Source organism: Scomber japonicus, chromosome 7 (assembly GCF_027409825.1).
Source record: "Scomber japonicus isolate fScoJap1 chromosome 7, fScoJap1.pri, whole genome shotgun sequence".
In the NCBI taxonomy this organism is placed as follows: domain Eukaryota; kingdom Metazoa; phylum Chordata; class Actinopteri; order Scombriformes; family Scombridae; genus Scomber; species Scomber japonicus.
Window position 1 is genome coordinate 26,342,490 of NC_070584.1, and position 110,485 is coordinate 26,452,974.

Sequence of the window (110,485 nt, forward strand, 5' to 3'; positions counted from 1 at the left end):
CTTTGGCTGGTGAGGAGTGACAGACAGCAGGATGAACTGGCAGGACTTCTCTCTGTCCAGTGATCCCAGAAAACAAACAATTAAGGGAGGGAAAAGACAAGTGGGTGTTTTTCTTTTTGTAACTTGTCATTTACAGATGGTTTATTTAAAAAAAGAAAGAAAATAGTGAAAGCAGGGCTGTAGATCTCTTTGGTGAAACAAAAGTCACATCCTCACTACGTCCGATATTCACTTAGCTTGTAGCTCTGTTTTGGTCTGCACCAACGCCTATGAGAAATATCTGTAGCTGCTTAGCTGCTGAATGCTCCACTATGTTCACATGTTGCTAACTTTTTTGACTGCTGCTTGGTGTTACAGGTAGCGTACACTGGGTTGATCAGACCACTGAGATGGTGCTAATCAGAGCAGTGAGAGTGAACCAAACCATTAAAGTTGTAAGGTTGTGAAACCAAAACAAAGAATTGAAAGACACTAAAACGCTTCATAGAGCTGAAGGGAAACTGCAGAGTCCGGTAACAGTCCTCTGTGGTTCATCACTACAAACAACCCCTTTCAACCTAAATGTTTTAATTGGACTATTTACCATGACCTCAGTATTTCTAAAAACTATGATACAGCCCTCAGTGAATTTACACATTACAAGCCCCAAGAGGCCAGTTTGTTCACTGGAAAATAATATGAAGCAGAAAAAAGCTGAAAATCCCGACAAGAAAGTGGTACCTTCAAATGTTTGGTATTTTTGCTTCATGTATGACTCAACTATAAAATGATTAGCATCTATAGCTAATGGATGGATGATTATCAGTGTTGTTAATTAATTTATCAGCTAATTAATCAACTAAATTCAATTTCAATGTGAGGTAATTGTTTATTTTCATCGAACTTCATCATCAATCTAAAACTCTAATAAGACAGCAGAACAGAACTCTAAATCTAATCTCTTCATTATCTCTCTCTTACATTGTCTCTCTCTCTTCCTCTCTCTCTGTATTCAAAGTGCATACAGACAATTAAAACATCACATACAGAATGTGCTGTTAAGGGAACAAATGTTATCAGTTAAAGATGAAGCCTATTATAAGACATGATGTAGCTGGAATGGGACCCTCTGTTGCATGAACCAACCTTCACTGTAGCATTTTATTTTCTGACACATTACCATATTAGAGACACACACATTAACACCTGCACGCACACACAGACTGGCACATTTTACCAGGAGAGCTGTGAAAGGATGGACTGTTAAGACACTGCCAGGTGAAAAGTGTGATGATGGGTTGTTGGCAGCAGCTGCTGGCTGAGCACCAGCTCTCCATGTAAAGCCATGTAAGCTCTCCAGGTGTGTGTATACAGCATGTGTGCCTGTGTGTGAAGCTATATATTGTACATGTTCTCCATCTCTGTACTGGAAAGTGCCAGTCAGCAGTTTAGCCGCTGTGGGAGAGCACAGGGGAACGCTTAACAGAATGGCACCCAACCTCTGTCCTCTTCACATGCAGACACACAAATAAACCTGTGCTATCCTACAGTACATGTTATTGCCACATGTTATACATCACAATAACACAGAAAATGTCAGCTGAACAGTTTTTTTTCCTTAAGTTTACGTTTGAGGGAGCTCGGATCAGGATGCAGATGAGACAGTTTTTCCTTTCTTTGCAGTTGAGCCAGCATTTTGAAAGCCAGGAGTCATGTGGAAAGGTCTCTGCATCAATCTGGAAGGGCGTGTGAAGATGATAGAAGGGGAGTAATGGCCAATGTGTGGAACTAAAGGCGAGCACGGATCAGCACAGATCAATCTCCAAAAGTCCTGTAGCTCTAAGAAAAGCAAAGACAAAAACAACACTTCAGGAAAAGAGAACAAATCAACAACAAATAAAGCACAAGCAACATAAAGAACAAATAAACTTCACTTTTTTAAAAAGACAGTTATATAAGCAAGTCCTCTGGCCTATTTGATCAAATTCTGGGTACCATGAATACACAGCAGATGTTCAAAGACTCACTCAGGGATTTTACAAGCTGTTTTCATCTTTTGGATCCAATATTTCAATGTAAACTCTCAACATCGCTTTACTGAGTTATTGGGGCATGTTCCAGCATTATTGATATAGTTATACCTTGACAATACTAAACATTTGACATATGCATCCATTAAAGTCTTCTTTCTAGTAGTTAGGTTGACAACAGAAAACCAATTGGTATCTGAATGTCCTCAGCTTCTTCATGATGGAAAAGCTCGATTTCGATAGGCTGCTACACCAATGACCTGCATTCTGAAGGGCTCCAAACACTGTAGTTTTAATGAGCTGTCTGTCTGGGAGTCCGTTTGGATTTAATAAGCTCATCAATCTACATCTGCTCTCCACCAGGCATGTCCACATCAAAAAGTGATTCTCATCTTTTATCTTCCAACCAGACACTCCGATTGATAAATAGTCAAATTGAAGTCCAGAGAAGACACCGTTTACTTTCTTCATCTCCAATTTAGCCTCATGGCTGTCTTTTTTGAAATGTTTCTGAGGCAGGTAATGTACAGTGGAATATGAAAGAAATGGGGATAAAGATTGAGGATGACACTGAAAGATGAAGAGGAGTGGAGCAAATGGGCAAAATGAGAGGAATTGCATCAGAGTCACATTCTGGCTGATGTAATGGCTGAAAACTGGCGGTGATGACACCATAGCTTTCAGTGGAAGTCTGGTCAACCATCTTCTCAGTAAGCAGCAGACGATTAATCAGCAGGGTCTGACAGCACCTGTCAGTCTAGTATCTCAACATTAAAGACATCTCTCCAGCTCCCACTCATCCTGTATTAGCACAAAAAAACTTTTCCAGTGAGGCAAGCATTTGAAAAACGTCTCCAGTTTGACTTCATGTGTACTTCACTTTATCACTCCAATACCCAAACTGTCATTTTGCATTTTGTCTTCATCTCTCAACTATGTAAGCCAAGAATGACAGTGATTGCAACTATTTTTTTAATGCCATTGTTTCGAAATGTAAAACAACAATTTTTTGAGATAGCAAGATCATTTATGATGATATTTACCACAGGTGGAGCTCATTCTCATTTGTTAGTTCTTGTCTTCTCCTCTCCACGTCTCCCTCACATGGATAGCCCAACTACTTCAGGTGGCTCTTAAGGACATGTGTTCAAATCTGTCTTATGTTGGTTCGTATTCCCTCTTTCCACACCACTTTCCTTTTTCTCATTACATACAATACAATGAAAATGCTTGAAGTGCATTGTTTGGTTTTTCTCCTTCATAAAACATCCCATCATATTATGACCACGAGTTAATTAACCTGCCATTTGGACTTTGCAAAGATCTCATTAATGAAGCTGCTGATATTGATAATGGGTACTCCCTGATGTGACATTTTCATGTTGCTACAGTTGTCAAGACACCATCTATGCATGCTGACATGGCACTGCTGATCTCTGTTAAACATTTGCCTGTAAGTAATAAGAGGAAACAACCTTTTGTTTTCTCATGATAATGGGTTAATCTTGTTATCTTGAGATATAAAAAGCTCATTTTATCAAGATGTAATAAACATAATTAACATAATAATTAATTCATGATCTCTAGATAACAGTATTAAAAGAAATTGCAAGCACAGCCATACTCAGGGTCCATATTTGACAGACCCGAACTACCATACATCCTTAAATAGTTGCAAAAAACAATCAAATATTTACCTCAGTGGGAAAAAGAACCACTCCTTTATTTGAAAAAAGGAAAGACACATGCTTTTCTTCAAAAATCCTTCATAACTTTCCAGGGCACAACTTCCATCATTTTACATTACCTTTTCACAACTATAATTCCATCAATGCAACAACAGAAATAAAGTATTAATTTTAGTTAGTTCCACTTTGCCTTGTTTATTGATTAATGTTAACGGAGGTGTAGACCAATGTTTTTATGAGCTGGATCCTGTTTGTAACTCCTGCACACCCATATATACAGTAGCTAATATTATGACCCCAGTGGGGGAATTCCTAGTGGGGAAATAAATGTAGCTATGCACCAGAGACAACATGAAAGAGTACAGCTGCTTTCAAAATGTGTCCAACTCAAGGCTACATCATGCATTTTGGTGAGAATGAGTGAATGTAAACATAAATAATGCTTGTTAAGAAGGAGATTTGGCAGGGTATCTGAGGTTACTGTGCCTGAAACTCAAAACTTCCTGCGCATTTTTATTGGTATGCTTTTCAACCATTATTCGAATATCAGTCTTTTCAGTTTAAACTATTAAACGCTGGAAATTAGTCAGTGTGCTCCAATCTTTTCTCTCTGATGTTTGAATAGTTGAAAATGTACACTTCAAAGAAGCAGAGGGGTAAAAGCTTTACACTTGACAAAGTCATAGCAGTATGAATATGCATTAAGATTAAATACAAATGTGGTACTTGAGAGAAATATCTTTAACTCAAGAATTCAACCTCTCATGTGTCAAGTCTCTCCTAGTCCCTAGCAAATACTGAACCACAGCCGCAACATGACCCCTCTTTTGTCGCTTGGGGTAAAGTGGTAGCTGTTGACAGATCTGACATTTAGCTGGACTGTCAACAGGAGAGAGAAAGAGAGAAAGCTGGAGCAGTAATTTAGTTCTGATTTCTTAGCCTTCGAAAATGACACTGCTCCAAGTGCAGGTGTGTTGCAATCATTCAAACAGAGGAAATATTTTGTAACACACCCTGCACTTTATAAAGCAGAGCCTAGTCACGCTTTCCAGTGAAGTTGCAGCAAAGAGATTATTTTAGGAGCAATCAGGAATTCATCAAACTTGTGCTAATGTCCAGTACCAGTCAAAAGTTTGGACACACTTTCCCATTCACATCAATGAGAAAATGTGTCCAAACTTTTGACTGGTACTGTAGATCAGAGTTTTCCTTTTGCAATAAACAAGCATCATTGACGTCATTGTTCTTGATACATTTGGAACTTTAACTTGCAGTTGCACTTGCATTCATGCTCCTGTGAGTCCCTGTGAATCCATAAAAGCAGAATGCAGAAACATAATATTTTGTGTGAACTTAGCCATCATCACACCTTATTATATATGTGTGGAGATTCACAGGCAGTGATGGTCAACTATACCTTGAACCTTTTACATACCTGCCAAGTTATATTCAGCCCGTTTTAACTTTCCTAATTGATGGCTTGTCGTATTATCAAGTCCATATGTCATGGCTGGTTCAGAGTCTTTGACTGAGACCATGTTGGGAATGATTAAGTGTCCCTCTTCACTTTCACTGTCTAAATCACTGCCAGATGAAAATCTTATATATCCGAGAAGCCAGCTTTCCACAACTTGTGGAAAATAGATTGTTTTCTGATTGATGACAGAAGAAATCATGTGGTGGATTATCAGTGGGTAAGAATGTGTCAAATGGGCCGATACACCATGACATGCACTGAACACAATTTGAAATTACGATTTCCACATGGCACCAGAACTATCTTTTGAGGTCTTGTTCTGCTGTCTTAAGCTCCTTTTACTCGGGGGGAATGAATGACTGCCAAGCCGTGACAAAGCCAGATCTTTTTCCTAAACAAAGTGGCCACTTTAGCCAGGAATTTGACATGAGTGATAACCCCATCACGCTCTCTCAACAATCACCCTATTCAAGAGATCTGAGCCATGGACACTTGGGTTTGTGTTATTAGCCCCAAAGCTACAGAGGGTTAATGATGCTCACCAGTGAGACAGTAAACATCATTGAGTGAGAGAGCACTGCTCATCTGAGAGTTGGAGATGCCAGCTGAGACTATGGAGCCACTGGTAATATCAGATTGTGTTATCTGACTTGTTGTCCAGATCTTATATAATTGGTTCCAGGTATGTGTGCATTAGTAACACCTAGCTAGTTTCAGATCGGTGATTTGATAAATCAGGCTGCACCATCAAAACTTGAAAGTAGTTATAGTAAGTAAAGACTAAGACTTCTATCTAAACATCCATAGCATCACAATCTGTAGCATAACTTTGTTTTTTTTTAATATCTGCATACATAGAGAAATATGTGTGCTTCAGAGCCAGTAGTATTCGTGGCATTAAGAATGAGTGTGAATGCTAACATCATTTGGTAATTTAGCATAACATTATTGGCAAATCGTTTAGTATTTTTTAATGTGTATTGTATTATCTTGTTAAATGTTTAAAATCTCAGGTCACCCACAATGTACCAACCATAGTCAATTTTAAATGGGATGTATATTAGCAAGCTAACGTTAGTTTTGTTAGTAAGTTCAGTTCGCTCATGACAATGACACCTGGCAGTTACTTTCTGTAAATATTTACTCATCTCAACAAAAGATGCTTGTGTGGTGCAACCTGTTTTAATTGAATGATGTGTAAATCTACACATAAGTGGTGCTTACGTTATAACTAGGCAAAGTTTGAGCTTACAGAGAGCAGCTGTAACAGGCACCAATCATTCAGATGATCCAACCTTCAGAAGCTATAGTGATTAAATCCCAACAAAGTAACACATCCGCCTCACACAACTACGGTCAAGGCGTTACAGAGCTGATTGGATTGCTTTTAATTTCCAACTTTATATAATGGTTAAAATCTAAACTGCATTTGAAGGGCTTGTTAGTTGTTTCCATTTATAGTGTAAGTCTTTGATTTTACTGCCAACTCTCAACGACCTGCAGTTTTTTTATGAGCAAGATAAAGGATTTTGTTCTAATTGTCAGTTCTCATCCCTGTATCCCTTTAACTGGCAACATTCGCTATTGACATCGCCTGAAATAGCAGCCTGTGTATATTGGCCCTAATGCTGTGAAAACCAGTCATTATGCAGATGATTATATGAACAAATACATGGACAAGGATTCATGGCTCATCTCACTTTTTCAGGCTACATTTAGCAATATTGTCCAAATTATTCCCTCACAAGATGTTTGAAAAGAGGAGAGAACCGCTGCCATTATGGTCTCAATGTGATCTATACTGTTATTTCAAAGTGGCAATTAAAAAAATAATGTGAAATCATAAAAAAAACCAAAAGGATTGCTTCATGTTGCGATAAGGCTTTAGTGAGCTGTCAGACCTCTGTGCTGCACAGACAACCAATAAGAACATTATAAAACCTTGAAATTGTTTTTCACTTTCCTAAGGCGAGTCGTGTCTCCTGAATTAGCTTGGATGGAATTTTCCAAAACAAATTAAAAGGTTGGATATGCAGGCAAACTCATTTGAACGTACTGAAATTAGACTTTCACTGCTCATGATATATGAGCGGCATATCCTGTCTTCTGCCTCTGTCCAACTTGTAAGATCAACATTGTGTAGAAGTAAACAGAATGCACACAATGAAAATTCTCCTTTAAAACACATATGTGACACTGAAAAACAGAAACACAGGTGAAAAAGACTTACAGATAACTAGCTAGAGACAAATTAGAAAAACAAATCCAAAGGGGTGGACACAGGGGAGCAGTTACTCTGACAGGCAGCAAGACATTTGCAACAGGTAGTAAGTGAGGAAACTAATTACAAGCAGATATCTAATAGACAGACAGGTGCAAGTAATAGAAATGGATGCCATGCAGCAGCTGCTTGGCAACATAGAAAATTCTACAGTGTGGTGCTGAAAAAGTGATATCTATTTATGCTGGGAAGTTGATGAATTAGCAATGGCTAAGCAGGAGGTTGATTGGGTCATGGTGCCGTGAAGCAAACCATATACCAGCACATTGGAATAAAATGGAAATGAGCAACCTGGATCTGAATGCTTGAAGGCTGGACATGACGACTGGACTTGAGATTACTGTTTTCGAGAACACTGAGCTTGGACTGATCGGCACAGACCATGAGCAAGAAACGGACTTGCACAGAGATCTGAAAGAAACTGGCTAGCACTGCGAAATGAAAAATAGACATACCACCAGGGGAATCAACTAGGTAAGAATGAATATTAAGATCTGACTCTGGCTGGGAGGACTTGCCTTTCATGTACATGAAATCATCTTTAAAATAATGCTTTTATTTATGTACTTCATATTATTCTCTCCATCAGTACTCTTTACTATGTACGTCTTGTTAAGTCAAATAAAATTTGTTTTTCTTTTCACATTTCTTTATAGCTCTTGCTTTTAAAGGTTAGGGCATTGAGACATTTTTCGGTTATGATCTTAAGAAGTAACATGTACATGTCTGTTTTAGATAAATAATGATTTTGATGGGTGTTTCCCCCAGCTTTTTCAAGTGTTTAATAATTGTCCTTATTTACTACAGATATTTTAACTTGTCATATAGTAGGAAAAGCACAGGTGTTGGTAATATCATTAATGATGGCTCTATTCTGTTCAAGTATGCCTGTAATGAATAGAATAGAATTTAGCTGTCAGTAATTTTATTATGTACACCTATGCTTCCTATTGCAACATTATTGTCAAAATGCACACACACACACACACACACACACACACACACACACACACACACACACACACACACACACAGAGACTGGAGTTGTGAAAAAACAGATGAATTGTTATGAGATTGCTTATCCATGATTGTTTCTATTGTCTCTATGTGTACATATGTGCAACCCTGCATGTGTTATGAACTCTTGGATGATGTTGTCTTCACCACAAGGCCAAACACACACATTACTGAGCTGGGTGATAAGTGAGGCATTGGGGCGGAGAGTGAAAAAAAAAACAATTTCTTCAGCAAATCGATGGGGTGTTAGTCAGGATATGCAGGCAATCTCTCACATGCAAAAATGCTCGTTTCATCTCATACATCCATGCACACTACCTCTTACACACACACACACACACACACACACACATACAGACACAAATGAAGACACACCAAGCCAGGGGTGTCCTGTCTTGTCACCACTTACCCAGCTAACACTGGGCTAATCACTTGCTTATGCTAGCAGGCAAGGCAGAGAAAACCCATCAACCTGACATGCTCACTCCAGGACATCGCTGCTAATGAAGACAAGCTACTGCAGTCAGGAGGCAAATATGAGGAAAAATTAGATTATGTGCCCCTTAAATGCAGCACAAGATAAGCACTGCTGGACACGCCTGACTTTTTTAACTCGCATTGCAGCCTGGGTGTGGTGTTACATTCATGCTTCATCCTGAGTCATGTCATTGGATTTTTGAGCATTTTTAGGGGCACGGTTAAAGTTCACTTTTTTAAAGTTACTTCATTAATGATTAAAATCCTCGGACTGTGAGTTGATAATTATCAAGTTGGCCAACAAGCTTAGTGAGTTAGTGTTCATCTGGAAGACATTAGCTGTAGCTTCCTGCCAAGATGTGCAGAGACTAACTTACAAGCTGAATTTTATAAAGGTTCATCGAGTATGTAACAACCACTGTTTCAATGATTTATGTGTGGCTGTGGGGTGTAGCAGGTGAGCCCACACAGCAGACATCAAAACCTTCTTCACAGTGTTCAGATCATATTAATGGAGCAATAATTTCAAAAATGACCACCAAAACACTTATTATTGGCAAATGAGGCCATAATGACTCACAGAAAAAACTTGTAGACTTAGTATTTCTAGAGAGAAGTTGACATTTTTTGAATGGGAGTCAGATGGAGTCAGGAACTTTTTGAAGCCAGCATCCAGCGGTCATCAGTGTTTAAGTTACTAAAGCACTGTGGTAGCTGTTGGATTTGGTGTACCACCCCATTTTGTCCAGTTTTACAAGTTACGTGAGAGCAAGTGAGTTTAAATTAAAGGTGTAGTACTAAGCGATAATAATCCAATAAATTTTTTGTCAAAATCACTGAATCTCTCTTCACTATCCGCTAGCTGTCCCTTAGTGCGCGCTAATAAAAGTCCGGTTTCAATACACAGCCTGGGCTCTGAGATTCAGAAGATAAATATGTGGCTCAGAGCGAGCCAACACAACAATGCTCCAGCCAATCAGAAACAGGGAGCGTTCATGCGCGTTCACGTTGGGGTGACCAGGAAACATCCAGAGAGGAGAAAGTTAGAAGACCAGGCAAGGACTCGCGGACGCATCAGTGTGGTTTTATAACAGCGGAGGGACCAACGGAGACCAGATGGAGGGACTGACAGAGACCCGGCGGAGGAGCGGAGAGTGAAGGCAGACGCTGCCGGACAGGTGAGTAACATCAGCGCTGCTTCACAGAAACTGTAACGTTACCTGATGACATTCAGCTCACTGTTTACTTAGTCAGGATGCTGTTGTTGTGATGTTATCTGTAAAGTAGCAGAGTTGTTACTATAGCTGTTTGACACACTGCACGTTAACTTCGCATCTAATGTTAGCATCGTGCTAACGTAACCTACAATGTAGCTGCTGTGTAGTTGCTCGCTGTGTATCTGGTGTTTGTTCACTGCTTTCAAAGTGTTTACAGTCATGAAGACATATAAACACAGGTTTGCTATCACAATAATCTCACATGAGATTGAGACGGGGTCTGGTGTTAGCCAGGCTAGCCACCTGTACTATCAGAGAAATAAATGCTGCTATCAAACTAATAATAAGTTAACAAACTATTAAGCTAACTTACCGTCCCGCTGCAGACGCTTCAGACTCCGCCATGTTGGTCAGCTTGCGCAGTGGTTACGTCCGTTACCATGACAATGCGCGTCCATGAACTTCGGGGGTTGAGCACCAGAAGGAGCACGAAGGGAGGGGTGTTTTGGTTTTCACTCAAATATCAACAACTTTTCTCCTCGTTTTCCCCCACATCGCTTACTATAGGCCTACCTTTAAGTGAGATAAGTTATTAGTATTACTTGTATTATTATTATGTCCATGTGAATAATAGCAATATAATAGACTTTGGTTTGTTTGAGTTTTATTTCTCTTTAAATAATGCAAATTTCTCTACAAAATATAATAAATAATTCTGAACTTAAAATGTTAAGATTGAAGCCATTGGGTCTGAGCTCCTACTGAATAAAACAACAACTGCAGGAAATCATTAACAATATAATTATTTCAACTTTCACCACCTCCACTTTGTATTTGAACCAAAAGCAAAAACACTGCCTCCTCCGTTGGGAATTTCACTTCATTTTTGTTGCAGTAAATATTAAAAAACTGAGGTGAAAAAGCCTCACAGGCATGAAACACTTGTGATCATCAAGTGTTTAGCTCTATCACTGAGCAGCAGTCAACAACCTCGAAACAGCTTTAATGTGGAAATTTCTCATTTTCCACCATGTCATTTCCATTATGTGTGCATATCTAATGGCATGCTGAATACACTGTCTGTGTATCTGCTATGTTTGAGGTACTGGCGTTGTGTTATAGCCACCTGCAGTGAGGTCTATGTCCTAATCAGTGCTGCAGTAATCTCTGCTGTGGTCTGTCCCACCTGAGAAAGTCTCCGTCAGTGAGTCAAAACAGGAGATTACAGACAAGAGCAATGGTGACATAGAGCTACCATCTGATGGCAAGACATCTTTCCCACGACTACGATGTCTCCAGTGAGCCCCAGACACCTACAAGTCTATCAAAACAAACTGGAAGGGAGAAGTGTGTGTATACAGTATGTATGTGTGTGTTTGTTCATGTACCAGTACATATGGTCTGCTACCACCTGTTGTTTTCAGCATATGGTGAACAGCCAGAACAGTCACAATGCAAAGGTGTGTGAGTAATGTGTATGTGTGTATGCTCCTGCATAAAGGTGCCCCGCTTCTCCAAACATGTGTTGTTTAAAACGAGAGGAGACTCAAAATCCATAATCTGATAAGTAAACACCACAGTCCCTCTACTGGGGTCACAAACAAAAATGATCAGATAAAAAACTGAGATAAATTATTATCGCAGTACGTGAGGAGACAAAGGGCTGAGATGGGTGGGATTCTATCTGCTGTTAGATTAGTGTTCTGGTTGACTGGCAGCCACAGACAGAGCAGACACGGGGGTCCTGAGCCAAACCACAAAACCACTTTCTCACGGTCTTCACTGAAGATCACTGCACAGCTTAATGTGATACTTTTGAGTAAAGTTTGAAATCCTTATTGTCTGGTGAGGAACTTTAATTTCATAAGTGTGTGCAAACCAACATTTTTTTCCTAATTTTAAGGGTCATATGGCACCATGGTATAATTTGATTGATTTTTATGGTGGAGACCGGGCATACAAAGTGTGACTTTGACACTGGAGACTGTGGTAAACATTTCCTACCATGACAAAAATCTTTCCTTTAGACTAATCCAAGTGGTTTCACTGGCAACCCTCTCTTTTCAAAATAACATTTATATACCAATTTGTTATGTTATATATATAGCAGAAAATGCGATCCTGCCTTTATTAAGTTCAGCAGTGCTGCACACAAGTCATAGGGATGTGATACTGAAGACTGGGAGGCACCATGCCATATACCACATGTGGTTAGGTAAAGGCAACAGAGCCCCCTCGGTTTAAAGGATATGGCTAGCAATTTTCTATGTCTTTCTTATTGTCAATACATCTAATGGGCAGAGCCAAACTAACAATGAATGAATCCTGTGTGACATGTTCCTTCACCCCATAGAGAACATTACTTTGTTTAGAAATGACTTTAAATGGATTTAATGATCAAGTTTTCAGTCTCCAGAGAGTAGTTCCTTGTAAGGCAGCCACTGCACAATCTGATTCTGTTAACAGAGACTGACAACACGATTGCTGTTATTAGTGTGTAGTATGGATTTACCCTAAATACATATAATATACACCGTGCCTATTTTACTTTTAGAAGTCACCATACACTCCTGTAATGTTCTTATCACTGGTTATACTGCCTTGACCCCAACCAGTCATGGCAGATTGCCGCCCACTTTGAGCCTGTTTCTGCCTGTAGTTTCTTCACGTTAAAATTGTGTTTTTCCTTGCCACTGTCGCCAAGTGCTTGCTCATGTGGGAATGTTGAGTCTCTTTAAAATTAAACTTGAAGACTATGTTTAGACCTACTCTATGTGTAAAGTGCCTTGAGATTATTTTGTTGTGAGTTGGCGCTATACAAATAAAGATTGATTGATTGATGACTGATGCATTTTCAATTAAAGCAGTTCTTTAAAATTTAATTCAAGACTCCGTTTATGCAAAAGAAAATCAATTTACACTTTCATTAAGTGGTGCTTGATTGAAAATGGTACACCCTCCTTTGAAATCAGTCACAGACACTCCAGGCAAAGGTCAGCAGCTACAGAAATGGAAAAGAAAAACTACAAAGGGATTTCATTAAGGTTAAGAACCTCAGCAAACATTTCCTCCTCTTAGAAAATATCAGCAGCTTTCATTAGCCATCATACATATGTTAGCAGATTAGATGAAGTGTGACGGGGGAAAGTGTGCACCTCTCGTTTGTTTTATATTAGAGCAATGGTGGAGAAAATGGCTGAATAATACATGACATGGTGTTTTAATTAGCAAGCGCTGGAGGGCACATGGTAATTAAAACAGAGTTGTGTTTGGAAAGGTCAGATTTCAGTTGGTAGTGTGGCATGGAGTGAGCTTGAGAGAGTGCAAGTGGTCGCCAGGGGTAATACAGGATCCTGGGAAAAGGCATGAGCACTCAAATTATTAGTCCAATCTTATGTACTTTTCTAAACAGGTCTTTCTTCCATTCATATTTTATGGATGATCTGTTAAAATTAAAAAGGATTTCTGTCATGACAAAAAGCTTTGATAGTGTGATCAAAGTGTTCTTCTCAAATGTAACCTCATTACGGTTGTCTTTGCTCTTGGACTTTTAGCCAAGAGTATCCATATCTACTGCCCTCTCATTTTCTATAAAACTAATCTAAACTGCAAGAATTTCAGTATGTTTGCTTTCCCCAAACCTATTATGAAGATATAAATACTTTTTTATACACAAAAATGTGGTGTGAAACCTTTATCAGAGCATGTGAGTTCTCTGTTTAAAGGGCACATCATGCAATCAACACTCAAAGCCAAAAAAGGTGGCACAAAATCAAAGTGGTCAGTGTCTGTACCGCTTCATGTTAAATTAGAGTAGAGTTTTTGATGTGCTTCAGCCACAGGCTTTCCTCAGTGCACAAGTAATGTTTAACAGCAAGCCAATCATGGCTGCGACCTAATCCCTAGCAGGTGTGCCATATCCAAATGGAGGTGCAGACTCAAAGGGTAAGTTATGTTTTGAAGTGTTGACTGCTGTGATTGTATATTACCTCTTCTACTTTGAGAAAAAAATAATATTCTCTCCCTGGCATGCACACTTGTTGTCTGTTTTGAATCATTCAATCAACAATTAGCAAGAAAATAATTACATAAAATAATGATTACACAGTGCAATAACAATTACTGAGTAAAATTGCCTATTACTTTAACTGTGATCCACAACACAAAGACAATATAAAATGTAGAGGAAAAGTAATGAAAAAGAAGGATTATAATAAACAATATAAACAGGAAACATATAATTCATTATACAATGCAGGATGTACAGTGTTTGTTTCAATGGGCCTAGTTTTGACAATTTTTTGTCAAAGAGTTTTGTGAGTATGCATTTGCAAAATAGTCTGCAGAGCATTATTGGGAGTTTGTGTTTGAATGAGAAACGTATTCAGGAAATTTGAAGGGGTGTAGTCACTGAATGCTTTTTTGTGTGAATGTAATGCAAATGTCATCACAGTTTGGTCAGTAATTGTTGCTGTTGTATTGACTGCATGAAATGTTTTGAAGGTGCATACTCAGTACTGAACCATGCATTTAACCAATAATTTAAAAAAAAACTGTAACCACCCTCTCAAAGGCTGCGTTTACCACACTTAACCTCACATTAGTCAATCATTAATAAGTCCTCCCAGCCATATTAAAACCAAACAATGCTTCCTTCCTACTAACAGTCAAGGGATGATGGAGATTAATCCATCCTTGTTATCACATATTGCACATTACAATATATAATATGGCATAAAACACCTCCTCTTTAATTATAGATGTTAGGAATGGAAAAGAGTATGCTGAAACCTTGTCTTATTTAGTCAACTCACACACCATCTGTAATTGTTTCCCTTGTCTGTGGAGTTTGAACAAACTCACAAACTGGCCTTTAACTATTCCCAGCCTGGGGAACTCTAAAGCTGTCTTGATGATAACACAGTCCGACACTGTGACAGGAGCCTGGGAACAAAGCTTGACACCACAAGCCCTCCCCTCCTCCCATAATACATATTGCTCACTCCTCCTCACACACAAACACAAACACTACAGGGGACTTGTCACCCATCCATGCTGAAGTCTTCCCCCTCCTCAGCCCTTCCAGTCTCGGAATTATTACCTGTTTCTATTATATTTTTCATGTAGGGCCAATAAAGCTTGAAACCAGGTTATGAGAAGCGAACCTAAGAGCTGAACATCTCAACCTTTATTAAGCTGTCTGTTACTGTGAGAGGAAGCATGCACAGTAATATACCCAATCAAACAGAAGTTCACATGACCGACAAAGACAGGAACAGGGGAGCGTAAAAACAAAATGATTACATCCGGGAAGAACAGATGGGACAATGTGGAGGGAGGAATGCTGGCGGAGAAGGGGGAAACCGAATGAACGGGAAATGAAATAAGATATCCTTATGTGAGTAGACAAGTGGTGAGAAGTCAGCAGGCAGCCAGCTATTGTCACTGCAGCCTTGAAAGTGTGCCACAGCAACCAACCAACCATAAGTACTATTTACAAAATGTGAAAGTACTGTTATTTACGTGTGATCCATGAGACCGTAGAGTGCTGGGGAAGTCAAGTGTACCCCAAGACAATGTGAAGAAATGCCACTCCACTGTTTTTTACACACACTGCATTGTCACAAGGTCACTTGTCTTCTGGGTAGTTCTTCTTACTCTTTAAAAGTTAGTTTCTTGTTAGTGTGAAGTGCTCTAAGCTATTAAATTAAGCGAGCAGACACCATAGGATTGTGCACATGAAGTGAAAGTGTCAGTGTGTGCAGAATTCAGACTTACAGCAGGCAGTCCTGGTGAGTGAACTGAGAAAAATGCCTCAACTGTCATCTGTCACCCTTCAAGAGAACATATGCAAGCAAAAACAAAAATCACACTGTACTCAGGCCAGCTACATTTTCATGCAGACTGGACATACGCATTCATTCATTCAGCGCTCTTCCACTACATTCTGTTGGGTTTGTTTGCCTGGAGCAAATAAACCCAACACGGCACAAAACAGTAGTGGCTTGAGTGAAAGACAGTGTGTATCGGGATGAACAAATGGCTCCCGGGTCCCTGGGAGGCATGCAATGTTCTGAGAGATTACATGCCCAGATTGTTGATGAGAACATTTATAGTCCATCAGTTCCCAATTTTTGAGTTCAAAGGTTGCATGATTTGTAGAAATTAACACTGAATTTATTACTAAACAATTTGTTAGTTGCAGAACACAGTAAAGCAAAGTTAAAGAAATGTATTTAAAATTGAACGTGCAGCAATAATAATCCTGTAATGACTTTTTAATAGGGTTGACCAAGAATACAGTCTGAATCCCTGTTTTGACAAGCAGTTCAAATACAAAATAAGAAGAAAATTAAAGATTCTGAATGAAAAAATATAATTTGCCTAATACTTTCATTTGTAAGTGATTTGTAAGTATTTATATATAAAATCTATTTTCTATTAGCAAAGAGAGCAAAGTGCCCAACTCTTCATAGAATTAGGAGATTAACATTTGTAACATACATATAACAATTTGCTGAGCAGGAACCTCCTGGCTGTTCTAAAGGCCACGTTGAGGACTAGATTAAGGGCACCGAGCTTTCAGGGCATCTTGACCTGCCTGAGGAACTCAAACCTGCAAAATAAGTCTTCTTTTATGTCACTTTTACTGTGAGGTGTTCTTCCTATTTAATCAGGAAAACTTGTGCATGTGTGTGGGGTTGCGTATCTCTTTGCATGTAGGTTACATATGTACTGTATATATTTATACCATGTGTACTTAAACTATGTATTTTGTATTTTATTTTGGTCAGATTTTTGGTTTTATTGTTTCATCTGTCCCATATTTGTTACTAGCTGACTTTTACAGTTTTCATTTTATTATTATTATGCCATATGATTGTGTGTGTGGAGATCAACTTTATTGTATAATTATTCTGTTATTATTGTAACAGCATAGGTAAATGCACTACACACACACACACACACACACACACACACACACACACACACACAAACACACTATATTTCCATCTATAAATAACACAATGATGGAATGTATTTTGTGACTGTTTTTGTCATGGGTTTCATACACTTTCTAATTTCTATTTATTTCTAATTTGTGTCAGTTTAGGTTTACTTGATGTGGAAAAACTTGCTAAGAATTACATTAATTTAAGAGCAGAAATTAATTCAAAGGTATAAAAGTATCAGTCTAAGCAAGATAGTAGCTAATCTTTCTTCAAATGGGAGACACAGCTTCTGTATGGCAACTTCATTATTTCTGTGATGTTATGACAAATTAGAATTATAGGCCCATTACAATCTTTACTTAGATTTTTAGTTTAGTTTTTAGTTTTACGCAATGTTCGTTTTTTCTCTCTTACTGTAGCTCAGGTGTGTGTATGAGCCATAGACTGTATGGTATGAGCACCATGAGGAGCAGCTGTGTCGCTCCATCATGAAACAAAGCTGAGCGTGTTGCGCCATCAAGTGGTTGAATCTCGGTACTGCAGCTGGAGGCCGTACTGTTTACTGTTGCTGGGTAACACGCACATAAATCAACCGTAAAGTCCTACACCACGTCGAAAACCTCTTAATTTTAAATCAAGTCTCTCAGTGTCAGTGTTGTTTGTTGTTTTACACCATGGCTGGAAGAGAGAAAATCGATGTGGTTCACCAAAACGCGATTCATATCGAGACGATCCGGAAAGAGCAAAGACACCAGAAACTCCACACCGAGTTCAGCATCAATCCATTCAGGAAACGTGAGCTCTTCACCTCTTTGTCTTTATTTAACCCACAACAAAACAGATACTTGCTTGTTCCTCCTAGTTAGATATTATGTAACTTCAAAGAACTAAACAGCAATGTGTAATTTTCAGAAACCATGTTCATATACTCTGGATGATTCAAATCACCATCAGTACTTTTTAATGGGACTATATTGCTTTGGTATGTCTTTTAAAGGTATAATTTGTGATAGAAATGCAAACGCAATATAAGACATTTACAGCTCTTTCCTAAAAAAAAGTGAACATTTGCTTATATAAAGACAGCTTAGAAATCTTAGGCCTCTGTGTGCTTTTGAGGGATTGTGGCACCTGTAGCCTATAGGTTGTTACATTGCATTTAATCACAATTTTCTTCTCTTTATCCACAATGTGTCTCCACTGCTTCTTAGTAAATGTCCTGCCTGACAAACCCATGTCCAGGAAACCATCAGAAATGATTGCAGAAAACTGTAAGTTTACTCTTGAAACTGAAGGGGGATAAATGCTCGATACCTACTTTTAAGACACAGCACTGTCGACATCTACATCTAATTTATTAGTGTCTCCATCTGCTTAAAATGTTTCACATTTTATATTTTGTCAATTCATGAAATATTTCATTTCACATTTGTACTTGCTAAATCACAGTACTCATGTATTCTAGTGATACAGGTTCATTGATTGGATACTTTGTGTGTTGTTTCTTTATTGTGATCTATCTTGTGTGTCAAATGTCACTTTGTCTCTCTATAGTCCTGGATCAGAATGGAGTTGAAGAGAATAAATGCCTGTTTGTGCACTTTCCTCTTTTGTAGTGGACTTCATCAATGCTTTCCACGAGGCTCGTCAGGAACCCACCAAGAAATATACAATGCCAATGACTGAGAGTCAGGAAATTGGATGGGTGTCCACCGCACTGGTGAGTTAAAAATTTCTTCAGCATTAATGATCAAACTGCAAAGTATCAGGATGAGCAGAGTATGTTTTTCAGTTGAAGGACCTGAATTCATATACAAATCCTTCAATCTCTGCTTTATGGTAACATTTTGAATCAAATGTGATGTCTAGAAATTGTTACTTTATGGACTTGGGAGCCAAATCTGTGTAAATATCAAGGATGTTACAAAAAGTCATGTAAAAATAACATGAGGAGATTTCATTCGTTTTTAAGAGTCCTGTTTTTTTTTTCACTGTTGCCTCACTGCCTCCTTATTGTTTAATGTATTTTTGCCATAGGACTGTAAACAGGCAATAAATAAATAAATTCACATTACAGTTGGCTAGTCCAACTGCAAAATAGTATAACTGAGACATTAAACTGCTGTAAATGAGTCTTAAAATGTTGAGTACTACATTCATGGTTATTTTTATTTCTATTGATTCTATTTCAAATTGTGCATGGTATGAAACAAAATGTATTAGTGTTGGATTTTTGACCAAAACCACCTATGTTGCCTTTGTAATTTTTAATATTTCAGTGTTTTACATTGGCAGACCCAAACCCAAAAAAGGGAATCCAAAAGGGAAAAACACGAGCATATGCAGGGGTTTTCTTGTCTTACAATATTGGGAACACTACACAATACAATCCTGTATACCATCACCACTCACTAGGACCTAAATAACAATCACTAGACTATAATTATCACATTTCTGATGTCAATCAGTTGTATTTGATTGCACTGGTGTACTTAAAGTGGTAGTGAGTGTATAATGTACCTTTGAATCCACTTTATCTCTAGCTCTTACTCAAACCTGTCCAACCCCCCCCCCCCCTCCCAGGTACCATCCACCCGCCACGACAAGAGATTCAATTACTACCGATACAGCACAGACGTCACCAAACACAAGGAATCTGCCCTGCGTGCATCAAGTTAAACCATGAACAATAGATTGGAGATCTCCATAAAGTGAACACCTCTGTTCGGATTTATTTGTTTATCATACAAACATACAGTTGTCATCACCAGAAGCTGCCCTTTCACTCTTTCCATTTTTGCAAACCTAAGAAAAACAATTTCAGGGGGAAACATTTGCACAGGTCTACACAAAGCACACTCGGCCATCACGTACTAATCATATTAATGAATAGGAAAGGGCAAAACTGACAGCTGCTCAATATTATAAAATGTCACGTCACATGGGAGAGAATCAATCATGTCAAGGAGCTGAGTTAGAAAAAAATAAAACTGAATAACTAAAACTGAGTATATACCAAACTCCACTGAGCACACACTCAGAGGATTATATGGCAAGTAGGTTGGTGTACATTTAGAGGTGTAATCACAGAAAGTGGCTTTAAACCATCTTATCAAATAGGCACATAGACAGTAATCGACACACAATAAAGAAAAAGACAACTTCTTCTCCATTACATTCTCTCAATTTTTTTACGAACCTTGGGAAAACTACTTATAGGGGTACAATGTTGTATATTGGGTAGGTCTACACAGTCCAGTCTTGGGTTTACCATTTCTGCAACCATGTCCATCAAAAGACTTCCTCAGCAATATGACAGGATTTCTCTCTCTCTCTCCATTTCTGTGTGTAGCTTGAAGGGGGTAAAAATAGTCCTCCATATCAATCCATACACATTTTATGGAAGGCATATTATTCCAAAAGTGAAGAAGAAGAGTCCACGTTCCTGTCTAGAAGCAAAGTCCAAAGTCCAGCCTGTTGACTGGCCTCTGTCTCTTTTTAAGATCGAGACTTCATCTTCCTCCGTACAGTCTTGCCCGGGCGTTTCTGAAAGAAAACGTTATTATTAAAAATCAGCTTCTCAACAGTACAGAGCAGTTTTCTATTAACTATATCAGCCTTCACTAAAACCTCATTATACATTCGATGACCTTGACCTTATTGTTTGTTTTTATTGTTTGACAGTCTGACAGATTAGGTTGTAATCATGGTTACAGATTCAAATGTCAAGATTTTCAACGTGTTAATCTGGAATCACTGTATTGTTTTGAAAGGTGACTCAGCAGCCTCTAATGGCCAGAGTATATGCTAGTACACCTCTCTGTCTCCATCTTTTTCTTTTTGTCCGTCATTGGTATGTCACTGGAGGAACCATCAGGGCTCAGATGCAGAGTCCTACTTTCTGTCTATTTTCTGAATCACTCAGTCATCTCTGCAGAGGACAATCAGGTTCTCTCCTGTTGTCTGTATTTAAACAGCCACACAAGAGCGACCCTGATCCTTTGTGCCTGAACAAATCCACAACCCACCGGCACACTTAATTAAAGTTTTTGAGATTATTCACTGTTCCACTTTACCCATTTAAAAAAATAGACCTGGCTATTTTTAGGGTGGATGCAGTAAGGCACTGACTCTAGTGCAGCACTATTTGGTGTCTGCAACAACTACAATTGAGGATAATGTAATAATTTATTATAAGATAGTGTATGTATGTGTGTGTGTGTGGAAAGCTGACACCCAACCAATCCACTGGTGCAACAGGGTGCATATTTAACCACTAAGAATATTTCAAACCAAAGGATAATGTGACAGAGTTTGTGTAGCTCTAATAATAAATTAAAAATCTAATTAATTAAGTTACATTTTGAACTACTATTAACTTTGTGTTTGTTAGAGTTAACATGCACATTTATAAACTTTGCTTCAGTCTGTCCGAAAGAAAACTGTATAAATACAGTGTGGTAATCATGTCTAGTTTTAACATATTTAAATATATCAGAACAGTGAAGTAATTAGTTGAGAATAAGATTAATTTAACCTTATTTCCATATTTACAAAAAAAAAAAAAAAAAAACGCATGACAACTCAAATGTTCTAAGTCCTCTATTTATACATACAACTATACCAGTTCCCTTGAGAAAGATTTCTGAGTTTCTTAAATCAGTCAGCAGTGTTTGTGCGTGTGTGACTCACATTTTTATTCCCCGCTTTGCCTTTCTTTCCTCCCTTTCCGCCCCTTGCGTTAGCCACTTTGGCACGGAAACTCGAAACATCGTTGTGGCTCTCTTTGGTGTTCCACTTCTTTCCACTTTTCTTGCCTCCGAAGCCAAACCTCTGGTCCTTATATTTTCTCTTTGAGTTGGGGCTGTTGAAGTAACAGTCATGTTAAAGGTTTTGAGAAAATGCCTCAAACATAACAAGAAAAAGAAGACCCAAACATCAAATTTGAGGTTCAGTGCTGCACACAGCCAAAACTGAACAACTTACCCCTTCTTGCTTACTGTCTTCTTGGGGCCCTGAGAAGAGTCTTTACCAGCCTTTTGTTTTTGGTCTCCTTCCAAGAAATCCAGTTTGTCAGTCATTCCTAAGAACGGGGATGATCAGAAATATTAAACTCCGGCTTGAATTTGAAAACATAATCACACATTTTAGGGAACAGCAGGTAAACAGCTGTATGTTATTCTGCATTAATAACCATGAACACTGGTAGCTGCTTTTTTTATCATTGCAGAACAAATAGCAGCAACTCAGTTTGGAAATTATCACGATTTTCAAAACGGATATGAACCCACCTTTCTGGTATTTCTTTACAGCCGTCATCATGGCCTTCTTCTCCTTCTGTCTCTTCTGGATCACTTCAATTTGGACCTGGCATGCAAAAAGGTATTTTTTAGATTGTACAAGGATGATCTAATGTAGACACTATAGTTTCTACCCTCCATGTTTGCAGCTACTTCTTATTAGATGAAGTAAAATAACATGGAATATACATAAAGAGCCATTTTAAACAGGGACCAACCTTTTTGCCAAACTTCCTTTGCTCGCGTAGTTTCTTGGCCTTTTCTGACTTCTCCAGTATCGCCTGTTTTGAAATCAGCTTTTTCCTGATCTGGACGGTGGAAAAGAAAAACATTTTTATTATTTAAAATGTGATGCTGAGGGGGTGCAACTGTGCCCATGATTAGGTACAAATTTGAACGACTGTAGCGTTTGAAGTTAGAAAACTACTACCAATTTTAATAAAGTATGAGTTAACTACACCTGTGTCACCATGTAAGAGACCAAACCCTTATGATGAACAAACTGCTTACCTTCTGCATGTGCTGATCTGATTTGGCCATCTCTGCAAAGTAATCCTCGGGCCTCTTGGTGGATATGCCGTGCTTGTTTAGGAGGGGCAGCGCTGCAAGAACTGTAGCTTGAGCTTGACGATAGCTGCGAGTTAAACAAATTTATCATGAGGGGGTTAGAGGGTTCATTCTGTGGAGTTGGATGTATTTTACCAAAAGAATAAAGCAGCAAACTTGCAACCTGTAAACTGATGTTACATAGATTTTGTTGTTATCCCAGAAAGCATGATTTATCAAACAGTATCATTTTTATATTGCTTTTCAACACCAAAATAAGATATGGTAATCCATGAAATGCAGACTAAATTAATGATCTAGTTCAACTTAAAACTGTTGCTAAAATACTCTTCAGATAATACAGATTGTTAACTGCAGCAGGTGACAGACACTCACAAGAACATCTCCCTCTGAAAATCATCCTCTGCATTGACGTCTCCGTTAGTCGCACTTGGGACTTTTCCTTCAGCCTTGGCGATAATGTCTTCAGCCGGCAGGTTGGTCATGTCCAGCCTCTCCACCCAGGGGAGGTCTCTTCTGAAGTCAGCAAGGCACTGCTTCAAACCATCCTACATTGGAAACACATGTGATAGTGTGTTATTAAATGTCAAGTCATGTTACTTGTTTCACCTTTCAGGTTTGTTGATGTCATCTCACTCACCACATTATTGATGAACTTTTTGGGTTTGTTCACCATAACATTCATCCCAGGTTTCAACGCCCCTTTAGAGAAAGCTTCTTGGAGCTGAAGAAAACAATAAAAATAATGAGACATACTCACCCACATCATGTATTGCAACCAAACAAACATACTGCCACAACAATATTTTCACAGTGTCATTTTAATAGAAGACACAGTATTGCATAAAAAAAAAGATTCTAAAATCGTTGTAAATGTGAAAGATATAAACTTGATGTGATTAACTCTAATGAAGCCCCATGTGAGCCTCAGATAAACTTTTAAATATATTTTTGGACAAAATGACTATGTGGACACATTGTGGATTTTGTATCCCACCACTTACATTGAAAGCACATTTGAAGAGGATATTTGAATAGTCCGTATGATCAGGAGGAATGATTATTTTGAGTGTCCACATGCGCACCTGACTTATTTTAAGACTTAAAACATTGTCAACATAACCTTTGAAACAGTTAACACGTCGATTCCTCTTATTAATGCAAATATGTCTCTTTCCTACTTTATGTACAACTTGACCGAGATATTATTCGTCTCTTGCATGATTAAATGCGTGTTTTAAGCCACAGGCAACTGGCTAGCTAACATTAGCCAGTGTTGACTTGAACTTACCTCACTGTCTGATAATTCACTGTTTTCCTCCTCTGACTCCTCGCTGAGCATATCGTCCTCCTCCACTAACTCCATGGTCGCACTATCGATAATCATAAGATAGAAAATATGAGCCCGGTTGGCCTTTTATAGTGTAAATAACGTCGCTGTTGATGTACTGCTGCTCCTCACATGTACGGAGCTTTTCACGTGGGGAGGAAATGCTCGTGTTGAATGTCTGACTGGCTCAGTGCGTCGACGGAAAACAAATGTGTCTGACCAAAGGTTCCTACTAGTTAGAAAATCTATTGATGCCGTAGTAGTTTACCGACATCAGTGTAAATAAATCTTATGATAAAAATAGAACGTATATACTCATTAACGCAACTTTAAGACCTCAAACAGATATTTATGTAAATACTTTACCTTTTAACTTTCCGATGTATTAAATTCAGCGAAGTCATTATAATGAGAACCTTCTCAAAATAATTAGTAACTCAAAATAATGAGAAACTGTCTCAAAATAATGACTTATCTCATGACTTATTAGTATCTCATTATTTTGAGATACTAAGTAACTATTTTGAGAAAGTTTCTCATTATATTGACTTACAGGAACTTTTTTTCATCAGCGGAAATGGGCCTTTCTTCAACACAATAGGCTAAATATTGTTGCAGACAAACATTGGTAATTAATGTATATCTTCATTTGTGAAATTAACATATCCAGCATGTAATGCTGAGGGAAACCATCTGATGGTGCTGTTGCGCACCTGAGCAGATTGTAGGCAAAGAAGTACCACAAAACCCTGTCTGTTACAATTAGTAGGCAACAAGCAGGCTAATAGATAGATAGATAGATAGATAGGTCCAATATAGGATCAATGAGTCAACAAGCCAATAACTTGTGTAGATCAAGGCCAAGCCTAGAATCAATTATCTTCAAGAATCTGCTTTAAATCATTAACAGTATGCTCATGACTTTAACTTGCCACCTCATCATGAAAGAAATTATTGGCATCACTTTACCATAGCTCTCTCCCCAAGCCCGTTTCTGTCACTTTGACACAGTGCGATTGAGACAAATGTCTGCAGTGTTGGCCCAGTGTCACAACAGATTTGGCAGGAGTGTCCTGTAACGTGAGCTCCTTTGACTAACAGTCATCTTTGCATACATTTATTAGAGTTCGTCACATAAAGGTAAAGGATATGTCCACTTCTCTCAAGGTGCAGACTGGCCATGAGTTATGTGCAATTTTTGTCTGGTTCTGTATTTGCCTTCAAACCCTCTTTCTCTTTTTTATACTTTCATACTTCAACGTTTCATGTTTTTTACTTTTAACTTTTATGTCTACAAACTGATCACCTCCTATTGTAATCTGTTGTAACCTTGCGCAGATATCCCTACACCTTACACATATTTTGATTACACTGAAATAAAGGAATGCATGCGAAGGCCATCAGTCGGAGTAAGAAGGTCATGTTATTGTGTACAACCTGCAGCATTGTCACTGTGCACAGTAGCAAGAGACATGTAGGAATTGCAATCTTTCACTTTTATGTTGCATAAAGAGAGTTTGTATTTATCCTTTGTAGTCACGCAGCAGTCATGAGTGGAGGGCTTGCAGTTAGAGGCAGGCTGTGCACACGCTGAATGCTAATGGTGTGCTTTGGCCAGTGACCATGAAAGTAACTTTATCTTACTCAAAATGTCAGTTGAAAAGGATTTATCTCAAGCGCTCAAGCAAGGATCTTAACCCTACCAAGGCCTTGTATTAAGAGCCGTCAACCATTATATTACACATATATCCAGACATAGTGTTGGGGTTGGACATTTTTGACATATCATGTAATGCAAGACAACGACACACACGGCAGCGTGATGAAGCTTTGACTATCTGACTAAGAGGTCATTTACAGTTAATTATTAGATTTTTAGACAGACAAAAGGTAATCATCGGAGGTATTAAGAATGATTTTTAGTTATACACAGACAGTAACCACAGTTAAATGTTATCTGTAATACTAGAGAACAGACATGAACACATATAATATATAAAACTGTAACCCCTGGACGTCAAAGCATTTCAACCCAAGACTATAATGGTGGATAACAATATTTAAAATGTAATGGTTTCAACCAAAAAGGAGAAAGTCAGCCTCAGTTGGCATCGTACAACAATACCCCATTTTGCATTGTTCTACTTGTTGTCGATGTTTATCTTGGCAGTCGCCCACTGAGACAAATTGCTGGTGTTTAAAATTCAGATAGACCATTCTCTCAAAGTGCAGACAATTTTGACAAAAATACAAGAGGTGTTTGTTATCTCGCCTGTAGGCATAAATCACAAATCTGCTTTATGAAGTGCTACAGTACTTCTCTCATACTGTGATACAGTATCATGTCTTGTACTATCATGATTTTTTGTTGTACAAAAAAGTACACAGCATCTAGAGTTTCTCATCAAATAGATGCATGGAGAATCAGAAGTTTCATCCTGCAAAAATGTGTTCTATTGTTACATTTCACTCATTCCTTTCACTCATTTCCCCCTTTTCCTCCTACACCAAGCTCGGATGCTCTTATATCTGTTTTATTAACACTTTGATTCATCCTCTATTTCATGGCTGGTTTTCAGTTATCATTCACTGCAGGATGGTCAGAGGCACCTTGACCAGAAAGTATAAAGCTGCTCTTTATCACTACCTTCATTATGGTAGACCCATTTTACCATGAATTCTTAGTTGTATTGTAAAGCCCAGTTTTCATTTTATTCTCACATTCATTTGATTTGCTCCTCAGCAGATTGGAGTTAAATAGTCTTAACATCTACACACAACATTAACAGTCATCGCCTGTAATGAGCAACATCAATAGTCATTGATTATAACATGAATTAAACCATTTATGATAGAGATTTATGCTAGTACTTTTTTATTTTCCAGTGTTTCAAGATACACAGAGAGAAATATATATAATATATAATATATCATATCGTTTTACTTCTTTCCAGGATTATTCCAAAGAAAGTAATCCAAAGTAAGTCAAACACTAATATCAGATATACACCAGATAGACAGAAGTCTGGGGATTTCTGTGATGACAACCACTGTTGATTTGAGATTTAATCAGTCTCTTTCAGTGGCTTATCCTCCTAGTCCTCAAAAGCAGAAACTGACTGATCCCCATGAAAGTGACTTTCGCTGTATTCTGATGAAAATCAATGTTTACGATTTGTATACTGCCCTTAAATCCTCCATCCTCTGTGTGGTCAGATTCCCACTATGAGACGTCTTCAAAAGGCAAAACACTATCATTTCCATCTCTGTCATTATAATTGCTTGAACCAGACAGAAATGCAGTTCCATTGAATTCATATTGCACTGTCACTCCTCATCTCAGAATGACAGCAGATTGAAAATAAGTTGGATTCTCTCTCTCAAGCTCCTCTCTAAAAGTTATTCCTGGCTGCTGGAGTTTGGGACGAAAAAAGAATGCATTCATGAATGTCTGGGTCTAAGTTGGATGAGTGGTTTACCTCCTATGCCATTCAATCAGTTTCAAGAGATATGGTGATTTGGCAAGTAAACAATAGATAACCGGGAATACAATTATAGGTTATTTTCTTGTCCTGATTTGTTCTGTTTTGAGTAGCTGCTCGTTCCCTTTCCCTCCATCAAATCAACCGTGACATGAATGCTGAAGATTAGGCCGACAGTATGTGTATGTGTTGTGTGCCAGGACCTCCTCTGCCACACACAGAGCTATTACTCCCTCCATGGCCTCGGTTGAGTATCATCAGGCCTGACACCAAGGTTTTTATGATAGGCATTTTAATATTATGTGTGCTACCTTGAAACGCTACAATTCAGATTGGTATAATTGACATATAATTGGCATGTTTTGACACTCCGAGAATGTTTATATGTAAGATGTTTTTTTTCTCTTTTTCTCTGTTTTTCAAACCAGCAGAATACAAAAGCATAGTCTTCTTGTCTCCAGCCTTGAGGCAAAAACTGGCTTAATTTGTCATTGCATGCTGAGACCTTTGGCTTTTACAAAGTATACACTTTAGCTCTGAGGGATAATGTGTAATTTAGCCTTATTGCTTTTACCACACAGTCAAGAGTAGGTAGAACTGAGGAATGGCATTCCTGGTCTTCCCTTGGAGTTTCTGATTGTACTTACATTTTTTGGCCGGTTCTGGTATGGTAAAGGGCATGCAATCATTGATCTGCCACTAGGACCATACTGCAGTTTTGTCTGATTAGTGTGTGAGATACTTCTCTTTGATTTTGTTTCTTTGACTAAAACAAGTAGTCCATAAATGGAATATGTAGTCTGTAGAGACCTGACAAAAAATATTTACGATGACGATATTTGTGAGATTTTGTGTCTGATAATGAGATGATATTAAGCTTTACCCAAAATGCTATTATGACATTACTTACCCTCAAATTAAGCCAATAGATCAGTTGGTGGCAAGTCAGGGAATACAAGGTGCATTTGTGAAAAGATAATAACTTGTCCAAGCACCAAAGTAATTTTCCTTGTATTAATATAATGAACTCTGGCCAGATGAATTGGTGTTTCATAATTCAGTCTATAGAATTAAACACACCTTCACGCAGTCAAATGTTTTATCCCGGCATGATTCACAACCTCCTTTAGCCCAGCCTCTGCCTGATACCCAGAGACCAGCTGTGCAGCCAAGATGCTGAATGAGAATAACTGATCAGGGTGAAAAAGAGACATGAGGATATGCTATGATGAGCAACAAATCACAAGCAATTCACTACAGAAAAGCCCACTGTTTTAATCTAAAACATTAAACACTCATACATAAAGAACATACTGTGGGGCTGGTGTAGTGGGGAAACGACAGTAGTCAATAGATAGACATCATGTAATTCTTATAATTGGGGGAGAAATTAATTTATGCATTAACTACAGGCAAATCACAAGAGACATAATTTTTTAATCAAGGGTTCTCCAGATGGTCTCCTTTTTGGCATTTTGTGCAGATTCTCTGGCTGTAAAATCAGTCCGCTCTTCATAGAAAATCTATTATGAGGCTGTATTCAATGAGAAAATCCCTGGATCTAGCAACCAGTACCAGCAGTGGAATTGTAAACAGTAAGTTTTTTGTGAATTTCCTGTTCTACGCCACCATTCCCCATCTCTCCTCTTGAATCTTTTAGTCAAAGCATTTTACAGTGCCATTGGTGGAAACAATCTATGGTCTAGAGTCTGGAGTCTTGTCTTTATGAAGTTTCTGCATTTGCAGAGTTGCAAGTGAAGTTTAAAATATGTAAAATAAATCAGTCGTTTCATGACCTTCCTACTAACATTTCATTACTAAACTGCACTGGTCTGATGTGTTTGACACGTGAGGCCTGTGTGAGCCTCTCGGTGCCTTTTTATTGTATGCTAATGGTGTACTCTTCTTCTGAAGCTGGGTCTGATAAGAGGTCCTTTAAATCAATAATGGAAATGCAAGCTGGCCACTGCCAGTGAGTTGCATACAACATGCACACACTAGAAGAACCACTTTTCCTTGATAAAAAAAGAACCTGTGGTTTATCAAGATAAGAATTCTTAAGGTGCAGTAGCAGCCCCTAGAGGCTGCAGTGCATATCACAACCTACAATATTAAATGAACATGATGATTTTGCTGCTTCTACTTTCATAATAACTTACCTGGAATTGATACATGTTTCACATGTTCACCAACAAGTGGCAAAATTGTGTTTTAACATCAATTTTTGTGAAATAGACAATCTGTCCTTGTGGCTTTTTCGATTCCTTTTATCTAATCTAATATTATTATCCTGAAGTAATGTTAAGATCATTAAAACATATTTTATGTGATCATATATCATGTGCCCACCATCTTCCTCCTCTAATACTTTAGATGAGCTGTAACATAACTACACAGGGGGAGAAAAAAATAGGCTTCATAAGGTTGCATGGTTAGCTTTCATGGGAGTGCTTGACTTTCCAGCCAATCAGTGTGTTATTCCCCCATATGGCCAGGTGTTCTATCACCCTACTGAGGCATTTTATGCATCAGCACTTCTCTGTGACTTTTTAATTTGCTTTCCTCTCATTCTCTGTTTTTCCCTTGTCTAAATGAACTGAAAATTGCATACTTGCATTGAGGTGTATCCTGGTGTATCCCAGACTAGGACATTGTACAAAATAACACCCACTCTCTCTGTCTCAATAGTAAGCTATTGTACTCTGTGTCTGTTGCTTTTCCTCACTGTCACTGTGTGCCTTTCTGCTTTCTTTTGTCACAAACAAACAGATTTTTGGTAAATGTGTTTTTTTACTGAGGGCTTTACATTATCGGAGATTGGTTTATTGGTCATGTATAGTGAAAATGTACCGTTCAATAACATTTAAATATAACACAAATTATACAAATACTACAGATATCATCATATATTATGTATCAAATACAACAATGTTCTTATGCATTTTTGTATAAAAGTCTCGAGGACAGTTACTGTAGCATATTACACAAAAATAAAATGATGTATAAAAACCCAGTTTAAAAAGAAGAAACAATGCATTTATTACTTTTAACAAAACTTCTATCATTCAACATGGACTTTATGTCAATACAATATACAACATTGGTCTATGCTATAACATGGATCTATCAGCTTGTGATACAGGTATTATTTTGTTATAAATGCCCCACAGGTAACACCAGTCTGACCAAACTTGGTGTATTCTTTTAAGATGAACGTTTAACAGGTGGTTAAAGAAGCACAGACTGCGTTGGCTGCTGCACTACAACAGTAGAGGTCATCCCTGTTAGAAAACATCTGTGTGTTGAGCTTTTGAGATTTAATCAAAGAGGTCTCTTGGTGTACTCTAATCAAACGTTTAGATGCACATTTGCATCTTCCTCCACTCCTCACTTCCTTCCTTGCTTTCCTCACTCCTGCTCTGACTTCCTATAACTCTCCCTCTTTCTGCCATCTCTGCGTCCTTCCTCTATCCTGACACTGATTAGAAGTGAAGAGACAAATTAATTTGGAGTTGGGAGGGGGGGCACCAGGTTGCCAGCTTTCTCTGATGGAGGACATCCACAGAATTTTTAAGGGAAATGCGACGTCAACTTCCACCAGCGCTAAAGGGGCAGGGTGCGTGTGTGTGTTAGTGTGCAAGTGAAAGTGTGGGTAGGAGCAGCTCGGGGCCCATGCATAATCACCTTATTATATCCCAGTGAATGGAATAGTGAATTGATCTGATTAGAGTTTGGAGGAGAAGAGAAGGCAAGGGGAGAGGCCTCGCATGTAGAGCAGCTCCCACTGAAAGAGGACGAAAGAGGAGTGGCAGGGGAAGGAAGAGCAGGACTGGGCAGAGAGAAGAAGAAGGAAGGAAGGAAGGAAGGAAGGAAGGAAGAAAGGAGAGAAAGGGAGAATGAGAGAGGGAGAAGAGGAAAAGAAATAAGTCACAATAAGCAAAGGAGGAAGGAGACAAGAAAGAGCAAGAGGAGGCAATCATACAGAGAGCAAAACAAGTATATTTGTTTTAATTGCATTTTTTATAATTTTATTAATTGTATTTTTTATTAGTAATATCACTTTATTTTGTCCACAGCCATCACCAGCCAAATGATGAGGCCAATGAGAAAGTGGTTGATAAAATAATCTCATTTTAAGGACCAATTAGGAGCTGTTGATCATATCACACATTCATGCTCAGGAGATGGAGATGCCCAGGTGAATAATAAGTCAAGAATCAAAGCTGAGGAAGAATTAGTTGGAACTGGGGAATAAATTGTGTGGTCCGATAAAGCTCCAAAAGCTTCAAAATGCTACTAAATGTACTTTGAGTGTTTGATCAACTGCTGTTGTAAAGGTTAAGAATGAACTGTGAAATACAATCATTAAGTGAATTAAGATGCAGTTCTTCTGATTACAGTTGAACACTGGTTCTAAAACAGATTTATACTTCATGTGGGACACTTATCTCCCTGAATACAAAGTCAGTTTCAGTCAAGTTTTTTCTAATAAGAAGAAGGATTCTCCATACATAACTTTCATTGTTCTGTTAAAGTATTTGGTGCAATCAAGACAAGTGTTGATGGTTATATCATTTAGCTGAGTGTGCTGTGTTTGTGGCAGTTTGTTCACCTAACTTAAGTAGCTTCATAATTAGAAAGAAAATGTCATATTCCACAGTGGCTTACAGCAGTATATATGCAGTATGCAGCATCTGCTTGCTCCACCTCTTCATTAAAGCTACATGATGTTCACTTTGAGTGAAATATTCAAACACAAGACCAGATCCAGTTTGCAGCACCACTCTACCACATTTATTCCACATAATTTGATTCACTTTTCTCTAAAACTCAGCCTGACATGTTCAGTATTTTTGAAAATGTTTGGATCTCCACTAGAATTTAGAGTTCTGTGTTTGAATGCACGGCTTGAGTTTGTACTAACTAGCTCATGACTCTGTCAGTGAGATTTAAGAGGTCAACAGTAGTTAATGGGCACACTGACTCACGCAGACACCTGAACACAGAAAGACAGAGCTGGTAAGAAGAATATGATCTTATTCTGTCTTATTTTGGCTCCCTGGAGTTGTTGAACTCTAGACAATGGTGTGCCTGTAAAAATAAACTTACAGACAATACTTCAGACAGTTGCATTACCACACGGCCACTTCTTCTTCCTACCCGCTTAACATTTTAACCTTTAACTTTTATCCTCTTTTCCCTCTGAAAACTCTGGTTTAACCTCAGACAAGTGTGTGCGCTCACACAACACACACATCACCCAGTCAGCGATTCTCTAGGAGGCACGGCAGTAGATCATAATTAGAGCCAATCAAAAAGAAGCGTACAGCCTGTTACTTTTTGCCAACCAGCCAGTTAGTCCATCTGGCCATACTTAGGCCTTCTGTGCTCCGCTAACTCTCTCACAACAGCCTAATAGGTCGTTTTTATTGATGGGGAATAACTTGAATGAATGTCCTGGCAGCAAATTTGACACACACACATAGGTACCTGACACTCCACATGAACACTAATTGGAAAGTGTGTGTGCTTTTCTTTGTGTTTTCCACTCTGCACTCTTCATTCTCAGTCATTTGGTGTTTCTGCCATCAGTAGCCTAGTTTCTACCATTAATATTGTATATGCATGAGGTGTTTATTGCAGATCAGAATGAAATATGAATCTAATACTGTACGTGGAGCACTAATTGACAGTGTGAATTATGGGAGATGACAGATGACATTCTCTTTTTACGTGCACCTCTCATTTATCCCTCCTTTTGTCCCCTCCTTGCCTTTTTTCTGTATTTGTTTTCACCCTCTCTGTGCCTCTCTTTGTCTCTGTCCTGTCACTCTCTCCTTGCCCTCTCTTCTGCGTCCCATCTCTCCTCCTTTCAGCATGTTCCTCCCTCTAAATAATTGCCTTCCTCACTGACTCATTGTTCACTCATTTATCTCCACTCACCCTGTCCTTCTGATTACCACTCTGCAAATCTCCATCCCTACGTGTCATACCTACAGCCTCTTGCACCTTCTCTATTCTATTGTTGTGTGGCTTCCAGACTTTACAGGTAAAACATTTTGAATTATGTCCATTCAGCTGTTTTTATGTAATATTCATTCATTTTTATGTGATTATTACATATAACCTGAAGAGATGTATTGTTATATAATTGTATGTTTTGTAAAATGTAGACATTTGCATTGCATATAGAATCATTACTGGCATAGCAATAAAACTACCTGCCAATCCTCACAATAATAGAGTTATAATTACCTTATTCTTCAGACATACAGACATTTGAAATCTTACTCGTAATCGTACTATTTCCATCTTCACTTTTGATTCAAATAGATGTCATTTCACAATTTCACTTTTCTACATAAAGTGTATCTAGCTAATACATGATAAGGTATTTTCTATCTATAATTAAAACCAAATGTGTATCACCTATTGTGCATGCTTTTAAAATGTGTGCAGCTTACTTACAAGAATATTACTGACTAAATAAATGGCATTATTTTGGTATCATTTAATAAACACAACAATAAACAATAAATCTTCCTGTGAGCACATAGACATGCTCAAATCACCTAAGGTTTAGCACTGTTGTTTTTTTAGACTCTTCACATCCCCAATGTACTCAAACAGGCGTCCTTACTTATGTGACTAGACCACCTAAGGATTATTTGGTCAGGTACAGACTTGATTGGCATCTTCTTGGCTGCCCTGTTAGTTCTGTTGCCCCTCGGGCAGTGTGAGAAAATTTACACCTTGATTACCTTCATTACATCATTCCTATTAGTTTTTTTAAGTTTGGAGAACTCACATTTTCATGATATTCCTATCTTCAACCCAAGCAGAGGACTATTTATGCAGGATAACAGAGAACACCTTAGTGCACAGTTCCTTTAAAATAACAAGGTACTGTCACTTTACTTAGTAGCCTAACCTGTTGCGTGGACAGAAAACTTTAAATAATGTGTCTGCTTTTCAGCCACTTTTTAGCCAATTAAAGTGACACAATGTGGTAATTACGCTATATATTTATTCAGCAGCATTCAGGGCTGTTCAGCTACTAATGTAGCAGTGTATGAAAAAAATGGCACAGTATTTAAACTGGAAATGAGCTCTCCAGTGTTCCATTGTTGTTTGACTTGGCCAATAATAGAGGGTTTGCCTCTATTTTGTTTACTGACAGACACACAGAGTTTAACAATGTTATGTGAGTCCCTTTGGAAGTTATCCCTTTTTGGTATGAATCAGGGAAAAGTTAGAAAAGTGAATATTTTCTGCACTGTTACATGACCAACCTTTGGAATTCGTCCATATCATTTATAAGACAGTGAATGTGAGGATGGGCTTTTTCGCTAAAGAAGCAGACACAATGGTGTCAAATAACACACCAAGTTCTGTTCTTACAAGTTCTGTAAAACACACCAGACAGAAAAGGACAAATCCACAGTACTTAATATACTTTTTTATGTGTTTTAAAGGAGGACTTCAGCTGCTTCACGCTATGTGCATCAAATGCCAAGAGATGTTCCAAAAAGTGCAAATGAACATTAATCTGTTGCAGAAAATACATATCTGTAATTATCAGTTCTAGGCGAATGCTAGACAGTGCCAGCTGTGGTGCTAATGAAAAAAACAATTTTCTTCAGATAAGTGACCCTGACTTAGAAATACTGGAACTCCATATGAAGATAGAGAGAGCCATTTGATAAAAAAAGAAGACTAAATTAGTTATTTTCAGTCTATATGTATGTGAATACCTTTTAACAAAAAAGAAAAGAAAAAAATGAAGTGTTCTTATTTTAACCTAAAATGACTAGAACTTTTGTTCTTTAGTCACCAGCCACATTTCTCAGCCTGAAACATATTGACATGAGCTCTGTTCATGCTGCAGGTCAGCATCATGAAGAAGGACACAGAGGATCGAAACAAGGAGACAAGATGAAGCTGAGCAGCAAAATATCAGACAGTCTCTGGAGAGGAGTACCAGACTCTGCAAAAAAAAAAAAAAATCACTGAGGCAGATGAGGCATTTATGTGACAAAGTTTCTGAACTTTTAGTATTACCTACCTGGACACCTGCATGGTGTACAACGCCTGTAAAGTGCAGTGTCACTGTTAAGGTGACACTTATTTTCTTTTTTTCTTGAGAAAGAATCATAATCAAAGGAATGATAATCAAGGTCATTTTCTAACTCTTATCTGTTTGATGAAGTTGCTTGAGATGCAAGCCATCATTTCTGAAACAGATAACTGGAAAGAAGGATCTCATCTCATCTCATTGGATCATCTCATCATCAATCACATTTGCACAAGCCTTCCTAAATTCTCCATAAAGTTTTCTCCTTGTTTGTGCTCAATGAGCCACAGTCACATACATCACAGTGGGCAAGGTGACTGAGCTGCAGTCTGGATCAGGAATGATCACACTGACTCATCTCACAAAAACAAAGACATGCACACAGAAGTGGGGGAAAAAATGCTCTTTTCGGAGGTGCACCTTCTTACATTTGTCATGGATCAAGAAAGAGTGCACATGCTTAATCTTTAGTGGCCAAATACTGTATGTTCCAAATGGCATCTGTGGTGTGATAGTGAAAAAGAATATCTGACTTCATGGGATTTTTTTTTTTAAAGAGAGAGAGACAAAAAAAAAAAAAAAAACACTGAAAAGGTTAAAATTGATTCTGGCATCAAGAAGTCCATTTAATCAACCTCTTTAAGCAATGTGATGGTGTTGTGCAGACTCCTTGCTCGATACATCTCATTAATATTGTCCTAAAACTTTACCCATTCATCACAAGCTTTGTCGAAATCAGATCCTGTGTAACAAAGCTTGCTACTGTCTGTCTCAGCAGTGTGTGTGACAGTCTGGCATTTGCCCTCCCAGGAAAGAGCACGGCCATATTTCATCACCACCACAGTACAGTCCAACTGATGGACAGAAATTTACATCCTGTCTGCGGTCCCTGTGTGTCTGTGGTTTCCTTTGTAAGCCGGAGAGGGTAGAGGGTGGTGTGAGGGGTCATTGATAAGTTGTTTTTTTGTGTAAATGTCACAGATGCTGACTATGATAAGATTAGCTCAACAGTGAGGCTCTGTATCTCAGAACTAATTAGACAAAAAAAAAAACACATTTGACTTTCTGTTTTGAATACGAAGAGGTGTTTTTGTGTGTGTGTGAGTGTGTGTGAGTGTCTGTTTGTGTGAGTGTTTATGAGTGTGTTAGTGTGTTTGTACATTTATCACCCATTCATGAATAAAGATTTGCTTGGAGTGCAGCAGCTGCTGCTCACATGCTCTGTTGTCAGATTGGTTTGTGGCTCTCTCTAATTATAATCCATTTGAACAGTACTGCTTACATTTCAATTTCATTTGATCATAGCACTGGATTTGTACCTGCCGAGAGCTGTGCTGGTAAAACAGAAGTGATAATAATTCTCTTTCATGCCATATCAAAGTCTTCTATCTGTAGAAAAAGCACCAAAAACACAACTGAACTTTGAATAGAGTGATGCACAAAAGAATACACAGTTAAGCAGCTTAAATGAACATTTTGTACAGTAAATGGAGGAATTTTCCAGCATTATCTTGACTTAATGTTTGTAACTCCATCTTTCTAAAATAACTAAAATACCACAGACAGGATAAAAGCTCAAATCATACAAATGGTTATGTGCACATTTACAAAGTGGGTATTTCAAAAATGAGTTTATCTTGGATGATTCCTGTGTACAGGCGAGGAATGATGTGATGAGTCATTATAAAAGAAAATGGAGCTAGAATCTCAAGGCTGTCTCAGAGTGCAACAATGAGAGACTGTACAAAACACCCACGAGAATTACATCACAGAGATTTAAAAAATACACAGTTTCTACTTAATGCAAGTCAGTTTTGGACATTAAGTTTTTATCAATCTGAAATTTAAGTGAAAGGCTGTAATCTCCAATGTTCCTTAAAGGAAGAGTTAAAAATTCAAGGAAGTATGGTTTTTCACGTTTTTGTCAACCGCTGCTAAAACCACAGCTTTTCATTTTTACACCTCTCACACTTAGTGAGCTTTAAAAGGCTAAAAAGACTTTTTGTCCCTAAACCTTTGGCTAGAGCTAGACTGGCTCTTTCCCTTGTGCTGCAATGGTGGTTGGATATTGTCTCTTGTCCTCATTCTTCATCTGAAATTAAAACTTCTCAAATATATCCAAACATGTTCAAGCCTGAATCAGATCAAATGAAAAATGCGAGTTGACAATGTGAATGACCCATGGAACAAACTTAGAAACAAAGGGTACAGAACGGACAGCTGTTTGTGGGTACACACAAATAATCTGATGTCAGTTTGATGGGGAAGTTATCTTTGCTAATGGAGCATTCAGAGAAGCTTGAGATCTGTCCTTTTGACTTTCAAGAGTCTTTTTTATTTATTTATTTATTTTTTACATACATTCACCTCAAGCTTTAGAAGACATCTGACATTATAAAAGAAAGCAAATTACAGAAAAGTCGATATGGTTGATGTAATTTAGATTCATTTTGAAAAAATATTTTCATTCCCACCACTGAAAAAGATCTAGATTCTTGGCAAACATGTGTCAGATCATTAAATCAAGGTAAAACAAACTATTATTGATTAAAAGAGCTCATTTTGCAGCTGATATTTGCAAAAAATGTTTCTCCCCCCTGGTGATAGTTTGTATCGTCCTGCCAACTTATGGTATCTTTAATTTAAATGGAAATGAGACACTGGTCCTTATAGATCGAGGATCAGGTGCATGGTCAGTGCTAGATCAGCCTCTCCTTCATGTGTGTGTGTGTGTGTGTGTGTGTGTGTGTGTGTGTGTGTGTGTGTGTGTGTGTGTGTGAGTGTGAGAGAGAGAAAGAGAGAAAGAGAGAGAGAGAGAGAGAGAGAGAGAGAGAGAGTGAGTGTGTGTGTATGTGTGTATGAGTGTTCTTGTACTTTATCTTTGTGAGTTTTACAACTTGAGAATGGGAGCAGTCTCAGGAAGTGAGGGCATTTTGAAAAGACCTTTTGAGGGTTAAAGATTGAAAGGATTTCAAGTTAAGGTTTGAGGTGGTCGTGTATTTCAGTCAAAATATGGTGTCAGAGAGCACGTTAGCTGTACCGTACCGCCTTCTTCCGCTTATCCATTGGCCGTTACATTTAAAAAAAGTTATCTGTGAAATCAATAAAGTAATCAAGAAAAAGGCTGCAGAAAAACATTAAATTTACACCCAACACCAGGTAGGTGCAGATGAGGTGAGATGATAAAAGATGAGATGTGTGCTTGTGCCTTTTGGAGAACTAAAGCAGATGCAGGTAATGTAAAGCATTGCATTTTAGATTTAAGGTGAGTGTTGTAGTGATGTAGATGTGGTTAAGGTTAGTTTCCAGGGAATGAATGTAAGGCAATGCAATGTCCACTTAAGTGATAAAAATGATTTTCTGTGTGTGTGTGTGTGTGTGTTATAGTCATACACCTTTTCACTTGCCAGAAACTGTAAAGTGTGTGCAGGTGTGTGGGTATGAATCTGGGCCTTTGTGCATTCATGTGTGTGAAATGAAGAGTTATTGAAGTGACTGTATTTATTCCTGCGTGCATCACTAACTGCTTCCATATATCAGTGGTAATGTCCCAGGTCATCCTCTCCTTTCCTTTCCTCTCCACCCTTCTCCTGTACTCTCCTCTCCTCTGTTTTAATTTCTCCGCACCCATATAATCTGCTAAACAAAGTTAAGATAAACCAAATAACCCTCTGATGCAAAACATTCCTCCAATTGTCTAAAAGCTTAAGATGCACACTACACTACAACTGTGATTTATATATGCTTAAAATAAAGGACTACTTGATTATATTGTAAGATGAGAATAGATTTTCTCCTCACATTTTAGGAATTAGTATTAACAAATTGTCATATATCTGTTCACAAGAGTATTCCCCTTTTCTCCCAGGTGGAGCTAGAGGTATAATAAACACAGATGGAGTCTTCTTGCCAGAGGGATCACCTGGGGAGAAACATGGCGGCTTTGAACAGGAACATGATAAAAAAAAAGTCATTGAGACTCATAGAACGTCTGCCTCTTTGCAGTTGGGCACTGTGTAGGCGACAGTGAATAGCTCTTTTTGATACAGCTTTACATAAGTCACATATTTGCCTTCCGTTTCAATGCATTTTTATCTCAACATTTTACTGGCACCACTGTCTGGTGCTTTTTGTGATGTCATTTCAATTTGAATAAAATGTACTGCTGAGAGAACACACCAGTACCATTTCGCTTCCCAGTGATGTTTTAGCCCCCCTCTTTGGGCCCATTGTAAGGTAGCCACTTTGAATTCAGTCATTGCTGTTATTTGTTCAGTAGGGGGGTATATTATGCAACTGGAATGAACAGGTTAAAAAAAAAGCACAAAAAGCAAACCAACAAGTAAATTACTGATGTAACCAAACAACTGTCTACCTTTTGTTTTTGTCACCGTCACCCCTCCAAACAGCTCTCCACATCCTGAGAGAGTGTTCTGGCTGGAACAACAGAAGAGAAGCTGAAGGGCCCCATCCAGCTCCAGTGAAACAGTTTGAATTCTCACTTTTCAAACAAATCTTGTGCATACAATTGTATATCGGACTATTTTTCCAACATGACTCAAAACATTGACTTTATTTGAAAAGGGATCTTACCTGATACTCCTTAACACACTCCATCAACACAAGCCTTGCTACTAAGTCTTATTCAGAGCAGGAAGCAGCTCTTCATAGGTTCCCCAAAACATTCAATAACCATGTGCAGCACAACAGGCAATGAACTGACATCTCAGACACAGACTGATAGAACGGACTCTCTGTTATGACAAATTAATTACCAGTGGATACGCTGTGCAGGATGAACGTTTTGCAAAACTCACTTTCCAGCTTGCAGCCAATGACATGAACTTAAAGGATATGGGTGGCAATTTTCTAGTTTTTTCTGATTTGTTAAGTTCCAGGAATCAAACTCACAGCAAAGCAGTATTTCAAATGTTCTGCCTCAATTCACTCCCTTACATTAAAACGGTACTCTTCTGTGAGGTTGTGTGACTGGAGGAATATCTTTGCTGATATGCAAAGAGGTCAGCATACATAGTGAGGAAATCATGCTGCTTTCATTTCTGTCTGGTTGGAGGTTGTCATGGGCTGCACTGGTTATTGTGGAGATATACGAAGTATGTTAGCAACATTGATTAGTCCCTGTTGACTGGTAATGCCATAGTCAAATAAACTGCCATTACTTCCTTGTAGCACATGGGATGTTTCATTAGCAAACTGTGTCTTGGATTCCATCACTGAGCTTAATTTTCCAATTACAGGCAGTGAATGATAAGGAAAGATGGGAACCATGCATTTGGTGAGTGAGGGCTTATATCTCAATCCCTGATAAGTTGTTTCATCAGTGGTATTCGCAGTTGCCCCTGTATCAAGCATCACTTTGTATTTCAGTCACAAACCTTTATCTTTGCTTTTCGTTGGGAAACTTTGTAAAGATACTCCTCAGAGGACTCTGTCTGCATTACTTGTTGCTTGAGATGTTACACCACTGTTTCCACTGGTGTGTACATAATGCACTTTATATCAACCTCTGATGTCACTTTGTGGCCGTTTAGAGTGACAGCATTTTCCAAAATGTCCTTGTTTTACTCAAGCGTTGGATTAGGGTTAGGGTTAGGTCTCTTTTAGCTACTGCAGTCTGTTGGCGCCAAAAGTCTCAAGCATTGCCAGATGGGACATTTAAATTATTTTTACCATAGGCTTAGAATGATCATACTCTGAGAAAAAATATTGCATGCGAGTCACAATCAGCAGAACAAATGTGTAAATGTGTTGCTAATTTCAGAATACACAGTCTGCTGCCACTGCCAGTGCCTGGCTGCAACATGTGCTGCATCCACTTTACAGATGAACTTTGAAGATGCAAAATCACAAATAGGTTTTGAAAGACATTTCTAAACTACTAATGTAAAATATCTTGTCAAAGGAGGCAGAAAAACATAGAAGAAGAGAAGAAAACATGCATGTTAGACTCTATTTAGACTGCATGATATTAAGATGTTGCTTTAGACATCTAGGCTACTGTTCAATTTGTTGTGTCTTTCCTCTGTACTGTAGGTGTGAGTTTTTAATTTCCCACAGCACTGGAAGGCAGCAATTGGAGCAACTTGTGGGATGTGGCATGAATAGGTTAACCTGTATGCATACCAATTGTCACAAAATTTGATCAAATCATTGTACACTGTGGGACTTTTGTTTTTTTTAATCATACCTCATATAGAGGACAAAATAATTAAAAATACAATAATTGTCGCACATCTGGCAACGCTAGTCTTGATGTTTTTCAAGCTTACTACAACAATGACCCAAGAGTGCCCCTTGTGGACAAAACAAACCACTATCAAATTACAACATAAGGAACACCACATGCTTTATAAGCCATAAAATGTACATTACTGTCAACAAATTGTATGTGCAGAGTCAAACCAACAATGAACTGATCCTATTTACAAGTATTGCAAGTGCATCCAAAGCCTGATATGTCATTTTCCTCTATGCTGTAGAGCTGCGTTAATGTCCTTTTTTTTGTTTTTTTAAACACATCAATGAGTCACGCCATTGCACTGGGAGATATGTTCCTTCCTTCAGGTTACCATCATTTTAAACTACATAAATTGATTGATGTGTTATGCCACAGGGAGGCTATTTTTTAGAAGCAAATAACTGTGAAGGCATTATGTCTCCCAAATTGAGAAGGTTTGTAAACTAAGCGCTGGCTACACAACCTAAAATTCATATGTACATTAAAAAAACATCTAAAAACATCAAGCTATGTTCACACTTTTCTCTCACATATATATAATTGTGCATCCAACCAACACAACTACACCAATCAGTTTTTGTGCCTTTGTTCTATAAATAAGACTTCTCTGTCTGCACATGCCAGTCTGTGGTAGCACCTCAACAAGCGAGTGACTAAATATGAATGAAGCATTTGATCTAATTTTGGATCGTGGCCCTGATAAGAATGAAAATATCGAACCTGAAGAAGTGGTGAAGGAAACAGCCTGCTGAAATAGAAGACAATATTAAACATGATCCAGATTTTGAAGAATCAACAGATGAATCGCTTACTGCAACCAACAACACACTTTTTGTCTTTTGTTTTGACTGAGTGTGTATCATGTGTTTTTCATGTTTTTTTTTTTAAACTAGTGTTACCTGACTTGAATATCTGTCATCTTACCCCTTTTCCCCTTAGAGGAGCACAATGGAAATAAGCTTTTACGTTTATGGTTCTTTTTATCCTCGATATTTTAATTGTATGTCAGGACTGAGTGACCACAGTCTTGTATGTACTTTCATTGTTGTCAAATAAATCTATCTAACTCCCAACTTTTATTAATTAAATATTAAAGAACAATAAACAGTTTATCTGGTGACCCTTTGCAGGGGCCCGACTCTTAGGTTGGGAACTACTGGACTATAGCTAACTGTATGTAAAGTATAGTTCAAACTAGCTCCACTTCCAGCAGTGACAACAGCAACATGCTGCTAATACACTGATGCGTCAATGTCATAATAATATATCTATCAGTCAGAGGAAGGGCCAAGGAATCACCACTAATCAATATGAGTCGGGACCCCTGCAAATATGGATAAATAATGGCTAAAATTACTTTTCAGTGCTAAAAAGTAAGTCTTTCAGTTACAGTTTTTCAAAATCACTGATGAATTTTGCTTATAATGTAGGCAAGATGACAACTAAATTAGATCTACAGTATACGAATATAATTATTAAAGTTTGATCTGTCTTTAATCTCACATTGCTTTTTTATCAAGCTGGTTAGTTAGTGGAAACATGCATGATTGAATGTATGATGAAAACACATATTGCATATTATGTGTGTGCTTATGTGTGTATGTGTGTGTGTGTGGGGGGGGTATTCACACACATAATATTAATTTGTCTCAAAAATAGCTCACAAACACAATTGAGTAAAAAACCTCTAGTGCCCATAAAAATGGGTAATTGATCATCTACATCTCCATGACAACTAGGCAAACTCCATCTGCTGTGGAAGATCACGTGATCTAATCGAAATTCCCAGAACAGCTACCCTAATAGACCTCGTGGTCATATTGTTTTGTCAACTACTGTTTTCAAGGTCAAAAATGAACTTTTAATAGCAAACATTTCAAATAAAGTTAATGTGACTTTTAAGTGATAGATAGAGGAAAAACATTAAGGTCACTTGATGCAATGACCTTATTGGTAATCAATTATGACAATTATTAAATGATGACCGTTATTGATGAATTTAGGACAAAGACAAATTGCTTTTTTTTTCTCCTTAGGGACTGGGTGGGTTAAACCACTTCAGTTTTTCAGCTCATCGGTTGATATCGCAATCACAGAATTACTTTTATTTATTAGTGCTGTCACACCCCGTGTCATGTGCTGCGGTTCCCCACGGGGGACCCACGGCGGTGCAGAGGTCGATCCACCGACTCTCTGTCCCCTCCCACCGGCGTCCCCTGCCACCGTGCGCGACCACACCTGCATTAAACGGGGAAAGTCCGTCCGGTGGAGAAGCAGAGAGACTGTGGGGCTTTAGAGAGCGGAGACAGAAAGCGAAGCACCTCTAGCAGCCTCCATCGCATTGCTTTGGACCCCGGACACTGTGATCCAAGGGGGGGTGAAGACATGATGGCTTGCACCGACTGGTGGCACTGACACTTTAAAACCGTCGACACAAGCTGGAAATATGGATTAAAGACGAAACGGACCTGGCCGGTAGATAGAAGAGACCGACTCAGAGCAGCTGAGCGCACAGGTAAGAAAGGCTCCTGATAAACATGATTTAAAGACAGCAGCTGCCCCATTACAACTTTTTTTTAAAACTGCTTTTTCATTTCTTTTCTTATTTGAATTTTAAACTTATTTATGAGGATTTTTAGATGATAAATTATCCATATCTACGTTACTCCCCAATGACAAAAACTAACCAACATCAAATAGCCCAATAATAGAATAGTGAAAATGACTGGCGCGCCTCGGTAACACACTGGTTAAGAAACATGGCACATAACAGCAGTGTCTGCGGCGCCTTCTGTTCAACCTCTCCACTGTCACTATGATAAAGATTTAATGCCCTTAAATATATTAAAAATAAATATATATATTATTGTATGAATTCATGTAGCACATGTTTGGTATTCAATAATCTAGTGAGTTTAAATTGAATTCATACCTGTAAAAGTAAATTCTGCATGGTGTTTTTAGTTATTTAAGCTACCATGACAAGATAATACTACTTAGAAATATGAACCTACCTTCTGCTCAGTATGTGTTAGTGTTAGTCCATCACCTTTCTTCTTTTTTTTAAAAACCAAGGTCAATATAAGAATATGAAGATGATTTAATGTGGTAGGTTAGTATTTGTTTTCTTTTTTTGTTTTGACTAAGAAGCTGCCATTCATAATTCTAGAGATTAAGAAATGACACACTAAAATAACAAGAAGTCATTGGTTACATATTGCTTAATTCCATGTAGTATTTCATGTCATATTATTAGTTAGTTAATTAATCTTGGTATTTGGTATACTCCTGTAATGATCTTCAAACTCATCACAAGTGTTTAAATGAACAGCAGCTGTTAGCACTTGCTAGACAGCCAAACTAAAATAATTATTGATAGAATTTTCAAATGCAAAAGTTATATATTGTTCACAGAGTACACAATGTCCAGCATTTCTACCTGCAATTGGATATTAATTCCTAATAAAATAATATATTTGCAGACAAGATGGTGCATTCAAAGACATCTATCCTTTATTAATTTAATTATGACTTCCAAATAAAAATGATAAATAATAGGAAAGTGGGTTATGCTGCCACTCTTTGCCCAGTAGAAGTAATTATCGTGTTTGTGTGGTCTGGACTTCCCGAAAGAAGTTGCCTATTTAGTTTCCATCCAAAACAAGGAAGTAAAACATGTTTACGTTATATCACACCCTAACCTTTGCACCAGTGGGATGGCCCAGAGTCACCAAGTGCACAAAACACCAATGGCCTCATCTGCACTGTAGATCATAGGGCTACTGTCCTATGATCTACAGTACTCTAGGTACTGTCTACCTAGAGGTCAGTTTTGCTGCATTGTGGAAAATCCATAAACCATAGAGAGAGGAAGTGTTGTTGATGCTGTATTCAGAGTATTGTGATTGGAATAGATCAATACATTATCCGGGCATGACCCCTTGTGCCACTTTGTTCATATAGATCTGCTAGAACTAATTCAAGACTAAACATGAATCATGGCAGGCCATCTCAATGAGGTTATATGCTGTCTTTTTCACTATACTGAAAATACTTTAAAGATCTTTTAGCATGATGTCTAGTACTTAAAAACAAGTCAGGCAGAACAACATGTGATAGAGACCTCATTAGAAAAGAGCCTCAAGTCAACAGAGTGCAGGATGAAAGAACAGGAGGAGAAAAACAAAGTGAGTTGGTGATTGAGTCTGTAGATGATCTTGTTCTTGATTGTTCAAAGTGGTCGAGAGTTGGTGGAGTTATATGAGCTCTGGATAGGTGAGGTGTGTGTTAGTGTGTGTGTGTGACACGGATGCCAGACAGAGTGGAGTAGAGAGTAGGGCAGAATCTTAAATATCCCCAAGAGGCATTTTGTTTCACAGTCAGCAGATAACAGAGTCAGACATGTAGTGTGTCGTCAATAGCAGCTGTTCGTCCACCTCTGTCTCTGGCCTTAATATGCATTCACCTATAAGATAATCAATCCAATTTAAGCAGTTCAATTTAGATATGGAGGGAGATTATATTATCTATTTTTGTGTTGAGGAAAGTCTCTCGAGGCCATCTGCAATTGCTAATTAGAAGTTAAAGGTCAAGGCTCTTTTCTACATTTTTCTAATTGTTAACAAATCTCATGTGCAGAGCCAAACCAACAGGGAACTCATCATACTTTCAAGTACCGTGTGTATATCCAAACTATGATATATCTTATTCTGCTGTGCTGTAGACCTTTGGTGTTGTCCAAAAACTATTAAAAATACATCAGTGAGCCACATGGTGGTGGTGACAATAGCGTGTTAAGAAACAGATATGTACTGTTATTTTTAAACAGACTACCATCACCATAGAATAGAATAAAATAGAATAAAACTTTACTGTCCACCATGGTGGAAAATTGTCTTTGGCTCACCAATAACAGACATACAAAGAAAGAAATGACATAAAAACCATAGAATCTATAAACTCCAGAAAATCTTAAAATACACAAAATACATAAATTCCTAACATATGTAAGGTGCATATCAGTTCCTGTGTGCGTATTGTGTATTGATCATTTGGAAGTGATTAAAATATGAATTGCCCTTTGAATAAAATACTTCTTATAAATATTCCTGGTTGCCAAAGGAAAACTGTAGCACCTCTCAGAGCTCAAAGGGTATTTTGAGCTTTGTGGTAAAGGGACATCACACCTGCTGCAACGGTGTGGTTCACTGAAGTGTTCATAACAATTTTTGAACGACAACAACAAAGATCACCAACCATATCCTTAAATCTGCTCTACACAAGGTTTTTCATAACAAGACAAAGAGCCTAGCCACACTATCAGCTCTGTGAGATGTTCCAGCAGTGAACTGAGCTAAATGCTAAGGTCAGTATACTTACATGCCCATAGTGACAATGATAACATGCTGATTTTTAGCAGGTTTAATTTTAATTAACATTCACCATTTTCTAATTGAAACCCAACATTATAATTAAACATGTTAACAGAAAGTACAGCTGAGTCTGATAGAAACACCATTAGTTTTGCAGGTATTTTGAGTAGGTGATGGCAGTACAGGAAAACTTAAGAGATCATTAAAGTTGACATTAATGTCTGTATAAAATGTCATGGCATTCCATCCAATATTTGTCAAGACCATTCATTAAAATAAAAAAAGTGCCAACATCATGGTAGTGCCAGAAGAAAAGTGAGGGGTTAACGAAAGTCACTAAGATTCATCTAGTGGGGAATGTCTACACAAACTTTCTTGGCAATCCGTCAGTTGCTAGAAATACACCAGTTTCTCTGCCTTACAGGTAAGGTGCTGCTGCAGTCTGTCACTTCAGGTAGTCAGCAAACAAGATAGACAGCCAGATATTGAGCCAGCCTCTCATTCATTACAATCATTATTGCTAGACGGCCAATATCAAATTAGAATATGATGAATATCACCTCTGAACCCACAAGTGGAGGAAAGGAGGGTTAAAAAAACAAAGACTGAAGAAAAAAAAAGAAAAGGTAGCCTCTTTCCCGTCGTCAGCAGGAGTGAAGCAGAAGGGGACCAGCATGTTAATTGCTGATTTGATTAGCGTTTTAATATTGCAGCTGTGCACGACAGAGAAAAGCAACCGGCTGCCCAGAGGTTTTTTTTTTTTTGTAATCAGCAATCACTCCAATGCAGGGACCAAGGAGCTTATAGTACAGAGCTTAGTCATTACGCACATCACTCAGTTAATTTCTTCAACCTAGCCCAACAAAATCAACGTTTAATAGAGATTGTTTCACAGAAGTGGACATGTCCAAGCCATTTTGAATTGGACCCAGCATTTGAGAGCCTCATTTTGCTCCTGTTGTAGAAAAGTGGCTGAATAGGGTCCAGAGCCTGTGGGCTGGGCTTCATTTTTGTCAGCAGCAGCAGTGTGTACCACCAGGAGGAGGAAGTACTACTTAAAAAGACGGAAATGCCATATGCCATATTAGATAACAGATTGAAAGTGTTCCTATTTTGTGTAATATGTTTAACAATGTTAAAAAAAAGGCTGAAGCTGATTGATAGGTGGATGCTTAAGAATGATAGGAAGTGGATACAGCATGGTATGAGGGGATAACAACACCAGATTCTCAACAATGTAAACACAATAACATGAAAACAGATGCAGCTCACTGTGTATGTGTGTGTGTGTGTGTATGTGTGTGTGTATGTGTTATGCCACAGGGGCTTTGAGCCAGACAGTATTACCTGGAGCCAGAGACAGAACTGTGGCAAAGACAAGTAACCCCACCCCATACACACATCTCTCTCCCCGACACCAAAACGCCAGAGCAGACAGAAGACAGGAGAGATATGAACTTAGGGCGATAAAGTGCATTGGTGGTGAGACAGAGGAGGAGAGTAGTGAGGTGCAGAGAAGAAAAGAAAGGTGTGGAAGGGCTGGAGAGATAAGGGTAAGAGGAAAAACAGATGGAGATGAGAGTGTGTTTGCGTTTGGATAAGGTGTCAGGGGGGCAGGTCTTGGCTGGTTGTGCCGGTCAGGGTGATGCTGTGCCATAAGCTGAGAAATTAGCTCGCTCAGAAAGAGTGGAATTAAACCATCTAAGAGGAGCCAGAGAGTAAGAGGATGATGATGAAATAGGCGGGATCTGTTTTCAAGTCTCTAGTGATATCACTATCTGTAAGACTTCTACAGTCTACAGCCAGGTTAGCAGCTCTGTGAGGCTGCTAAATGCAACACCAGGATACTAACATGCTTGCAATAACAATGCTAACACGCTGATGTTTAGCTGGGAAAATAATGTTCACTTTGTTAAGTATGTTACTTTACAGTGTAAGCATGCTAACATTGGCTAATTAGTGCCAAACACAAAGTAAAAGTGAGGCTGATGAGAATATTATTCGTTTTGCAGGACGAACTGAACTCTGACCTGATAATGCTCGATGAAAAGTCAGAGGATCACCAAATCGATGAATGTGTGTACCAAATTTCATGGCAAACTATCCAATAGTTGTCAAGACATTTAATTCAGAACCACATATATTAATATCATGGTTACAGCAGAGGAATGGTCAGGGGAACTCCAAAGTCAGGATACATCAATTGGGAACAATAAATTTGTACAAAAGTTTGTATCAATCCAAAAAAGTAAAGTTGAGATATTTCATTGGATATGTAAGGACTTTGACCTGCTGATGGTGTTAAATTAAAACTGACAGAATAAAGGATTAACAAAAGCAAAATGTCATGGTGTTGCGATATCAATCTGGACCAAAAAACCAAAGTGGTGGACTGACCGACATTGCCGTCCCTGGAGCTAGACATGGCTGGCACAGCTAAAAAGAAAGCACTGGTTTGTGAGGAAAGATAACTGCATCTATTTAACTTCAGTTGAGCAGCACATCTGTGAATCCTTTCCCTCCTTGATGTATAAGCAGCTCATTTTGATTAAGCTTGTAAATCAGGATGATAATCACACATCTGTTTCTAGAGCTGCAGTTGCTGTCAGAGAGGTATAAGCTGTAATTCAATGGCAGTACAGGGGAATAATAGGTAATTCTTGCTAAGGTGAGATATAGAGGAGAGTTTACAGTGCAGCATGTAGAGCTGATAAAGAGTTCTTTCTTTCTCTCTTGTCTTAGATTTCCCCCTGCGAGCCCTGGCAGTGCGAGGACAGTGACACTGTGACAGTGACTCGGCCATTGTCTCCTCACTGTTTCTGGACAGAGCGTGGCTCCCTGGCTGCCTCGGCTGTCCATTGTGACTGTAGAGAAGAAAGAAAGATCCAGCTTGTCTGCATAAAGACCTATTCAGCATCATTTATTTTTGCCAGCCACATTTGCAACCCCTAGAACAGCACTGAAGTCTCAGCACTATCCCTAGCCCCAAGCCTTTTTCTCCACCCTCAGCCCCGTCTCTCTACCTCCTCATTCCTATCCCATTCCCTCGGCCCCCTCCCACTCCACTGCCTCAGGTTCACCCTCAGCTTCTGCCCCATACGGAGTCCCAGATGACAGCTCAGAAACATCCGTTACCCTCCCACTCTACACGAGCCTTCTTTCCTCTCTCTCCAGCCCCCATGGCGCTTGGCACCAATGCCCATCACATAGACAGATGGAGCCAACCCTGACCCCTCTCCTCACCAGTGGGGACGCCAAGAGAATCAACGCCTGACTAGAGGAGGGGGGGTTGTGTGAGTGTGGAGCGGGGAGACAGGAAGGCAAAGAGGAGAGTATTGCTTTGTCACCAAGGCAACACATTGCCCAGCCTCCCGTGGACTCCCCTTCAGCCCAACCCAAGGCCCTCGGATAAAAACGCACACAGCAGGAAATTCAACAGCAGGACCAGAAGGACTTCTGGTTGTTTTTCCTCTAAATTGTGCCTGACATATTTTTTACTTTGATGATCTGGTGGAGCTATCTTGTTCTGTACTCGTAGAGAGGAGATATGAACACTGATAAAATTCTAAATATAGGAGACATTATTTGAAAGAAGCTGGAAAACACAAGAAGATCATGTCTAAAAATGCCAAAGGAAAGCCAGCTCCTTAAGTGTTGGTGAAGTTTTACTGAACACCACAGAAGTTTCTTTCTGGGTCTGGGCTACACTTCTTTTCCACCCCTGGCCTAAGAAAAGCTGCAATTGCCTGGCAAGAATATTGCTTTTTTAAAATGCAAATCGACACATGGGAAGGATTTCTTTTTTTACAGTAAGCAAGACACTTCTTTTCATTGTGCTTTCCACTTGAATAAAATAAAATAAGCTTTTCCCTGACAGAAAAAAAAGCATACATGCGGTACTCCAGTCAGAGCTTCCATAGATGTGCGTGTGTGCCAGAGTCTACACCACATTACACCTCTGCACTTGTCAACATCCATTTTGTGTCAAGGAATTTGCTGTTGCACTCTTTTGCCTGAAAATCCCTGCAAATTTTACAAGAAGCAAGAAAGTGGCTACTCTATGGTCATTTGATGTTTTTGCTGTCTTCTAACCTCTACTGACTGGCATTCTGATTAGCATATAATGCCAGACAACCAATTTTAAAAGAACCACGCATCAACAATAAAATGAGACACTAATGGCCAGTGAAATGAATTCAGCGGGCCGACATAACAGAGGGGGGAATACCTGAGTCCCAAAGCTTCCCAGGTAATTGGAGTGCAGTATAGTGTTTTTTACTCCAAAGCACAGCTCCTCTTGTGACCTTGCACGCTGAAAACTTAGAAGAGGCAGATTTAGAGAAATATAGAGAGAAATACTCTATGTCCGAGGTTTATGATAATCTTTGGAATTTTTCATCATTACTCTAAGAGCATTAGCATAACAGAGACTGTTTGGACTGTTAGTGTCAGCCTGTCTTCAGTCATTTCAGTTTTCTCTGCTGGGCTGAGCGTCCAGGACATACTTACTATCTATTCCTGTCACTTAAAAGAAATACTTTTAGAATCTTTGTCATCTATAGTGTCTGTTTGAAAGAAATTGTGATAATGATCCCTGGTGCAGCTTTTATATAGCTTCTGAACATATTTTACTATGTCTAATCCTCAATTTTTGATGAGAAACCATACTCTTAAATTTAGAGTCCATTCAAAACTTCCTAATTGGTCCAAATTAAAACATAAAGTGGATAATCAAAAATGGTATAATGGTGTTGACTGTTGTCTGATACAGTATGCGTACACATCTGCAGGTAATTGTTTTGTATAACTATACAAAGAGCATTGTTAGAGTTGTGTGAAATCCACAACTAAGGTGTGAAAATTGGTTGTTAGACGTGCAATGTGCTGGAGGACTAAACATTTCTCATTCCTGATGCAGTGATTTTAATTTTAGATGACCAAACGATTGGAAAAACTGAGTTGTGATGTTTTGTAAGTTGTTTGTGCCTGAGTACCTGTCTACTATTACTTAAAAAAGAGGCCAGTGGAGAGTGAAGCAGTGAGTCAGTGCTGTTGTAAAGATATTTATGAGGCCAATATGACACGGCTGATATGATAGAGTCTAGAGGTCATATAAGTGATAAAAAAAGAAAGGCAGCCACAGTCCAGCAGTTCTGTGTGTGCTCGTGTCAGTGGACGTCAGATTGTGAGAAACACAACATGGAGGAAGATATATTTGTGTCGTTTAAAGTTGGATTTCATCTTATGATATTTGTTGCGTGCCATCGCTTCTGGCTCTATCACCCAGTTGCCTCCCTGCTACACTTTACTGTGTGTTATTTAATGAATCAGAAAGTAATCTTTCATAAACTTGCGCTATATAAAGGGAGGCAATATTTTCAAAACCTTTAAAAGACAAAGGGTCAGATGTTGGTGGTGTATCACGTAAATTGTTTTTCTCACCTTAACACCTTTGGCGCTTCAACCTCACACACAAAATAACATACAGACACACACCTTAATTACTATTTCTGTGGCGCTACCTGTCTGTGACATTGAGCTCAAACCAGCTGGGATTAATTAGTGACTCAATAAACACATGTGCACGCATGCAGGGGCTGACACAAACGCACACACACACACACACTATCATCTCTGTCTTTTTGAGTGAAATATACACAAACATGTCATAAACACTCATGCCAACACACAACCACTTTTCATATCTTCACCATTTGGTACTTGTTTTCTAACTTTCCATGCTTGTAAAAAAACACACATACACACACAAGCACACATGCAATTATACAGGATATGAAAAGCTTCCAGAACAGCATGTTGCCAATAAACACCCCTCGTCCTCTGCTGTAATTACCTCACTCTTCATTTCACACCTAGAGTATGCACCTCATATCTCCCCGTGTCAAGGTGTTGCTGCTCTGTCTCTGTGCAAGGCGATACCTGTCCACACTAATAAGAAATATGATCTTGAATGTTAGTTTATAGTCTTTTATAAACACGGGAAAGAAAGAAATATGTCTTTTGGTCTGGTTTGTAGAGGCATCACAAGTTTAAATAGAAAAAGATTTTAGAATTTGAAGCGTGATCGTGTTATCCATGTTCGGACTGACATATTTTTTCATTTTGCAGAGCGGTGTTTGTGTTAGTGAAATCCACGGCCGGTAAGGACAAGCTGCTCCTGTCAGCTTGTGTTGGGTGTGTGGGCTTGTCCCGCGCACTGCTGACTTTGATAGAAATAAAGCAGCTGACAGGTTTTTAAAGACAAGCTGTCGCCAGCCATAACCTTGAGGATGTTTGTTTGTGTGTGTGTATGTGTGCTGTATATGTTTTGTTTTATGGGGGTGTGATGAGGGTACAAACTGTAGTAGGGGGCTGAATATGCTGAGGTAAGACAAAGATTGAGGGAAGAGAGGAGGGTGAATTGAACAGGGCATAATAGAAAATAATAAATTTGTCAGGTGCAATGAGCCTTTATCTGGTAGAATATGTTGTAAAACACAACATTATAGACAACAGTACAGTACATCTCACATACACAAACAAGAGAGGAACGAAGATTAACTGGACTTTAGCCACTGGAGAATTCAAATGGGAGATCCAGTGAGGTAGTGTGGGTGTGTGTTTCGGAGGATGAGAGATAATTTACATCTGTGCATTAGCTGTTTGATTGTGTGTTTGTGTGGATCTCCACTGTTTATTCTATCAGTAGCCAGTTCTTGTTTTATCCAGCCGCCTCTGTTGTGGCAACTCATTACCATAGTGATAATGAGAAATAGAAAAGGTTGCCAGTGTCAGCACACCAAGTTTTTTTTTACACTGTCAAAACAGCAAATATGGATGATCAGAGAAATTACAAAATTCTGTCCCTCTGTGTGGCTGCGTGTGTGCATCTTTTAATTTGATGGATTTTTATCACCCACTAACTGCAAAGATACACAAACTTAGGTTTACTTTTAGAGAAACTCAACACCAAAAGCGGATTCTTTTGACTTCAAGTCTGTTGAATGTCTGGCCACACCATGCATCATAGTTAGGTGAGGTCAGGTTTGTGCTCTGCTGCACCTATAACCAAACCCTATCCCCTATGGGTGCATTTCTACATTGCTACAGCAAGACAAGAACATCAACCACTGGCTATTAAGTTACTCTTCAACTCACCTTGCAAAGATCAGATCTTTTGAAGTGCATTCTTTTTTGGAAAGCCTTGAACTGTTAGAACAAAAAGGTTAAAAGTTCAAATTGAAGTGCTAATGTAAAACCAGTCTTCACATGTGTCTTCTCTTCTAGGTAACTGCTGCCACTTTGCAAATTCAAGATTGGAAATTTTGTGGATGTTTTGATTTGCTTTGGATGTTGGATCAGTAAAGACAATTTGGATCCGTCTCTGTACGCAAGACTTGAAAAGAGACCTGAATTGAAGTTGTGGACACTTTGTATACAAACCGCGGTGGATAAAACTATGATGCACAGCTGAATCAAGTAATTTAGTTGCATTATATTCATTGCCACCATATCAAGCCATCTTTCGGATTTTCAAGATAACATACGACACAAACCAATGAAATTGTCTGCTGGACCTGACCTGAGTTTCTGAATGAAATAAAGACTTCTAGATTCCTAAGTGGATCCTGCTTCTTCTGTGGTGGTGGCGGCTTTTTTCAGCAGGCTGGGAGTGGCAGCAGGATGCCTGAACTGGACAACTTTCCCCCCCTGAGGGGACATAGAGGCCCTGAACTGGGCCTCAATGGTCATGTTGACCCAGCTCAGATTCAGCACAGCATACTGGAGGAGCAGGTGGAGCTGTGGTGGTTCAGAGATCCAGGGAAGTCTCTGCTCTGCTACTGCGTTGCTGTATTTCTAATTCTGGGCTGCGGGCTTGGAGGAGTCGGCCTTCTCTCCACCACCACCAGCGTTTCAAGCGAATGGCGGCTTGGCGCAGGCACAGCCCTCTGCCTGCTAGCCCTGGGGGTCCTACTTAAACAACTGCTCAGCTCAGCTGTGCAGGACATGAATTGTGTTCGAAGCCGGCAGCGCATTGACATGCTAAAAAGCGGAGGTTTATCGGATCTCCTTGTGGTTTTGATTACCGGACTGTCACTGTTGATTTGTGGAGGGGTTCTACTACATCTGGCCCTGGCTAACCACATGCCAAAGCCTGGCCAAGCCCTTAATGACATGTACATCTCTGGAGTAGTCTTGCTGGCTGGAGGGGGGGCTGCAGTTTTGGGCGTTGGAATATACTCAGTTGTGGTGGTCCTCCTTGAGAGGACAAGGCACGGACGACGGTTTGTGGATCAGGTTTTGAATATTTTCACTGTGTCTGGACACATGGACCGCCAGGCTCGCAGAGAGACTACCTCCAGTCTGGCTAATCTCATATGAGATGTAACCACACCAAGGTTGGGTATTTTGGCCCTTAGCTCTTCACGTCAGAACATTAGACCTCACCTAAGTTGGCTTCATGCCCAAACTTAAGGAGAAATCTGACTAAAATGAAAAAGTCATCCCTTATGTGTTCTAGCTTTTTCACCAGCTGATTAGAGTGTGTATGAAGCAAAAGGAGTGGAATTGTAATATCTGCTTGACAAACGCATTAGCAATAAGAAGTAAAATCTCAATCAAGACTGAAGAGTAGCATACTGATTAAGAATTGATTACTACATGGCAATGCTCACACTGCAGCTCAAAGTGTCCCAGTTCAGATTTGTTTCTTCATGTGACCAGGTACAAAATCATATGCTGTGGTAAAGAATTATGTAACTTTTATTTTAAAGCTCAAAGCAGCACCAACAATGGAAAATAAGTACAAGTTTTAGTTCAAAAACACCTTTTTAATGTTGTTATTAGATGGGTTCAGCAGTCTGTGGTGTGAGCATAGCCCTCAATGAAATTTCATTTACAGTATATAGCTATTTTCTCTCCAAGTGATGTTTAAATAAGTTATGAGACTCTTAAACCTACAAATCTGAGGAGACAGAAAACTTGTCTTGTCAAAAGTGACATACAGTGTTGGTTAAAGGGGGCATTTACAAATTGTAAGGTCGTACTTTAAAAATTATTGTATGTTATAAAATATGTTTCCTATCAAAGTGTCCTTTGGCCACATATCTGACCACTACCTGTTTAATGGTTGTAAGTGTTATGGATAAGAAAACTAGTTGAATGGCTTAAATGTAACTGACAGTTACAGAATGATGGAAAAACATAAATATGAAAAAAAATCAATCCCTTAAAATTTTCTTTATGATTCACGTGTCACCTTCACTCTGGCCATATTCACATGAGGGTATGAAGATATTCAGCCAATGATTTGACTGTGGTTCAAACTGAGGATGGTTGATGAGTGAGAGGCTCTCACTGATTGAAATTACTTTACCCTGTGATTTGATTTTGTTTCTCAAGTTTAACTATAATTTAACGTGATTCATGCAGTAGTACTATGTTTGTGACAGACCTTGTCTATACTTCACTGTAACATTTTGCTGCCTGTACACATAAGACAACATGATTGTTGGAGAATTATATCACAGCACTTTGAATGTATGGATTATTTGTATGTGTTTTTTGTGCACCAACACAGTAGTCTTCACTGTGAATCTTGCAGCACATTATTTTCCTTAAACCTGCTATAATCTATATTCACTTTGAGCAGTGAATCAAAGGACCTTGTAATGTGAAACATTTGCTAAAATTTAAAAATGTAAAACTCACTGACAATAAGGTTCTAAAGGGCTTGCAAGCTTCTTTGCTCCTTTTTTTTACATTAGGGCAGACATTGCAAGCTAAAAAGCTCTGATGAACCCTCTGTACACCAGGTACCTTACTGGCAAACAGACAAAGGGTTACAAAGAGTTAAAGTTATAAGTGACGGATAAACTCAAGCATCCTGTTAGCTGACATTTTGTTGATGGGTAAGAGCTACACATAGAATAAATTTGGGCTTGTATTTGTCAGATGGGCAGGAACAAAACTTTTGTGTAGTAGACAGTTTGATGTCATCTAGTTTGCTCCCCACAGTGAAAAAGAAAGTTCATGGACACGTCAATCCACTCATGTCATTTCAAAAAGAACGGTGGCACCGGTGCTTCCTAACAAGACACAAAGAGACAGAGCTGCACAGGTTACATGCAAGCAGCTGACAGCTGTAAAAAGCAAACAAGTGTATCTCCTAAAATGTTGAACTATTCCTCTGCAGAGGTAGCATTTTCAAGGGCAAAGACTTCTAAACCTGACCTTGTCCAATGGTAAGTAGCACAAGCTAGCAACTGAGCTAACCAGCTATAGCGGCAGGTTTTTATATACTCAATGCAAGGCTCCTTTTAATTTATTTTAGTTCATGTGGTTTATGATGTACTGAAATTGTGGCCACAAATTCTGCACAACTTTGGTGATTGCTGTTGTCATAGTTACCACATCCGTAACTGTCCTCGGTGCACTCTGGATTGAAGTTGGAGGATTAAAATGAACAGGTTGACATCAAACTGTTTTAATGAACCACTGCCAGTGTTATGTTTGCTAACCAATAATTACTGTCCAAAATGTGGATAACAGGTTGGTAATGTTGCTGTGTATCAGAGATTGTTTTTCTGCCCCCTAGTGGCTAAAAATTATGCATTTTTAAGCATGTTAGCGAGAGTGCAAAATGAAGGACTGTCATGATCTAGTTATGACAAATTTTGAATAGCTTTATATAGTTGTTGTTCTTGTTTTTTTAACATATTGTGCATTAAGAAAATGACATCCTTTTACATGATGATCAGGGGGAGATCTAAAATGACGGCCAAATTTTATGAAAGAGTAGTAGGATGAAAGGATTAGCATCATAACAAATAGCATTTTATGTTATTTTTGTGCGTTTTTTAAAGTGTAACTTCAATTTATATAAATCCCTGAAGCAAATTGTATTGCTATTTAATTTAGTTTATATAAGGATAAACAAATCTTCTTCTTTAAAATGGCTCTTAGTTTACAAAAATGTGCATCAGCTGTAGCTGGAGGTGACAGTCCTGGCACATTTGATATATTAGATGCATTTTTTTGACCCAGATAACAGTTCATTATCAGTCCCGACCAAGCAGAGAAAGATAAGTAACTGTTGTGGAAAAAATAAATAGTGAAATTAAAACCATTTTATCAACATGACCTGTCATAGAATTTCAATGCATTTGCAAAGGTTTGAGGGGTTGTCAATACGCTTAATCATCTTTTACTGACTTACATGGATCCACAGGATGCTGACACTGCTGTCTCATTAGTTTCCAGAGGTGTTGAAACATTCTTTTTAAAAACAGGAAGAAAAAGGGTCCCTTTCTGATGGAATAATGAATCTAAAAGGTGAAAAGTGAAGGTTGCTCATATTTGTAATTTGTTTCCAACGCTTTTGGGAGTCACCCTTCACATTGCCAAACCTCAGAAAAAGGTCTTGCATTGTGTTGCATTTGTGTGTGTGTTTGAGTCAGTCACGTCTTTTTATCAGCCTGCACATACGCACAGCCTATTGCCTTGAGACAAAAGGGGTCAAACAGTTAACCATTGTTGGTGTGATGACAGACAGCAAACTGGAGAAGCGGTGCACAAGGCAGTGTTCTGCAGGGGCTGGCATAGACTAGCACCAGTCTCTCACACACACAGATAAAAAAGCAAGGCTCACGCTGCATTTTAACAACACAGAAATCCTATAATCCTCACTTACATGAGTCTGTCTTTTGACCTACAGTGTACAGTAGCAATGGCAGGTTGTGTACCCATGCATGACAGCAAGAGGAGGCGAGCAGAGCAAAGAGAAAAGCAGGTTTGATACTGAGTAGAGAGAAGTGTGGGAGGTGAGGATTCAAAGCGTTTCTGTCAGGCCAAAAGAGAGAAAATGTGATGTGAACACAAAAAAGCTTGGGCAATAAAACCAGCCGAATGTGTTTTGCCAACTTATTGTAAGCCCAAAAGAAGAATTCACATATTTTCCCCACTGAAAATGTCTATCTTTAGGATGTGAAATGTGTATATTTCAACCCATATCACAGTTGTGAAGGATTTTGGCATTTCTGTGCTTTTGTGTTCAACAGAATATCAAAGCTCAGTTTAGTTTATCTTCTGTAGGTGTAGTCTTAAAAAAAGGTAGCCTACACATGTAAAGTGCTTCATTAAGTCACATTAAAATACAGTGCATATGAAACATGTTCTGATCTGCACCAGTACAACACTATTTGATATTACACAATTTAGCATAAGTAATCTCTCTTATAAATATAGATTTGAAAAGAGTTTTTGCAAATGTGATTCTGTTCACACTCAAACTTAAAGGTAGAATATGTAGAATGAGCAGAACAACGCCATCTAATGTCTCGAGATCGTAGTCGCAACAACCAAAAAGTAATTCCAGCAGTCGGGTTGCCAGGTCCGGTGCCGGATTTTATTTTAGCTCTAACTCTGTAAATATACCACTTTATCCACATGTCTAACCTTTTTAGGCGAGAAAGTAGCCCTTTAGATCATCAATGTGACGCTAATTTGTCCAAATAACATCTGCTTAAAGTTTTGTTCCTGCGAATTCGGAGCCACTCAAGTTAGCCGTAGCGAGTAACGCACTTCCGGTCATTTTCACAAAATAAAACACCCGTTGCCTTTTATTATTAAGAAAACCATAACGATAGAATTGGTGCTTTTATTTTGAAAACAGGAAGCGAACGTACCCTCGCTGTAACTGACTTGAAACCACCGAGGTACATTACATTGTAACACGCCAGTGGGAGTGTCACTACCCGATGTGAGTCGCTGTCACTACCCGATGTAGCAGCAATGTCTCTGCATGTACTGCCTAATCCTAAGCACCGATTGGTTTGTGTGTGGTGTCGTCAGAAGCAGAAGAGGCTCACGGTCGTAAACATCTAGTCACGTGTACTCTGAGATGGACGCGCAGGTCAGGAAATGACGTAAACAGACCGTATATGGGTTGTTATTTGGGTTGTGTCTAAATACATGGACATATTGAGGAAAATATTCCGGTTTTATGGAAACGGATTTCATATTTCACAAGAATGGATACTTGGCGAGCTGTACATAAAGTCCTGTGTCATAAGATGATCGTTGTGGATAAAGGGAAGACTTTGAAGGTATGTAGGCATTATAGCTTTTCTCACTTAGCTGAGTGGCTAGCCAAGCTAATCGCTAATACTATTACGGCTGTGAGCAACCATATAAGTCGTGAGTGGTCTTGAATGAATCAGAACAATCTAAGCTTTCCAAACAATGTACGGCATGAGTATATATGTTTAAGGGTTGGTGTTTAAAACATTCAGAAGAACGTGTGGCTACCTCCTAACATCCGTCCCGTCCCGTGAACGGAACAGCGTGCGTTAAGAGGTTAATGATCAAATTAGTAGGGAGGTTAAGCCCAAAAAATAGGCCTTTGACTTCAAGTCATGATGCAAAGGTCCCCTTTGGTATGGAAGTACCTTAGGGTCATACAAATAAATTTATCCAAAGACACAAGTGAGATCACACTTTGTATCGGAAATACGCACATTTTTAAAAAATGCCCACCGACCATACTTGAGAGGCCCATATCTTTGTTTCTGTTATAGATATAATGACACATTTGGTGTCAAAGTGTACATTTTTGGGGTCAAGGAATCCAATAAAATAGGTTTCAAGACTAAAAAAACCAACAGTTTTCTGCTACCATGATAATTGGGGGTTAATAGGCACATTTCACATAAAAAAATGTGTCATCAGAGTGACTTAACTTGTTTTTCTTTTCCTTCAAAAAGTTTATTTTTTTATTTAAGCAGTGCAGCTACTTCATTGCATTATATTTGTCCTAAGTAGCACGAGATTTCGACCAGTCAGGAGTAGCCTATGTGTTGTAATGTGAATGTGATGTGATGTGTAAGGGGAGTCCCTGAGGCAGAGCCATGGAGATATAGTTCTATCTCCATGGCTCTGCTCTGAGGGAGTTCTAAGGTGGTTACTAGGGCAACGTTACTTAGCAACAGTGTAGCAGTTACGGGAGCAAAGTAACAGTCGGGAGTTAAACGTACAACAAAAACTATTTGATAAATTGAAAAATTGGAGCAGATTCATTTTCTTGCTGGATTGAAGTTAGTCCCATCTGCACCAGGGACTGTGACAGCCGTGACAGCTGTTGAAGGTCAGAGGTGACACTTTGAGGTTTGTATGACTTTCTCATTGAATAGAAAAATGTTTGTTAGATAACTAATAACTAGCTAGCTAGTAACTACTTAACTTCATTAACTACCTAATAACTAGTTTAACTAGTTAGCCATTATTATTGAAGCCAGTACATAGGCTACATGGTGCTGCCTAGTTAGTTAGCTTCATTATTTGATAAACCTTTACTTTTGTGAATGCTTGTTCATCTTATCTACTATCTCATGATGTTTAAGCAACTTTATTTCTTATTTCAGATTAGCAATAATGGAATGCCATGACTGGAGTTTATGCTTCCTATGTCAGTCCAGTCTACAGATGGAAAAAACATTAGATCCCTCGTCATCAGTCAAACTGAGAAACAATCCTGAAAAATTCAAAGTCATGTTACAAAGAAGCTGTAGACAACATCCAGGAGTTGAAGGCATTAGGGGATCTGCCTGAGTTTATAGTGGACATTAGTGGTGGCAGTCAGGATGTACTTCAGCTGATGATTCAAAATCATGTGGTGTGGCACAAAAGCTGCAGAAATGCTATCGATAAACAAAAAGTTGAGAGAGCAAGAAAAAGAAAAAATCATGAAGAGTCTGTGAGCCCAGTAAAAACACGGCGCATGAGTGATGAGTCCACCACACCGACTTTACCTACACCCTCAACATCATCATGTGAACCATTCCATAAACCTTGTCTCTTCTGTGGTGAAGTGGGCAACAAAAAGGAACTGAGGAGGGCTGCCACCCTTGGCTTAGATAAAAAAGTAAAAGAATGTGCTCGGGTGGTGGGTGACAGGCATGTATTGATTGAACTAGCTGCTGGTGACATGGTTGCTATTAATGCTGTATATCATCGTGCATGCCTGACTAGGCTCTATAGAAAAGCTGAAACTGTTGGATGTGACTCAACTGAAAGCAATGCAACTCAGGTCATCAGAGCACATGTACTCAATGAGTTGCTTGAGTACATCGAGGGCTATCGCTGCTCAGGGGAATCACTAGCAATGTCTGACTTGACAGCCCTCTATGACGAGCGCATTGCTGATCTGGGATTTCCAAACATCAAATGCAACACTACACGCCTTCGGGAGGAAATTGAACGCCTGATTCCTGATATCAGATCAGTACAAATAAATCGTGTCTGGTCCCTTGTATTTGATGATGACCTGAGCAAAGCTGTTGTTGACATGAAAAACAACACATCTACTGATGTCTCCATCATCTTCAAAGCAGCCAAAATCCTTCGGCAGGAGTATCTCCCCATGAAACATGCTTTTACAGGTTCCTTCTCAACTTCCTGTGAAGCTGATTCTATCCCTCCCATGCTGAGATCTTTCTTACACATGCTTCTTGATGGATCAGGTATTGATCAGCCACCTCCTGGACCTGAGAAGTCCCAGGCAGCAACATCCATTGGGCAGCAAATAATCTTCAACTCTGTGAGATGCAGATCAAAGAAACATGGCAGTGTTCCTCGTCATATAAGAGAGAGGGAAACACCAGCTTCATTATATCTGGCAATGAAACTACACCAGCAAAGTGGTAGTAGATATCTGGTGGAGGCCATTCATAGAAGAGGAATATGTGTGTCATATGACCGCTTGAAAACACTTGGCATAGATATTGCGAATTCAGTGATCAGTCACTGGGAGAGGCTTGGTATTGTGGTCCCACCTCAGGCAGTCAAGGGTGTCTTCACCATTGGTGGTTTTGATAACATTGACCACAACCCATCATCAACAATAGCAACATCGGCCCTCCATGGAACATGCATCAGCATCCAACAGCACTTCTCTTCAGAAAGCCAACAGACTGAGAATCTGACTGACATCCTAGATCCAGCTGAAATGGGGAAGAAGCATGTGAAATCCTTGCCACCTCACTACACAACCATGGATCTGGATGTGTCACTGCCACCTGATGAGGTCTTGTATGTTCCTGCCCTGAATACCAACAGTCATCCTCATCCAGCCTCCCGTCCTCTCATCAATGTAATTGAAGAAGGCTACCAGTGGTTAGAGAGAGTCAGAAACCTTCTTGTGAACGAGAACCTTGAAGCCGGAGAATGGATCTCATGGGCTGCATATTATGCCAGCATCACAGAGGCTGCCTCATGCCCCCCATCCAAATCATACATGTTGCCACTGTTCACTGAGTCCCCTACCAGCCCCACTATGGCTTGGCATACAATGAAAGTCCTCAGACAAACAATCAGCTACCTTAATCCAGGTCAGACACCAGTCATGGTAGCTGATCAACCACTCTTTACACTGTCCAAGAAACTTCAGTGGAAGTTTCCCCAGACAGAGCTTGGCGAGGATTCCTTCCTGGTAACATTGGGGCCAATGCATACGGAGAAGATGCTGTGGAGTGTGTCTGGTGACTGGCTGGATGGGAGCGGGTGGACCACAGCTCTGACCAATAGTGGTATCTCAACAAGTGGCAAAGCTCAGGCTTTCATTAGTGTTCACCACATCTGCAGAACACGATACATGCATCAGGTGTCTGTAGCTGCTCTCTATGTGCTCATGAAGAAGGCGTATAATAAGTACATGGAGAAGGCAATAAATAACAATGATGAGCCAAGCGATCTCATTCCTCAGCCTTTTGATGAATGGATCAAAATGCTGTGTGCCTCACAACCACAAGCAGATTTCTGGTTCAAGTCCATGGAGCTGGATCTTCTCATTCTTCAGGTAAGATATGTTCAAATCCTGTGTCTCATTCACTCCTTTATCCAATTCATATTCTTAAATCAAGATTAAAGTATTTCATATAAATATTATTTGTTTTTTCAGTTTGTCAAGTCCTGTCGCTCAGCTGACTTCTCCCTCTACATGGAGACACTTGACTCTCTGATGCCATGGGTATTTGCACTGGACCATACACACTATGCCCGGAACCTACCCATCCATCTCCGTGATATGGCTACACTAGAAGAAAGACATCCTGCTCTGTTTGTAGAGTTCCAAAGTGGTCATTTCATGGGGCAGAAGTCGAGGCGAGCATTCTCCAAGATCCCCCATGACCAGGTGCATGAGCAACTAATTGATTGGCTCAAGAATCATGGTGGTGTCATAGAGAACCTTGATGACCCTGACACAGTTCGCAGAGAGCAGGTTGTTCGCCCTGAGCTGGCACGTTTAGTCCGAGAATTCGAGGGATCAAAGGAATCAGATGAACGGAGGCACCATGAACAGTACCCCAAATTTCAAGTTGACTATAAGGTACATTTCTGTTGCAAATTGAGAGATAACTATGCATTTCAGTAGTATATGATTTGTAATTTTTTTTTTAAAATCTTTTTATTCTCAGACTGATGTACTGGCACTAGTGGATGCCTTTGAGGATCTGGGAAATCCCTTCATGGAGGATAGTGGGGATCTGCTGGACTTAGATGAATCAATCGTCATGCCCCCAGATGTGGTAGACAGTGTAAGAGAAGTGAAGAACATTGGAATGAAAAGATACACAGTATTTGTTGACAAGCGAGTCAGGTCACAGGAAGAAGCATTCACAGCTCCAATACCACTCACCAGGCTGAAGTTGTTCAAGGCTCCGCTTTCCCAACGATGCAACAAATCAGAGGTGGCTATTGTCAAGGACCAACAAGCAAAAGTGACCCAACTTTTGCTGGCTGTTCATTCTGGTCGCAAAATTGATGAGAGAGTGTTCTCACATGAAAGTTCTCCCCATCCACCTTCACTCACTCGGAAAGGAAAAATGTATCATGGAAACAAGAGCGAGATTCTAGATTGCATTGTCCCCAGAGATTTTGACAACCACAGACCAGTGACAACTGCAGCTGTGCTAGATGGTGCTGTCCTTGTTCAAATGCTTCGTCCTGGAAGTGCTGTGACCATTGGACAATATTTCACAGATGTGTTTGCACCATACATCCTTTTCTGGTTTGAAAAAAATGACCGCATTGACATTGTCTGGGATGTCTACTCGAAGACAAGCTTGAAGTCTGGAACTCGGGAGCAAAGAGGCACTGGTGCAAGAAGGAGGGTTACCCTCTTAACCAAAGTTCCTGGCAACTGGGCTTCCTTCCTACGAGTGGATTTGAACAAACAGGAGTTGTTCATGGAGCTGGCCAAAAGCTTGAAGCTCATGACACTTCCACAGGTATTGGTGTAGAAATTAATAATGTATTTCTTGAATTGTTCTGTTGCTGTAGTCAATAAAACTAACTTCACTGGCATATCCTCAGTTACACTCAGATATCCTATCTTTCTTGTTCCAGGGCAAGGAACTCTTCACCACTCTACTTGAGGACTGTGTAAGTTCACCAGCTGGCATTGACACTGATGCACTGGCCCCTTGCACACATGAGGAAGCTGATACACGAATTTTCCTGCATGTGGCTGCAGCTACTGTTGCTGGACATCGTCGAGTGATTGTCCGCAGCAGTGATAGTGATATTGTAGTTCTAGCCATTGCCACCTTTGTGGCCCTTGGACAGAAGATCGACGAACTCTGGATTGCCTTTGGTGTACGGCGCCACTTCAGGTATAGATCATTTCACTGAGATGTATTTATCTATCAGCTCTTATTCCAGTAGACCAATCAATAACTATTTTTCCCCTGATCATCAGGTACATTCCAGCACATGCCATCGCTCACACTCTCGGACCATCCAAGGCAATGGCACTGCCAGCATTTCATGCCCTAACGGGGTGCGACACTACCTCGGCATTCTTCGGCAAAGGCAAGAAGACAGCCTGGTCCGTGTGGCAGTCCCTGCCTGAGCTCACCGTACCACTTCAGGTGCTCTCTGGCCCTGCCCCCACCACTGAGATGATCAGAACACACACACCCATGCTCCAGAGATTTGTCCTGATGCTCTATGGTGTATCTGAGGACAACGTCACAACTGTGGATGCTGCAAGATTCTTCCTCTTCTTTCACAAAGGAAAAAACTTTGACCACATGCCACCAAGCAGTGATGCACTTCATCAGCACCTCCTTCGAGTAGCTTATCAGGTAAAACAACTTTAATATAAATAAATATTAATATAAATATAGCTAAGAATAATGGAGGGCCTTTGTATCACTAATCATGTTTCTCTTTAGAGTGGACATGTATGGGGCAATACCCTTATCAAACACCAGGCAACAGTCTCACCATCTCTATGGGGATGGCAGCAGGATTCCCCAGACTCTCCTCCAACTCCTGTCTACACCACAACTGCCACTATATCAAAAGACTTGCCAGAACTTGTCATTTGCAAGTGTAAGACTGACTGTAAGGCACCTTGCAAATGCTGCATGCAGAGGCTTCCTTGCATGTCTCTCTGTGGATGTTATGGCTCATGTTCCCACAGTAGCGCAGACATGCAGGATAGAAAATCCTCTTAGTGATGTATTGATGTACTTCTAATCTGTGAATATAGTTATGAACTTGTTGTCCCACTAATCAGTTCCTCTTTTAGTTGTTATTTATTAAATTATTATTAAGTTTTGAATGGAATGTGTTTTTGGCGTGTGTTTTTTTAATTAAAAAAATGCATATTTTACCTCCAATTGTCATGGTAAGGAGAACATTATTGTTTTTTTAGTCTTGAAACCTATTTTATTGGATTCCTTGACCCCACAAATGTACACTTTGACACCAAATGTGTCATTATATCTATAACAGAAACAAAGATATGGGCCTCTCAAGTATGGTCGGTGGGCATTTTTTAAAAATGTGCGTATTTCCGATACAAAGTGTGATCTCACTTGTGTCTTTGGATAAATTTATTTGTATGACCCTAAGGTACTTCCATACCAAAGGGGACCTTTGCATCATGACTTGAAGTCAAAAGTCACTAAACCTCCCTACTAAATATCAAAATCCGAATAGCGTCAGAAAGTCAACCCACTCTCCACATTTCCATTGCTACCGTTTTGATACTTCATGGTACACAAACAAATAGCATCTCATATGAAAGCTAAGACCCTGGCGAGTTCAACAGTACCACTATTGCGCTAAAAACTCAGTGAACCAGCAGCATACAAAGGTAAACAACCACTTATTTACAGCGACTAACAGATATTCTGTCTTACCTTCGAAGTTTTGTGATGAAAAGTTGTACTTGAGAGCAAAAAACGCTGGTTTTAGTAAGTCCAACACAGCCGTGTTTGTTTACAACTCCATTTCACCCAGTGCCAGCCTACAGTAGCTGCACCGGAACAACAGACAACCCTGGCAACCCGCAATTCCGGCCGCTAAATGGCTGGTACAATGTACACAGAACGTGTCAGAACGTCATTGTCGAACCGTCAAAACATTTTAAAAATATTAATTCAGACTAAAATTTTTTTTTTATGGAAAAGCAATACTTTCATTCTGTACCCCTCAAAACGCCCTGTGGCTGTATTATTTAAAAAAATATATAGCTTTTAATAAATATTCTACATATTCAACCTTTAATTGGGACGATGTATTGTTCAGGAATTTGTTTGCAATCAAAAATATAGGCTATATTTAATATCCAGTCTGTGTGTGAAGTCAAGTGAAAATCGAGCAACCATTATTTAATGGTATTGAACTCCAAAGCATCACAATTGTTTCACAACTTTTTAAGTAAATATTAGAAATCCTATGATATGATCCATTTGTCATTTTATGTTTTTAGTCTAATACTAATGTAAATGGTCTGGTCTGGCAGCACATGACTTTTCTCCAGACAGAATATCCCAAAACAGCTTGCCATGAAATTTGGTACAGAGCTCCACAGCGTCCAGAGGATAAATCCTACTGACTGTGGTGATCCTCTTAATTTTAAAGTGCTACCTTGAGGTTGACATTTGTGGTTAATACCTTGGCATCGACATGACATTGTTAGGCCATTCATGACCCCCCAGGAGGAAATGTAATTACTTTGGTGATCTCTTGATTTTTCATAGTGCCATCATCAGAATATTTTCTTTAATTTATAATCAAATAATGATATTCCTATGCTGCTAATTTCTGTTGGAATGCTAAATGCCAAATTAAGATGATAAGCATAGTAAATATACCTACTAAACATTAAAATGTTATCATTGTCATTGTGAGCATGTTAGCTTTAGTGTGGCTGCAGGGTTAATAGTTTTTAATCAAACCCAGTGTAGTAATAGGCTCCAATTGGGTTTTTATAATTTTAGAGCTCATGTAAGATCTGTCAAATTATATTGTTCACATTCTACATTTCAGAGCAACACCTACTACAGTGTGGTGAAACAGTCTTGATATTACAAAAAAAGTCAACTCAGAATTCCAAAACAAGATACAAAAAATGTTTTATTTCCAAATATATCCCTTTGCTTCCTGTAGACAAACAATAGTTGATAAATTAATGAAAACACACAACACAAAATTATTAAAAACCTCATTTGTGTTTGAAATATGTCTCCACACAAGATAATGGAATGATTGTAATAGTTTTGTATTTAACAGCAGAGATGCAATAAATCAATTATGGTCAGTGCTGTTGGCAATGCAGGTGAACTGATGTGTGAGTGGTGCAATGCACGCACAAGAAAGGAAGTAAATTACACCACAAATTGCTTTGAAGAAGTATAGAGGCCTGCAGAGGTTGACATAAAAAATAAAGAGTCATGGAAAAACAACTACCTCAACATATTGTCAATATTCTCAGATTCTGAAAAGAAATCCCTTCAGGTTATTTTACCTTTGTCCTTTCCCACCACCCCTCCCCTCCCCTCCTCAACTGTCTCTCCTTGTCCTTTGAAGCATTTTCCACAAGGGACTAACTAGTACAGTATAAACAACAGGCAAAAATATGAAAAAAAATTCTGCACCATGCTCATTCCTTCAGTCTCTGTCTCAACGCTGCAAGCTGATTTCAAGCACAAGGACAAGGTTACAGGCCCCATGAGAGTGTGTCGACGGTATTATGTTACACTGTGAACGCCTCAGACAATATTGTGCCTTATTAATCATTGATCTGGTCGCTCGTGTTAGTTTCAGCGCACTGGGGATTATGTTCACAGTGCTAAAGGTAATGATACATAAGCAATTCTTTAAGGCAATGACTGTACAATATAGAGGTTTGAGTAAAACATATGCCTCTGAGAGGGATGAAGATCAGCTGACTTAAAATGCATACATATAATAGAATGGATATTAAGGACAAAACATGAAGACTAAGGAATGTGGTGTAGTGGTTTCGAAAAATTGCTTTTGCCAAATTTGAGAAAATAATGATTTTATGTGTGCAAATTATATTGTTTTGAGAAATAAAAACTGACATTGACTCATCAAAGTTACTGTATATTGGCACTAAACTGTATGGTATGTTTGGTTTACATGTTACACATTAGAAAATCACACAACTCATTGGACAAATACCCAAAATAGATAATTCCTCAAATTTTCTATATGAATATTTCAAGGTTTTCTCTCTCTGAGGAAAATGAGATTTAAAATTAGGTTTTGTTCCCCAAATTCTGCTCCGAATTAACCTTGAGGGATATTGCATTCAAAGTGAGAAAATGAGAGCTTGCCAAAACCAGACAGTGTCACAAAGTTATCAGTTCATTATTCACATATTAAAATGTTACACTGGAGTCCTGAGGAACCCTTAAAAAAAAATAAAAATCACAGGTCAGAGGTGATATAACAGCCTTTCCCGTCAGAGGTGAGCATGTCTTGGAGAAAAAGATAATGTCTTGTTTCTGTTCAGAGAGGGGGGAAATTTCCTGTGTCCTCCTGCACTTGTCCTCTGCTGTCCCGTGCAGACAGGGAGAAACAGAGAGAGGAGTGGAGAGGAGAGGAAGGGAAGACAGACAGAGAGAGAAAATATCCTTTCGTCTAGCAGCATCTGTGCCCTTTAGTTTGTCCGGAGCTGGTAATCTGCCAAGAAATGTAACAGCAGAGCATTAACACACAGCTTTCTTCCCCTCATCACCCCTGCACATCACATCACTGCCAGTATAAGCCCCATTAAATCCCTAAACAAAATTTGCACTAATATTAGCTGTAGTACTGCTCTGCTAGATCATATTACCAATACTTCTTAGAAGAAGGTTTAACTTGCTGGAGAGAGTCTCTCGCCAAAAGAAAATCATCAAATCTAACAAATACAATTAATATTAGCATTATCTCAATCTTTAATTAGCTAAATCTGATGTACTGTATTATCACATGCACATAATATTACATGGTCAAAAGTTTGTGGACACTTTTTACTTTTGGTCTGGGTCTGTTTTTCACGATTTGACTCCGTTATTCCACTATGGTAAAATGGTAATGCTACAGCAAACAATTATATTTTAGATAATACAATTTCCAACTTTTTGATTTTGGGATGGTCCTCTCTTGTCAATGGCCGGAACTAATATCAATCAATATATATATTGATTGAAAATGAGTCCCTGGGTATGTTAAGGAGCTGCAGTTAGTTCAGACATGTCTATACTAACAACAACAGCAGGACAGAGATGATTGAATTGCGTAAAATCATTTAGACAGTAGAGATAACAGCTCAAAAATTGAAAAAATAACTTTAGAAGATAGAGTATGTTGTGTTTATAGATGACCCCAATTTATTATGATGTAAGTACCTGCGCTACTGCTGGTTTGTGAGAGCTGCAGTCTTTTTTGTACGCTGACAACTTAATGATGTTTTTCACTTTGTTCAAAACACAAAGGCTTCAACTTCTAATAGCAAGTGCAGTAGTGGATGCCAATTTAGTTTTAGAATATAGACAGCAAACCATCCAAAACATGTCTTACTTTTTCAAAAAGACTGATGAAAGTAATGTCAACAAGAGCACAGATAGAGTTACAGAGGCCAATGGAATAGAAGCTGTCCTGGGGGTGACATTACAACTTCAGCTCTCTAACAAAGAAATGGTCGCACAAAGCTCTGACCTCAACTCTATCCAACATCTTTGAGATGAACTAGCACACCAACTATGAGACAAGTCTTATTTCACAACTACTTTTGAGGAACATCTTCCCAAAAGAATGAAGTAGATTAAGATGTTCTATAATCACATATGGATACTATATGTGCTGCGTGTCTCAAAGCATTGTTTTAACACATACACATTGCTGCTTGAGAAGTCGAAGTCTACATTTTAATATCAGGAAATATGAGGAACAGCATGCCCATTCAGGGGTTATATGACAGCCAGTATTAATGACGTGTCACCTTAAACGTTATAGTCTAAAGTCTGACGCTGCCTGATCATATTCGAACCAGCCAGAAAATGCTTGTGCTGCATGCTCAATGCTTGTTCATCACTCATTAATAAGTCAGCACAGTAAGTCTACAGTATCAAGGCATTGTTTAATCAGTGTGAGAGTGTCTGCGTGTAGTGCTGAGTGAAATGCGATCATTACTGTCTGCTCTCCCCTCCCTCCCCTGGTTGCTGATGGTAACAGTAAGAGAAAGGTGATAGCCTTCACTCCAGCCCCCCTTAACTTCAGCACTCTTCTTCTCCTCACTCTCACTCATGTTCTTTCTTCCTCTCCCCCTTCCTCCTTCACTTCTGCTGATGTTACAGCAAGGCGATAGTAACCTTGGTATTCGCTGAGTGCCACCCTGGGAGCCTCCTGTGGCATCATTCAATCTCTGCAGCTCCTGACTCGGACCTGACATAGCCAGGTAATGGACATGATTGATGTAACAGAGTTAGGTTCATTCCTAGGGCGGATGGCAGGTATGAAACTTAAGGATTTCTGGCAGTGGTCCAGTGGAGGTATTGGGCTTCAATCTCCATATCATTACCATTTGCGCTCCATTCAGACTAGTGAGATGGTAAGTATTTTTCATCAATATAAGGTGGCTGTAATGTGGATATATGTGATGATGTGCGATCTGTCCAAACATCTTGCATGTATTTAAGGTAGATATGTAGCTCCTTGACTATTTTAAGTGTTTTAAAAGCTAAAATTCAGATTCCTTTAAAGATTACAAGCACTGAAACACTCCTTAGTTCTTGTCTCCCCTGGTTGGTGTCATCCTGGATTATGACTGAAGTGATGCAGACGAGTTCATTCCCAGGGCAGCGATTAGATCTACAGATCTCAGGTGCCAGCTTGAATGAACAGAGTTTACTTTCTTTTCATGACTTTACACCAGCCCTGTTCAAATTTGTGGTTGGACAACTGAGAGCCTGAAAAAGGAACTAATACAATATGTCACAAGCTAGCAGGCTAGTAGAGTTTCTCTCCTTGCCGGGGTGTCATTCTAAGCCCCTGAGGCCATGGCTCATGGTGATAGAGCCAGGTAATGGAGATGATGAATGTTATGCAGCTGAGTTCATTCCTCGGGCACAAACTGTATAGTGATGCAGAAAGACCAATTCTGCCACTGATCTCATGAGGAAAACTATTTAATCCCAGTGTAACCTCACAGTTGCTAATAGGTTTGATCTTCAAGCAATCCTGCTTTTAGGGACATAAACTTGTAATTCAAGTAGTCTTACACAATATGAGCACTGTTACATTATTAATTAATCAAATCTGATCAAACCACACTCACACAGCTCTGATGAAGAAGACTAGAAATATGTTTTTGAGCGCTTAGATCTTGATAAATAATACCTTAAGTTTTTTTTTTCTCTCTCCAAACTTATTTAAGAAAAATACCTATCTGACAGCAAGTTTTTCTGGGGCATTAAAATAAAACATGCAACAACATGACCAATTAATATTACATATTATTTCTTTGTTAAAGTCATTATAAAATACAGGCTGTTTCTGGCACCTAAATCATTGACCTCATGTTACAGTGCACTGGTATTGGATTAGTACATGGTACTGGCATATCGTATTTGGTTTTCGGGAGAAAAAAAAGTGGAACTGTTGCATCTCTATTTAAAACCAGTTCCAAATCAGCAGTGTGTGTGTGTGTGTGTGTGCGCGTGTGTGTGTGTGCGTGTGTTTGTGTGGCTGGGGTTATGGGTGTGTGAGCATACAGTATTTCAGTGTATTGTTTTCTCACCTCCACTTTGTGTGATGTAGCGTACCCATGGCAATGCCTGGTAACCACTCTTCTCTATGATCTTCAGGTAGCGCACCTAGGGAACGCAGACATGTTAAATATAATTATTTCACTCACTCACAAACACACACTAATATCTACTGAACAGTGCATAGTCTGTGTGCTTCACTGGATTCATAGTAGCACTCACAGAAAATATAAATGCAAAACAGAACAATTTACGCAGATTTGCTGTAAAATTCCGTCACTATCATTTTATGGCAATTCTCCTTCATCATCATCAGATTCACAGTGTGCTGCAGCTCTCAGTGGACAGTGAACTGTGACAAAGTGTATGAGGAGATTTGAAATAACCTCCAGGATTGTGAACAGACTTAATGAGTTACTGTATTCATTGAGACTATTATTAGTAATGGCCATTTGCATCCCCATTGCAGTTGCACTTGTGTGAATGTGAAACAATGCATTGTTGAAAGTGTAGATAAAAACAAGGAAGTAGGCTTAATGACAGACTGGAAGCAAAGGGACCTACTGTACCTGAATCCCAGACACAGTAAAATATGGGATTTCAAAGTTAACTGTGATCGGTCTCTTTCCCTCTAGTTCATCACTCTCCACACTGGGTAGCCCGAAGTGTGCCCGCATCATGTACTCCTTGCCACCCTACACACACACACACACACACACACACACACACACACACACACACAAATAAAGATCAGTTACTGCATCCACCAACCATTACATTCAGAGTGATGTTCACAAAGCCTTTCAGATGAGACAGTTTAGTTTGCCTGATGAATTTTGTTCCCAAGTGTCAGACTCCAATTAATACAAGTTTGTTTTGTCAGAAAACAAAACAAACTTTATATTCATAGCAACATGAGATAATTCCCATGTCATATCAAGGTGAATCAGATATCAACTATCATCTGCCTAACCCACGCCAAACACATCTTAGCAATATAAACATAACACTGGTTAATCATTGTTCAGGCAAGCAAATGTCACCTGAGCAGTAAGTTTCCATGTTTGCACTTTAGCTTTACTGGTTGGAAATAAGTTACTAAACTAAAAAAAGTAAATATTACTTTCATTTAAAAATAAATAAATACTGAAATAAAGTATAAATCAAGTTTTACTTGCAACTAACAGTTGATATGGAAAACTGTATTATCCCTATCTTTACTGACTGCAGAGCACAAGACAGAAAGAAAAACATACCAATAACAAATAAAGGTCCTCAAAACAATAGTTTATGGAAACAGTGACAACATTGCATATATCTACACAGCTCTGAAAACTTTTCCTTCTTAGCGAGTGTAATGTCTTAGAATAGGGTTGTAAAAAGCTGAAGGCTGGTGGACTCTGGATGAGCTGGTTTTATCAATACTTTATCACAACAAGCCACTGCTACATGTTTTTATACTCGAACCTCTATCAAACATTACAAGTTAAATATGGTTTCCTGTGAGAATTTGCAATTTTTACAGCATTCAAAGGCTGCTGAGTCACACAGGGGCTGGATAACAATATGTCACTAGTAAGAGCAATTCTTAATGCTTCTTGGCAGGCTGGACGTACAATGAATTACTGAGGAGATAGTAGAATTTGACAGATATAGGGAACCTCAACTGAATTATGGCTCGATAAGTTTTTTTAAATGCAATCAAGTTTTCTTTCTGGCGGGAAGGAGCAGCAAAAAAATGGCCAAATGAGATGTGATTGTGTCAGTTTTAAATGTATGTGGAAGGTCGATCATAATGTTGGAAATGGCTGCTGTCTTAAATCCATCATAGTAAAAACGCAACCTTATTTTTCTGATGCCAAGACTTGAAACTCGGTAGAAAAAGACCCTAACCCTAACCCTAACCACACTGTTCTGCAGCAGCAAAATGTACCAACTGTATTTTGGGTTATAAAGTCTGATATTGTGTTGACGCTCCACACTAACAGGGAAAGACTTGATGTTCCACTGCACCACGTTCTTCTCGGGCACCCACTTGGCGCTGCCTGTGCTGGTCTTGAACTTGGGTGAGTCAGCATCGCTGGGCACCGGCACTAGAATGGACACATTGTTGGCAGTAGACCGGCTTTTAAACTGACTCCGAGCCTGACAGAAGACAAGAGTTCAAATGTCATCAGAGACCTTTACAATAAAGAAAAGCAGTCAAATCAAAATTTAAGTCCCAGAGGTCTTCATGATTGTGCACACAGCAGCTTGTTATTTTGAGCGTGTATGGCTTTCACTGCATCTAACAGATGGTTTGTGGTAATCCAGCTGAGATATGCAGTATGTGTCACAAATACTAAACATGATTCAGGTCAGGGACTACCGCAGATGTAAGGACATGGTACTCTGCATGTGTGTGTGTGTGTCTATGTTTGCGTGTCACTCGTCATTACCTTCACCTTGATCTCCACGCGACTGTGAGAGAACTTCTCAATCACGCTCTCGATCCATATGAGAGGCTTCACCTGTCAGAGGGAAAGAAAGAGTGGACAAGGTCAGAGGGGCGAGCACAGAGCAGAAGTTCATCACTGCAACATTCTTTACCGATGTGACACACAGCGGACATGAGGAGGAGACAATGTGTTTGTGTACTGGAGACACAGTGCTTCTATACTGTGCCTTCACATGTCTATCTAACTTTTAAATATTATTACTACAGCTAACACTTTAACTATTACAGCTTGATCATAGCCACTACTACATTTACTATCAACATCACCTCATTTACTACACAGTTACAAGATACTGATATGGGATTTATTCATATTAATTGATTGATATTTGAGAGTTTAAAATGGGGTGACAATACATTATATAAAAGAAGTATATAAGTCTATGCTATGGCAGGAAAACATAAACTTCAACAGTAAACTTTACCTGAAGTTAAGTCATTTTTTTAGATGAATTTTAATCAACAACAAATGCACAAAATGGAACGAAACTAGTTCAAACGTTACATAAGAAATGTAAAAATGCATTTATACAAAATATTTATATACTGCAATTTATATTTGCATATCTGCCGGTATATGCACTGATGCTGATATATATTTGATAAGCAAACGTGGTTCATTATTTGCCAATATTTCTGTCAGGCTATAAAACGTTTGACTGGTAGTATACAACTTAATGTGAGAAAAATAAGAAGTATGTTATTGGTTAATGTGGTATGTGTGTGTATGTGTGTGCGTGTGTGATTTAGATTTGTTTTTGTGTCCTGCTCACTGTAGTGTTGAGGCGGTAGGACATGAGCTCGCTCTCGCCATCGGGAGGGATGAAAGAGATGGTGCGGTCGTTTTCGAAGCGTGACAGACGGACACACTGATGAAACTTCACATCCTCCAGCTCCACTGTCTTACTCTTCTCTCCTGACACACACACACACACACACACACACACACACACACACACACACACACACACACACACACACAGACACACACACACACAAACAGAAAAACACAAGAAAGATTGAGAGCTTTCCACTCAGCCTTGGGGAAATCAAGGTCAAGGTAATGATGACGGACAAACATTCACTCAGTCTTTCTCACCCACACAAACACGCACACACACACACATACACACAGTGTGCTACCGAATCCATCTGTCCTCCTCTTGTCCCCCACTGTACAATTATTTAGCTGCTACACACAAACACATACACACAGACGCACACACGCAGCATGCTTTCAAAACCTACTGCCATCATCTTCTCCCCCACTGAAGCTCATTCAGCTGCCTCATAAAAATGCACCCACACCTGCATTTACACACACACACACGCACACACACACCTGGATACACAAATAACTAAATAAATAAATATCCTATTATCAGCCTAAAGAATACTTGTTACAAAAGTGCACATCTGTCACTGAGAGTTTGACTGCCTTTAAGAAGAGTTCTTACTGTGCCAAAAAATATCACCACCTATTTTGTTGTCAAAGCTCAGCTCACTAATTTACTGTTTGTTAAATCAAAACAACTATGATGCAAACAAAGGTCTTTATTATGAGCCTATTTCAGGAAGCACATCTACAAGGAAGTATATCAGTGGGGGATGTTTCCTACTACAGTAAATCACTGATAATGGGACTGAAAAAAGTACACAACCATTTATGCCAGTGTGCCAGACGCAGGTAAGCTCGGGAGGAGATCTTCTGGAGATAATGATTCAAAGATATTCAAGAGAATCATATTTCCAGAAAAGACCACCACTCATTCAGTGGGCACAAATTAAATGTAGAGTAGGGCTGCACATAACTAACTATTCTGTGATTAATTTTACAGTTAGTGAATTACAGGTAATGATTTAGTCTACTGCGTATTACAACTACCCAGAGCATTGTGTGACATGTTAAAATTGCTGGTTTTGTTCCAACTATGGTCCAAAAACCCAAACATGATACATTTAATGTGATGTAAAACTGAGAAAATCTGAATATGTTTGGCATTTTGCTTGATAAAAAATGATGATTCATTTCCTGTGATCAATTCAGCACTGTTGGAGTTCTGACTGAGAATTGCAGATTAAAATAAACCTTTTAACATGGGCAGTATCTCTAATAACTAATAGAAATACTACTGAGGCTGCAACAGACAAAAATCAGCAGGTGTGCACTCTCCCATTTTCTTTGTGAATAAAATTAAGATTTTTCCAGAAAACGCATCTCAAGGGTGGCGCAAGAGTGCAGCGTCACCGCAATAGACAGTTAAAAGTGCAACCTCTTTAATGGTTGCACCTGTAATCTGTGGGAGGAAGCCCACTGTTCTCCTCCTCTGTGGTTAATGGAGGGTGCTGAGTGGTGGAAAACTGCTGTAATGAGTGTGGGCCTGTGGGCCTTCAGCTAAATCCTCCATTCAACAGTCGGCTAAAGCCTGCTCCACCTGCTCTGAATGCAACCCTGGACCAGCACTAATGTCTGTCTAAGAGAATGTGTGTGTGTGTGTGTATGTATTTATGTACGTGTGTATTTGGGTATGCAGCTTCCTTGTGCATTGTTCCCTCTCTTGAGTGTGTGTACGTGCGTAGGTTTATACATGCCTGTGCTTCTGTATTGATTTTGTGTGTGTGTACATTTGTGTGTACATGTATTTGTATGGAGAAACAAACTGAGTTTTATCCCTGGGAAGTGAGGACATTTTAGGAAAGTGAGAATGTTTTAGGAAAGTGTGGACATTTTGGACAGTCTTGGTTTTAGGGTGAATTGGGTTTAGGTTGGGCTTTTAGTTGTGATGGTTACGGTTAGGGGCTAGGGAATACATTATGTCAATGAATGTCCCCACTAAAATAGTTATACAAACGTGTGTGTGTGTGTGTGTGTGTGTGTGTGTGTGTGTGCATGCATGTATGAGTGGGAACTGGCTGAGGTCAGGTCTGAGGAGAGCACATCACTCCTGGACAGGCAAAGCAGGGGAGCGCTTAAAACAGCTTCTCTCCTTATGTTTGTTTCCATGTCACTGACTCACACACACACAGACACACACACACACACAGATACATGCATGCATGCAGTATTATTATGAAGACAAGGAGGAAAGGTCATGTGGGACATCGTAAGGACCTGAGGGACCAGAGGAAGAGACAGGTGTTTGTGCGTGCGAGTATGTCTACATGTCAGGGGAGGATTGAAGATGCAGCAGTGTCCCCTGTGGTTCACCTTTAAGGCTGCTCTCACCTGTTTCCGTGCTTTTAATACACAGCAGCAGAGAGGGAGAACCTAATCTATTTTCTGTCTGCTGTTGTACAGTAAAAACAACAACAACAACCCATGAAAATGTTTTATAGGTTTTAGAGGCTGTAAGAGGAATAAAATGTGTGGCCAAAGGGACAATTTAACAAAGAATTCTTAGCATTTGGAGGTTGGAGACAGATAATATGTACATAGCCTGATATCTCACTCCAACTCATACAGCCAGAGAACCTTTTGAATATGCCGCTCTATCATCTTTGGGGAAAAAAATGTTTCCACAACCACAAACCCACAACTGACCTTTTGAAACTATAACACACAAGTCATCTGATCTTAAGTAGATATCATTAATTTTATTCACACAGGAGCTGAGAAATTGCTTTTGTGAGCTACAGTATGTTTCTAAAAGTACCAATTTAAAATCACATTTCAGTTATTTGAACAAACAATAAAGCATGTGCTATGACATTGATCTCTGTCCCCTGTATTCTGAGCCTCTGCCAGCAGAGGGCAGTGTTAAGTGAATTATGCTTTCTTTTATTTTAGCTGCATCCAGCTGAGATAAAAAAGTGCAGCTCATGCAAACATGATAATCACCAAATGGCTATGAAATGATATTTTAAAGAGTGTAACTTCTGATGATGAAAGAAAAAAAAACACATTTTAATATTTGTATACCCATGCAGTGTGAGTGTGTATTTCTATGTCTATCAGTGTGTTTGTTTGATCATTATTTCTGATCATTATTTCTGAGGATATGTTATTTCCCAGACTGCTACACACAGCAGGGGGATTGTGGGCTGCATATACAGGATATCCATGGACTCTCACCTTTCATCTGTGGGGTTGTAGCCTGGGGTGAGGATTAACTCGCAGGCAAAAAGGCTAGACAGTGATGGAGCCTTTCCCCTTCAGTAAGGATCAGTAGGCGGGGAAGAAGAGTAGGAGAGGAATAAGGAAACGAGAGGGAGGAGAAGGGGGGGGAGAGGGGAAGGTGCAGGATGCAGGAAAGGGTAAGATGTAGCAGTGGGAGACATTGAAGGAAAATTGGGAAAATGGGGGAGGGGAAAAGAAAGGGGAAGGATGAAAGCTAAGCTAAGTGTGGGATCGTAGAAGTTGGGTGTTTAGACAGAAAGAGGAGGTAAATGTAAAAGTGTGAGGGTGAGTTCAAGGTGTGAGTGTGAACAGCAAACTGCTCCTCCCCCAACCAGTAGCCTATTTTCAAAGGTATTTAAGCTTTGTTCAGGCAGGTTTTTTGAAACATCGGTGGGGTGAAATATTTTAAAATACATCTTGTGTTTGTGTTATGTCTTTTATTTATGATGTCTTATTTATTCTTTTGTACAGCATTTGGTCAACTTTAGTTGTTTTAAAGTGATTAACAAATTGGCAGCTTGAGTTCATAGAATCCTTTCACACTGCAGTACACACTGTAACACTCGCCTCGACCAGGTGTTGCCACATCCTGTATCTGTTGTTTCGAATTAAAATCCCTCTAGTGTTTCATACACAGTCCAGCCATATCCAAGGGTTTGACCTTGTCTTGTTGCATCTGACTAACATCAAACTCACTTCAAATGTGACTATATTGCTTCCTCATAAAAGCACCTACACATATATGAATACATGAAGGTTATTAGACTGATTCATTGGGACTTACTGCCTGTGATTTCAAACAGCACTTTGTCATTGAGGCCCAGTCTGAGTTCAGGCATCCCCGACAGGACCACTTTGAGCTTAATGCTGCCCACTATTTCACTGCGCAGGACGCTGCCATTTGCACTCACCTGCAGGAAGAACAAAACAGCAAAACATTACATTAGACAATACTTTAAGTGGGCCTAATATCAGCTGTACTGTCAAATCTTTCCAGAACTGTATTATTTGACAAATGCTTATTAGTGTGGACTATAATAGATAATATTGTACTATACAGATGATTTAAGTAACTGAATTACAGAAAGACTCCTGCTGATAAATTTGCACAAGACTGTAAAGTGTAAGTAAGGCATTGACGTTAAAGAGGATGAAGAAGCTCAAAAAACATTTAAAAAAATCCCCGGTCACAGAAAAGGAAGTGGCAGCTGCAGCACTGTAATAGTGGTTTAATACCTACGTCACATAATTTCCTTTTGACTCATAAAAGCCTGCAACTGTGTGTCATGGTGTCCTTGAGGCGTTGCTTCAAGGACAACGAATTCAAGATGAGAGTCATTTCTCTTCTTTATAGGTTTAAAAAAGCAGCTTGTTAAAATCTGTGAGGAATATAAAAAAGTTCTGGATTTACCACCTAGCCTAATAACATTAAATTGTCACACTGATCAGTGACTTTAACTCTGCGAGTAGTAAAGTAGCTGAAATGTAATAGCTGTAAAGAATTACTCAAATTATTATACTATGAGTCAATATAATTAGTGGAACATTCTGACCTTCTTAATTGAGCAATTTAACCGATTGTAATTGTCACTTTCCTACCAATGAATTAAATTCTTAACAAATACAAGGGGAAAGTTTGCTACATTTATATCAGTTAATACAGTATTGCAGCCATTAGTTCATTATTAGTACTGTAGGTAGAGATCGTGACAAAAGTTGTGTAGGAATACTCAAGATCAAAAATATATTGTGTATTCAGACTGAAAAAAACTATCACTTCTTAGAGCAGACAATGCAGAAATCTAAATAACACAAAAATATATAGATATATTTAGAATCCAGGATTGTTGAGAAAATAGAGACCATTTCCTCAGCAATTCAATTCAAGGAAAGAGAACAACGGTTTGGAGGAGTCAAAACATGCCAGGGTTTTGACAGTGATGATTTTAGCCCTGACACACCCACTAAGCCTCAAGGAAACACTTTCACCATCTATTTTAAACAGTGCCACTGTAGAGAATTAGTCCTCTTCAGATGATGGATAAAACAATGGATGATGATGGATAAAGAAGAACAAATGATACTATGTTTAAACTGAGTAATATGGCTTGTTGGAGCTATCAATCTGTGCTGTCCAGGCTTAAAGCTACATATTGGGATCACAGAGCACATTTTTGACCTGTGATGGTTAAGTTCCTCATAAATCATCACTTAACATCAACTGTGCCACTGTACAGCTTTTAACAATGCTGTATGATTCATAGCAGAGGATGAAGAGTATCAGCATTGGCAATTATGTCTTAAATGAATTAATAATGCTGCATATTGGTATTAAAAATAGATGTCCTGGTCTGTTTATGTGAGTATCAGACTAATACATCCTGGCATGACATTCACTGGATCAATAATGTCCTTTTTAATGTTTAGACAAATAAAACATGCTGCAACAATTATCTACAGTATGCTTCAGCTATGCAATACTATATGCAGCATGCAACTGTGTGCAAAATCTACTATAATGAGGTGTATAATTCAATCTGAGTGTAAATTTAGTAGAGCTGCAACAACTACTCAATTGCCACCTATTCTGATCATGATTCATGTTTCAAGTCAGTATTTAAGAAAATACACAGTATCCAAATCTCTAATTCCAGTTTCTAAATGTGAGTTTTATGGTTTATTTATTCTTCTGTGACAGTAAACTAAATACATTTTGGCTGTGGACTGTGGACATTTGAAGATGTCATCCTGGTCTTTAGGACACTGTCCATTTCCGGACATTTCATAGACCTAACGATTAATCAAGAAAAAGAATGAGAATATTCATGAATAATGAAAATAATCATTAGTTGCAACCCCTAAAATGCAGTAGATCATTTGCAAGTTGAGATTAACCTTCATAGACATACTGCATACCTAAGTGTGACTCCCAATACCATAGTGACTGGACAATGGGGTCCAAAAAATCCTCAGTTTGATAATGGAAGTGACCTGATACTGTCCAAACTTTCTACTAACATCATTTGTAAATGTAACTCATGGATAATTAGATCAGGGACTTTGACTATTCATGCTCTGCAAGGTATAGTTCACTTTCCCAAAAGCTTAAAAACAAACTGAAGGTAGCTCAGAATAACATTATTAGATCTATGCTGAGTGTGCCTCCCAGGACACATACAGGACCTGTGGAAATGAGGGAAGTTGGATTATTACCAGTGGAAGATTGAGTTAAACTACTGAAACCTAACCATATTTTTGATATAATTCACAAATATGCCCCAGAACATATGAATTATTATATCAATTGGGCATGTAACCAATATGATTACAACACAAGAGCAAGCATTATGTCTTGCAGTGTTCTTTGTGCTCAAAGTAACATCGCAAGTTCATTTTTCTACAATTGGATCTCCTTATGGATTAAACTGCTCCTGCATATTAAACAAAGTCACACAAAAGCAGGATTTAAAACAAAAGTAAAGGCGGCATTATGGAAAGAATTGATGGCTCACTCTTGGTGGAATGGCAAGGGGGACTAATATTTTTATCCTGTAACTTTGCATGATGTATATGATGTTAAATATTGTCCTCACCAGCAGATTTACTGACTCAATGACGTCCATGAAAACCTCATTCTTCCTGTACTTGATGCCCTCTGACCGCCATGACACAGCATTGGTGACAGTGGCTGGAGGTCGAATAGCCCCAATTTCTAATTTATGACCTTGTTGGGTGATGTACCTGGAAGAGAAAAAGGCAGAGAGAAACTGTAACACTTGCCAAACAGTTTCTAATTTCAGTCTTTAATCAAGCAGGCTGGTTTGATGCTTCTGGCAAGAATATTGACAGGTTTTTCTGAGGGGTTCTTTTGGGTTATAAAGAGACCCAATTCTTCATTCTGGCAATAAAACATGAAGAAAGGGATGCAATGTTAAAACATAAGTTATTCACCTCATCTCTTTTTTAAAGATTGACACCTGCAGAGAGTGCTAGTGTTATTTTAGTCTCATCAACAAAACAAGTTTCTCAATAAAAATTTAAACTGGCAACTAACAGTTTGAGTGTTTTTCTCCCAACTTGAACCCAGTCTCTCTTGAGGACTGTATTGTTTGTATTAATCACACTCTGTGACTTAACCATATTTTTTTGTTTGGCCATATCTATCTATCTATCTATCTGTTTATTTTGGTATAAGTCATATGTCAAGTCGAAGAAGAACCAACCGTGTACCAAACTTAATAGCTTAGTGTCATACACCGTTGGAAACCTCTGAATATTGGCTAAAAGGTTATCAACTTCATTTCACCGAATATTTCCATTGGCTGGAACAGCTGTCAATCAAAGCCATGTCGTCATTGTTGTCGGTCACATGTCCTCATTGGCTTTGGAGACATGTACTGCCTAATCCTAAACACCGATTGGCTTGTGTGTGGTGTCGTCAGAAGCAGAAGAGGCTCACGGTCGTAAACATCTAGTCACGTGTACTCTGAGATGGACGTGCAGGTCAGGAAATGACGTAAACGGACCGTATATTGTTTGTTATTTGTGTTATTACGTTATGTGTTGGACTAAATACATGGACATATTGAGGAAAGTATTTCGGTTTTATGGAAACGGATTTCATATTTCACAAGAATGGATATTTGGCGAGCTGTACAGAAAGTGCTGAGTCATAAGATGATCGTTGTGGATAAAGGGAAGACTTTGAAGGTATGTAGGCATTATAGCTTTTCTTACTTAGCTCAGGGGCTAGCCAAGCTAATCGCTAATACTATTACGACTGTGAGCAACCATATAAGTCGTGAGTGGTCTTGAATGAATCAGGACAATCTAAGCTTTCTAACAATGTACGGCATGAATATATATGTTTAAGGGTTGGTGTTTAAAACATTCAGAAGAACTTGTGGCTACCTCCTAACATCCGTCCCGTCCCGTAGACGGAACAGCGTGCGTTAAGTGGTTAAAAAAACTAGCATAATGTTTTATGAAGATTATTCATGGATATAATTGGAAAATAAACCTATTGTGGCTGCAGCAACGGATAATAATTTGACCTATATAGATGTTTTTGTACGACCCTTTAAGAATAGCTTTTATAAATAAAACCCAAGCATCAAGTGTCTTGAAAATGATTTTGGACAGCCAGGAGATTCCAGTTTTAATATGCTTAGATTCTCCAAGGATCTGAGGGTTTACTAGTTGGTATTTCTTTGAGACACATGATACCAATCCATTTATTTAGATGATGCTGGAAACTCTCATGTCAGTGTTTGAGGTTAAGGTTAAAATGCAGAGATTAACAAAGACATGTCAGAGAATTTTCAGTGTGTTTAAGGTAAAGGTGAGCAGTATTTGAAGTTGTCTTTCTGGACACCTGACAAATGTAAGTCCCATATTCACTCTGCTTTTATCTCTGTGTTGGTTTCAAATAACTTCAAAAGGGAAATATCTGGCTCTTGGTAAATACTCTGCTATGTTCACCAGCTAGCTGCTAACATTGTCTGAGAAACTAATACCAAAATCATGAACTAAATGACATTTAAATGCGAGCACTTACACTACTTCCACTAAACGAGGGGGGAACAACGGAGTCAGGTGATAATTCTCTGTGGGTTCCTCACAACGAGCAATTCCTTTCACATTGCACATAGTAACTTGAACTGTGGCTAATATAACAATATTGATTTGTGCTGCTTTTAAAAAATTAGCAATAGATTAAATAACAATGAATATAAGTGCCATATACGCCTCTTACTTAGGTCTAGCCTTCAGTGTGGCAAAACAAAGCAGTTTACTCTATTGACCCATTATGGTTATGTAAATATGTAAGTACTGTATGTATGTATATAGGATTTGTCTATCCATCCATGAATCCACTAATCGACTCCCTCATTCACTGTGCGGTATTGCAGGCTGTCTCTTAGTGTGCAAGGTAGAGAGCCAGTTTGTTTTAACAGTCCTGACTGTGTCCAGGGAGACATAATGACTTGTCATGAGAATAAGAGGGAGCCGTACTTAAATAAACAACATGTGACCAGGCCTGTTTTTATCTATGCACCTGCCCCCCACTCCTCACTAGCCTCATTAGCACTGTGGAGCCGTCTCGTTATTTATGGCCTGTATTTTTCCCTGGAATATGACCTCTAAAACAGTAATTTCAGTTGGGAGTATTGGTTCTTTTCAAATTTGAACAATGAATAATTGTATTTGTATATGTAATAAATATATTATAAATATATATTTCAATTTCAGTTTAGTTTGGCTAGCGTAATGGCACTTGGCTAAAGGGACTGTGTAATACAAACAATGAATCAAACTTATTCAGAGTAAACTGATTTATTTTTATTTTGCACTTTGTAAAACAGCCAAAAGTCACTCCCCTACAAATTACTGATTTATACACTAAGCTGGGCAGGATTTCAAGAAAACAAACGCTGCTTTTGGTACTTAAAACATTCGGAATTGGTGTTGCTGACCTGTACTTGACTCGTCTGTGGAGAAGTGGCGACCACATGCCTGAGTTTTGTCTTGAATTAAACTTGTGAACTGCTTCAACATTGATTAATACTCACTCACAAACAAGAACACACACTGATTTACAATGAACACATGTCCAACCTGCAAGCAAACTCTATTCCTCCGTCGCTGTCTATTCCCCTGACCTCTCCTCTTCCCCAGTTCTCCTCTCCTATTTTCATCTGTCTTTCAACTTTTCTTCAACTCCCAAAAGCTTGAACATTTTCCCCAGAGTCAATGACCTACTGACCTATAAGGTTCTACATGATTTTTTTTTTAAAACAAAAACAGAGGGAACAATTGTGATGCCTGCAGTGCAGCAAAACTCACAATTATATATAGTTTTTTGTGTTTGTGTCTGTTTAGAAATTAGACAGCTCCAACATATCTGCCTGCGACGAGGTTGGTGAAGTACTGCTGAGATTGTGTTTATGCAAACAAGGTGGCACAGTTAAATTTTGGTATTTGTTTTGGTGTAAAATTTCCTTTCAGTTTACTTACTACCGCAACAAAAATAACGTGTGTTAAATCTGCAGGCTGTAATTCGAGACACAGGCAGCAGTCAGTTATACAAACAGTGTGGATACTAATAATGTATCAATGCTGCTCCAGCTCTTTTCCAGATTGTGCTTTGCTTCTGGTAAACAAAACTGAAAAATAAGTTATTCACACCAACATGAGAGAAAAATATCTGAGTATCTAAGGATCTAAAGGTCAAAGGGTCGACCAAAATTTGGAAAATTTGTGTTAAATCTAATCTAATCTTCACTGTTCAAAGTACATGAATTCAAAACACTGACTAAACTACATTAAATACTGTTGTCAAATTAAGGCCTCACAGCTTGTGTTTTTGTTTCCTTATTTTAAATTGAATAAACTGTTTAAGCGTGGGCCAACAGTCATGACCCATGAGGACTGGATACTCAGTCAAAGTCTATTTAACAAATACACACACAAACACTCACTGAATAATCTTGTTTTCAATTCAACTGTACATTTCCTATCAACAAAAAAGTCCTAAATAAACAAGCTTTAGATTGATTGACAGATTGAGGCAAACATTTCCTCCCTAGTTTTCTGCCCCAGTTCCTCCCAACTAGAGAGGGTCTTGAATGCATGTTGACACATAGCAAAGTCTAAAAGTGCTGAGAGACGAAAGGCGGCGACAAGTGGGCTTGGGGTCGACGTTGGGTTGTTTTGTTGCTTTGCTTTTTTATTCAGTTTTGCCCTGATTCTCCTCAGAAATGCTAATGAAAGGATCTGCAAGCGGGGTTGGCAACAAACTGACAGATTAGCATAACAATAGAAATCATAACAAACACACACACCCATCCACCCACACACACATGCATGAAGGTTCATATGAAGACACATACATGAACATGTTCACATGCATCCCTGCAGTCTCTCACATTCAACCACCCACATGTACACACACACACACACACACACACACACACACACACACACACACACACACACACACACACACAGGTTTATACTCTCACAGGGTAGGTAATGTTGCAATGTAAGAGAAAAGCAGTATTTTTGTGGTGCTTGGGGCATGAAAAGGTCAGTGAACTAGAGTTGCCTGTAGACAGAGAGGCACAGTGAGTTTGTGTGTGTTTGTGTGCATGCATGCATTAGTGTCTGTGTGGCTGTCATAGGCTCCTTTCAGGGACACATATTATACTTAAGATCAATTGATTGGGGGTGGTTTGTCCAGTTGGGGATAAACACCATGTTACCATTTGGTTAAGGGTTAGGTTTAGGAAACTAGTAGTTATGGTTAGGATTAGGGAAAGCCTCCAGGAAATGAATGTAAGTCTATGTAATGTCCCCAAAAGTGATCTAGGACATTGTGTGTGTGTGTGTGTGTGTGTGTGTGTGTGAGTATGTGTGCGTGCTTAGAGAGAAGAGAAGAGCAGGGCTTTTCTGTCTGAAAGCCTCGAGTGTGTCCAGCTGACGGTGTCATTGTGTTAGAACGCGAATAGGAGCCTGGTAATCATCAGCCGTATTCAGATACCAAGAACTAACACACACACACACACACACACACACACACACACACACACACACACAACCTCAGCCAAACTGTGATACACAAAGAACAAATCCTATGAAATGAAACATCAGTCACACTGTACCAGAAAACCCCCCAATCTCATTTAAGAAACAATCTACCATGCAAATTTGAACATTTCAATCTGCTGTAAAGTGCACTGTTAATTAAAAGCAATGCTGATCACATGCACCCATGTAACTGTGGTACTGTAGGCTGACTTTAAAGTGAACACAGAGTCGTTCCCTGGAAACAAATGTCTCTCTGAAGAGCCAAGAGGAGGGAATAAGCAAAACAACCCTGTGTCCACGAGAACACAAAACACTTGTAGAGCCCATGAAGAGTTGCTTCAGTTCATTTCACTCACTGAATAAAGCTCCTCTATTCATTGCAGCTTTAGTCACCAGCTGTACTTTATTACATAAAAAACAACAAACAGAATCACCATGAACTCTGATTCCAATCTCTGCTAGTCCCTTATGAATTACAAAGCTATTCTCTAACTGAAAAACTGTCACATTTTGTTCCCAGATGAGATACCGCTTTAGCCAATGTGTAAAAAGATGCACCATTACTCCAGGTGGTATTAAAATCAGATGGGGGTGCAGCAATTATGGCCTTTGACAATATGAAACGTCAACATTATTCTCTCAGTCTTCACAAGTGTTGTCATTGAATACCAAAACATAATACCAAAATTCATAATTGACCCAAGTTTTGTTAACATTGAAGCTGCTGTATGTAGGATATCGCATCTGAGTTTAATATTTGTATCTTTACCTTACCACCATTCAGAAAACCAGAGCTATATCTTTACCATAGGCTTAGTCAACATTAACATAAACCAGTTGTATTCTTCTGCATAGAGGACTATCATATGTTGAGTAATATTTTCTTACTCTTGTAGGATCTTGCTGTCCGTCGTCTGAGGGAAACCAAAGTCCATCACTTCGTCCATCAGCTCGTACACTGTCACAAAGTTGTCACGAATACTCTCCTCCTCAAGCTCTTTAAAGTACTCCTTAAATACCTACACACACACACACAGAGACAGAAAGACGGGCAAAGTATGTGATATACTGTATTTTAAAGTACACAAGGTAAATATTCTACACCTTATTTTGTTATTCAGGTTTGTGCAGTGTGTACAGGTAGGCATAATATATTTCTGCCACCTGCTGGCTGTGTTCAACACAATGAGATAAGATATTTTCCCCCAAATCAGATATATAGGGAAGATGAAAATAAGAGGTGTGGTTGCACCTCATGTTGCTTGATAGAGCTGGCTGGTCATGTGAGAATCCAACCACAATCCCAGATAACATCATATTAAGTGTAAAAATACAATTTACTGATTGGTTGGCAGGTTTCAAATAAAATCATCCTCAGACAAAGTTTTGGTCAAGAGTTTAAACTGCATGTAAGCACAGAAACAATATTTATGTTTTCCAGTTAATCACTAATGGGTTTAAATGGACAGTAAACAAGCTATAAAAAATAGATGACAATATGAACACAGCTTTGTTTTTTCTTTAGGAAAGTGGCAATGGCATGAGGATCAAAAGCAGGTATCTTAAATTAGAAAGTAATGCGGTTGGTGGAGGAAAGCCCCTTCTGCTTCAAATATGAATCTTTTTTTAATAAGGACACCTTGCCATGCATCATTGCTGGTACTACAGAGCCTGGCTCTAATAATCATTAAACTACAACAGAATCAGGCTGAGTGGTTTGATACTAGATATTGAAAACAGGAAGAAACTAAATGTTCAAATGTTTGGACTAATGTGACAGAAAACAGACGCACCTGGACAATTTTATAAAGGAATGAGTACACTAGTGCAGCGTTGGCATTCTTCTTAGTCATGGCCACCACTGAAAAAAAGGACTGTTAAGAAAAAAATAACTGTACATCTACAAATGAGAAGCACAGATCTGATTTTAAAACATGCAAACTGTTTGAGTCAGCAATGGACAAAATGTAGACATGTAGTGAATATTGAGTGGTTATGAGATTAATGCAATGAAATAAAAGGTTACCAAGAATGCATCAGACTTGGAAGCAATTGAGAACATGGCCACAGGGAGGTAAAACAGCTCAGCTATCTAATGGAGAGCACTGGGAATACCACTTACTCATAACTGCATTATCATGCTGAAATAATAATGGGTAAGGAAGTTTGACTGCCCAGTCTCACAATGAAAAAAGAGGGATATACAGTACAGTGTATAAGACATCTCTGTGAATATGTGTTCAATTTTTCAACTGGCTCTGATACAGGATTTGATGAAACAGAATCTAGGAAGAAGTTCAGACGCATGCCTTCTCCAGAGACCGAAAGCACACAACTTCCTATAAAGCTGGAGACTGCTCAGGCTGGACAGAGCCAGGCAGGTATGTGTATTTCCTGCTGTACATTCCCACTTACTCATTCCTCTGAATATAAAATATAAATACCCCTGATTTATGTGAGCTCTGTGACTATCAAGTAGGAAGTATGGATGCAAATATATTGGAACTGGTGAATTCAGAGCGTCTTAATACTCAAATTCAGTATATTACAACAAGAAGCCATTGAAACAGACACAACCAAGACACAACCAAGCATAACATTCACACATGAACTGTCCTTGGATACAGTAAAGGTTGCTGTGTTTGATCCACAGGAAGTGTGTGGCGCCATGGGTGACCAGTGGTGTCATCTCAGCCTCTTCTTCTGTCTTCATCAGGATGGGCATGAAGTGGTCAATCTCATTCATGTCCATGTTCCCCATGTAGTTACGGCAGATCAGCACCTGAATGCATGACATAAAAAAATATATATTTATAGTTAGAGGACACTACTATGGAGGCACTACCCAGTCATAAAATATTTATAGCTTTTGACTGAAATACCAACCCTGAGCACTCAAGCTTAAAGATTCTTCTGTAACCACTGGCTAAATAAAATCGCAAGCCTGCTGGATGGGCATGATTCTCCGAGTTCATGCCCCAAGGAAATTTTAAAACTGCGTTTCCAACTCAGTCCTCTACTTTGTAGTGGATTGATTAATATCTGATGATGAATGACCGCATTTTCGATATTAAACATGATTTATAGCTGATGCCGGCTGTTGAAAGGCTCAGACGATTATCAGGATGTGCATACCTTTTATAAACTCAAATACTGGTTAACTGAGATGCCTGTAAGGAGCAAAATATCCATAAGCAAACACTTCCCCTTACTTGTATCTGTACACATTTATTTAAGTTAATTTCCTACTTTTCCAGAAGAAGAAGAACCTGTTTGCAATTAGTGGGTGTGAGCTTATACTTCAAATATACTAAAGCTAGATAATCAAATACATTTAGACATCTATGATTGCAGCCTTGGCCCTTTCTAAAAATACCACATCTTACTGCATACAAACTGGTCTTTTGAGACTGCTGTCGCTAACATGACATTTTGGCATCTTTGTTGCTAGATTTCTCCCTGTCTTTGTTTTTGACATCAATACAAATTGATGAATCGAAAAAGACGACCTCTGTCACTTTGCTTCTGAGGGACTGAGGGAACACTTACTGAACATATGGCTGAACTATTTCTGCCATCACACTCCATTGTGGTTGCATTGAAAATAAAACATGAGGTGTGAAAATGAACAAGACAAAACCATACAACAATAAAAACTTCCAACATGACCCAGAAACTCAAAATTTCACTGGCGGTAGCACATGTCATTTCATGTCAAAAGATTTAAAGTGATTGCAAAATAACATCTATTTTAAAATGATTTTCAACATCTGATCAGTGTGTGATCAGTGTCAGGGTCTGTGACTAAAACATGAACAGCAATAGGTAGTGACTTGACATTTCAGCACTTAATTCACATCTGTCACTGCTTCAACATTTCTAATCAACATCTGACAAGATTCGCTTACTTTAGGCCTGAGAAAGCACCACACCCACTCATTTTAATAGAAACGCACACACACACACACACACACACCAAGATGAGTCAGCAGTCTTGCTATAGTACGGACACACAGAGTGAAGAAAGAGATCAAAGCTCCTACGCTTGAGGGATCTACAATCACACATACACACGCATACACAGTTTCCCCCACTCTTTAATAGAGGAGTCTGTGTTGCACAGGGGTCACACAGGGTCAGATACAACAAAGACAGGAGGAAATAAGAAATGAAAAAAAGGAAATTCCAGCAAAGTAAAGTAATCTGGGCGAGAATAAAGGATATGAACAGGCCACTGCTCAGCTTCTGTGAGCGGAGCAGGAAACCACAGAGCAAAGAGTTCAGAGGTCACCGGCGACAGAGAATGAGGTGTAGACAAATCCTTGTATCAAACAAAGCTGCAATAGTGTAGCTCCCTGGACAATAATGCAGAAATCCCTTTTTACATCTGGGAGAACATTTTGATAGAAAAATATTCTTTGACTTAGTCTAATCTTCAGGATCAGCAGATAGGCTTTTCACACCTAAGACTATTTGAAATGCCACAGTCTGGAAAACACAGATATAAATAACAGAATGAATGATGGCTGAGGTCAATTAAAGTGCTTCAGTTTCAGGATCCTAGTTTTGTGTATGCTGACTCACTGTCACACTGTCATGGGTCACTCAGATTAAGACATTTTATTTATAGAGCATTTTTAAAGAATTGTCCTAAAAAACAAAAAACACATCTATAATCCATGTTGCACTTAATGAGAACCTAACAAGCATTGTAAAGGTTAAAAAAGCCAATTCAATGACACTATACTTTATATTTCTGCATCGACTAGTCTAATATCATGCCACCAATGAAGAAAAGCACCTTGGTGCGCAGGTGGCCGAGTGATTAAGAGCACATGCCACAAACGCAGTGGACCCTGGTTGAGTCCCGGCAGGTGGACCGTTGCTGCATGTCACACCCCCCTCTCCTGTGATTTCCTGTCTTTCTAACATCAATAAAGGTGTCTATGACGGGAAAAAAAGAACAGTGCCTTGATATTACTAGCAGTACTCAGACTTGCACACACTCTTAAACCTTTCGAGATCCCCTCCAGACATGATTTAAGTTATATAAAAATACTCTTCTTGGAATAATATCAAGATTGGTGGTGTGTCCGTTGGGAAAAGGGAGGTTCTGTTTGCTTATGGCTTCAGAGACCGAGGCACCGATTTATAGATTGTGTACACAGGGTGAAATACTTTGAGTTTTCGTTTATTAAGTCTCAAATTACCACCAGTTTAGCACACTTTCACTGTATTTTATCTTGATTTACATGCTTCAATGTTCTTTTTATGTCCTTATGGAACACTTGGTGCATGTAATTTCTTTTGTTGTAAAACACTTTAAGCCATGGGGATATAAATCTATTCCTACTCTTACCTCCCATTTCAAAATTTCAACTACTGGACACAAGACATCTACTTCACAGAAAGGTCCACAGTGTGTGTGTGCTTCTGGAGGCTTCAGGTTACCACACCACACTTGTGTAACCTGCAATTTTAGGCCACAAATGGCTTCCAAATTAGCTGCAATCATGTTTGCAGGTACACGCCTTGAACTCAAATTTAAGGTGATCACAGAGAAGCTTTTCACCTTCAGCAGATTCATCTGAAAACAGCCTTCTTGTGTCAAACTCTGCATATACTATACTCTGCACAGTGAAACTCAAACGTTCAAATAATGGAACAATTTTCAAAACATGTTTTTAGTGGAGTTTAATGTTGACTGGATTTCATTGTAAGGAAGGGTTAGGGTTAGGGTTAGTTTCTGCAATACTGTAAATGAGTCATCATGTAACATTCTCAATGTGTTTCTGTAATTATCTGAGATTAAATCCAACATGTTGTCAAGATGACAAGCCATGACAAGGTCCTTAATTCCTGGCTCTCGGGATATAAGTTCCTCTTACCAAACAGCCACTTGTTTTTGAAAGCTGTTTCAGTCTGCCAACCCTACAGCTCATAACTGGGTGTAAGGATAAAAACACAGTAAGATATTATGGGAGCAGCTGGCTTTCTGCTTCATCCTTTTTACAATACATATTATATATGACTGGAAGCTATGACAATTATGGCAAAGCTGTAATCACAGATCTGAAAAAGCTCATGTTTCACCTTTACAATATTCAAGAGTCATCACATCATTGTCATGTCAGATCGAATGTGTGTCAGTAAAACTCATATTGAAAAGGAAAATATCAGATAGCGTAACTATATTCAGCAGTAGCAGAGCACATCAAACAGTTCACCTCACCTCACACAAACAGTTAGCATATTTCATGCCCCAAAGCAGAGCGCAGCTGCTTAATAATCCAGGTCTCATTAAATTCTACTGTGAATGTGTTACTTCCAAGTAAAGACGCTATACTGTCTTTTTAAAACATATTCTGGATAGTCGTGCATTTACCAATATTCAACACAAATATTACTGTATCTGTTGTAATTCTTCAAATGTGAGCCTCCATGAAATGTAGCTCAAAATACGTAACATTTAAGAAAAAATAATAAAAGATTAAAACTCATTGTGTAGAACTAGAACTTTCAAAGTAGGAAGTTTTAGCAGCAAAAGGAATAAATACAAATAGAAAGATAAATAATAGAGATAGAAACCTATTTATAAAAGGCAAAATGAAAAATAATATAAAACAGAAATGAATGGATAAGTATTGAGTATTTAAGATTGCATTTTCCTTTGTAATAAACCTATACCAGCATTCTTGTTCATTCACAGAAACATCTACATTGACAAAAGATCTACTCTTAAAACCACTGTGACCTTAAAAATCATCGAGGGAAAACCATCCAGGGATTTAGGTGATGTTTGTTACTGGGCCACACAAAGCAATCAGTGACTGTTTACAATGTGTCAAATCAATAGGGACCGCTCGCTGCTGACCTCTAAAGGCAAATGGAAACTGGAGAACCCTCACTGGAGTCTATAACACGGAGGCAAACAGGAGCACAAAAACTATTTATATTATAGCAAAAAAATCTTACAGCATGATACAAATATCACAGAATAAGATGTATTTTAGACTGACAGGGCCATGAGGAGTTAACAGTAGTTTACTTGTAGGTTAAATAATGGCACATTGAAGAATGCTAAAAGACGCCACTCAGATAATCCATCAATTGAAACCATTTAACATTGTGTTGGCTCACAGTGCTTCTTGTTCTCGACAGCTAGATGTTCACTGCAGCTTAAGATTCTTTATTCAACAAGGCTAAGACTACAAAGGCACGCTAAAAGCCCTGTGAAGCTGCTAAATGCTAGCATAAGAATCTTAACTCACTCATAATAACATTGCTAATATGATGATGTTTCACACGTATAAGGTTTACCATGTTCACCATCTTAGTTAGTTATTAGTAGGGCTGACTAATTATTATTTTCATTATCAATCAATCTGCCAATCGTTTTCTCGATTAGTTGATTAGTCATTCGGACTATGAAATGTCAATGCTAAAAAATGTTAATCAGTGTTTCCCGAACTGTTTTTTAACCGTCCACAATTAAATATATTCAGTTTACTGTAAAATATTAAAGATAGCTGAAAACATTCAAATGTGAGAAGCTGGAATCAGAGAATTTGGAGATTTTCATCTAAAGAAATGACTCAAAACTATTGAGTATCTAATAGTAATAGTTGGAAACTAATCAATGAAATTACTAATCTTTGCAGAAGTAGACGTTAAGCTGGTGGCGTTAGATGAAAAGTCAATCTTCATGTCAATTTATCCAATAGCTCTGAGACATTTGACTAAAACCCAAAAATCTCATGGCAGTGCTACATTAACAGCCAAGTTATTAAAATACATCCTCAGTGGAAAATGAATGTGCAATACTTCATTGCAATCATGAAGCAGCTGTTGATATTTCAGTCTGGACTAGCCTTCCCTTGAGCCACACCGCTAGCGTGGCTAAAAATGTTAAACTTAAGATCAAATTTTGCACTTCAGGCTGATGAAATGTGCCGTTACTCATGACAGCCCAAAAACTTTGACTTGAACATGTTCACTTATTAAAAATGCAGTTGGGGAAGCACTAGGAACAAATGATCCCATGCTGATTTCAATAGCCTGACATTTCAGTCTACATAACAGCCAGCTGTGTGCGGTCTTGGTGCCCAGGAGCTATGACAGTGAGGGAGGGGGGGAAGGGTCTGAGGGTGGAGAGATAAAGGGCAGAGGTGTGAATCCTTCTGTAGTACCTGTGTGTTTTCAAGTGTCTAGAAGTGTGTCTACTGTCTACTTATGAGCCGTTTGTGTCAACAAGGTTTTCTATAGGCCTACGATTATTTTTACCCTCTTATGCATTTTAATTTGAAGGATTTTTAATCACATGACGAGTGCAACAGTTGATTTGTGCTGCTATAATGGAAGACAGGAGACTTCGCTTGGTCAGGAGAGAATGAAGAAGAGGACTGAAGGTGAAGAGCTACTGATTTGCCCCAGGGCAGAGATAGATAGATGGGGAGAGAGAGAAAGAAAGAACCTTTAATCTGCACAATCAGACACCCAGGCTATGAGGGACTGATCCCTTTCCCTGATCGGTATTGTCAAGCATACACGGATTCTTCAGCAATTCCCTTTCTAGCCCTCAAATAAATTACCCATGTGAGGTTTTGATGTAGAAACCTAAATTCAGTGTCTTCTTTTATCCATCCCATATTACAGTATGCATACATAAAAATTCAAATGCATCTCAGTGATTGTTAAGACATGCGTTAAGATCTACAAGGAAATTAAACAAAACAGGAAGAATTGCCTTACCTGTGTGTCTCATGACTTTCAACAGTATTTCATTTGGGACACTGAAAACATTTTCAAATACTATAAAAAATAATATTTTTTTCTGATGAATTGATTGTTCTACAAAATGTCAGAAAATTGTTACCACTCGCATTCTAAGGTGATGTCTTCAATTGTCGTTTTATTCGATCACTGAGATGATTACTGATAATATTCTGTTGATCGACTTATCACTAATCAACTAATCATCGCAGCTCTAGTTTATGAAATGTCAAAGAACAGTGAAAAATACTGTAAAATGTGCAGACAGAGCCAAAGCGTGATGACATTAAATGTTTGTTTTTCTTCTGACAAACAGCACCAAACTCAAAGGGATTCAATGTACAGTATTTAAGCTCTAGTTCAAGCATCTCATACAGTATGTCAATATTTGCTCTATATCTTTGGTAAGAGTTAAACAGAATCTCTGGGTGTTTTTGTTACTAGAAGGCAAGTTTAACTTAAATGTGAGGATTATCCAAGCTAATCCTCACATTTAAGAAGTGAATTTTTGACATCTTAGTTACTATAGATGAAATCATGGGAAATCAACTTTTGTGGCTTCAGCTCATCTAATGTGAGAATTTGTTGCTTTTCACTTTTAAGGAGCTAAAATAATATGAATTTGGACTTTCTGTCTTTCACTCAAAACGATTAAACAATGATCCAAATAGTTGGTGGTTCATTCAATAGTTGGCAACTAATCGATTAATCGTTGCAGTTCTAATTGACATATTATTTACTGTTAATATTATGTTACAAAGAGTGAAGTTTTAACATTGAAATTAGACACAAAGGCTGCAGGGCGGCATAGGAACAAGTCCTCTGTGTGTACACTAAATATTGGTAAAACGAGTTTGACAAGTTCAGTTTCTCTTCCTGATTGCTGTCAGGCTTTTATGAAGGTGACAGTTCACACATACAGAGGAAATGAGAGTACATCTGGTTTATGATGTGTAGGTACTACTACCTACAGCACACCGATGAATGTAGAGTCACCTAAAAATGTTCTGACAATCTTGGACTTTAAGATGAGCCAGTATACTCTTTTCTTGCAGCAGGTGCCTCATTTATAGTCCTCACGCCAACTTCCACCCACAACAACAACAACAACAAGTCGCCACAAACTTACCTTTCCCTTCAGGTCGAGGATAAATACCGCCGACGCAGACATCTTTGGTGGAGAAGTCCTCGCTTAGATAATATAACTCTCGGTCTACTGTTAAGATATGGGTCACTTAGATGGAATAATATTAGCTCCCATCATCCTCCTTCCTCCTCTCCTCCACTCTCTTCAGTCGTTGCGTTTCACTGCAACTCGCTGCTTTTCCGGAGCCGTTCGTCAAGTTACCGTAAATGCGGGGACTCCACTTCCCGTAGTGAGGCGCTGAGACTGCATGGGCTGGTTTTACACAGTGCATGGTGGAACAAGCACTGAGAACTGCTACTTCAGTAAAATAACAATGCAGCCATGTAAAAATACTCCATCGCAAGTAAAAGTCTTGCATTAGAAGTAATAATTCATCTATAAAAGTATATTGGCTGTAAAATAGACTTAGTATTCAAAGTATGCAAATAATACATTATTATTATAGTGCTTGCAAAACGTATTCATCACTCTCAGTATTTGTCATGTTTTGATGCCTTATAACGTTGAATCAAAGAGGATTTAATGCAGATTTTCTTGACAAACTTGTATGTAAAGGTGAAAATATACCTCTATAAGTGATCTAAATTAAATGGAAATTAAAAAAAAAAAAAAAAAAAATCATTTTTACATGTAAATACTGATCTGAAGTAGCTAGTAAAATAGCTGTGACATAAATGTAGTAGAGTAGAATTTATGGTATTTCCCTCTTAAATGTACCGAAGTGAAAGTATAAATTAGCAACAAATGGATGCTCAAGTAAAGTAAAAGTACCCAAAAACTGTACTTAGGTACAGTAATTGCAGACATGTATTTTCCACCACTTTTTCAAGTCTGTCTTAAATCAACAGTCAGGTTTCCATATGTACACTGAAAGAGGTTTTCCTCACTGTTGCCATTCCTCCTGTTCATATTGGCAATAAACCATCTCCTTCAAATGTGCTTTCAATGTAAGCAATAGTGGCCACAATCCTAAGTTAGTCATATAAAGTGGATATCTGCCACATGTATACTTCAATTCCTTGTTTTAAATGCACAGAAGGAGGCTTGTTGATTTTGGGCCCCATCAGTTACATTGTAAGTGCATTATGAAGATTTTCTAAAGTGTTCATTTGTATCAGAAAATCATAACAGCCATCACAGTTTCAAATCATGTAACATTTTCAAATGTCTTGTTTTGTTCCTACCAGTAGTCCAAAGCCCAAAGACATTCAGCTTACAATGAGCACAAATACAACAGAGCTTTTTAATAGTTTAGTTACTTTAATTCTTTTTTTTTTTTCAAATGTTACCAATTCATTTTCTGTCTGAGTATCATTCAGCTCTAAATACAGCCTTGTATTTTAAACAAGGTATACATGCAACATATGTAGTTTGATACATTTTGCTGGATATTTCTGTACTTTTACTTAAATAAACATTTAATGCACATTTACTTGAAAAAGAGTATTTTATATATAGTTGTACTGGTACTTTTACTAAAGTAAAGGGTCTAAATATTACTTCCACTACTGATTAATAACCAACATGTACATTTAACCTACATTTATGAAACATACTCTATAGTATGTTTACACTGGTTGTGGGCTTTAAATAATATGTCATAATGTTCTTAAATTGAGCCTCTATATTGTTTGTATCAATTTAGAAAGCCATTGACAACAGCCGTTGAAGTCTTTACATGTATTTTGAAAAGCAGGATAACTAGGTTTCCTGGTTTTGCTCTGGCGGGTCTGTGTGAAATTGACTTGCTGTGTTTCCGGGTAAAGCCTCGCCTGACAGCTTCACACAGACCTGTCAGACCGCTCTCATCAGCTGGATGGTCTCAGAGGATCCCAAACGCTCCAGGCCTCCATCTGAGACGCTGTGTCAAGCTTAATTACCGTTGTTGTTACCAGTGTTGTAAAGTTTAAAAAGAAAGATGGGTGTGATTATTTAATACCAGACCAAAATGTGGGGAAAATATTCTGAATGGAGAGTCTCACCCGTGTTTTGAATTTAAAAATGGGCCATGCAGACAGAAACAATGTTACAGTTCCACTTACAACTGGATTTTTATTGAGGTCAAACTGTTTGCAAATTGCTTCTATGCACTTATAAAACCACATTATAAGTTTTGAGAGTCCCAGTCTATTGTTACTATCCTGGAAATAGCAGCTGAGAGTTGAAAGTAACAAATTACAAGTAGGGTACACCTTTTACTATGATTGAACTGGTGTTCTGGCCTATATCTTTCATGTAGCAGTCAGGTTTTTTTCAAATTCTATATTTCTAATTGAAAAATATTTTCATAGCATGTTGTACTCAGCTTTTTAAAAAGATCAGAAATCACAATCTACAGTAACAGTAACAGTACAATTTAAGAATTTACAAGCTTTGTATTTTTTTTTCTTACAAAGCCACTCTGAGAGAAGACATTTCATTCAAAATTGTCAACAGTTAACAAGTGCAGACTTCTTAATTACACAAAAAATGGTCTTCTGTCACAATATACATCCATCCATCTATATCTATATCTTTGCTTAAGTTTCAATAACAAAATATGACAGATTTCTATTTACATTTTGCACAATTTTGGTTTTCAGTCTAAATAATAAAGGATTAAATCAACCACATAATCAATTCAAGCAAATAACTGTCAACAAATACAGAGGTGATTTTAAGGTGTTTAAGGTTCATATTTACAGTTGTTGGAAGAAATCTTATGGCTTTCATAATCTCTTAGAATAAAAAAAACGTATGATTATTACAGTCATGTCAGAACAGTCAGCTACAGTAAGCATGAAGCTTGACCTACTTGATTTGTATTTATTTTTCTGAGAATATTCTAAACATTCTGTGTCCTTAAAATGAAAATGCTCTTAAAAATGGCATCTGCATTTCTTTATACTTTTCTGAAACTTACCCAATGTTTAACAAGTGCTCGTTTTGTAATCTCAACCAAAAAGAAAAAAGAAAAAGTGGGAGTGGAATTGGTGGTTCAGGGGAGAAGTAGCGCCACACCTTCTAACCAATGGTAAATTCAATTTCATCCATCTCCTCCTCTGTGTCCTCCATGTTCTCCGCTGCTCTCTCAGCCCTCGCCCTCTCACTGGCTGGGATGTAGTTGTCCTCAATGAAGCCGTCATCGTCTTCCTCAGTCACAGGAGGGAGACAGTGAGGGTTCATTCCACGTCCCTCATGCATGGCAAATTGCACCTCTAGGCCTGGAAACAAGACCAACAATCATTAAAAAGTAAGCCTAATATGTCATTCTGATTGACAGTGTCATCCGTATTCATGAAATATATTTAAAAAACAACATGTAAACAAGACATGAAAAGATGCATGCCATGTTGATACACTGCCTGGAGCACCATTAATAAGGATGAATTAACTGAATCTATGTGATTTACTCACTTATATGTGACTTAACTTTAACTTCCAAATGAATTTTTACTTATTGTAGCTATCAGCACACAAGCAGTCACTGTTCTCAGTAGTTTTAGGCCATAACAGATAGTATTTGGTTTATGTGTGGTTTAAACCGCATTAAGCACAGGAAATAAATATTTTGAAATACTAGTGCATTCCTTCCTGTTCCAGTTTAGGCCTTAAGTGTGCATTACTCATCCCCTACATTGATGTGATAATCGTATAATTGTATTATTTTGGTGATAAACCTGCTGTACTTGATTCACAACAAACTGCAAATGCACAACCCGGTACCACACCTACACCAAAGCGTGTAACACATCTGCTGGTCCACAGTGTCAGTGTCACGTTTGGCTTTGCCTAGGCGTGAAATGTACATGCATGTATGAAGTTGTGGTACCAATAGGGGGCAACAGTTGTATGGTGTGACAACTCTCTGGTTAGGTTTAGGCACAAAAACCTCCTGGTTAAAATGATGGAAAGATCATGGATTGAGTTAAATGGTTGCTTGAAACCTGGTGTGGGTTAAAGGTACTATTTCCTTAAAGTTAGGCAACCTAAATCAACATGGCAACAGAAACACCACAACAATCACAGATACAGTTTTTGAAAAATGATCCCAGTATGGTTGGAAGTGAACAGCGGTCTCCACTCTTGCAAGTTAGGATGTATTCATCAACATCTGAAATGCACAACTTAACAGTGTCTTTGACGTCATCTACCCGTGTGTACTTTTAAAGCTTGAGCAAAGCAAAACATGACCCTGACACAGTTCGGGTCTATTACATGCTCAAGCAGTAAGTAAAGCTCAAAACAATGAACTAAAAGATGGTTAAACACTCCATAAGGCTGAGAGGAACTGCAGTTAGATGATAATTCTCTGTAGGTTTACCACATTGATCTGACCCACTGCAAATTGAGCAGTAGCTAAACACACTATTGCAATAATGCTTTATGCCATGTTTTTTGTATTGTTATTTTTATTGTGTAATAATTATTTCAGACTTAATATTGGAGCTCCTGTGAAACACAATGTGTATTACTTCCTATGCAACCAGGAGGAAAAATTTAAAGTCAAAGCTTCAGGGACTAGAAACTAAATGAACAGCAAAACATAAGTATCAACATTTACTGTATTATGTCGTGCTAAATAACTTTTTAACTTTAAGACTGATGTCCCTAATTCCAAAACATTAATGTTCATCATCTGTGAGGCACTACTGGTTTAAATGCAGAATTGTAAACAGGCTATGTTTGCTGAATGTCAAAGGTAGCAGCACTTTGCCCACTGTGCAAACAAAAATTAAGTTCATTATATAATTCACTATGTCGAATGGATAACACACAAACCTGTTGGGTCACAATGGCTAACGGTGTCTGTCTCACTCAGCCGTGTGTGTCTGTAGCTGGCAAGGTAGCGCCGAACCACCTGACATTTAGCCAGAAGGGCAATTATAATGGAGACAGAGATGGCTGTGACCAGGACGGCCACCAGGAACTCCCAGTTGTGAGAGGTTGGTTTGTCTGTCGGGTTAGTTGAAGTGTCTGTAAGAAAATAACATTTTTACATCTTACTTAACCTGATATGTTGATTTTACAATGGGGATTTCATCATTCTCTTTGTGGAAAGCACCTAAATACCCAAATGTGGAACAAACTAATCCTCACTTTAAATCACTTGTTTTAGGATGACTGTATTTACCAAAATAATCTAAAGTCCCGTTTAGACGAACACTGGCAAGTATCAGAGCTATTCTTTTTCTGAGAATAAATGCATTTTGCAGAAATGAAATTGCAGATGTTGGTGAATTCTTACCATTTTGTGCTGTTGTAGCTGTAGTAGAGAGTGTCCCATTTGATGATAGTTCCATCTGGCTTTGCTTTTGTCTATATAGTCTCTTTTAGGGAGTGACTTCTCCTGTGTGGCTTAATTTGCTGCTTATTGGACGAGATCTGTCTCTTACTTTGGGGTACCATTAACTCTATCATCAAATCATTGATCATGGGAGTATATCACACATATATCAAAACTCTGTTTCTGTAGCCTGTTAGTTGAGAGCTTCTCTTTCTAAAACAGTTGACTGCTAAACTCCTGTAACTGCTGGGATGGATATTTTAATTTCTTCAGCAGATCTGGGGGAAATGTTGCAGAGCAGGCATCTCCCCAGATGAGGGAGGTAGTTGTCTGGAAGACCTCTCTTGACCAGGATGCAGCTGAACCCTCAGAGCTCCACTAAGTGGCAAGGTTGAGTGACAAGGGAGTCCTTGGTTCAGTAAAATGTTAAAGGTGGTGGAAACATCATCTTTTCATGTATGAGTTGAAACATGAGCCAGAGTCCACTTGCTGCAGTCAAGTAAAACTTTAGAGGAACTGGAAGAGAAAAATAGGAAATTAAATCAGCATAATTTTACATCTTGCAACAAATGGGAAAACATCAGCTTTTTCATTTATGTGGGATATCAGTAAACTATAAAGCCATAATACCCCAAATGCATTGTGGCTTTGAATTCTTTTGGATTCTTTGTGCAAAGAAAATGCATATTTCATAACTGAACCATTCAAAAAGAACACAAACAATCAAATGACCTAAATATTTCACTTAGTATCTATGAGGAGTAAATCATTAAAAGGAGATGTCGCCTGGATCCCTGAAATCCAGAAATCATAATTGAATATGGGCTGTCAAAAACTCAGGAGGAAATCATCCACAGCAGGAAAAGTATGTCACAAACAGGAAGGCCCACAAACTATAGAACCTTCCTCCAAAGGTCTAGCTGACACAAAATACTGGCAAAACAATTTTGTGTGTGTGTGTGTGAAAGAATGTGATTGTATGTATTACAACTTCCTACAACACAGGAGACACCACAAAATGTCATTAAATACGACTAACATTAGGTTTAAATGATACATTTGTTTGTTGTTCTCAGTGATTTTGTACCTGTTTTCAATCCCAATCCCAATCCCGCTGTATCATGGGTTCAAGTTTTGATGCTACACTTTCACACTTGTGTTCTGTGCCTCACTGATGTTCTCAATGCAAATACAAACCTGTCATCTACAATAACTTGTGTTGGAAGGAAACAGAACCTTTCTGTACCGGTATTTGCATATTTGCCAGATATTTGCATGCATGGGTTGGATCACTGTATTTACAGCACAGCTCTGAGGATACAGTCACATAAATTCTGTTCTTATCCATGCCGTTAGCTGTTCACTAACTGTAGTTTATGTTTAGCATGCCTTCCTAGCACCTGTAATTTTGTAACGGATAACCTCTAAGTGTTGTCCTAAGATGTTCAAGATCTTTGGGGGGTTTGTGGGGTTTTTTTTCATGTCAGGACTTTTTTCACATGCTGATTGTTTTGCTAAGAAAGCAGACTATCCACCAGTGGAGGAGGAAGGATTGTGTCTTTCACTGAAGGAAAAGTAGCAACAGCATTCAAGCAGTAAAACAAAATACTGTCAAAAATGTAAATAAAGGAAAGAACAAAACAGAAGTAGTCATTGTGCATACAAAAGGGCCACTTTCAGTGCCACGTACTTTCATCATATACTATATTTATGGATTATGATCATTGCACAAACCTGTAAGCTACAATGTAATGCTGTAGCTGCTGAAAATTGAGCTAATGTGAAGTATTAAGCCAATTCATGTAACATATTAATCTGTAACTACAGCTGTAAGAATTTAGTGAAAATCAAAGTAGCTTAAAATGGAAATACATAAGAATCCCTGAAAGTACCTGAGTAATTGAACTCAGAAAATATGTTTCACATCTGGCATCCTGGAAAGATTGACATGCTCACTGTAAGTTGTAAAGTTGTCTGGTTCATATTTTTCTTATGTTTTATAGAATACACATGTCTTTCTTTGATTTCTCTGTTTTATTTATTTACTTTTATCCTTTGTTTCTTGGAGGAGTGGAAACACTACACTGTTATAAATACAAGTTTTGAACAAATTATATTGGCCCCCCACACTTCTGATGGCTTCCCAATCTTGAAAGAGTCATTTAGGCTTTCATCCACTTTTTAATTTTTTTTTTTTTAATTTCCCGAATACTGATTGTTTCGTATTTAAGGTTAGATTAAGATGTGTGTATCTGTCTCTTGGCTCCATGGTGATTTTTTTACAACAACAGGGTCCCCGCCAGCAATTAGGCCTCTTCCCTTTCGTCTTAAACAGCTATTCTCTTCAGCAGTGTTGGCTGTAAACACACCAACAGGGCTGCCTTTATCTCTTCCTGTTCTGTCCTCACAAAGGCAGAGCACAACAAAATATACACACTAAGCAGCGCAGGACCGGGAGCTATGAGAGAGAAGCCTGGGAGCGAAAGATCAATGTGTGTCAGATGCACTAGTGTTTGTGAGTTTCTCTGTGTGCCAGTGTTGCATATTTGTGTGTGTTTGTATGTAAACATGCAAGCATAAGAGCATGTGTTTGCATCTTAATCTGCAAATGCTTGTGTTTGAATATTATTCTCAAAGCAAGGAGTCCATTTTTCTTAATCATTCTTTGGTTTTTGTGCCCCAAATTATGAGTTGAGTGTCAGTTTATAGACACTAATGATTGCCAGAGGGTTGCAAATGTTCTTTCTGTCAGCAAACTGAATTAAACATCAAAATTGTATTTCATTCGCAGAGTGTGATAACATTCCTTTGAACAGTCAAATTAACCTTAAGCAATTTTATAGTTAGAAATCTGATTATGCCAGTTGAGGTGTAGTTTGAGCTTAATATAGAAAAAAAAGAAAACAACACTGAAATTGAACCAGTGCATTTTGATAATACATTTGACTTCATGTGACAATTATACAAATCATACTTGACCAAGCAAATATCTCAATCTCTCTCAACCTGGCTGCAATAATCATAGATATTCCTACTACACAGATTATCACAGAGCCGTCCTTCAGCTGACCCTCGCCCCAACAATCCACAGAGCAGCGTGCAGGCCTCCCTCTTTCCCTCTTATCCCACTGCCAAGTTAAGTATTTTCGTCTTGCTTTGAAAATTTGTGGAGGAGTCAGGCTGTGCCATTGTTTGTCAAGGATAATAGCATACGGTCTGATTATGCAGTGAGTTCAAAAACAGCTGGCAGAGACATTGTTTATGAGTGTGATTATTTAACTCTTATCTTTAAATCAAGAATCATAGACTGTGTAAAATATTCTGGCACGAAAACTACACCTTTGAATGATGTTCAACTTATTTTACTGTTGTTGTTTGCCTTAAGTTTAATTGAATCAAGGTCATACAGTGTGAGCTTAAGTGAAGTGCCCTTAAATGCCATGTTTGGTTTTTGCCTTTCAACCTGAGAATAATGGCTGTGTCAATAAAGAACCTGCAGGGGCGCGATGAGTAAAAGCCAACCTTGGTTATGTTATGCTGCCAAAACAACATGACATGTCCTGCATTATGACCACAAAATGACAATATTTAATATTTAATAGCATCAGCACCCACATCAGCTTTTGCACCTGGCTCCTTTACTGAATAAATTATTAGAAAATGTATGCTTCTTAGAGATGAAGAAATTTTTTAAACTGAGCAAGCTGCAGTACTGTTTTGGTTAAAAACAGCAAGTGGCCAACAACATGTGGGTTAGCATTTGTCACTAGCAAAAGAGTGCAATAGGAATATGACTGCAATATATAAACAGCTATCATTTTGATACAAAGTATACATAATGGTATACAACATTACTACATTCATTACATATATGCTTGTTAATCAAGGTGCAGTAAAACAACTTGGTAACCAGGTCACTGAAGTGTAAACACCTTGGTTATGTATCTTTTATGCTTTGAGAAAAAAATGGAATTCATCAACCATGACAGCAGGAACTCTGAATAGTCCGTCACCCTTTGGCAACTGAATCCATGTGTTTATCTAATAATTTATTACATTAACACATTTTGCTCCATTTGCCACCCACATTAAGGCACTTTGTATTGCATTGTAGTACAATAACTGATAATTATTGTATTATCAGTTACAAGATAAGCCCAACCAGTAAGCCACAACAGTCACATGATCTTTACACAGTGCAACAGAGCCTGTAGACGAGGCTTTCAAAGCTCTGGCTTTGCATTTCAAATCTTACCTGGTCACCTGTCTGTGTAGTTCTCTGTAGCTTCAGCGAGTTCACCTGTCGTCTGTCGGCTCTCACATTTCACATCAGCATAAACTCTCCATTTTTACTTCTTTTTTGTTTGTAAAATGGAAGAAATGTGCAAAGGTTAAACGAGGTGTGCTCTGCAGCTGCTTCCCAGAAGGAAAAGTTAATGGATAACTTGTAACTAAGGTGTGTTCCCTCCCACCTACTATTTCTCCTCTCTGTCCAATCGTAAAGCAGACCTGGTCAGAGGCAGTGCTGTCAGTGCTAAACCAGGAAGAGGTCAAATGTGGTTTACAGGCAATATGTGATCATTTACATTCTAACCACCAGTGTGTATTCATAAGTGAAAATATAAGAAACCAGTAAAACCAGTTTTTTGTTTTTGTTTTTGCAAATAGATGTCCTGTTAATATAGATGTGATTACAGCTGGTAATTTAAAAAATCCTGCTTTTCTATGCTATGCTTTGTATGTCTGCTGCAGTAGGGCTGTGTATTAGTGTGTGTCAGGGACCACACCTCGCCCTGTACAACCCCATATAAAACCCTTTTCTCAGTCCTTTTGAAAATAAGGGAGGAAAAACAGACAAGATACGGTTTATGGCGACAAGGAGTTTTGTTTATGTTAGACGTACAGCCTGAGGGGAGAGAACAGACCTCTGGTGGCTCTGAAAGGAAAAGCGATGTGACCCTGAAAACAATAGGGCTACTTCCTGGCCACTCGGCAGTACACTCTGCATCTTTCTATCTCCCTCCCTTACTCTTCCTCCTTATCCTCCCTCCCTCCCTCCCTCTGTATGTTCCAGGATGCTTCAGCTGCATGTCTTGAGGCAGACAGGAGGGATGAGGATTGGTTGGGATAGTAAAATGATAACTCAGCAAGCATCAGCTGAAAGAAGCAGGAGGGGTTTCCCACAACATACACAAGGGGCTGTTTGCTTACTGTTGGACTATGATAGTCGATGCCATGTTTTATATATTCAGTATCATTAAGAAAGACCTGATCATTGATTGCATTAACTGTTAACCCACCTTTAACAAAACAAGTCCCATGAATTAAACAACCAAATACATTTTTGAACTTACACTCCAGAACAACACATTGCAATAATCATATGTCTGTACAGTCCAAATCCATCAAAAATCACAGTAGAAAATAATGGTGTTTTATATGTGACAATGCCATGGTTAAGGTCTGGTTAGGTTAAGGCACACAAATCACTTGGTTACATTTAGGGAAAGATCATGGTTTGGGTTAAAGAGGAACATGTAGTGTGGGTTCAAATGTCTATGTCCTTAAAGTTAGGCAACCTTCATCATCATGGCTACCAACAGTGGCAGACTTCACGGTTGGGTTAATCCCTCGATTCATTCTTACACCTAATGAGGACATTTTGCATACAAAAACATCATTTGAACCGCCCACTGCTTATTTATTGTGACATTTGTCATGGGAGGACAGTCCTGATTCACATTACACATTGCAACCAACTGTATACATCCTTCACTTCCAAGCATGAAGGAGAACATACATGGGCTGAAAAACAAGTGAAAAACACGACAGGCCCTCTAGCATTTAGTTTGTCCATTAATGGACTACGCTAGAAACACGGCAGTGCAACATGGCGGGCACTGTGAAAGGGGGTCCACTTCCTTTGTAGATATAAAGGGCTCATTCTGAGGTAGCACAAACATTGTGATTCTTATGTTCAGGGCCAGCCTTACACAGTCAAATATATGTGACTAACCGAGTGAGTCACTGAGTGCATTCCAAAACTTCTGGTCACATTTTGCAGGAAGCCAGAATGTTTTTTTGTCTATTTTGTCACAATCATGTGCGCAGTGGAAGATACGTCACATTGACTGAGCCGCCAAGAGCACAGACCAGTGACAGCTCATTGACAGTGCAGTGATGGAAGGTAGTGGAACAACAGAAGAAGCAATCATAGTAGTATGTCCCAATAGCAATAGCAATAACATTAAGCTAGGACTGTTAATGTGTCACTTCATTATATTTTATTAAACCAATTTTTCAAGTGAGAATGGTACCAAGGTTATCTCCAGTATACTGAAGGAGACGTGACATTTATGTGAGAAAAGAGGATCTGTGCACCTTTGCCAGTGTAACTAATCTAAATATCTAAATAACTTACTGAATAAAATAACTTAGAATATTTTTTGGGTTGTGGGTAAATAAAATACCATATAAAACATATAAACGAATTGCCAAAATCTTAACTCTTAACTTAAAATAGCA

At 38.7% G+C, this 110,485-nt stretch overlaps 5 protein-coding genes across 5 annotated transcripts; 2 read left to right on the forward strand and 3 right to left on the reverse strand.

Annotated features, from left to right (window-relative positions):
• Nucleotides 1–17,793: 17,793 nt before the first annotated feature.
• Nucleotides 17,794–19,798, forward strand: cfap144 (cilia and flagella associated protein 144). Its single transcript, XM_053322808.1, has 4 exons — nt 17,794–17,914; nt 18,331–18,390; nt 18,736–18,839; nt 19,703–19,798. The coding sequence occupies exons 1-4, from the start codon at nt 17,794–17,796 to the stop codon at nt 19,796–19,798; spliced, it is 381 nt and encodes a 126-aa protein (XP_053178783.1).
• Nucleotides 19,799–19,826: 28 nt separating this feature from the next.
• ebna1bp2 (EBNA1 binding protein 2) lies at nt 19,827–24,460 on the reverse strand. Its single transcript, XM_053322802.1, has 9 exons — nt 24,278–24,460; nt 23,627–23,710; nt 23,362–23,534; nt 22,930–23,053; nt 22,638–22,727; nt 22,411–22,486; nt 22,106–22,202; nt 21,812–21,983; nt 19,827–20,665 (listed from the first exon to the last, which is right to left on the reverse strand). Exons 1-9 carry the CDS (start codon nt 24,371–24,373, stop codon nt 20,618–20,620), a joined length of 960 nt encoding a protein of 319 aa, XP_053178777.1. The 5' UTR covers nt 24,374–24,460; the 3' UTR covers nt 19,827–20,617.
• Nucleotides 24,461–55,173: 30,713 nt separating this feature from the next.
• Nucleotides 55,174–56,007, forward strand: LOC128362138 (transmembrane protein 125). Its single transcript, XM_053322805.1, has one exon. The coding sequence runs from the start codon at nt 55,187–55,189 to the stop codon at nt 55,883–55,885; it is 699 nt and encodes a 232-aa protein (XP_053178780.1). The 5' UTR covers nt 55,174–55,186; the 3' UTR covers nt 55,886–56,007.
• A 12,904-nt stretch (nt 56,008–68,911) lies between these two features.
• Nucleotides 68,912–98,801, reverse strand: ap1m3 (adaptor related protein complex 1 subunit mu 3). The gene is made up of 12 exons (XM_053322800.1): nt 98,677–98,801; nt 91,401–91,557; nt 90,569–90,636; nt 89,664–89,794; nt 83,780–83,927; nt 80,971–81,097; nt 76,843–76,985; nt 76,011–76,082; nt 75,559–75,717; nt 74,142–74,267; nt 73,605–73,680; nt 68,912–70,504 (listed from the first exon to the last, which is right to left on the reverse strand). The coding sequence occupies exons 1-12, from the start codon at nt 98,716–98,718 to the stop codon at nt 70,482–70,484; spliced, it is 1,272 nt and encodes a 423-aa protein (XP_053178775.1). The 5' UTR covers nt 98,719–98,801; the 3' UTR covers nt 68,912–70,481.
• Nucleotides 98,802–99,986: 1,185 nt separating this feature from the next.
• On the reverse strand, nt 99,987–108,386 carry c7h1orf210 (chromosome 7 C1orf210 homolog). Its single transcript, XM_053322807.1, has 4 exons — nt 108,216–108,386; nt 103,922–104,476; nt 103,456–103,650; nt 99,987–101,897 (listed from the first exon to the last, which is right to left on the reverse strand). Exons 2-4 carry the CDS (start codon nt 103,974–103,976, stop codon nt 101,698–101,700), a joined length of 450 nt encoding a protein of 149 aa, XP_053178782.1. The 5' UTR covers nt 103,977–104,476; nt 108,216–108,386; the 3' UTR covers nt 99,987–101,697.
• Nucleotides 108,387–110,485: the final 2,099 nt, after the last annotated feature.

What these genes read in the sequence shown, in the direction of transcription:
- ap1m3 (XM_053322800.1), bottom strand. Translation starts at nt 98,718, where the DNA reads ATGTCTGCGTCGGCGGTATTTATCCTCGACCTGAAGGGAAAG. An exon ending in GACAGCAAGATCCTACAAGA is followed by an intron (nt 83,928 to 89,663) that starts GTAAGAAAATAT and finishes TTTCTCTTCCAG; the next exon opens with GTACATCACCCAACAAGGTC. An exon ending in GCTGTTTGAAATCACAGGCA is followed by an intron (nt 76,986 to 80,970) that starts GTAAGTCCCAAT and finishes TGTGTGTGTCAG; the next exon opens with GAGAGAAGAGTAAGACAGTG.
- LOC128362138 (XM_053322805.1), top strand. Translation starts at nt 55,187, where the DNA reads ATGCCTGAACTGGACAACTTTCCCCCCCTGAGGGGACATAGAGGCCCT.
- c7h1orf210 (XM_053322807.1), bottom strand. Translation starts at nt 103,976, where the DNA reads ATGGAACTATCATCAAATGGGACACTCTCTACTACAGCTACAACAGCA. An exon ending in AGCTACAACAGCACAAAATG is followed by an intron (nt 103,651 to 103,921) that starts GTAAGAATTCAC and finishes ATTTTCTTACAG; the next exon opens with ACACTTCAACTAACCCGACA. An exon ending in TAGCCATTGTGACCCAACAG is followed by an intron (nt 101,898 to 103,455) that starts GTTTGTGTGTTA and finishes TCTTGTTTCCAG; the next exon opens with GCCTAGAGGTGCAATTTGCC.
- ebna1bp2 (XM_053322802.1), bottom strand. Translation starts at nt 24,373, where the DNA reads ATGATTATCGATAGTGCGACCATGGAGTTAGTGGAGGAGGACGATATG. An exon ending in AAGACAGTAAGCAAGAAGGG is followed by an intron (nt 21,984 to 22,105) that starts GTAAGTTGTTCA and finishes TTACTTCAACAG; the next exon opens with CCCCAACTCAAAGAGAAAAT. An exon ending in GCAAAGCGGGGAATAAAAAT is followed by an intron (nt 20,666 to 21,811) that starts GTGAGTCACACA and finishes GTTTTCTTTCAG; the next exon opens with AAACGCCCGGGCAAGACTGT.
- cfap144 (XM_053322808.1), top strand. Translation starts at nt 17,794, where the DNA reads ATGGCTGGAAGAGAGAAAATCGATGTGGTTCACCAAAACGCGATTCAT. An exon ending in CATCAATCCATTCAGGAAAC is followed by an intron (nt 17,915 to 18,330) that starts GTGAGCTCTTCA and finishes ACTGCTTCTTAG; the next exon opens with TAAATGTCCTGCCTGACAAA. An exon ending in AGAAATGATTGCAGAAAACT is followed by an intron (nt 18,391 to 18,735) that starts GTAAGTTTACTC and finishes CCTCTTTTGTAG; the next exon opens with TGGACTTCATCAATGCTTTC.